This window comes from Ursus americanus, chromosome 7 (genome assembly GCF_024610735.1).
Source record: "Ursus americanus isolate L20-20 chromosome 7, mUrsAme1.1.p, whole genome shotgun sequence".
In the NCBI taxonomy this organism is placed as follows: domain Eukaryota; kingdom Metazoa; phylum Chordata; class Mammalia; order Carnivora; family Ursidae; genus Ursus; species Ursus americanus.
In genome coordinates this window covers 62,627,477-62,757,765 of record NC_142133.1, presented here as the reverse complement: position 1 = coordinate 62,757,765, position 130,289 = coordinate 62,627,477, and the positions used below count along the sequence as shown (strand labels likewise).

Genomic DNA, 130,289 nt, shown 5'->3' with positions numbered 1-130,289 from the left:
TCATCCTGTGCTCTCTCTCTAATACATAAATATAATCTTAAAAAAATAAAGTGCAGTCTAGCAAAGGAGACACTTTTAGACAATAAACACTTAACTCTGGCCAAATGCCCCTTGCCCCCACTCAGCAGAGAAGGCCAAGCGGGGAGCCCAGACGGCCACCCCCATCTGCAAACGGGAGAGGAGGACAGAATGTCCAGGTCCCTTTAGTTCGATAGTGCCACAGACAGAATTCGTTAAGATTCCAAATTTGTGCGGGGCGCCTGGGTGGCACAGCGGTTGAGCGTCTGCCTTCGGCTCAGGGCGTGATCCCGGCGTTCTGGGATCGAGCCCCACATCAGGCTCCTCCGCTATGAGCCTGCTTCTTCCTCTCCCACTCCCCCTGCCTGTGTTCCCTCTCTCGCTGGCTGTCTCTATCTCTGTCGAATAAATAAATAAAATCTTTAAAAAAAAAAAAAAGATTCCAAATTTGTGGATGCGATCTTTGTCATCAGAGAGAAAGATGGATTTTCTTTATTAACCAATAAAATTAAACACGGGGTGAGTCTTTCTCGTGAATGGCACATTTATTAATCCCAGGCAGACAGAAGCGGGAACAAAATGGATTCGGTGCTTCCTGTTCCTGCCGGAAACAGCTGGTGGAGAGACCACAACCCACTCCCTACTTTCATAGACTTCTTTTTGCAACTTCAAAGGTTTACAGGCTCTTTATTGAATGAGAAAGTTCCAAGCAATACGTAAGTGTGAAAGTTAAGCTGCGTAAGGGTTATTGTTGTTCACTATTTATGATGTGTTTCTCTTTCCAGACCTTCCTCTCTTTTACACAAATTCATATATTTGCACTTTTATACATTTTCTCTGCTGTATTCTAAAAATTATCAAAAAACGACAACAACAACAACAACCCTAGCTTCATGCAAAAAAAAATTCTTTTATAGAAGATGCAGACCTTATAAAGGACTAGTGTTCGGTTCCGCTTCACCAAAGCCAGTCAACGCCCGGGAGGCAACTCACGCTTACGCATGACAAGCACCAACCTGGTGTCTTGACTTGTATTCCAAATAAGCAGCTGAAGTTTCATAAGTCCCAGATGGGCCTCTTGACGACTGGCCCAACGCCACGTCCCAGAGTTTCCCTATCATTACAAGACCCCAAATTTCATATTGTTCAGGCTAAAATCCAGGAGTCGGCCTTGGTTTCTCTCTTTCCCTTGCACCCCACAAGCAGTTCACCAGGAAGTCCTATTGACGGTTTTCAAAATACACCCCAAATTCTGGCGTATCTCGGGGTGTCTATGACCTTGGCCCTAAGGCAAGCCGCCATCTACTCCCACCTAGATGACTGCATTTGCTTTCTGCCTGATCTCCACGCTTCCAACAGCAGCCAGATGCACAATTAAAATGAAGTTTAAATGACTGCTCTGACTTTCCACTGCACTTGGGATAAAATCCAACCCCTTTGGCCCCACATGGACTGCCCCCCTTCCTTTCACTCCCCATGCCCCCGACTCACCAGACTTTCTAGGTGATAGAGCTCCACACAGGAACCTTCAATTTTACGTCTCCTCTGTGTAGGACGTTCTTCTCTGGCATCTTTCCATGGCGTTCCTTCTCTAATATCCCTTCTTACACGACCGCAGAAGGCCCCCCCACCGCTCCCCTAGATGGTGTTAGTTTCCAAGGCAGTCAAAACGATCTGCGGTCATTATGCACTTGTTCCATCTCTCTCTCCTGAGAGCTCAACGCCTGTGAGGAGTGCGGACTTGGCCTGACTTAGCGCTGCACCCCTAGTTTCAAAAGCAGCCTTCCGTGCATCGTAAGCGCTTAGTAAATATTTATTGACTCTGTTACAGGATTTTCTTTTCTCCCGGTGCCCGCGGTTCTCGGTCACGCCGCTTTGAAGAATGAAGCTGTAGACCAGACAGAGTGGGGGCGGTACGGCAAAGGTTATGGAGCAAAGCTGCCGAAGAGGAAGGGGAAAGAGGCAGAGGACCTGAGAGGGTTGCCGATTTGGCATTTGGATCTAGGGGTTTTTATGGGCTTGTTGGCAGGTTGTTCTAATCTGATTAACCGTCCATGCCCCCATCATTCAATCAGATTTTTGTCAGGTGGGAAAGGGTGGCGTGTTCCTTCCAAGGTGGTGTAAAATCCTTTTAAGGGTGGTTTCCTTGGTGGGGGGAGGGGCGGACCCTTCTCCCTGCCAGCCTTTCTTCCAACTATCCTTCATCCAATAAAAAATAAAAACATACGTATCTACAAGTTTTAAATAATCGTTTCAAGCTGTATCTACTCTTTTCAATCTGTTCTTTTCACGTAAAAAATATGACACAAGAACCGTTCTAAGTCCATGCATAGAAACCCCCCCTCCTAACACAAGATACACTATGTTTGTACCATAATTTATCAAAGCATTTCTCTGACAGACATTTAGATCAGTTCCAGGTTTTTTAAGTGTATAAGCGTCTTCTAGGATGCTGAGTTCTGCACAAAGGGGAAAATGCTTCATCGGGTAGTGTGGCATAGCTATGACGAGCACGGGCTCCGGAGCCATCCTGCCCGAGTGCTAAGGCAGACTGCTGACGTATCGTTGTCTCCTCACACAGCAGAAAGGGAGCGAGCTGGCTCTCTGACCTCTTCTTGTAAGGGCACCAAGCCCATTCACAAAGGCTCACGTAGGCACCACTGTGTCCTATGTACTGTGGGCACATGGCTTATCCTTCTCTGCTTAGTATTGCCGTCTTTGCAGAAGATGGGGATAAGAGTAATGTAACCATCCCATAGAGTTGTTGTGAGGATTACATAAATTGAAATATGCATAAAATACTTAGAATACTGAGCAGCACATAGTAAGCGCTGTGTAAGTACTGTCGTTACTGTTATTGTTGTGACTTATTTCATAGCATATAAAGCACACTTTATGACAAACAGAGCTACCTAAATACTTCTTGATACTTTTTTTGATTTCCAATAAAAGGTCCTCACGTTTTCATAAATTATAAATATTTTTCTTACCGTTTTATCCCTTTTACCTGCACTTTCTTACCCTTTATTAAATTTGTCATCCTTTTCAACTGGTTTACGTGTCACACAGAAAAATACATGTAGTCTATTCTATATTCTATGTATGTCACTCAAACACTGGATTAAAAAAAAAGAAAACCCTAATATCTCTCAGTGATTTTTAGGAAATAAACACAATGACATAAAGCTGTTCTGGGGGGAGGGGGAGCTGTTAGTGTATTGAACTGCCACGTACCATCATCAAAAGGCGCTGGTTAATATTCATGGTGTGTTCGTCTGGAAATTCAGACAGCACATCCATGGAAGACAAAGCTCAGCCCCACTTGATGTCTTTCTGCAGAATTCTCTTTCAGCTGAGCTGCATAAGTGAAACAGAGCTGTGACAGTGGGTACAGTTAACCCTCTTTGCCTGGTGTGTGCTAAATGACATGAGGCTTCCCACGACACAATGGAACACAATGGTCATGGCACTGGGGAAAGAGAAGGCTATTTACAATTTGATAAACAAGCATTGATCTATCTATTATATGATTATCATCTTTGTATTTCTTAAATTCTGTATTTCTATCTCCCTCTATTTTTCCAAGAAGTGATCAGTTTGCCCATTTTGGAGCCAGAGAACATATCTCCAGAGGTAAAAATGTTCTAGCCTTGAGCCACCTCCTAGATTACTGATATAATTACAGCCTTCATCAAAACAAAGGGCTTTCTATGAATTCCATAGGATGACATCTTTTCAGATCAAAGCTTATTTGGATGGTATCAGTTAAAATTCAAAATTATAGTAAGGATGTAAAAGTATTGTGATAGTTAATTTTATGCATCAACTTGACTGGAACACAGGATTCCCAGGTATCTGGTTAACATTAACATTATTTCTGGGTGTGTCTGTGGGAGTGTTTCTGGAAAAAGATTAGCATTTGATCTTCAGAAGACTGAGTAAATCAGATTGTCCTTCCCAGCGTGAGTGGGTATCACCCAATTCACTGAGGGGTCAAATAGAATAAAAAGGCAGGGGAAGGTCAGATTCAATCTCTCTCTGCCAGACTGAGCTGAGACACTGATCTCCCCCTGCCCTTGCTGCTCCTTGTTCTCAGGCCTTCAGACGCAGACTGAATCTGCACCCTCAGCTATCTGGCTCTCGGGCCCTAGAACTACACCACCAGCTCTCCTGGGTCTCCAGCTCACAGACTGCAAGTGTGGAACTTCTCAACCTCCGTAATCACGTGAGCCATTACCTCATAAGAAATTTCTATCTATCTATCTATCTATCTATCTATCTATCTATCTATCTATCTATCTCCTATTGATTCAGTGTCTGTGGAGAACCCTAATCCAGGCATCTTTATAGAACTCCAAAATCCATCAGTCCTGTCACCTATCTTTTTAACAGACTCATTTAATTGACATTTAATAAAAATTTATGTATAGTATTCCTTTTCCATAGTGAGGTTTCTGTTCCTGAAAAATGTAGGTTTTGAAAAACTTGAAATTGGGGATCTTAAGACCTTCAAATCTTTGGGATTAAAAATAAATTTACCAGTAAAAAAAAAACAAAAACACTTTAAAATAAACATATTATTCTGGCCAAATTTCTTAGACTGGCACTGATGTTCTATCTACTATCTCTTCTCAAGCTGGTTTCCGATCTTGTCTCTGGACACTGCCTCGTACAGATGCTACTCTGTTCAATGGAGTCTCTTCATCTTCCTTTTTTCCCAAGCACACTGACACTTCCTGTCTCGGAGTCTTTGCTTCAGGGCAAATTAGTTGCCAATAAACTTTCACAACAGATGCTGGAATGCATCTTGGCAATGTCTGCAGCAATAAAAATATACAGCTGTCTGCCCAGAACAGAACCACTCTTCTTTTGGGGAACACCATTGTTATGGACTGAATGCTTGTGTACCCCCCCAAAATTCCTACATTGAAGCCCTAATCCCCAATATAATGGTAGTTGGATATGGGGCCTTTGGGAGGAAATTAGGTCATGAGGACGGAACCCTTATGAATAGGAGTAGTGTCTTTATAAGAAGAGGTCCGAGAGCTAGCTTGCTCTCTTTCTGCCATGTGAGGACACAATGAGATGTCAGCGGTCTGCAACCCAGGAGAGAGCCCTCACCAGAACCTGACTATGCTGGTACCTTGATCTTGAACTTCCAACCTCCAAAACTATGAGAAACAAATATCTGCTGTTTATAAGCCACCTGTCTATGGGACTTCGTTACAGTAGCCTGTACTGACTATGATAGCCATTGCCCCAGCTACAAATCTGGGGTCCTAGGGAGGGATGGGGCTGCCATTCACAAGACCTCACACATCTGACCATGGTGACAGGTCCCTGATCTACAGCCAATCGGACAGCCTATCCGAATCCTTCTCGGGGACTTTCCTAACTGGAGCTTACTTTCCTTTCTGGTCAGGAAGCCATAATGACGCAACCATGGGGCCGCTTGAGGCTGAGGCAGGAAAGTACAAATAGTCAATTTGCAAAGAGAAACAGAAGTAGAGACAGAATCAGCCAGTCTTAACTGCATTTCAGTTCCCTAAGGACCGATCAAACCACCCTTCCTGTTCTTTGGTGATGTGGGCCAGTACATTTCCTTCTTATGCTTCAGCGACTTCAAGTTGGATTTCTGCTACTCACAGCCTACCAGTGTTGACAGATACTGCTGGTTTTGCAGAAGATGACAATTCTTAACATGACCACTTTTTGGGGCGCCTGGGTGGCCCAGTCCGTTAAGCGTCTGCCTTCAGCTCAGGGCGTGATTCCAGCGTTGTGGTATCGAGCCCCCATCAGGCTCCTCCGCTAGGAGCCTGCTTCTTCCTCTCCCACTCCCCCTGCTTGTGTTCCCTCTCTTGCTGGCTGTCTCTCTCTGTCAAATTAATAAATAAAATCTTAAAAAAGAAACCATGACCACTTTTTGTATCAATCCTCAATAAAAGTTGAGTGCAAACTAAACTTTAAAATGCTTGTGGCAATAAAATTTATCTGTATCAGTTTTCTTCTTGCTGAAGTTAAACACAGGCATTGTCAAATAGGTTTATGAAAACTAGGACAGAGTATTAATGAATATCTGAGATTTTTATCTGTACATATATAACTATATATAATTATCTTATTTTACAAAAATTGGATAAGACTATATATGTAATCCCACAGCTTGCATTTTCCACTTAATAATGTATTTTGGACACTGTAATATATTAGTTCCTATAGATCTGCTTGGTGTTTTCAGGGTTTATTTTATGTTCAAAGTGTGTCCTCCTAAATGCCTATCATTTGTAATGGCGGTCACTAAGAGAGCATGTTATCTCATTGATGGGATTCTAGCTTAGAGCCCAGAGAGACCTCTGCTCTTGACTTTTTGCGGGCAGGTGGGTTTTGAGAGAAGTTGAATGGCTCATTTTTCACCTCCATGATATAAATCATGTCAGACTGTTGGCAGTATTTCAAGTGCTCTCTCGATTCAGGGTTGAACCACACACAAGAGAGTTAGCAGGCATTTGCCTGGCAGTCTGCCAGGTGACCTTAGCATTCTGTAATGCGGACAGTACAGGGGAAAGAGCAAAGCTTGCTCACTCTGGACTTCTAGACTTAGCTTCATAATCAAGAGTCATGACAATAATAGCAGCAACTAACACAAAAGCAACTTTCATTGAGCACTTGATAGGTGCGAGGGATGTTAGCTAAGCAACTTGACATTCGTTATATTCTTTAATGCTTATCATAACCCCAAGACCATCACTACTTTCAGTAATTAAATTGAAGTTCTCACCATGGTTAGATAGCCAGCAAGTGGCTGTGCTGGGGTTTGACCTCGGGTTAAATAACCCTAAAGCCCGTGCTCGTCATCAGCATTTATTCAGCTCACCGATTTGCCCCACCTGACTTGGGACATGTATCTATCCTTACCCCAGGACTCAGGTTTCCAGGTGTAAAAGTTTTTAGTGTTGGGAAAGTCTGTGGAAATTTTACTAACACGGTTGTTGTTGGTTTACAAGAAATTTAGGGGCGGATATTACAAGATTTTCTTGGTTGATACAATCCGTTGCAAGAAAGGGTTAGGAGTTTGTGGCCTGGGGGGTTCTGTTCCCTGACACCTCCAATATTTGCTGAATCAGACTTTTGAAAATAATGTACATTAGAAAGAATATAGTTGTGTGTGGCAACAAAATTATCAAGAGCACCAAGTTGTTAATAAGAAAACTCAATGTAAAATATGACTTTAGGAAAATCGGGTGATGTGTTTATTTCCTATGGCTGCTGTAACAGATCACCATACAGTAGTGGCTTAAAAGAACACAGCTCTAGTAACTTACAGTTCTGGAGGCCTTGAATCTAAAATGGCTCCCACAAGGCTGAAATCCAGGTGTCGGCGGAGTTGGGTTCCTTTTGGAGGCTCTAGGGAGGATCCATTTCCTTGCCTTTTCTAGCCTCCAGAGGTGCATGCATTCCTGGCTCGAGGTCCTGCTCACTCTGACCTCTATTTCTGTCTTCACATCTCCTTCTCTGACTCTGACTCTCCTACCTCCCTTTTTCAGCTGGTTGTTATTGCTGTTATTTTTTTTGAAAGATTTTATTTATTTATTTGAGAGAGAGAGAGAAAGAGAGAGGGAGGAGTGAGGTAGAGGAAGAAACAGACTCCCTGCTGAGCAGGGAGCCTGATGTGGGGCTCGATCCTGGGACTCCGGGATCGTGACCTGAGCTGAAGGCAGACACCTAACCAACTGAGCTGCCCAGGTGCCCCTATTGCTGTTATTTTTTATAGAAAACCTAGTTTATTTTTTCACTGTGGTTAAATGCACAAAACATAAAGTTTATCATCTTAACCATTTTTGAGGGTACAGTTTGGTATTATTAAGTATATTCACACTCTGTACCCATTAAAAACAAGTCCTCCTCCTAGCCCCTAGCAAGCAGAATTCTACTTGGTGTTTCTTTAATTTGGACTACTCTAGACACTGCCTGTAACTGGAATCCTAGGATCCTTGTCCTTTTGTATCTGGTTTATTTCATTTGACATAATGTCTTGAAAGTTCATGTCATAGCAGGTGTCAGGATTTCTTTTTTAAGGCTAATATTCTATGGTGTGTATCTACCATGTTTTGTGTATCCATTCAAACATTGAAGGCTACTCAGGTTACTTCTAGCTTTTGGCTATTTTTTTAGGTCCCAGACCCAATTCCTCCCCCCACAACACCAAGCAATTCTTGGACACCAGCTGGCTGAATGACTAAATATATTTCACACAAATTGTTATATTGCACTATTGTAAATAATGCTGCTATGAAAATGGGTGTACAAATATCTGAGACCCTGCTTTCAATTCTCTGGGGCAAATATCCAGAGGTGGAATTGTTGTATCATATGGTAATTCTATTTTTAATTTTTTGGGAACTGCCATATTGTTTCCCATAGCAGCTGCTCCATTTTACGTTTCCACGAGCAGTGCACTGGGCTCCAATTTCTCCACATTCTTGACAACATTTTTTGTTGTTCGTTTTGATAGTAACCATCCTGGTGGGTATACAGTGGTATCCCTTTGTTTTACATTTCTCTACCGGTTAATCATGTTGAACATCTTCATAGGCTTATTGGCCATCTTACCTCTCTTTTAGAGAGACCCTCGGGATTACATTGGTTCACTTGGATGGTCCAGAATTATCTCCCCATTTAAGGATCTTTAAATTAATCCCACTGCAAAGTTCCTTTTGTCATGTCACATAATATATTCATAGGAGATTAGAACATAGACATCTGGGGGGGTGATGGGGTGAGGAGGGGAGGTCATTATTCTGTCTACCACACATAACTACTATACTGCCGAAGCCAAGAGAATACAAAGTTTGAAGAATGAAAAGTTTCGTTGATGATTTCAAACATTGTACAGAATCTGTGCAGTCCAAAATGATTTAGCTGAATGTTACGATCAGTGACTTTTGACACAGCTTTTGGTAAAGTGGCAGGGCTGCAACTCAGGAGGAGTTATTAATATTCTTCTGTAAACTACTAATTTGTGATTGTACCCACATATATCTGTTTCTCCCTAAAGGAGCTAGTCTGTTTAAATTACCCAGAGTTCTCATAAATTCAGGTTAAAATAAAAAACATGCAGTCCACCACCAAATAGAAACCCCCTAAAACCCCAACAAGCAGTCCCAGGCTAGTATGGCGGCTCTCCTCTGCAGTGTTCAGGGTCCAGGTTCCTTCCGGCTGTCTGCTCCACCGTCCCCCGGAACAAAGTCCCGGTCCTTGTGGCCCAGGTAGCATCCACATTCCAGGCAGCAGGATGGAGGGGCAAAAATGAAGTGGATGCCAATATTCAGCAGGGGGAAAGATAGACCAGTTATCATAAGAGGTCACTTGGGTCTAGGGGCACCTGGGTGGCACAGCGGTTAAGCGTCTGCCTGGTTAAGCGTCTGCCTTCGGCTCAGGGCGTGATCCCGGCGTTATGGGATCGAGCCCCACATCAGGCTCCTCCGCTATGAGCCTGCTTCTTCCTCTCCCACTCCCCCTGCTTGTGTTCCCTCTCTCACTGGCTGTCTCTGTCTCTGTCAAATAAATAAATAAAATCTTAAAAAAAAAAAAAAAGAGGTCACTTGGGTCTAAACTAAGGTGTTGGATGTGAGGGCAGATCACGTGTATGGAGGGTGCAAACACGGGAGAGATGGTAAGTACAGCTGGTAAGTACAGCGGTCGAAGGAGCCGGGGGGAGGATGGTTTACTAACACACACAAGAGGGGAGTGACAACCCTAAGCCTAAGGAAATATGTGTTGTTTGTGCTGTTAAGACAAGATGTGGATTCTGTTAAGGACTGACTGAGTCTCAAGATCCAGAGGGTTCTCCAGGTATAGGTGTTCGTGCTTTGGAAAGGAAGAGAGATTGTCCTTCTTCTAGCGCTGGAAAAAGCACCAAGAAAATCAGTGCTAGAGGAGGAAATATGGAGATTGAGAAACTTCTGAGGTAGCTCATCTCCCAGCAGTCTTAATCTGACTCTAAATTAGGAGGCATGGTTATTTGCAGAGAGTAACACAAGGTGTAGCCCAAGTGTTTCAGGGCTTACTGCACAAAGAGATTTGCAAGGCCTTGGGAAGCGTGAGGAGCCAATGAGAGACTTACAGCTGTGTATGAAGCACTCGCGTGGAAGGTTGGTCTTACCTCTAAGGGCACAGCTCCCGTGGAAGAGTCCTTCAAAGCAAGAGAAGGAAAATCAGAGCAAAGAAGTCCGTGGAAGCACCAACAGAAGGGTATTCTGAAAGTCTGATTCAGGGTTTGTAGTTACCATACGGAATCACCTCTTTGGGGTGAATCAGATCGTTTTAGTCAGAGAGTATAGCAACAACCAGATAATGTACCATGGTGTCTTTGGGTTTGCTGATATACTCATGTTTCTGATTTTACTTATGGGAAGAATGTCAGAGTTGGCACCTATCAAGTGATAAAGGAGCTTTTATCCCAAAATGCAAAGCTCATTTAATGTTGGAGATGGGCTACTATATCACATAATGAAAGAGAATAAGAGAAAAACATGATTACCTTAATAGACGCCAACCAAGTACTTGGTAAAATTGCATACCTACTTTTTATTTTTTAAAAAAGGAACCTTACAAACTAGCAATAAAGGAAATTTTTGACATATATTCACACATGTACTCAAAGATACTTAAACATAAATAAAAGGCAAGTGACTGGAAAAAAGCAGGCAAAATTATGATCATTTGAAGACATCTAGAACATTCAGGAAAATAAACTACAAAGTCATTATTTTTCCTGCAAAATAACTAACCAAGAAGAGTTGTAATATATAACAGAAGTTCCACTCAGTAATCCCCTCCGTTAGTTTCCTAGGGCTGATCCCAACAAAATCCCACACACTAGGTGGCTTACACAACAGAAATTTATTTCTCACAGTTCTGGAGGCTGGAAGTCCAGGTTCAAGGTGTCAGCAGGTTTGGTTTCCACTGAGGTCTTGCTCCTTGGCTTGCACGTGGCCTTCTCCCTGGGTCCTCATGGGTCTTTTCTATAAGTATGCTTTTCTGTCCCTTTTTATGTAGTGATCTCTCCCGCTCTCTTTTTTAAGAAAGGCTAACGTCCACGTGCAGCGCCTCGTTTGGATATGTCTGGAGTCTTGGAAGCTTGACTACCCTACATTCTCCTGTAAATGGACCCTGAGAGCTTGGTTGGCGGTTCTAGCAGAGGAGTGCAGCCACTTGTATACCCTCGGCCAAAGAACAGTCCTTCACTCTATCAGGGAAGGTCATCTTCTTCCATCTAGCATGCAGCTTCAGGGAGGGACAGGCACATGCAGCAGTAAGGGAGGAAGGGGACCCCCCCCCCAGCCAGCCAAATCAGCCAAATCAACCCTGGTGATCAATGGAGTGACCAATGTCACAGCCAGACTGCCCTCAGATCCCTAATCTTCTCCTTTTACAAGGACACCAGTCAGATTGTTTCAGGACCCACTCTAACGATCTCATTTTAACTTAATCTCTTAACCTCTTTAGAGGCCAGATCTCAAAATACAGTCACATTCTGAGATACTGGGGGTTAGGACTTCTACATATGAATGGGGGCGGGAGCGCACAATTCAGCCCATGATACCGCCAGAAAAGATACAATACTTAAATATAACCCTAAGAAGATCTATGAACAGCCTAAAGGAGGGCAGACATACCATGGAATTGTACATAAAGACATAAAACATGAGTAAATGGATACATACCATATTCTTAATGGGAACATCTCACTGTTATAAAGTGCTAATTTATCCCAAATTTAATTAAACTAAAACGTATAACACAACTGTAACCAAAAGCCGAACGAGACCTTCTTTCCATTTCTTATCCTTTTTCTTTCCTCTTCCATGTTTGTCATTACCTCCGACTGTATATTCTTTATTTCTAATGGGTGCGCCACCATCAGTTGGACTCATTGTCTTCCACCCCAGACTGACCTTCCCAACTGCCCTATACCTGGTCATGGGAGGTCATCACCTATCAGTCACCCAGGGGAAAATCTCTGGCTTACCTGGGAAAATTCTTCTTAGTCCACCTATAAACAATTAATCAGTCCTGTGCAGCCATTTTTGTTCAAATTAAACCTATTCCTTCCCTTCCATTCCTATCTGCCCTCCTTACCTCACATTTGGATTTTAATTCTGCACATCACCAACATCTAGATTAATCTTTCTAAAATGTGATTTTCATCATTCCCTTCCAAGTTTACAAATACTGGGCTTAATAACGCTACTGGGAGAGCTTGGGCATGTTAATCACTGTCCTTCAGTTTACTCATCCGTAAAATGGGGTCAACAGATTATAGTACCTACCTTACAGAGTTTTCATGAAACTCAAACGTTACAAATTGTTAATTTGTAGAGCACTTAGAACAGTTAGCTCTATCTATATATTTGTTTAATAAGTAAATATCTTCCCCACTGTTTTACCTGGTACTTAAAAGTGCTCACTTTGAGGAAAACTCATTCTTGTGGGTTTAGACACTTTTCAAATGACTGTTTTCAGAAATACTTGACAGATAGGTTAACAACAAACACAGGTGTTCCTTACAACAGTATATTTAATAGAAAAAGATTAAAGTATGTCTGCAGAAAAAAAAATGTATAATAAAAGATGGTGAAGTCATACTATGGAAAACTGTGGATGGAAACAAAGATATATTTGTAAATTAAAGTTGCATTTGCTATGGAGGGATGGCCGTAATACACCGACTGAAGAAAGAAGGCTGAAGAATAGGAGATATAATATGATTTCATACACATTTGTTTCCAGAAGAATAGGATGCACAAGAAAGTGTAAGCAGAGGACAGGTTTCTGTTATGAAATGAGGTTGTATGACCCTCCTACAATGAACATGTTTTACTTTTATAATTAAGCTAAGTAAAACAAAAGGATAATGAAAAGAAAACTAAAAACTGTTTAAAACTTCCTTTTCTCTAGTCCTTTGCCTTTGATGATCAGGCTTTTACCTGAACTGCATGAAAATACTGGCGATTTTGAGGTTGATGAGAAGTCAGAATGCTAGGATTTGCTTCAAAACATCTATTCCACTAAAGATGGCTTTAAACACCTTGCAGATGAACCTCAAATGTTAGTCTTCGTTCTTTTGCCTGAGAAATGGGCATCATCAAATACTTATGCTTCATCCTGAAAGTCAGACAAATATCATTAATGTAATAATGATAATATATATATATATAATAACCTGGGAAACTCAAATGAGAGATGAGACACAAAACCTTCTATCTTGGGCGTTGATGAGGGTTAGGAGGAACAGCTACCCCCTTCGACAAACAAATCTCAGACTTTGAGAGGTAGAAAATCTCCATGTAGAATTTTCTCATCTTCATAATCACTTCCACTACCAAGAGAAAAGCCAAGAGGAGTTGTAAATTCAGTCGGACACGCTTGAAAAATGCTTTTCCATGGACGTTCTTCAGGATTTCCTATACGCAGAGATTCAGAGGGTTTCGGGTTTGTAAATAAAAGGTGGTCCTCTGTAAGGCATGACAAAAGTAAGCAATCTCAAAGAAAATAATGACACAGTAAGGTTTTAACTATCTAGGCACCTGCTTTGCCCAGAAAAACAGCCTGTTGTTTTCATTTGTCATCACTGGGCCTCAAAAAGCTAGGCCTTAGCCACCACCTGGTGACGCTGATGACGCGCGAAGTCTTACAGCTGCCGCAATTAGAAAGGCTGAGCCTTCTCCTTTAAGAAGCTGACTCACGTGGATGCTGTGTTGTGTGCTCTCAGCTGGGAAGGAGGTGGATCCGAAGTCTCTCCACATTGGCCGCCTCCGGAGAAGGGGCAGAGTTAGCCTCTTTGATTGGCTGTACGAGTACGAGGAGTAGAGTCAGGGGCGGGGCGAGCTGCAGAAGCTTGCCCTAGGTCTGCGGCTTCTGGGAGGGGTGGGCCGCGACTTGGAGGGGAGAGGGAGTGGGGGAGGGTGAACCAGGGAAGGGGCGGGGCCCAGCGGAAGGGGCAGGGTGCCGGGGATGAGGGCGGGGCCTAGAAATGAAGGGGGTTCTGGGCCAACCGGGAGAGCCGACCGCTCGAGGGGCGGAGCTATGCCGAGTGATTGACGCTGAGGCCCAACCAGGGAGAGGCGGGGCCAAGGCCAGGGCCTGACTAAACCTGGAGACTCGGGTGGCCGAGGGGCTTCATCCCAGCTGAGGAGCGAAGAGCCGCTGGCGGCCGCGGATCTCACAGCCGCTCGGGGTGAGTGCGGTGGGCGGGGGGCTGGGGTCGGAGCCCGATGGGGGCTGAGGAGCCCTCCGGGCCGACGCCTTCGAAGCACTCCGGGATCGGCCCGGGGCGGGGGGGACCCGGGCAGGAAGTGCCTCTTCCTCGCCAGGGTCCCCCCGGGGTCCCAGCGCGGCCGCCCTCGACCCCTCTGGGCGGGCCGCGGCGCCGAGGTTACGGGCTGACGGGCTGGGCTGTTTCCTCTTTGTGAGGCCCAGGCGCGGCGGCCGCCGTCGGCCCGCCCCCGCCGCGCAGCCTGGGCGACCGGCGCGACTGCAACAGCCGCGACCCCTCAGCTTGGCGCCCGCGCTCTCTCGCCGCAGCCTCCCGCCCGGCTAGTCCCCCCGGCGCGGCCTGGGAGGCCCTTCCGCGGGCAGTTTGGCCGGCGATTCCTCCCCCACTCCCTGCCCCGGCTGCCCCGCCCCCACGGGCCGCGTCCCCGCCGCAGTGTCGGGGGCGCGCCGGGGTTCCGCGCCACCGCAGTCGTCCGGAGGCCTGCTCCTCGGCAGTTTCGCCGCGCCCCCAGCCCCGGAGTGAAGTCCGAACTTGGCTTCGAGCTGCGGTGCCGTGATTACGCCGCGGCGTGGCCCCTCTTTAAAAAAGACCACCGTCCCCGACGCGTGGTACTAGCTATGGGCAGGGGGCTGCGTTGGCTTTGTGTCTGCCCCGCCGGGTGAATGTCGGCCACCCTGCCCGGCAGCTCCCAGGCTGGCCCCAGAACCGAGCGTGGGGCCCTCCTGGCCTGGAGGAGGCGGGGGTGAGACTGTGGGACGGCCGTCCGGCGTACCCGGGCCGCGGCTGCCAGGCCCGGACCCCGCGCCGCCGCCCGCTCAGCTGTTTCCGGCCAGTGTTTGTGGTGCGGGAGGAGGCCGCGCCGCGCTCGGCCCGGCCCCTCCCGATTGGCCCGCGGCGTCACGTGCCCGCAATCAGCTGGGGCCAGCTGGGGCCGCGGGCGGCTGGCGGGGTCTGGGCGGCTGCGGGTCGCGCCCGGCCTCGCCCCGCGGCCGGGAGGGTGGGCGTGCTCTCGCAGCCCCTTTATTCTACCGTCCTTCGAGGTAGCTAGGTAGGACAATGAGTATTATGAACAGCGGGCGCTGGAAAACGGAACTGCTGCGAAAAGATCTGTTTCATCCTGACACCTGTATTAATCCCCCCTTCAAGGGAGACTCTGGGAAGGTGTACAGCTCATTTATTTTTAAACTTTTTCTGTTTACAGAGCCCTGTCGGTAATCTGAGGATTTTTATTCCAGGTCTTCTTGACAGATGGAAAACCTGAAGTAACCTCAGACTAGCTAACCTTGTGTTTTTGGAAAACTAGACTTGCTGGTGAAGTCACTGGGGTAATAGGATATTAGCTCACTTGCGTGGCCGTGTATACAGTGTTGCAGCGGCGTTCCAACACAGACGAACCAAAATACACGAAGTGTTCCCGGGGTAAATATCTCTGCCAGATGTGAAGTGTCTTGGTGGACTCTTTTCCTAAAACTTTATTGCGTTATTTGTACTGTGTTAGATAGGAAGTACCAAGAACTTTTCTCTAGAAGCCTGTAGCTTAGTAATAAGTCATAGACAAGTGAAATTGAGTAACAGTACAAACTTAAGTGTTAGTAAACTATGAAATGAGTGTCACAGGAGTTTAAAAATGGGGCAATGGGGGAAAAATGGGTAAGAGTGAAGTGGAAAGCATTCTCAAGTGGATTGGTATTGCTTAGACCTAGAAAATGGGAGTCTTTGGGTGGCTTTTGGACAGACAGGCCAAGAAGGAAAAACAGGCCTGGAGCATTTACAAATAGTGAGAAGGCGGGGCTTGTGGAATTTGGCACACAATGTGTTTTTCCACTTATCCCATTATCTTTCTGGGTATGTTCTGGAACACCAGGTAGAATCTACCTCCTTGGAAAGGACTGATGTCTAACTATCATACCCTCATTCATCCCAGGGCCCACTATAGGACCACTGGTTGACTTTCTTTTTTTAAGTTTATCTCTAGCAACCATCTTATCTATAGGAGAGGGACATGATAAAATGTCAAGTAAATTATTTAATTCTACACAGAGGAACTAAGGAAATTGGATTTTTAGAAAACAACTTTTCTAAAAAGGTTAGTAACAGACATATGGCTTCTAAAAATAATATGTGATTGGATCATCAAGGACTTTTCCCTGCTTACTTGCCTTGCTCTACTTAAGTGGTAGGAGAGAGAAAAAGGTTTAGAAACAAAAGGGAAGGGAAAAAAGCCAAAATTAAGTCTGAAAAGAAGATATTAAATTAGACACTACCTTCCAACATAGTCCTAATGTAGTCCTAAATATATTCATAAGATGTGAAGGTAGTCCAAAGTACATTTGTGCCCCAAATATCATTTAATGTTTATAGAGCCTAAATGGCTATATAGATCTGTTTCTCTGGTAATACTGTGTCCTAATATGTGGGTAATGTGGGAATTGAACCTTAGCTATGACATGAATTTGCTACTTGACACCTGAATCAGGGACAGTTAATTGATACTCCCACCCAGCAAGGCTTTTTTGACTCATGGTATTGCATCACAACAAATGAGAGATCTCAAATTTGTCTTGCCAATGGGGTGTTCTGGGGAGATTACCAGCAAAGATTGTTTAGCTGACTCACTGAGGTACATGACTACTCTTATTTTCTAGTGATGACTAAATAATAAGTATTATAGAAATGTAGTAAACCTGGAAAAACATTCGACAATAACAAAGGCATTATTTGAAGGACAAAAACAAAAATATAGGTTATTGCCCATTGAAGACCTGATTCCACAACCAGAACATCATTTGACACAGCAAAGGAAACTGGTCGGGTATTGCAAGAGAATTAACAAGAGGAAAAAGAGCTTTCTTTTGTCACTGAAACCTACGCTTGGTAAATATTTTGTACAAAAATTGGTAAATTGGTTTTATGGATTGAACTCAATTTATTTTCTCCCTTGTAGGTTTTCGGTAGAATTTAGTCACAAGTCAGTGTGAAAATAGTTGATGAGAGAAAAATAGCATTAAATGTTAATTATAGTAATCAACCCAACACTATTAAAAGTCTTTAGGTTTTGTTCCTTCTTTTGTCGTGGAGAGGGGAGAGACTGAAAAGCAGATAAACAAACATGTTTTAGCATGTTTTCATTTTACCAGAACCATCACAAAACACAATCTCCTGGAAGGGCAGATTTCTTAAACCCTTTCTGCACTAGGTCTCTGCACATTCAGTTCCCTGCTAGAGAGAGTCTTTGTGGGTTGCATTTGCCAACCACCTCCTGGCATTGAAAGAAACCCTCTCACTTGTCCAGCAGTAGGTAGAGTCCCAGTATTGTCTGTTCTGTGGTCCATGGAAATGCCCCGAGGAAATAATGGCTTTACAGAGGAAAAGTCTGTGAACGGGGTGTTTTTCTCGTCAGTGGATCCTTAGAGATGCAAATCAATACCTCCAATACCTCCATTCTCTCTGGTATTTTTAGGGCTGGGCAGTGTGATGCTTTCTTTGGCCAAATATACCTGCCAGGGTTGGATCCCAACTGGATTATTAATTACAGGGAGGGCTGGAACTGTGACAATAAGAATTTGAGATGCTTCAAAAGGTTTCTCACTTTCCTTCTGCTTATAATTTCTCTCACCTCTTCGCTTAGCTTTGCAGTAATTAACAGGAGGTGAAGCCAGTTAATTGTTTGTTTCATATTCTTTTTTGCTTTCTTCCTCTTTTTTTGTTTTAAGAATTTTATCTGAGAGAGAGCGCACGAGCGAGCATGCAAGTGGGATCTGGGAGGAGAGAGAAAAGCAGGCTCCCGGCAGAGCAGGGAGCCCAATGCGGGACTCCATCCCAGGGCCCTGGGATCATGCCCTGAGCCGAAGGCAGACACTTAACCGACTGAGCCACCCAGGCGACTGCTTTCTTCCTCTTTAATAAGACAGGGAAGTTAGGGTGGGGATTGTGGATGAAGGAAATCTAGTTTTACTGCATTTACCTTTGACACTTGTGGTGTGCTAGGTACTATTCTCATAATGCATTATCTGCATTGAATTCTCACAATTCAGAGATGGATACTGGTATTTCCATTTTACAGATAAAGAAGCAGAGGGTACCTTTTCCAAAGTTTACACAGCTTTTAAGGGGCAGAGCTGAGATTTGAACCCAGGCTGTCAATCAAATATCTGGCCCACATTGTTTAAATCCTGGGGATGGGGAGAGAAGGAGGCAGCAGCTAGGTGGTATATATTATTTATTTTTGTAATCTTTTTAGAGCTGATCTGATTATAGAAAATTAAAGATTTTAGCTAGGAAAATCTGTGAAGAAAAGGGGAGCAGGATTAAATTGATCCTGTCCAATACTTCTGTTATCCTTAAATCTGAGTGCCAACTAAGTTTACTTTTTTACTGAGAAAGACTGTTTTCTAGATGAAAAGCCCTTTTTGCCTTCTGAAAGTGTTTTTTAACAGGGGTCAGCATACTTTGTCAGGGGCCAGACAGTGAATATTGTGAATTTTACAAGCCATGAGGTTTCAGCCACAAGTATTCAGACTCTGCTATGGCAATGAGAGAGCCATCCAGTATAAACAAATGGGTGTGGCTGTGTCCCAATAAAGCTTTATTTATGGACACTGAAATTTGAATTTCACGTAGTTCTCCTGTGTCACAAAATAATCTTTTGATGTCTTTTTCCTACCATTTAAAAGCACAAAAACCATTCTTGTGGGCCATACAAAAACAGGTGGTGAGCTGAATTTTACCCACAGGCCCTAGTTGGTTAACCCCTGCTTTTAAGGAAAGTATATAGCAATGAGCCCGACAAAGAACAAGATACCGTATTAGTCAATGCTTTTATATCTGTGTGTGTGTGTGTATGTATGCATATATGTATATATGTAAGCTGTGAACAAGTAGAATTTGAAATGAAAAACAATAGCATTTAGCATCCCAAAAAATGAAGTACTTAGGTATAAATCTAACAAAATGCTATAAGATCTGTATGAGGAAAAATAAAAAACTAATGCATGAAATAAATGGAGAGACTACATGTTCATGGACAGGAATACTCAGTGTTGTCAAGATATCAGTTCTTCCCAACTTTGGATTCAGTGCAATACCAGTCAGAATCCCAACAAGTTACTTTGTGAATATCAACAAACTGATTCTAAAGTTTCTATAGAGAGGCAAAAGAATAGCCAATATGATATTGAAGGAGAATGATAGAAGACTGACATTACCTGGGGCGCCTGGGTGGCACAGCGGTTAAGCGTCTGCCTTCGGCTCAGGGCGTGATCCTGGCGTTGTGGGATCGAGCCCCACATCAGGCTCCTCCGCTAGGAGCCTGCTTCTTCCTCTCCCACTCCCCCTGCCTGTGTTCCCTCTCTCGCTGGCTGTCTCTATCTCTGTCGAATAAATAAATAAAATCTTTAAAAAAAAAAAAAAAAAAAGACTGACATTACCTGACTTCAAGACTTAATGTAAAGGTACAGTAATCAAGATGTATGGTATTGACCCAAGAAGAGACAAATAGATCAACGGAACAGAATAGAGAGCCCAGAAATAGATCCACATAAATATCATCCGCTGATACTTGACAGGTGCAAAGGCAATACAGCGGAGCAAAGATACTTTCAGTGAACCAGGGCTAAAACAACTGGACCTCCACATGCAAAAAAAAAAAAATCCAGACGTTACACCTCATTCACAAAAATTAGCTCAAAATCAGTCACAGACCTACATATAAAATGCAAAATTATAAAACGCCTAAAACATAACAGGAGAAAATCTAGATGGCGTTGTGTATGGCAGTGACTTTCTAAATACAACACCAAAGGCATGATCCATGAAAAATAATTGATAAGCTGGACTTCATTAAAATTAAAAACTGTGCAAAAGATGTTAAGAGAGCGAGAAGATAAGCCACAGGCTGGGAGAAAAAGATTTGCAAAGACATCGGATAATGGTCTTATTCAGTATATACAAAGAACTCTTAAAAACTCAACAAAAAGAAAATCTGATTTTAAAAATGGCAAGTAGCATGTGAAAAGATGCTCCATATCATATGCCATTAGGGAAATGCAAATTAAAGCAACAATGAGGTACCACTGCACACATACCCATTGGAATGGCCAAAATGCTGAACGCTGACAACACCAAATGCTGAAGAGGATGTAGACAGCAACAGGATCCTTCATTCCTCACTGGTGAGAATGTAAAATGGTACAGCCACTTCGGAAGATGTAGTGGTTTCTTACAAAAGTAAACATAGCATATGATTCAGCATTTTACTCCTTGGTATTAACCCAAACGAACCAAAAACTCATATCCAAACAAAAACCTGCCCTTCGTGGATTTCTTAAAGAGAAAAATCTTACTTTTTTTGCTGTAAACCTAAAACTGCTTTTTAAAAACCCTTAAGTCTCAACTAAAAGCCATTTTTAGAAAGTTGTTTTATTGACTTGGACTCAAACTAGGAAATTATATAGTTCATATTGTCTAATTTTTGAAATAGTTGACTTTGGACACAGGTTTGAACTGCATGAGTCAGCTTACACATGGATTTTTTTGATAAATACAGTACTGTAGATGTATTTTCTCAGTTTCCTTAACGTTTTCTGTTCTGGCTTACTTTATTGTAAGAATACAGTATATAGTGCATTCAACATACAAAAGGTGTTATTTGACGCCTATGTTTATGTTGTCAGGCTTTGGGTCAACAATAGCCTGTTAAGTTTTGGGGAAGTCAGTGGTTATATGCAGATTTTCTGCTGTGCAAGGTGGAGAGTGATTGACATCCCTAAACACCAGCCCCCACATTGTTCAAGGGTCAACTGTAATACATTCCTGGAGATATTGTATTTCATGGGTTTTCAATGCAAAAAATCTTTTTTTCTCTTACAGATTCTGTAAATCCTGTAAATTTTTTTAAAATTCTGTAAAAAGGTAGAGGTTCAAAAATGTGATTGCTTCACCAAGGTCTCCTATTAAAATAGAAATGGAAAATTCTAGGTAGCTAAGTGTACTATTGAAGGGGAAGGAAATTGAAACAATTACTAAAACGTGATCTTTAGATCATCTATGAATGTCACTTATATTTTCAACTTGGCCCTTCAGTTTCCATTAATTTCAGATAAACTGATAATAGGCTCCTAGTATACTATCATGTTTGGTACTTATTTCAAGCTTTTAAAGATTTTAATAACCTGGAAGTAAGAAAAGCTAGTACCAAAGAGGCCTTATTTATAAAATTATCTGGGAAATAGTACTTACTAAAATTAAGATTATTACTGTTTTTTGCTTGAGGTGTTAAAAAGGAAGAAAGCATCTAAAAGCTTTAGCTATGATGAGTTTGGCCCTGGCTTTGGTTATAAATTTGAACTTCAACATTGACAGATACCAAAGCATGTATTTTATTACTTAGAGACACAGTAAGGTGCCCCTAGAGTCAATACAGAGAACATTAGTCATTTGTAAAAGCAGCTCAATTTTAAGGTGTTTTTAAAATATGTGGCTGAAGAGATTTGGAACTCTTCTAAGTCTAAGCAAAGGACTTAGCATATCTGGGAAATACTTTGGATATAAAAACAGAAAAATAGAAAATAGATCACTGGTTGCCTGTGCCTGCAGAGGGCTTTGTGGGAATTTGGGGGAGGTAATAGAAATATTCTAATGCTGGATTGTGGTATTACAAAGTGGTGGCACAGCCTTATAAATCTAAAAATCATTCAGTTGTATACTTAGAGTGGCTAAATTTTATGGTATGTAAATTATTCCTTTAAAAATCTGGGGACTTTTTTGTTAAAAGAATTAGCTATATTCTATTCTGTCAGAAAAAAAGTTTCCAAGTTTGTAGAGGAGTGGTCTGTATGAGCTCTTAGAAAGAGATGGTGGGGGGGCGCCTGGGTGGCACAGCGGTTAAGCGTCTGCCTTCGGCTCAGGGCGTGATCCCGTCGTTACGGGATCGAGCCCCACATCAGGCTCCTCCGCTATGAGCCTGCTTCTTCCTCTCCCACTTCCCCTGCTGTGTTCCCTCTCTCGCTAGCTGTCTCTCTGTCGAATAAATAAATAAAATCTTAAAAAAGAAAGAGATGGTGGGGCACCTGGATGGCTGTCGGTTTGGGCTCAGGTGTAATCTCAGGGTGGTGAGATCAAGCCCCAAGTCGTTTCCATGCTAGGCGTGGAGCTTGCTTGGGATTCTCTCTTGCCCTCTGTCCCTTTCCTCTCTCTCTCTTTCTCCCTCTCTTAAAAAAAAAAAAAAAAAGCTAAAGCAGATGCCATTGATCTTATTTTTGTAGTGCTATCAAATTTAGCACAAATGTAGGGGTACCTGTGAATGTGTGTTGCATTTAATAATATACACCCCCTGGCCACAAGAGGTTTATCTAGAAGGGATGAGAATTTGAATTAAGATATTGATGGGGAAGGAGGAAAGACCTCCAGAAGTGATTTCGGAAGTCTTGCTGGTTTTGCAGTTTCTGTGAGAGGTTGCCAGTTGAGGAGAGTGTGTCTTTCAAACTGGCTACCATCCAAGAAAGGAAGTGCAGGAGGGACTAGAACGGAGGCAGGAAGGGTACATGATAAATCTGAGGGAGAAAGACCATGAATCTGGCAGCCCTGTGGTCACTAGAGAATGAGGAGAGGAAAAAGACCAACTGGAGCAAGGTTTCATTTAGGCCCCAGCTTGGCCAGTGTCAGGAAGTCACATAGCCTTTAGTTCTTCCTCTGCAAAAGTAGGGCGACAATTAAACTGTCAAGATTAAATGTGGTGTGTGAAGTAGTGTCCAATACGGTGTAGACACTAAGTAATTGCTAGGTCTAAGGCAGAGTTCAGTATATCCTCCAGATGCAGAGGAGCCTAATTCAGGCGCTGCGTCTTAGCTTTGTAATGACCGTTCTCCCTAAATATAAAATGGCATTCTGATTGATACCAGCCTCCAGAGAATTTGGATAGTGTGAGTCAGTAGGTTGAGTGTCTAGCCCTGTAAAACTACGGCTTACCACCTAGAACCTGAGGACCCTGAAGACGTTTTTTCTTCTTCCTAAAGACCAGACCTTTGACAGAAGGGGACGTTTTGCTTGCTTTTGCTATATTCCATGGCATTATGGCCTATCTTTTTTAGCAAACAAGAACTAATTTTACAGTTTTATATCCATATATAGTACTCTATAAATGGAAATCACAACTAGAATAGTGATTTTGCACAGATATTTTTGGTCTTGGTAATGAGTCATATAATTGGGTCCAGTAAAAATACTTGGGTAAAAGTAAAAAAAATAGACCGAATTTGAAGCAAGGAAGAAAAAACATGTTAAATCTCTCTACCCCATTTAGAATAAAGAGCTTGCCTGTATCCAGTAGCAAATGGTCACAGCTATATGGTAATTTTGAGTCAAAGATAGAATGATGTAGGCAGAGGGTACAGGGAGAGTTCATTTTGAAGTCCAGTATGTTTTCCACAGCAGCCTTGGGTCTGCCATGGCCAATTCAAAAACATCTAGTTAGGGGCGCCTGGGTGGCACAGCGGTTAAAGCGTCTGCCTTCGGCTCAGGGCGTGATCCCGGCGTTATGGGATCGAGCCCCACATCAGGCTCCTCCGCTAGGAGCCTGCTTCTTCCTCTCCCACTCCCCCTGCTTGTGTTCCCTCTCTCGCTGGCTGTCTCTATCTCTGTTGAATAAATAAATAAAATCTTTAAAAAAAAAAAAAAAAAAAAAAAAAAAAAAAAAAACATCTAGTTAGTACTGCATTATGGTTGAAAGAAGTTACAATATGAATATTATATTTAAAAGTTTGAAGGGAAATTGGCTTTAAAATAATGAGTCTCAGAAGCCCAAGAAGGAGGTTAAATCACTGCACAATACTGGTTTTCAGAGAACTACAGAATCTGAAGACTGTGTCTTAAAAGAGGGGAGACTGTAAAACCTTGCTGTTGACCACTGTCTGTAGTTGAGCAGCAGTAAGAAACATGACCCAGATCACCTGCTCACAAGCTGTTGTACGCTGTGGTTGTATGAAGAGTCATAAACCCAGATGTCTTATAGGCGAAATTATTACGTGATGCAAAGCAGTGACTGAGCAGACCCAGTGACGTTGGGAGTCGCAGCTACCACTCACCTCTAGTCATTTTTGCCACAGGAGAACACATGCCCCTTGGGCCAGATACCCCATTGTTTAAAAAACAACAACAACAAAACAGGCTCTTTAATGAAATCTCTCATGTTTAATGGTGGCCCAGGTGTTTTTTATTAATAAAAAAACTGTGGCCCAAAGTAAACATGTCCACATGTATTTCATAAGGGAAGGGTTATTTGTTTTGTTCAGTGTTGTATCCCTGTGCCACCAAGTGAGTTCAGCCTGCAGGCCTAAAATTTGCAACCTCTGACCTTTATGTAACAAACATGTGTATTTAAGCATCTGAAAAAAGAAGTGCTATCATTTTAAAGGCTGTGAAACAATAGTAACTCTTAACTTTTGTTGTCATTTTGTAGAAATGTAATCAAAAAGCTAAATATCATTTCTTAAATCTTGTTGTTTTCACCCAGGGCTTATTCATTGACATGTTTGTTAATGTGCAGTAGTTTTCCTTTCACTAGCCAGAAATTTTAATTGTATTTACCATTTGTTTTTCATTCTTTTTTTTCATTCTTACTAAACTTCCATATCAAAATGTTTAATGGAAGTCATAATCTTTGTGATGATGACTTTTTTGATAAAAGATATTAGGACTGCCTAATAACTAAGGAAGTTCACAGATGTAAGAAGGAATGATGGAATTTTCTTTTTAATTTGTAATGAAATTTTCCCAAATTTAAACTGACAGTGGATTCTTATTGCAAACATAGATTTTAGGGCTTGTTTTCCTAGTGGCGTCTCTGTCAGCTCTGCATGCCATTTTAAAGATATGTGGTATAAATATTTAAAACACAGGAGCTGAAAACTATACCAGGAATAAATTCTTTTTTAATGAGAGCTGTAGTGTATTCTTCTCGCCTATATCTACATCTTTAAAAAATACTGTTTAAGGGGATTAATAGCTGTGAATTCAAGGAGTTGCACATACTAACTCTAACTTTCAAAATACTGAAGTGTGATAATTCTTGTTTCAGAATCTAGTTTCAAAGCTGCTTGTTTCAGTGTTTCAGCACATCTGTGATTTATTGAATCAGTATGGTTTCTTAAATAGAAGTTATGTAATAATGGCTTATCTTTCCCTTTTCTGTGCCTGTTTTCCTAGCCTTACACCAGGGTAATGGAAGAATTCTGGCTTTAGGGTGGGTGAACTGCATTCCAGTTGTGATTTTCTGTTGTTGAAAGCTGTGTGACCTTTGATCAGTTAATAACCTTGGATAATTTATGAAATGGGGGTGATAACCTCAGAGTTGTTGTGACAATTTTGAAATAAAAGCACCGAGTACAGTGCTCCACAGACCATCTTACTGATGTTAATGCCATCGCCCTACATGGTTGTAGACGTGCCTGATGACCAGAGCTACCCTGTGCTTTTAACCGAGACTACCCTCTTCTCAGTTTCTGATTGCCCCTTTTTCTATTTTTGCGATCACCCACACATGGCCCACAAGTCTTTCCTCAAATTACATATGCTCAGAATGTACACTTAACACTTATGCTATGCTAAGCCTTTTTTCTCACATCTCTGCCTATGCTTCTCATTATTGAGTTTCTGATACTCCACTTTCTTCCTGTGTTTGTCATACCAACCAAAAGAGAAGTGATATTGTTCTGGCTTTGCCTAAACATGTTTGCTTCCTTGGCTCACTGCTTCTAAACACTTCTCAGCTTGGTATGCCTGTTTATTTGTTCAGTGCATGAACCTTGGATCCTTTAGTACAGAGTCAAACACTTCCCATACTGAGTACTACAAAGCAGAGATCGTATGTGTATATGGTTCTCTATGTCCCCCACCAAGTAGATACCAACAATTTTTTAAAATCCTAATGCTTTCTTGTTCTTTTCCATTTGCTCCTAGGTTTTTAGAACTTCAACTATAAAAATGGGCAGAATTTTCCTTGATCATATCGGTGGTACCCGTCTGTTTTCTTGTGCAAACTGCGATACAATCCTGACCAACCGCTCAGAACTCATCTCCACTCGCTTCACAGGCGCCACTGGCAGAGCATTTCTTTTTAACAAGGTTGGTGGGAAAACCAGTTTATTTCCTAAGTGAGTTCAGTGGATATATTTGACAGCAGTATCAGAATATCCCTCAGAGCTTGGAGATACCAGAAAGTCCGAATGAGAGCTATAATCTGCATGCAGAAAAGAGTGCCCCCTAGCTTGTCTTTGGGGCCTCAGGAAGGCATTACTAGAATGTGATTTTTTTACTGTGGAAGTTTGAAGACTGTGTTACAATAAGAAGGGTAGTCTCCATTGCTTTATGAAACATTCAGTGGAAGAATTTGGTAGTGACTTCACAGACTATGGAAGAAAGGGCAGAAGTACCCTATACCCATGTCACTGATTTATCCTTATAGGGAGATAGCTGCGTTAAGCTTTCATAGTTTGACAGCGCAAGTGAATAAAGATCATCTAACCAACTTCCCTTGCCCTAATTTATGCTCATCGATCATCCTGATTATGTTGTGGTTTATTGCATGCCAACAGGAAGAGTGTTTCTTGATTTGCAAATTAATGACGAGTCTGCCTGCTTCTCTAATTTCTGGCTTGCTTTAAGATTGGTTGGTGTGATTCTGCCTCCTGGAGTCTAATGTGTACTAGCAGAGTTGAATTTCCAAATCTTTTAGGCTAAGGGACAGAACTCGCCCAGGGTACTGCTCTTAAAAGGTCAGCTAAACTTCCCCCCGTGGTCACCCCTCTGTTCCATTTAGAAATCAGCTTTTCTCTCAAACAATTGATAGTGTATATCTCTCGATCCTTCCTTAGGTACGGAGCAGGAGTTTGGTATACCGTGGCAGGCCAGCTACCTGTTGTCGTAAATGAAGTTTAATAAAGCACAGCATGTTCGTTCATTTATGTATTGCCTATGGCTGCTTTTGTGTTACAGTAACAGAGCTGAGTAGTTAAAGCAAAGATCATATAGCCCTCAAAGCCAGAAATATTTACTCTCTGGCCCTTTACAGAAAAGTAAAGCGTAGAGGATTGTTGGATGTTCAGCATCATTGGAAATTCTTCACAGATTATTTGAACCATTTGAAAACTGTGTATCACAGTGTAGTAGGCCTAGTGTGTCCCAGTCGGTTTATATATAAAATGTATTTCCAGAAACAAATTTGGCAAACTTCTTTTGTTGTTGTTGTGGAATACCTGTTGTATACTAGGTTCTCTTTCATTGGTAGCCTTATTTGAACTCCTCATTGAGTGGTGAATGAGAACAGTTGGACCCAAACCAACTTTTATGGCTCCAAGGGGAGGACTCACTGCAACAGAAATGTAACTACAGGATATGTAAATAGTGCGGCTTGGACTAGTGCATGGTATGGTAATGCAAGATGGCATTAGATGGCCAGTGCAGTGCAATTTCCAGATACTTGCCTTTCCCAGCAGCTTCTGAATACAGCTCTTGGGAAGGGTGTTGTAGGTTTGACTAAAGTAACAACTGCTGTTTGATTTTCTGAAGTCGCTCTTATTGCACCAACCAAATTAATGTGTACTTCCTTGGCAGATAACTCACAGGGCTCGGCAATTTTGTGTTCCCATGTTTCTCAGGTAGTTAACCTGCAGTACAGTGAAGTTCAAGACCGGGTCATGCTCACCGGCCGCCACATGGTTCGAGATGTGAGCTGCAAGAACTGCAATAGCAAACTGGGCTGGATCTACGAGTTCGCCACTGAAGACAGCCAGCGCTATAAGGAGGGCCGTGTGATCCTGGAGCGCGCCCTAGTGCGAGAGAGCGAGGGCTTCGAGGAGCACGTACCATCTGATAACTCTTGAAGAAAAAGAGATAACTCCATCTTTTCCCAGGTCTCCTTCACTGAAAACAAAAATCTACTTACATACACTGTCACCTTAGCATCAGGGTCGGATTCATGAACTGCGGAACAAGAGGTTGTGAGAATCTAAGATGGAACCTTTCTTTTCTTTCTTTCTTTCTTTTTTTTTAATTTTCAATTTTCCATCCAGCAGCAGTGTGTAGAGAGAATATTATGCAGATGCCGTTATTTTTTTTTTCCTATGTTTACATCTTCAGGCAGAATAGCCTATCTGCAGCTACATGATGGGCTATGTGAGGAAAAAAAATCTGGGCTGTTAGAGTGAAAAAGTGTGTTTTATGTAAATTTTGAAAGGAAAACGTGTCAAGAGCATGGTTTTTAAACTTATTTGGGCTTCATTTAAAAAAAAAGTTTTTTAAACCCAGTTATTTCACTTGATTTGCTAGCTTCAGGGAAGAGATCCGAATTTGTGACCAGCGCTAAAGGTTCAGTGTTAGTATGGCTTGTGCTGGCCGCTGTGCCATATTCTTGTTGGAGATGAACCGTAGCACCAGAGCCCATCCTTCCTCGTCAGTCTTGACCCAAAGATGTCACCATTCCTAGTTATTTGTCACCACATAATTGGTGTTGATTGGAAACTTTTCCTGAAATGGGGCAGAACTGCTTGGTTGTCTTTTCCATGTAACTTAAGCATAGTAATATAAATAAAGTAATAGTTGGATGTTTTTGGTCCTGTGTTGCTTTTAAAAACAACCTTCTAAAAGAAGAGCGGAGTATTTGATAAGTAATTCTCATCATAGTGTTTCTTTTCCTCTCTCGAGCTAAATTGACTGTGTAGAAGAGATTACTCTGTGTAAATTAAAGCATACTGTTTAAATCCATAGTACTGCATTTAGAAAAGAGTTGAACAGAATGTCAGTGTGCGTTCATGCAGAAAGCATTTCATCTGCATCTGTTTTAAAAGAAGGGGGAAAATGAAGGAGCCTATCTAAAAATAATGCTTTGCAGAGCGTTTTCAGCCTATCCTGTTTTGTGTTGATTTTGACAAGTCTGTAGAACCTAATAGTTTCATCAAAGGACTAGATGTGTCATTAGCATTATTTTCTCAGATCTTCCCTCAGAAGTTCAGCTATTGAAATTAAAACTGTACTTGGTCCCTTCAGGGATCAAATTTGACTCAGGGTGTTATTTTAGCCCCAAACTTACAACATTATGAAGTATTAAAATATAAATGTTTCTTTATCCAAACTATTTCTAGCTATTCTAGTATTTGTTTCTGGTGGAATAAATGACATTAAAATTGGCTAATTATTTAAATGTATGAATGGATGTTTGAGTGCTCAATCTCTAGGTCTTTGTCTAGAAAGGATGTTTGCCCCAACTAGCAAAATCTTTCTGTCATTGATATTAGACGTGACTTCTGAGTACAGTTAAGATTAAGTTTCTCTTCTTTGCCTTGGTTAGAGGCATAGGTCTCTCTGATTAAGTAGGTGTATAATATTGCATTTGAGATAAGTGGACACAAATGATCTTTCCTTCACCGTGGAATAAATCTTCAAGCTTTAAGAAAGAAACAGCTTTCATTCCCATTCATTTCCATACTGGCCTTTGAGTATACACAGATCCCTGGTAGCATGCCGTACCTGCAGCACTATGTGCATTTGCTGTCACAATAAAGTATATTTTGTCTTGCATTGGTGCAATACTACTTATTTCCCACTGATCCTTGTCTCAGTTTTAACTTAGTTTTAATCATCTTGTCTTAGTTTTAACATGAATACATATGTCATACCTTTAAGTAGCTATGGCTTTCTTCAGTTAGTGATAAGGTGACATTCTGGCTTAGTTAACTTAACCTGATCTACACCAGGAGATACTGAATTTACCAGTAGTGACTTCTATGTGATGATTTTTTTTTTTTTAAGATTTCTTATTTATTTATTCGACAGAGAGAGAGACAGCCAGCGAGAGAGGGAACACAAGCAGGGGGAGCGGGAGAGGAAGAAGCAGGCTCCCAGCGGAGGAGCCCGATGTGGGGCCCGATCCCATAACGCCGGGATCACGCCCTGAGCCGAAGGCAGACAATCGCTGTGCCACCCAGGCGCCCTTCTATGTGATGATTTTGCCTCAGACACTGACAAACTATAGTTTACTATATATGAACAAAAAAATGTCCTATCACTAGGTTAACTTAGGTGTCTGGAAGGTACCACAATGAACAATGAGGTCCTCTGTGCTTCCCTTTTAAAAACTTAATGTTTGCAAAACTGAAAAAAAAGCAACATGGATGATGCAGTCAGATTGGATTGTTTATAGAAAAGTGAACACACTGTTCACTGGAGATGGGAAAGTGCTAATGGGAATGATTTTGCGTTGGAATGAAGAGGTTGACCAAATACAGGGGAGAGTATACCACATGATAAGTGGATTACTGGGGGTGTACTGGTTAAGCTTTAATCTTTGAAGACTTCAGAACCCTTCCTCTTCATTTTAGGTGACAGTGGCCATAAATTGTTTTGATTTTAAACAACATGAGTGCTTTTATTTAAGGAGAACCTAAAGTGAATATTTTGGGGCTTAAGCGTTTGTTAGTAATTACTGTAAAGATTTAAGTTACCCTCGTAAGTGGCTACTTTTGGATTGGAGGAGAAAAATAGCATGTCTATTTTTTAAATTTATCTATTCATAGAAGTCTTATGGGATGCTTCAATACAGAGGTGGCCCCAACCCCGGGCAGAAATCAGTCCACAGGTAGCTTTCCCACAGTTGGAAACCACCCATTGTAAAAGATTCAGAGACATGTTTATGATGGTTCATTTCCACACCAGTTATAAAAATATCTCAGTTTAAATAGACATCCACTATTGCATGCCTGTTTTTAACACCAGCTTCCCACCAGGAGCCATATAAAACCTTCTAGGGAAGGAAGGTGTGAATTGGGAGTAGAGCAAGATTAAACTGAAAAGCTCCTGTTAGGCTAGCACTTTGCGTGGATATGAAAATTATTCTCGAAATAAAGCAGAACTAAGGAAAAATTAAGATGCATACCCATCTAAAATTGAGGATGAATTGTATGGCTTCTTTATTTTAGAATAGTGGGACTTATCACATTGAAACTTACATATTATGGCATAAAATACACATTCCAAAGCACCATTAAGGGTTTTGTGATCCTGGACCAACACTCTCCGTATTTAGGCTTTTAACATCTGTAATCTGACCACCTGGGAGGCTTGTTAAACAATGAATTCTCCCAATACTGGATTGGTCTCTGAGCTGGAGCCAAGAAATCCAGATTTTTTTACCCAACTGCAAACATAACTTTTTATCTGCAAATACACGACCATCACCATTCAAAGGGTCATTCAAACTCATAACGCAGTAGTCTCCCCTTATCCATGGTCTCCCTTTCTGAGGGCTCAGTTACCTGCGGTCAACCATGGTCAGGAAGCAGATGATCCTCCTGACACTATCAGAGGTCAGTAGTAGCCTGACCTGCATCGCAATGCCTGTGTCATCCGCCTCACTTCCTCTGTCACGTTGGCGTTCTGTCACCTCCCATCATTACAAGAAGGAAGGGTGAGAACGGTATAATACATTTTGAGAGAAACCATATTCACCTAACTTACATCACAGTATCTGACAGTTGTTCTATTTTATTTTTAATGTCTTACTGTGCCTAATTTATAAATTAAACTTTATATAGGAAAAAGTATACATAGGGTTCAGTACTATCTGCAGTTTCAGGCATCAGCTGGGGCCTTGAATGTATTCCCTGCGGGTAAGGGATGGGGGGTGCTACTGCAATGTATGGTTTATGGTGTATTACCACCTGGTACAAACAGTATTTCTCAAAAAGAGGCCAAAAGACTTAGAAGCATGAACAAGAAAAAAAAAGATTAATATGATTTCCACCTGCTTAAAAACAATGATCCTTAAAACTGAATAAGTACAACAGATAAACTTTTTTTCTAAGATGTACTTTTTAAAATGAGGGAAAAGTCTCTGGGAAAAAGTTTCTAGAAAGATTACTTAAGTCCTGTCTTCAATATCGAGTGTGATTTACTAACAATGTGACTTTGGGAAGTGTGTGACTTAACCTCGTAACCTTTGTTTTCTCAAGTATGAATTATAAAAAATCCTATCTTAAGTGATTCTTGTTAAAACATAATGAAATACATGGTCTAAAAACCTGTTAAGTATTATGTAAATGTATCTACACTTTTTTCCAGTAAATCTTCACAATCCTTCACAATTTACTCTAATTTTACTCTAGTGAATGGCTAGAATGCTTTCAAAGTTCTTTAAATCTTTCCTGTCTTGATATGCCTTTATAACAAATTAGGGCTAGAAATCTGCTGTTTATCAAATGTTAACATCTTGACCTTTTGCCATACGGAAACTTTCATAATCCGCTGCAATAGACATTTTACTTTGCTTTCAAAAATTGTCAAAGCTCCTATTCCTTCCATGGAACAAAAGGAAGCAAAGGTAAAAGGTTCAGTGAATACAACCTCAGTGATAAGGTAAATAAAAAATAAAAAGCTTCCATTTCCCCCCCCAGGCCAGACGAGGTAACTTTTGAGTAGAATCCTGTAAAAGAATTTTCACTAACAGGTATTGACTAGTTCCTTTTCAAACTAATTTTCTTTCTCCTGTGTTTGTCTTAGCCTATTTCACACTAGTGTTCTAATGGGGTTAGTCCTATTTTTATAGAGCCCTAAGGTTATGAGAAAAATGTTTTTATATACCAAATCATCTCATTTTAATCCTCCTCTGTGGATTTGCCCTAACGATGAACAAGTCATCTCTTGTCCCTGGATTTAAGCAAAGTACAAAAACCAATTCCATCTAATAATTTAAAAAAAACATACCCAGAGCAAAGCCCAGCTTTGGAAAAGGAGGTATTTATGTTCCTGAGGATTGGCCAGAGGTTTTCTGGCACTGGTGCAGTTGGAAGACCCCACCTGGTGTGCCCCTGGGTCAGGGGGTTGGCTTTAGCTGTTCCCAGAATTTCTCTTCCACCAACTGTTGAGGTCCCATGGAGTGAGCTGTCAGCACCTGGCCACACTACCTTCCCAGCTAACCGACTCTACCTGTAGCCCTCCCAGAAAGCGGGGCAAAGTGCAGGCGTTACTATGACCACGTGAAGATTCTGTGAGTGTTCTGTCCCTAGCTAAGCCATCTCCCTTCCCCCACATTCCCAGCCAAATGGAAGGTGCTCAGAGGCATTTCTAAAACATGCCAAAGTGCCAAAAGCAATCCAAAGCTTTTCAAACCCTTTCCTGAGTAAATCCTAGGTCCTGGTTTAAGGTAGGCTCCTTGGAAAATGAGTCCCAACGATTGAGGGGGGGCAGTATTTTCAAGGACTTGACGAATAATGAGTAAAACATCTGAGTGGCCCTGCTGCAGTTTACGCTGCAGAAAAAATGCTTTTTTTCAATCTAACATCCGCTGGAATTCATGCTACCAGAAAAGCACCAGTAGACGGCACGAGGATGCAAGTTCAGTTCTCAACTGTCAGTCTGACCTGTGTTTTGGAAAGAGCGTCTGGGGCAGTCTCTTAGAGTCGGCCCACCCCAATGAGAAAGGATTTTACTCCAACGGGGGAGAGTTATTGTGGGGGCCAAAGGAAATTAGATGTGAGCACATACTTGGAAACTACAAAGATTATAAAGATAGTATTGTTTCCAGTTTTTGTGAGAAGTGATTTTTTTTTTCTGCCATGTTTTAGTGTCTAAAGCTTTAGCTGCCCCAGCTTTAAGCAACAGTTTTTCAACAACGATTTTTTAATATTACCTTTTATTTTGAAAATGGTAACCCGAGTCCTAGAAAGCTGAACGCCACAGTGTGACTTTGCAGTTAACCTCCTGAAGCCTTGTTTCCTCAACTTTAAAATACGGAAAATAATTTATGGAGAATATGTGTGAAAATTCTTTATAAGCCATACGGTATTCTAAAAATAAAATACATTCCTATAAATTGAGTGAGATTCAGTGAGTTATTTCGCATCGCCTCCAGTTGCTAGAAAGGCTCTGCGTGTTCGTGTATCCGTTCAGCAACGTTTGAGCGCCTATTCCCTGTAAGACAATATGCTAATAGTCGGCCACACCTGGCGCCCACTTCCCGGCAGCCAGATGAAGCCAAGCCCAGAGAAAATGCTCCAGGCTACTTCATCAATACTGAATGTAGCCCTGCTGTGGGAAATGAAAGGTATCCAACACAGGCTCAGAAGCTCATGAAGTGCGTTCATTCTTCCAGCAATTCATTTCTAAGTTTGAACAGACGGAACCTTCCAGATTAAATGAAAATAACAGAAATCATCTCCATAAGGGCAGTGGATTCTGAAATTGGATTAACCTTCCATTCTAAAACAAGCTTCATCTGTCTCTCGTCCAGAAGCAAATATAAATCAACATTTCCAGGGCACGTGGCAATGAGAAAGGACACGGCTCACGCCAGACAGCCATGCCAAGTAGAGGACGTCCATAAAGGTGTAAGCCAAGGCTCAGGGCCTTCTTCACACAAGAAACATCCCAGGTAAAGTGTTCTTTAAATTGGAGGGGCAGAGACGCGGGGTGGGGGCGGCTGGGGTTGTAAATTCACAGGCCCTCAGATTTAGGCATTTTCCGATGAGTGATCTCATCAGTGCCTTTGGATGCTGGACGGTTCATTAAGGGGAGGCATGTGGGCCTGTGTGAGACTACGGAAGGTGGGGGGCTGCAGAGAGTGGAGAGAGCCAGGCACATACCATTTCAAGACCGTCACTCTTGAGTCAGATCAAGAGACAAACACAGCTTATTCTCTGGGGCCTCGAGGCTCCAGCTCACATCCCTAATCTAGCCCAACCACGCATTTTAAACATTGGAAACGAAGGCCGAAGGCCGGGAGAGGTGAAATGACTAAGCCGAGTTCTCATTATAAGTAGCAAAGAAACTATGTTCAGGGTGAGGCGTTTCAACACAACAGAGAGTCCCGGGGGGTAGGCCAAAGGCTGGATACACTCACATTTTCAAAGCAGCCTTGGGAGGGAGACCGGTTAAGAGCATGGACTCTGAGCCAAAGGGCCTGTGTCTGAAGCCCGGCTCTAACACTTAACAGCTGGGTGCCCTTCGGCAAGTTTCTTAGGCTTTCTGTACCTTGACTCCCTCATCTCTAAAGTGGTGGTGATAATAGTCCTAGCTTCGGAGGGCTGTTGTGAGGATAAAATGAGTTCATATGTGGAAAGGGCTTAGACAAAGCACTAACCTGTAAGTTCTAGCACTCCCATTTACAGACAAGGAAACATACGCATTCGCAGAGGTCAAAGGTCACACAGTTTTACTTAGAGGTCAAAAATCTGTGCATGCACGAGTGCACACGTGCACCTGGTATGCCCCCCACCGCACTCCCACCCCGCAGACATCCTGATTTCAAGCCCTGGCCTCCGGAGCCTCACATCTGCAATGACCAACTTGGGGAGAATTGCAAAACGAGGGTCTGGGACAGAGGCCAGAGCTGGTTGGCAGGGTGGGTTTTTCTACTTTTCAGACGTAGTGTAGTCTTCCAGAAAAGCAAGCCCAGGGGAGAAACAGTTTCCATACACTAGTGTTTCTCGAACTTGAGCGTGCATTGGAATCAGCTGGAGGGTGTGCCTCGACACTGGATGCTCTGTGCACCAGAGCTCCTGGGCCGGCAGGTCTTGTGTGAGGCCCGAGAACCCACATTTCTAACATTCCCAGGTGATGCCGAAGCTGTTGTTCTGGGAACTACACTCTAAGGACCACATACATTTTTTTCCTAAATTCTCAAAATAACCTTATGAGTTTGGCATTTTCTCCATTGTATAGTGGAGAAAAGTAAGACCGGAGAACGTGGCTGACATACTCCATATCCCACCATTTGTAAGGAGTGGAACGGGGTCTTGAATCAAGTTGGTCGGACTCTGGAGTCTGTGCTTTTTCTACCATGCCATGTGGTGGGAGGCACGAGTGTTTATTCTCCGCCAGGCACCTCGCTGTGGGCCAGGGTCACGAAGATGGGGGGGTCTGATGTGGGCTGCAGCATGCAGGTGGAGAAGATGTAATGGAGACATCTCTGAGGAAGGGAAGGGCTCCCTACTGGTTCCTTTTTTTTTTTTTTTTTTTTTTTTTATAGAGACAGCGAGCGAGAGAGGGAACACAAGCAGGGGGAGTGGGAGAGGAAGAAGCAGGCTCATAGCGGAGGAGCCTGATGTGGGGCTCGATCCCATAACGCCGGGATCACGCCCTGAGCTGAAGGCAGACGCTTAACCGCTGTGCCACCCAGGTGCCCCTCCCTACTGATTCCTATCATCTCCCCTCCCAGTTCACCAACTGCCCTGCCTCCTGGGCATTCACAGCCCACTAAGTCTGACCAGGTCACATCCCTGACCCCACGTTTGTTGACTCCACTCCCTGCTCCCTTCATGGCCCCGTCTGCCTGTGCAGCCTAACTACCCCAAAGCTGCAGTCACACTGTTTTTGTCTACCCCCGAAAGCGACCCGCTCTCTAGCGCACTGTGCTGTGCTCAGTCCTCCCTCTGATTAGGGTGCCCACCCCTTTCTTTGGCTGGAACTCCCCTTCTTGTCCTTGAAGACTCAGCAGCTCCGGCCACCCATCCCTCAATCTCCCCGGCGTGCGTTACATGTCCTTCCCATACCTTCCCGAGAGTACCGAGGCTACGTCGTTCCTAACACTCGCCTATGTTGTTGGGTCATTATGTATCTATTGATGTATTTCTCCTACCTAAAAATCTAGTCTAAACCAACTTTTACCTCTAAGTCCTCAAGGCCTATTATAGTACGTGGTACAGGGTGGGGCAGTGGTCCTGGAACTGGTCTGCACATTACAATCACCTGGGGAAATTCGAAAAATTCAAGCCCAGGCCACATTCCGGATCAATGAAGTCACAGCCTCTGAAGGTGGGACACGGGGCATCAGGATGTTTTTCAAATCACCCCCAGGTGATCCAGTGTGTGGACAAGCTTGGGAAGCACTGAAGTAGAATTTTAGGGTGCAGGATGGTTGGATGGTTGGATAATCAGGTTGAAGTTTAAAACAGAATTGATTTGACAGAGTGCACAAGCAGGGGGAGCAGCAGTCAGAGGGAGAGGGAGAGAGGCAGGCTCCCGGCTGAGCAGAGAGCCTGACACAGGCCTCTCCCAGCATCCCGGGATCATGACCTGAGTGGAAGGCAGATGTCCAACTGCTGAGCCACCCAGGCTCCCTGGAAGAACTTTTAATAAAAAGTAACAGCGTAAACAAAAGCCCAGAGTACATGGGACCTGCCGGAAGATCAAGCTAAAAAGGTACGAGCGGACAGACTAAGAAAAGACCCAACTTGCCGTCCTCAGGAATTTAAATGAAAAGCATTGGATGAAAAGCATTGAAAGAGTGTAAGAAGGGTGAACCTGGGTGGCTCAGTCAGTTAAGCATCCGCCTTTGGCTCAGGTCATGATCCCAGGGTCCTGGGATCCAGTGGGGCTCTCCGCTCAGCAGGGAGTCTGCTTCTCCCTCTGCCCCTCCCCCTGCTTGTGTGCTCTCACTCTCAAATAAATAAAATCTTAAAAAACAAAAAATCTGTTTTTTGGAAAACCAACTGGCAACTGCGAGATCTTATTGGAGTGGGGAGAGGCTGGAGGCAGGAAAAAAGTGCTTTTTCTGCTTTACCCTCCTGCCAGGGACTGGCCGGTGGGAGGCTGCGGAACTTTTGGGGACGGGGGACTTGAGGCTATTGGGGTGGGGGCTTGGATCCCTCCTCTGCAGCTGCTGCTAAAACTAGGACTCACATCTGTGACTCTCTGCGTCCGAGTCTCATAACCTTTAAACTTCAAATGATCAGCAACTCCAGGTGGGTTCTGACTCCAAGTCCTGGTGTGGAAGTCATCCTTGACAAATTCAAACACAAAGGCAAGCGGACAGTAATTGACCAATAGCCACTAACAAAGCCGAACCTGCCAATTAAACAATCTGTTTTGGGGATGGAACGACAGAGGGAAGCACAACAGTGAAGCCACCAATGATACGGTCCAGTCTTATCTCTAGGTAATCGATCTGTCAATCAGCTCTCTGGTACTCTAACCATTTTCATCTCTGGCTCTCCCACGAGGCTGCTCAACCTGACACCCCATTTTCCTCAGGCCAGTTCCATGCTGGAGTGTTTTCTACTCCCCCTTCCTCCAACTAGTGACGGAGGTGGGGAAGGAGATGAAGAGGAGCCGGTGAACTGGAGTCCGAGGACCCCAAGCACTTGGTCTTCTGCTTCCCCAGCTCGTCATGCTGGAGCTTCCAGCCATTCCTAGAGAAGGTCCCCAGCATCTGCCTACGAGGACTCAACAGACCCCGCATACGTGGTCTGGTTTGCCTTTGCCTTTTCCCCCTTTTTCTTCATCTCCCGGTTTTGTTCTCCTCTTCTCTATTTTTTCTCCCCTCTTTTTCTAGCCCCGGCAACTACCCTCATACGCTATAACCACATCTCTCCCATTTGTCTACCTGTTACCGTCCTGCCCCAGGGTTGCCACACTCCGATTTTGCCCTGACCAGGGAGAAAGTGGGGAGAGCTTGCCAAATCCAAAAGCGTCTACAGAGCTATAGTGGATCAGATGGGAGCATCCTTTCTGGAGGCCTGGATGGGCTCGTCACCCTGTTCTTCATGTTTCTCTCCTTTCTGTGTCCCTCTCCCCCATTCCAGAGCAATGCAGCGGGCTGGACAGAGCATGGACTCTGGAGTCAGGCCTGTATTCAAACCCTGGCTCTGCCATTTGCTGATTGAATAACCTTGACCGTGTTATTTCAGCTCTCTGTGCTCACCTCCCTGGTTGTTGGCTCTAAAAGCCTAGGGAGGCATTCCAGCATACTGAACACAGACCACAGTCTCGGATGCTCAATCAACCACTTACTGGCTGTGTGACCTCAGTACCTAACCTCCCCAAGCCCTAATTTCCTCCTCTCTCCAATGGTTAACAGAAGGACCAGACTTGCCAGGTTGTGGTGAAGATAAATGAGCTAATTCAGGGAAAGTACTTAGAATGAAATAATTGCCAGCTGTATGCTATGGTTGCTGTTGTTACATATTATTTATATACTGCCTAGCACGTGGTAGGTACTTACTGTGGCCAGCCGCCAAGATGGTCCCCAGGGAGCCTCACCTTCTGGAATCTGTGCCCTTGTGTGGTTTCCTCCTACACCGAATCACGGATCACAGCTCGTGTGAATTAGCGTGAATACAGTGCAAGTGACTGAGTGCTTTGCAAGGCCAAGTCAGAAAAACCGTTGCAGCCCCCCTTCCAACCTCTTGAATCATTTGCTCTGGAGGAAGTCAGCCGCTGTGTCCGAAGTTGCGCAAACAATAGGCCCCTGCGGAGAGGTGCTGAGGTCTCCTGCCAAAAGCTAGCGCCCCCTTGCCTACCAGCGTCTACCACCGGGACAGTGCAGCTCCCAGCGCCTGTCAAACCGGGCGGTGGCTAATGGCAGCCTCGTGGGGGACCTAGAGCCGGCCCAGCCAAACCAAATTCCTGACCCCTAAAAACAGGGGGAGATGATAAATTGTTTTAAGCCACACATTTGTTACATAGCAACAGATAACTAACATAGTGCTTTAGAAAAGGAGGGGGGGTCTCTTCCAAGTGAGAAACAACGGATTGGCATTTCCATTGCAAATCCATAGAGTCTAGCATGTGAACAGCAAGGGGCGCCATTGGACCATTTTCTGGTCTGGCCACGCCAGCATTTTTTTCTGCCTCAAGCCCCGGGGCACATCCGGGTTGGGTCAAAGAAAAGGCCAGACTGGCCCGGAAACAGGCCAGCTACCTCGGGCCCCTGCTCCTCGTGGGCAGAGCTGAAGGTGATCCTAGGGGAATAGCCGGTCTCAAGAATCCGCTCAGAGCAGGCCCCTTCGCCCTGTAGCCAGGAAGCCCAGAAAGTGGCTCAGACTCCTGCTTCACTGCTTGAGAGCAAGTTCCCAGGCAGGTGTGGCTCTCTGTTCTTGGGCTTAAAGCAGACACCCTGGTCAGGGTGCTGCGGTTGTGAGGAGCCGTTTAGGGAAGGGTTTCTGTGTCTCTTCCAAATAATCTGTTTGCCACTGAGAAGAAAGGGAGCCTGACCCAAGTGGTAGGTTGCTCCCTCTGCTGCCCTGGTGGCCCCAGCCCACCCTGCCCCTAAGCACCCTTGTGATTGCCTCATGGTCGGCAGGTGAGGGTCTTGCTGCAGGAGGGCCACTGACCTTTCCCATCTCATGCCTGAGGCTTTGGGGCCCCTCAGCACATACGTGCACACCAGGTCCAGCCTCAAAGAGTGAGGCCCTGTCAACTGGGTCTGCCGCCACTGTGGGAGAGCTGTGAAACCACGGAGCACACCTAAGGACCAGATTGCCAGCCACACAGTAAGCTGGAGGCAGCTGGAGGCAGCTGGAGGCAGAGCGCAGGGCCGCAGTTCCCGCTGGGAGGTGAGCAAGATGGCTGAGCACACGGCCCTGCTGTCCTGTGTTCTCCAGAAAGAATGGCCCAGAAAGCAGGGCTTTGTGGGGGAGGGAGGAAAGGGATAGAACACATCCTGGACACTTCGCCCCATTCCTTGTTGGCGAATGAGGCCAGGGTAGGGGCAGATGGGGAGAGGCCTCCAATGGGTTGAGAAGGTAAAGATCCGTGCGCTGCGTGTGAGTTGGTGGACCCCTGGCCCCAGGAATGATCCTTGGTACCTGCTTCCTTTGCCAGGAGAACTGGAGAGGAGGCAGGACCACACTCCGGGGGACTGGAGAAATGGAGGGAAGGCATATTTTCTCTCTGATGTGGTGTGCTTGAGTACCACATCCCCCAGTGCCTCGATCTTGGACTTCCCATCCTCCAGAACCGTGAGGAGTTAATGTTAGCTGTTCAAGCCTCCCCAGTCTGATGTTGTGAGAGCAGCCTGAACGGACTCAGATGCAAGGTCATAGCCTGTTTGGGGAAGCCCCCAGCTGACGAGTGTGATAGTCTGATTCTGCAGTTCCGGTCATAAAATACCCCACGGCTGATCTTCTCCGCCTGTGTGTTGCACTGGGACCGTCACCCTTCCCAGGTCCCGGTCCTGGCAGCGAGGTAAACTCCAGTCCCTGGGAGGATCAATCATTGGGTGACTGCACGTGCTCTTGTCTGCCCAACGGGTCACTTTCCCTCTCCAGAGTCACCATGTTGGTATTGTATATCTTAGCATCTGACAGTTTTGTTCCTTCCCTTTCTTTTTGCAATTTTCCTGTCACATGGCAGGTACTCGATAAATATTTCTATAAACGAATGCTTCAAGGGGCCTTTGGTCTCAACGGCATGATAAAACTAAATAGATTAAAGAAATGATGTCATAGGAATATATTCATTCGCAAATAACGATTGAGCTCCTACCACATGTAAGGCGCTGGGCACTGCGCTGTGGAGGAGCCTAAAGTAAGCCGGGAACAGTTCCTCCAGGTGACCACAAGCACAAGTACTTGAGAAAACAACCCACCTCCTGTCTCCTACCTTCATGGCACATGGAATGGAGACCTGGGTCTACCAGCTGGAGAAGGTGTGTCGCTACTGTGAACATGTCTAAGGTGTTAGTCAGGTAGAAAAGCTCAGCAGCGAATAAAATGAAAGTGTACTGAAACCACTGAGGAGTTGGGGTGGTCCTGTGTGGCCTAGGGGAGAGGGTGGGGAGCTGTGAGGATCAGTGGGGGCCTGGAGGAAAAGCCGGGTGCCGATGTCTTCAAAACAAAACAAAACAAAAATTCCAGAAAGGAACTCTCTGGAAGATCTGGGTGAGATAGAATATCTCTACCTCAGGGACACTCACCTTTTGGGTCTGCAGCCTAGTGGGGGCGTTCTCACCTGCAGGAGGTCAGAACTAAGAAAATCGCCAGAGGCTCCATCAGTCCACGATGAAGAGAATGCCCAAAGGAGAACGTGTAGAAAACCAAATGAAAACCATATGGCCCCCCTTGCCGTGAAAAGTCTCTGCCAGAAATGTCTTTACTTCCTCAAAAGGATACGAGCTACTCCCAACAGGTTGGACTAGCTTTACCCGCTTCTCCACAGTCAGGAAATTGATTTTCTGTTCTCTCTTGACTCCCCCTGGACGGCGGAACTCAGTTATGAAGCTTCACTTCCTGTTCTCCCGGTAACCCTATTTGGTGAAATTAGAATTAGGACTTTAATTCAATGTAGTGCAAAACCCAATGAGATTAGCTTTATGGTTGCAAGACGTCTTCTTGGAAACAGGATCCCGCCTTCTCTATTCCTCTTCCAACAATTGACAGACGTCTGAAGTGTGGGGGTGGGAAGGCACCCGGCCTGGGGGTTGGTGTCACTCTCCTGGGGTCTGTGCCCCACTCTGCCTGGACCTTTGTGACTTTGAACTCTTTCAGTGCTAGATAGCTACGCATGTATTTCTGTGAAGCTCTGCAGGGACCTATCTTTAACAAAAGTGACTATTAGATTTCTTTTCCATGCTGTGTAAAAATCAGGTGGCAAACAGCCAAAACCCAAAGAGCTACATTCTTCAGATGCCTCCCAAGTGGGACACAGTTGGCACATGGCATTTCACGCGATCCTTACCTGTGGCTGGCTTCGTGAGCAGAGGACCCCCGGGCGGTTCGGAGGGCCCCACCCTCAGAAGGGCCCCCATGCTTGCTTTACTGCCCTGTTGTTGTTGTCTTGAAATGTTTAACAACTCTTGAGCAAAGGACCCTGCATTTTCATTTTGCACTGTGTTCTGCAAATCATACCCAGTTCTGTTCTCACTACAACTCCATTCTGTGGTGGATACTGTTGATCCCACTTTTAAAATGGGAAACAGATGTTGAGAGTGGGTTCAGTAACTCACCCCAGGTCATACAGATAGGAAATGGCAGATCTGGGATTTGACGCCAGGGCCTTGTCACCAACTCAACAGCCATGCTCTGTCGACTCTGCAGTGGCTTATTTCTATCTACTTCGAGTCAGTCCACCTCTCTGAGTTAGGATATTAGTTCTGGCCCCTGCAGGTTCAAGTGCATTAGCAGGTGGGTTTTGTTCCTTTATCCTCACGATAATTACTTTAAATCTCTGGATAGTTCTGCCTTGTAGTATTTATTTTCTGACAAAATGGTTTCCAGCAAAATGCAACACATTTTGTCTTTGAAACCGAGGCGATCTTTTTGTCCTTATACACTTTTAAAATGGCATTACAGACATTGACATGAAGAACATTTGCCCTATAACAAAATTACATTTCTTTCTAAGATGTAGTGATTTAATAATTAAAACAATATCCATGAAATATAAATACAAAGTATTCATAAATAAATTAAATTAGACTGTGGCTGCTAAGAGCCAATTATCACATAAGATATCTTCGATGGCTGAAATAATAAGAGGGCAGAATATTAATTCTGACATTCTCTATAGGCCATGATTATAAATTGCTAAAATGGTTTAATAGGCTATGGAATTTTATTGAGATTTCAGATGGCCCTTAAAATATTCATCGTGTGTTAGAAATTAGTTGCCTTGATTGATTTTAGTTATAATTCCGTTATATGTTTACAAGATGGGAACAGGAGGGGGGCTATAGAACTGAGAAGAAAAGTCTACTGTGCTTATGAAATAATAATGTGACTACGATAATGACACCACGATTAAGAGGCTCAGACCTAGATCTGAATCCCAGTTTCACTACCTTCTGGCTGTGTGACCTTGAGCAATTTACTTCTCAAATGTCCTAGTTGTCAGGGAAGGGTTGTGATGAGGAATGAATTAGATAATGTATAAAGCCCAAAGCACAGAGCCTGGCAGGTAGCAAGCACGAAATAAATGTTGGTTCTTAGGATTTCTGCTGCCACAAAGGGGGAACTTGAAGGATTTGGGAAGACAGCCTTTCCTCCCTCAGTGATTATGCTTTAACTTCTGTCTCAAGGGTCATAACATCGCCTTTAACACCAACCTGAAAAGTTATTGGGATATTCTCAGTGGTGTGTTGGTAAAGGGTTAACACCCAGCTCTGGGTGGAAGAGTGGGCTGGGGAGCCTGGATTTGTTTGCTGATTTCCATGGTTTAAGTACTCTCACTGTGACTGGAGTTGGGAAGAGAGGCAGACACTGATCTCTGGAGAGCTGACAGCCCCCACACACCACTGGAAAACCATGGGTTCTCCTTCATTCTTAATTTTATTTGTTTGTTTGAACACATAATGTATTATTTGTTTCAGGAATACAGGTCTGTGATTCCTCAGTCTCATATAATACCCAGTGCTCATTGCAACACATATCCTCCCCAATGTCCATTACCCAGTCACCGTATCCCGCCACCCCTCTGCCTTCCAGCAACCCTCAGTTTGTTTCCTAAGATTGAATCTCTTATGCTTTATCTCCCTCTCTGGTTTTGTTTTCTTTCATTTTTCCCTCTCTTCCCCTATGATTCTCTGCCTTGTTTCTTAAATTCCACATATGAGTGAGATCATGTGATAATTGTCTTTTTCTGATTGACTTATTTCGCTTAGCATAATACCCTCTAGTTCCATCCACGTGGTTGCAAATGGCAAGATTTCAATTTTTTGATGGCTGCGTAATATTCCATTATATATATACACCACATTTTCTTTATCCATTCATCTGTCGATGGACATCTAGACCCTTTCCATAGTTTGGCTCTTGTGGACATTGCTGCTATAAACACTGGGGTACAGGTGCCCTTTCAGATCACTACATTTGTATCTTTGGGATAAATACCTAGTAGTACAATTGCTGGGTAGTAGGGTAGTTCTATTTTCAACTTTTTGAGGAGCCTCCGTACTGCTTTCCAGAGTGGCTCTCCCAGCTTGCATTCCCACCAACAGTGCAGGAGGGTTCCCCTTTTTCTGCATCCTCGCCAACATCTGTTGTTTCCTGACTTGTTAATTTTAGCCATTCTGACTGGTGTGAGGTGGTATCACATTGTGGTTTTGATTTGTATTTCCCTGATGACAAGTGATTGAGCATTTTTTCAAGTGTCTGTTGGCCATTTTGATGTCTTCCTTGGAGAAATGTCTGTTCATGTCTTCTGCCCACTTCTTAATTGGTTTACTTGTTCCTTGGGTGTTGAGTTTGATACGTTCTCTATAGATTTTCAAACCAGTCCTTTATCTGTTGTGTCATTTGCAAATATCTTCTCCCATTCTGTGGGTTGTCTTTTAGTTTTGTTGACTTATTTGTTGACTCATTGTTTCCTTTGTGTGCAAAAGCTTTTTATTTTGATGAAGTCCCAATAGTTCATTTTTGCCTTTGTTTCCCTTGCCTTTGGAGATGTGTCTAACAAGAAGTTGCTGTGGCCAAGGTTGAAGAGGTTGCTGCCTGTGTTCTCCTCAGGGATTTTGATGGATTCCTATCTCACATTTAAGTCTTTCATCCATTTTGAGTCTATTTTTGTGTATGGTGTAAGGAAAGGGTCCAGTTTCATTCTTCTTTAAGTGGCTGTCCAATTTTCCCAACACCATAGGTTGGAGAGACTGTCTTTTTTTCCTTGGATATTCTTTCCTGTTTTGTCGAAGATTAGTTGACCATGGAGTTGAAGGTCGGCTTCTGAGTTCTCTATTCTGTTCCATTGATCTATGTGTCTGTTTTTGTGCCAGCGTTGAGGACACGGAATGCTCGTGAGTTTCAGTGGGGGGGGGGGGGGAGTCCGGAGCTGACGACCAAGAAAGAATTCTTGAGGCGTCTTTGGTGCAAAATTGGTGGTTTATTAAAGCACGGCGACAGGACCTGTGGGCAGAAAGAGCTGCTGCCCCGGGGTTGTAAGAGGTGGCTGATTATATACCATGGGGTTGGGGGAGGTAAGGAAAAGGGAGGTTGAGGAAATACTTTCATATGTTGAAGAAGACTCACAAGATACGGAGGCCTTGCCATTGTCAAGTTAAGGTTGTTTACCCCTCTAGTAAGGCATTAACATGAAGATGGTCGGGAACTTCCTGGAGCCTGCAGATTATAAGGACATTTAATTGTATCTACATTCCCTTCGGGAAGCTAGGTTATTGATAGAAACCCTTCGTTCTTGTAAACTGCTAAAGACATTTGTAAAACTGAGGGAGACGTAAGTCTTGCAGGATTGTGGTATCTATAGGTTAACTATTTCTTTGTCCTTTAGGGCAGCCAGGAGTGCCTGAGGAATGTCGCATACATCCCGCGGGGGGGGGGGGGTGTTGCAGGGTGTCAGTTTCTGCTTTGTCTTCAGCTTGCCTTCCGTTCCCTCATCAACAGTATCATGACATCTGCCAAGAGTGAGAGTTTGACTTCTTTGCTGATTTGGACGCTTTTTATTTCTTTTTGTCGTCTGATTGCTGAGGCTAGGACTTCTAGTACTGTGTTGAAAAGCAGCGGTGATAGTGGTTCTCCCTCATTCTGACAAAGGATAGTTGGAAGAAAGGTAGACAGGAACAAGGGGCTCCTGCCCTAAGAGGAAACTGATGTGGTTTTGGAATATAGGCGAGGTTCAGTGGGGTGGAGTCCGGAGCCCACGACCAAGAAAGAATTCTTGAGGTGTCTTGGTGCAGAATGGTGGTCACAGGGACAGGACCCGTGGGCAGAAAGAGCTGCTGCCCCAGGGTTGAGGGGTGGCTGAGTGTATACTATGCAGTTGGGGGAGGTGAGGAAAAGGGAGGTTTCAAAAGAATTTTCATAGGCTAAAGAGGACCTACAAGATACCCGAGGCCTTGCCATTGTCAGGTTAAGGTTGTTTTCCCCTCCGGCAAGGCATTAATATTAAGATCGTTGGGAGCTTCCTGGAAGAATGTCACACATGTCCCACCCAGGAGTGGGGGCTGGGGGGAGGTTGCCGGGTGTCAGTAGATGCTTTGTCTTCAGCTAGCCTTCTGATCCCTCATCAAAACCACCCTTAAAAGGATTTTACACCACCGTGGAAGGAGCCTTCCACCCTTTCCCACGTGATAGGTAGATGACAAAAACCGGATCGGGTGATGGGTGCAGGGAGGGTTAATCAGATTAAAATTTCCTCCAGCAAGTCCATAAAAACCCCTAGATCTAACTGCCAAATTGGCAACCTTTCGGGTCCCCTCCTGTTTCGGCGTTTTGTGCTGTTGCTCAGTGAACTTTGCTGGGCTGCCCACCACTCTTCCTCTGGTCTACCTCTTCTTTGAAACGGCAGCACCCAGAGCCACCAGCACATAAGGAAGAAGGAAATCCTGTAACAGTTCTGGCCCAGCTGCCCTCGAGCTGCAGGACCCTGGGCAAGCCCTACCTTCCCTGGGCCTCCGCATCATCTGTAATACGGAGATAGCAATACCTATCTGGCAGACCTCATAGGGTTGGTGTGACAAATAAATAGAGGACAGGAAGACCGACTGAAACTGTGAAACACAATGGAGTTCAGTTGGCAGTAGTGTCCAGGCAGTGTGTTTACAGAGGTGGCTTTGTCGGATCGAAAGGTCCCAAGGCTGGCAATTCCTTTGTCTTTGATCTGCTCTTCGGCTGCACCCTGGAGCTCCAGGTTTATTTACTGTAGTCTTTTTTTCTGCGTTCTGACCATTTAGTTCATAACGATTATCTGCACAATTAACATAATAAAGCAAGTCAGTGAGGCTCTTTCAGGCCCCGGGAAACAAAGACTGGCTGCTATTACTTGAGGCCCAGGGCAGCAAGCAGGACTGAGCTCTGAAAACCATCAATGTTATGCCCCACCCACCCCTGGAGCACGGAACAAGAGCTCCTTGTCCTTCAGGGACCAGTGCTGTCCTGGTGACCTGGGCTTCTTGTTTTCCCCTCCCAAGTGGGTGCCCCTCCAGTTCCCCATTCTAGTCTTGAGTAAGGGACAGGCGGGCCTAGGTAAGGAGAGATAGGTAGGGGACCACGGGATCAGGCTCACAAAATTCCAAAAAATGTGGAGGTGAAAGGAAGCCAGAGATAAGGAAACAAATCAGACCATCCTGTCCTAGGTGTCCTGGTTGGGGTCTTGTTATAACAACCACTTGTGACCAACATAAAATTATAGGACCCCAGAAAGGAAGTAAGCTATTAAAGGTGTTACCACTAATCCTTGCTCAGTGGTGATCTCTACAGAGATGTTAAAAGGATTTAAGTTCCCCGGTTAGCTTCCAATAAAAGACCAACCCTAAAAGCCCCCAGGGGCAACCCTGTAGGGACCCCTCTCACTTCTTCGAGCTTTTTCTGTCTCCTCCTTTAATAAAACTCTATCACTTTACTCGCTCTCCTTTGTCCTGCGATTTCATTCTTGGGCTCCCTGAGACAGGAGCCTCGCTCTCCGCTCTCCGGCTTGGGTCTGATGGTCAAAGAACCCTCGGCTCCGGCCTGCCCTCGGCTCCGGCCTGCTTCTGCTCCTACCATGTTGAAAACAGCCAGAGGCCAGCTGGCAGCACGAGTCACACTGCAGGGTTCAGACCTCACTGCCACCAGCTACTTACTTCCAGCTGTCCCGTCACATTCCTGGGCTTCCTTCTCTTCATCTGTGGAATGGGGACACTGGCACTTGCCTCAGAGGGCTGCTACTGGATGAAAAGAGTGAGAGCATGTAAAGTGTTCAGAAGAGTATCTGGCATATAGCAGCCATTGCTGACAGCTGTCCCGCTCCCGTGCCCTCTCTCTGTGCCCTCTCCATCCAGCCTGGGCTCTGAGGACGTCTCTTTGTCACTGCCTAGCACAGTGTTTCCCTCCTGGGTGGACAGTTCTCATGGACCTCGGGCTTCCCTCTTGTCTGCCTAAACATGGCTGTGTGGCTAAAAGGCACTGTCACAAGACCCAAAGCAGGGGACACGATGTTATGGTGAGCAGCCTCCTTCGTGTGAGGAGGGGTGTGGTGGTGCAGACCCCGAGTCCGTCGGCTTCCCTCCTTGATAGTAAGCAGTCCTTCCTGAACCTTGAAGAGGAAGCGACATCAGCCACAAGCATCGCCAGCAAGACAGATTCCACGGCTGGGTAAAGAAGGGTTCTGAGGATTATAATCAGAGGAAAATACAAGGACCTTTGGTTGCTTTTTCATTAGTGTATGTTTCAGAAATTTGTCCTGTACTCTTCTTGATTTAAAAATTCATTCTCAAAGCCTGTGCTGGTCATCAACCACCCCCCCCCCCAGCACCTTTGAGTGGCCCACTCCCATCAGGAACAGCCTCAGAAGGAGGATGCCAGGGAGTCTCAGGCTGGGGTGTAATTATCTCCAAGGGCACGGTTAGCTTGATAAGAAACAGCTTCTTCATTTTCTTCAGAGGGAAAGCATTTAAGAGTGTGGTTCCAAGGTTCAGCTGCTCGTCTAATAACAATAATAATTACCTTAATGTTCTTTAATAGGGGGTTAGTTAAACAAATTATGGTACATCCTTGGTACATGATGCAGCCATTAAATTAAATGAAGTGGAACAGCACGCTGTACCTGTTTCTCCCGCTATCTGAAAGTAGAGTGTTCCTACAAAACCTGAAAGGACATTCAGTGAAGGAGCAATTACCATTAATATGTATAGAAAATTTTTTGGTCATTCCCATACCCCCCCAAAATAACCTTTTGGGCTCTTCCGATACCTTAGGACACATCCTGCTCACGGATGCACAAAATAAAGCTACTGCGGCTTGAGGCTGCGCCGCTGAGTGCAGTTCCCAGAGATGACGCTTGGTGGCGCCACGCACGGCTGGGGGCGCGCTGCCTCTAAGTGGGCCGCTGTCAAAGAAACCCTAGGGACTGTTTTTGCTTTTTGCCTTTTTTCCTTTAAAGTGCAAATCCACTTTGCACTTCTTTTGGCTAGCGAAAACAGGTACTAGTGGAGGTCTTTCGTAAAAGTGGAGTGGCAGAGGGCGGACTTTCAACAAGCCGGGGATCCCTGTTTGTCTTTAATCGGGCGTGGCTCTCAACCTGTCCCCTGCGGGTGGCTTCGTGTGTGGTGCAGCTTGGGGTGGGGGCTTGCTGTGCCGGATTTTGGAACTGGAGGGCACTGCCCGGTTGCATCTAGAATTTAAAAGCATGCCCCTGGATGTGAGCCGAAAGTGCATCTTCATACCGGCCACCCCTCCTGGGGAGGGAGAAAGATGCGGCCTGCGCGAATTTCCTGGAACACCATGGCAAAGCCAAAGGTATATTGTAGATTTGAGACTGAGGCTGGAATTACAATTTCTGGGAGACGGCATGGTTCAGAACTGGATGTTCCAAGTGGAGAGCGATCGTGTGAGTCACTAAATTGAGGAAGTTTCTGAGACTCCCTTGTGGAATCAGAGTAGAGGCTGGTTTGGGGCCAGCAAGCTGCTCGCCCACCGGCGCTGTGGTGGGGCCTGGACATCTGGGAAACACCAGAACAGACTACTTTCCACTGGGAAGATCTGCAGCGAGCTCTGTGCTGGGGAGCAGAGAAAAGGTTTGGGAAGGGGTTAGAACAGGCTACAGAAACAGCACAAGGATGAATAGGGAGAGGTGCCTGTGTGAGCATTTTCACGGCCCCACCCAGAGGGGACTTGGCAGGAGGGCATTTCTGGGCAGCTTGCCCTCGCCGCTCTGAAATGAGCATATGGCAGGACGGATAGCAACTGGGATGGATATGTTGAATTTATAACCTTACAGCAGGGACCCGGGGAGTGTTGATGTCTCCCAAAATGATTGCAGTGTGCTTTCTGCCTGGTACCCCGAACAACAAGGCGTGGGGATCCATGCATGCTCTCGCTGAGTTCCTGCTACAATGACATGCAGCTAAAAATTAGTAAACCACAGCGTACTGGCCCTTATTGTTTTCCTGGGGTACCATCTCATGTGAGCACCAGCGGGCTGAGGAAGAAAGAGAAGTAACTCCAGCAGCCAGCCCAAAACGCCGGAGTGACCAATGGAGCTCAGATCTGAGAAGTCCAGGCAGGTCTCATCAGAGGCAGGACAGGTGTGGCTCTACCCTTTGAGGACAGATCTCTAACTTTCCAGGTCCCTGGGTGTAGACAAGCAGGTTCCCAGGCCCAGGACTCTCCAGCAACATGTAGGAGTCTCTAATTTGCTTCCCATATGGCAGGAGAGTGAATGGATGAGGGCTTGTATTCTAGTCGTTCACCCTCTGACATTTTACCCTGTGAATGAGATAACCCTAAAAACCCTAGGGGTTGGAAATGGCTTTGTATTAGGTGTCTGTTGCTGAGTAATTAGCCCAATAACTAGTAGCTTAAGACAGTAATAATCTATTATCTCTCACTGTTTCTGTGGCTCCGAAATTCAGACTGAGCCCCATGGGGATGGCTCGGGTCTGCCCCACTATGTCTGGGGCCTTAGCTGGAATTAGGAGGCTCATCCTCTCACGTGGGTAGCTCTTGATGCTGACTGTAGGCTGAGAGAAAACTGACACATGGCCTCTCCATGTGGCCTGGGCTTCCTCAGAATATGGTAGCTAGTACCAAAGACAAACTGCCTAAGAGAGCCAAGCAGACACTATATCCTTTATATGCGCTATTTTCAGAAGTCACAAAGTATCACTTCACCATACTGCATTTATTAGAAGTAGGTCACTAACCCATATTTAAAGGAAGGATTAGGCTCCATTTTCTGTGGACCTGTTTTGAAACTACCGTAAGCCTTGGCAGGGCACCTGGGTGGTGCAGTTGGTTAAGCGTCCAACTCCTGGTTTTGGCTAGGGTCGTGATCTCATGGTTGTGAGATCGAGCCCCGTGTTGGGCTCTGTGCTCAGTACAGAGTCGGCTTGGGATGCCCCTCTCTGCATGCTTTCTCTCTCTCTCAAATGAATGAATAAATCTTAAAAACAAAACAAAACAAAAAACAAAAACCCAAAAAACTATCGTAGGCCTCATGGTTACATGGAAGATGACAAATAGAAACAGTTAGAAGCTGTTGCTCCCCACGTTCCCTTTTCTTCGCCGTAACTAAGATGTTGACACGCACGGGGAGTAGGGGTTGAAAGACGTCATTAAGTTGGGCTCTCATGGTGTCATTCCATCCCCAGCCTAGTAATGAAGGATAGTTGGGAGAAAGGCAGGCAAGGACAAGGCTCCCCCCCAAGAGGAAAAAGGATTTTACACCACTCTGGAAGGAGCTCTCCACCCTTTCCCACGGGAACAACTACCTGATAGGTAGAAGAGCACGTGGATAAAAACCTGATTGGATGACAGGCACAGGGAGGGTTAATCAGATTAAAATAGCCCGCCAACAAAAATCTCATAAAAACCCCTAGCCTTAGAAACTTCCACAGCAACCCTCTTGGGTCCCCTCCCTTTTTGAGAGCTTTGTACTATCGCTCAGTGAACTTTGCTTTGCTGCCCACCACTCTTCGTCTGGTCCACCTCTTCATTCTTCGAAGGGGCGTGACCCAGAACCATGGGCACTGAAGGAAGAAGGAAATCCTGCAGGTAAGAGGGACTCTCCTGGGCTCCAGCTGGTAGTACCCACGGGGTCCCATAGAGGAATTAAATATGGTCCTAAGAAGATCATGATGGGAGAGAGGGACGTTTTAGTTTTAGCCTGTAAATGGGGACACTTCACAGGAGGCATCATTAGACACTGGATGTCTCTTTGAGAAGGTCCCAGAAGTCAACAGAGGGGAAGGGGAACTGGACAAAATCTCTCAGCATTTGCCCCTGGCCTCTGGATTCATTGGCTATTTAAATTGCAAGCCCTTGTGTAAGCTCAGTTTTCTCATCCGTAAAAAGTGAATGAGGACGACACCCAGCTAGTAGGGTTTGCATGAGAATTAACTTCGCTGATACCGCTTTTCTTCTGTGAGAGAAGGATCAAGAGAAAAGCACGCGAAACCAGGACTCACGCTGAGGGAGTTTTTCTAGGGAATTGTGAAGAACAAAATGCAGACTAGCTCAGGTATGCGAGCCAAGTGGATGGGACAGAAAAGTAAGATTTTCTAAGACAAACCTTTCATCCGGTTCAACAATGCAATTATGAGCTTGAGTATTTTTAACTTTGGTTGAGGATTTTTTTTTTTTTTTTTTGGGTCAGGACACTGCTCGAGTGTCTGGACCATCTGGAGACAGTCTTACATGTGTTACATATTTTATATATGTTACATATTTTTAACTAAAACTAAGGCTGTTGGTACAGCATTCTTACATTCGTGCAGGTTTTTGCATAGAAAATTTCTAGAAGAAATACGAGCCACCATTGACAGTAGTTTTCTCTGGACTGAGAGAGAGACTGTTTTTCATTTTACATCCTTTGGTTCTGCTAAATTTTTCTTCAGCTTGGGTATGTACCACTTTTTCAACCCACTTAACATACATTAGGTGCTTTTTGTTTTAAATAGTCATGTATTAAATAACCATTAACTGTCTGTGTTAGGAATTTTTTAAGTAGGCTCCACGAGCAGAGTGGAGCCCAAAGTGGGGCTTGAACTCAAAACCTTGAGATAGAGACTTGAACTGAGATCAAGAATCAGACATTTAACAGACTGAACCACCCAGGCGCCCCTGTGTTAGGAATTTTATATGCATTGTATCTGATCTTTCCAACAACTTTTCAAGATTGGTTTCATTATATCCTATTTTATAGATAAGCAAACTCTACATAGAGAGATTTTAAGAGAGAAAGATATTTTAAGGAATTGGCTTATGTGATTGTGGAAACTAGCAAATCCGAAATCCATATGGCAGGCCAGCAGGTTGGAAATTGGGTAAGAGCTGATGTTGCAGTCTTGAGTCTGAATTCACCATGGCAGTAGGCTAGACACTCAGTCAAGGTTTCGATGCTACAGTCCCGAGAAGAATTTCTTCTGGAAACCTGTCTTTGCTCTTAAGGCTGTCACCTGAGGGGATGGTGCCCATCCACGTTATGGAGTACGATCTGCTCTATTCAAAGTGTACTGATTGTAAATATTAATCACACCTAAAAATATGTCTTAAAACAACATCTAGAATGGTGTTGACCAAACAACTGGACATCAGAGCCTCGCCAAGTTGATATAAAATTAGCTATCACAGTGAATTGGACAAAATTTCACAGCTAATAAATGGATAAGCCAGGAAGCTAGATATCTCTAGGGTCAGAGGCCAGAAGTGGGTGAGCAAACCGTACACAGATAGTACACAGATGGCGGGCTGTCTCCGGTAAGGGTGGGCCAATGAGAGGGTAAAGTAGCACTCCGTAGAGATAATCTCTGGGACAGATGAGCTCTTCTAAGCTTCTAGACTGAGTTCTGATGCCAACTAACTATGGGATACTAGGCAAGTCACACCTCTTTAGGTCCATTTTGTTTATTATTTCTCTTCTGAAGGGAGGGATTGGAGTAGATGGTCTTTTAGGTTCTTTCAAGCCATACATGCTAATATTCAATGCTATAAAGAGGAAACACAAATTTATACTATAACAATGTATCACTACATACCCACCAGAATGGCTAAACTTAGCAAGACTGAAAATACCAAGTGTTGGAGAGAATGTGGAACAACTGGAGCTCTCATAAGTCAGCAGTGGAAGTACATGTTGGTACAACTACTTGGACATTCATATGAAAGTACTACAAGAGCTAACTATATTCCTACTCTATTACCCAGCAGTTACATTTCTAGGTGCCGCAGATCCAAAAGAAACAAGTACAGTAGTCCCAAAAAAGGCATGCATAAGAAATGTGCATAGGGGAAAAAAAAAAAAAAGCAAAACTGGGGGTGGGGGTGGGGAAGGTAATTAAAGTGAAATGAAGTCATAAGGGCAGAACCTAATTCAACAGGACTAGTGTTCTTATAAAAGGAAGAGACACCACACACGCAGAGGAAAGGCCGTGTGAGGACTTAGTGAAAAGGCAACCAACCACCTGTAACCAGGGAGAGAACATTCATCAGAAACCAATCCTGATGACACCTTGATCTTGGACTCCTAGCCTCCAGAACTGTGAGAAAATAAATTTCTGTTATTTAAACTGAAGGAGAAGAAGAAGAGAAGAAGGAGGAGGAAAAGGAATGTGTATAGAAGCTTTACTCATATTTATTTATACTTAAAAACTGGAAACAACCCAATGTTTATCAGTAGAATGGATAAATATTGGGGGACATATTTATAGAATGAAAAAATTACACCACAATAAAAACTAACCAACTACCGTTACATACAACAACATGGGTGAATCTCAGGCATTACTGAGTGTGGGGGAACAAACAGATTCCAAATCCAAGCTTCCATGTATGCTAAGTTTAAAAACAGGTGTAACTTATCTGAAGTGTTAGAGGTCAGAATGGTGGTTGGGGAGAATTGGCTGAGAATGGGCACCAAAGAGTCTGCGGGAAGGCTGGAAATGTTCTTGAGTTGGGTACTGATCACACAGGTTTATTCATATGCAAAAATTCAGCAAGATTTGTGCGTTTTACTATATGTATAACTTGGTGAGAAAGGGCCAAATTTTTAAAACAACATATTATTGAGCAAAAGGTTATTATTATTATTTTAATGCAAGGAGGTGATTCTCATGAGAGTCAGGGCACTGCTGCCTCTGGGGAGGAGGGAAGGGGTTGTAATCAGGGAAGGGCATGGGGCAGGGGCGGGGGGAGGGGGCTTCTGGAATGCAGGTAATATTCTGTTTCTTGACCTGGAAGTAGTCACACAGGTTGACCACTTAGAGTAATTTATTAAGCTCGTTATAACATTTATGTTTTATACACTTTTATGTATATGGTTATGTTTTGCAATTTAAAAAAGGTCTTCAACAATCAACCAACCTGGTTGTTATTCTCTCTCTCTTTTTTTAAAGATTTTATTTATTTGAGAGAGAGATAGCAGGGGCAGGGGAAGTGGGGAGAGGGAGAAGCAGACCCCCCACTGAGCAGGGAGCCTGATGCAGGGCTTCATCTCAGGCCCTGGGATCGTGACCTGAGCTGATCCCAGGCCCTGGGTTCATGACCTGAGCCCAAGGCAAACACTTAACTGATTGAGCCACCCAGGTGCCCCAGTTGTTACTCTCTTGATGCAGCTGAAGATTGGAGGCTCTGGGAAGGACCCCCAGGCAGAGTGGCTTCAGCTCAGAAGGCCAGCTCCCAGGTCAGGTTCTGCTGCCCCTCCCTTATTTCCGGGCACTTGATCAAACAGGAGGTATGTTTGATTGTAGACAGATCATTCCATTTCCCTCAAGAAACAGCATTTTCTTCTCTTGTCTGATTTGTCGATCACATCAGACAGGATTAGTGGGGTTGATGCCATTAAGTAAAAAGTCATCTCTTTTGGAAACAGCCCAGAACGTCTGGATTCCATTTTTAAAAGCCTCAGATCCCATTAAGATGAAATAGAACTATGTGGATTCAGATTCAATGGGAGAAGACAGAACTCAGAGTACCGCCTGGCTCATGTGGACACCTGGGCGGTGGGAGGAGGAAGGTGGTAAATGAGGACAATATAGTTTGGCAGTAAGATCAGGGAATTCTCAGCAACTCGCTTTCTCAAAAACAAGGGATCAGGAAATCAAATACTGTCCATCTGCCGTGGAATGGCTGAATAAATTGCAGTACACCTACACCACGAAACTATGTGCATCCAATGAAAAGTACCAGTTAGAGTTACACCAGTGCACTTGGGTGGATTTCTACCAGCAAGGTACTTTAGCTTTTCAAGTATCGAAAATATGATCCTATCATATAAACAAACAGCCTCCCCATTTCTGTACATGAGTACTTACGCCCATGTGCTTGTGTATGAGTCTACATGTATGGAAAGAAACATACCAGGTTGTTAATATCCTTCCCCCAGAAGGATTTAGAGTGGTAGTGGGGACTGAAGAGGGTGGAGGAGAAAGGAAACCACAACCAAAAATAGCCAACGAGTATGATGTGATCACGTGTGTGTTTATGTAAAAATGAATAAGGAGGCAGGAATTAAACTATGTATTGCCTCTCTGCATTCGCTAGCCCTGATCCCATCATTGCAAATAACAGAGGAAGACTCTCCCCACCAGAGGCTCAATCTCCTTTTTGGGAAACAAGGCATAAGCCCACACAGCACTTGGTAAGCCTGTCCGCATAATCCAACATTCTCATTCTGTCCTGAAGTCCTACTGTTCTATCTCACTGTTAATTTAACAAGCATTTCCTGAGCCCACACCAGGTTCTAGGCACACAATCACTGCTCAAAGGAACATTCCTAGTTTTGGAAAATATGATATAAATAGAGATGGGTACATAGAGGTGCTAGGAAAATATTTATTGAACAGGTTAAAGTAGCTATAATTTGGACCGAGAGAGGTGATATGTAAGATTTTCTCATTATTGTCTTTACAGCCCATCACGTCAGACTCTAATGAGACCTTACTACTTACTTATCTAGTCAAACTTCCATCTTCTATATTTGGGGAAATGGGGGCCTAGGGTAAGGCAGAGTTGTGATCCCAACCCAGAGCTCAAGGACCCATCTTGTTTCTTTCTGCTATACTATGAAGTCTTCAAGCAGAACTGAGAGCAAATAACGCCCGAGAGCGAAGCATTTGCCATTTTAGTCTCTTTCATATGAGGCAGCTGATACAATGGGGGGAAACGTGGTGCTATGGGTTGACTTGTGTTCCCCCAAAAGATACGTCCAAATCTTAGCCTCTGGAAGCTGTGAATGTGACCTTATTTAGAAATAGAGTCTTTGCAGATGTGATCAAGTCAAGATGAGGTTACACAGGATGAGAGTGGTCTCTAAATCCAATACGACTGGTGTCCTTATAAGAGGGACATTTGGGCACAGAAATACAGACACAGGGGAGAAGGCCAAGTGAAGGTGGAGGCAGAGATAGGAGTGATGTATCAGTAAACCGAGGAGCACCAGGGTTTACTGGCAACCGCCAGAAGCTAGAAGAGGCAAGGAAAGGTTCCTCCTTAGATCCTCAGAGGGAGATGGCCCCACTGACACTTTGATTTCGGACTTAACACCTTCCAGAACTGCAGGAGAATATATTACTATTGTTCGAAGCCACCCAGTTTGCGTGATTTTGTTATTACAGCCACAGGACAGTAACATACATGGGTTGGAATTTGTTAGATCTGGAGTAGAATCTTGTTTTTGTTACGTACAAGTTGGATGATCTTGGGCAGGTCAACACACTGGATCCTTGGATTTTTTGTCTGTAAAACAGGACAATAGCAGCATCTCCCCTGCTGTGAGGGTTAAACCAGGTAATTCAGGTATGGCACCCAGCTTTCTAATCCCCTGGCTGAACTCCCACAAAGGGAGTGGTCCGGGCTGGCCAGCAGGCTTGAAGCTCCTCTTCCCTCTTCACCTTCCAGAGCCAAGTGCAGTGAGGCTGGCCAGTCCTTCCTCTTCTCAGCTGCAGTTAACCTACGGTAGTGGCTGGCACATTGTGGAGTAATGGTGCTGTTGGCTGCCATTTGTCCCTCTCCGACATCAGTAACAACTTCACTCTTTGTCTAAAGAGTGACTGCTCTAGAAAGATTGGGCTCCAGCAGATGAGAGAGATTGGTTTGAGATAGAAGACCCTGGTTCTATTCCTGGCTTGGGGACTTGCTCTGTGACTTTGGAATTTGCATCCCAGTGGGAAAACAATAGGACCTTCCGTGAAGCAAGTCATTAATAAAGCTGGATGAGTTTTTTTTACAAGCCCTTTGAATAATGGGGCAAAAGAGTCAATAAAACACAAACTGATTCAGGGGCGCCTGGGTGGCTCAGTCAGTTGAGTGTCTGGCTTTGGCTCAGGGTCCTGCTCTCTGCTCATGGGGCTCTCTGCTCAGTGCGGAGTCTGCTTCTCCCTCTCCCTCTGCCCCTCTGCCTGCTTGTACTCTCTCTCTCTCTCAAATAACTAAAAAAAATCTTTAAAAAAATTTTAAAAAACCCCCACAAACTAATTCAGCTATAGATACAGAGGGAGATTTGGATTCAGCTTCTAGAGTAGAAGAAAGACAGAATTCCCTCCTTTCTGTATGCATCTGTGAAATATTTTTTGAGTGATCGCTAGGATGCGAGGACACAAAGATGAATAAGGCACAGTCCCGTGTGCCCAAGTCCTCACAATCTGTTGTAGAAGACTGAATGTTGTAAGTTCACAGGCTCGTGAGAGCTCTCAGAAGCTGCGATCCTGCTGAAAAAGAGCTGGAGGTTTCTGGAGCTGAAGGTAGCAGGAAGGAGGTTCAGGGAAAGCCTTTTAGAGGAGGAAATCCTATGCCATCTTTCCATTGCTGATTGTAAAGTGATTCTGGTCTCAAGGTTTCAATAAGAGGTTTCACAAGTTATGAAATTACCTCTCATTCACCACAATATATGAAAAACTCTTTATCTCCCTCTGCTTTAAACCTTCTTAAAAATGAGGTGCCTAGAAAATATGGCCACAGAAAAACCTGCACATGGATGTGTAAGATAATAGAAAAAATATATTGGTCTCTGCCTCCCACCCCCTGCATTTCTGACATGGGGCTCCTGAAACCCTTGAAATTCTCTGGATGATAAGGGCACTAGGAAAATCTTTGGTTCAATCTAACATTTAATCTTTGAAGTAGGTTCCCGACACAAGGCTTCTGGAAACCTGGCAAATTCCTGGATGATAGGAGTGTTGTTGTTCTAATGCGGCTCCTGGATGGCTGGGGGGGCGGGGGAGGGGAGGGCGGGTCACAGAAAGACCGAGCCGTGATTAGAAGCTTGGAATTTGCAGCCCTGCCCTCCCACCCCCATTCTCTTGAGAAGGGAGAAAGGCTGGGGCAGCTGGGTGTGGCTCACATGGTTAAGCGTCTGCCTTTGGCTCAGGCCATGATCCCAGGGTCCTGGGATTGGGCCCCACAAAGGGCTCCCTACTCGGTGGGGAGCCTGCTTCTCCTCTCCCTCTGCTGTCCCACCTGCTTGTGCTCTCGCTCTCTCTCTGTCAAATAAATAAATAGATCTTAAAAAAAAAAAAAAAAACCAAGGGAGAAAGGCTGAAAATGGAGTTTCTGATCCATCATGCCTACGTAAAACCCCAATATGTTTTAGGGCTTGAACTTCGAAGTGAGTGAACACATCCACACCAGGAGGGTGACACACCCCAGCTACGCAGGGACAGAAGCTCCCAGCTTGGGTTGCTCCCAGACCTCGCCCTGCACGTCCCTTGTCTGGCTGTTCGTCTGCATCCTCGAATGGACCTTCTGATAAACCGGTAAGTGTTAAGTGTTTCCTTGGGTTCCGTAGCCCCCCTAGCACGTTAATCAAACTGGAGGGAATCATGCCAATCTGTGATGTGTAGGCAACTTGGACAGAAGTTGCGAGTAACCCAGGGACCTACTATTTGGGATTGGCATTTGAAGTGGGATGGGAACAGTCTTGTGGGACCGAGCCCTTAGCCTGTGGGATCAGACACTCTCACCAGGTAAATAGTGTTAGAAATGAGTTACACTGTAGGACTCCCGCCTGGGGTCATGGATGATGGCGTCATGTGGGGAAAACCCTCCATACATTTGGTGACCCAAAGTGTCAGAAGTGAGGTGTTCTCTGTGAAGGAAAAGGAGACACACACTATAAGGATACAGTGCAGGGGAGGGGAGGGAAGAGAGAGAGAAGCTGAGTTTTTCCTATTACAGGGTGCGTGTTGCGTGTCCTTCAGGGGTGAATGGATCAGTAAACTGTGGTACAGCCAGACAATGGCGTATTTTTCAGTGCTAAAAAGAAATGAGCTAGTGGGGGTGCCTGGGTGGCTCAGTCGGTTAAGCGTCTGTCTGCCCTCAACTCAAGTCCTGATCACGGTGTCCTGGAATCGAGTTCCACATGGGGCTCCCTGCTCAGCGGGGAGCCTGCTTCTCCCTCTCCCTTTGTGCCTCCCCCCTGCTCGTGCTCACGCTGTCTCACTCTCTCTCTCAAATAAATATATAAATAAAATCTTAAAACAACAACAAAAGAAAGAAATGAGCTCTCAAACCATGGTAAGACATGAAGGAAATTTAAATGCATATTACTTAATGAAAGAAGCCGATCTGAAAAGTCTATACCGTATGATTCCAACTGCATCATATTCTGGAAAAGATAAACCATAGGTGACGGGGGAAAAAAGTTCAGCGGTGTCGGGGACTGGAGGGGAGGGGAAGGTGACTAGGCAGAGCACAGAAGATCTTAGGGTAGTGAAAATATTCCGTGTGCTACCATAATGCTGGAAATATGACATCACATTTGTCCAAACGCACAGAATATCCAACACCAAGAGTGGACCCTAATGTCAACTACGGACCCTGTGTGATGATGATGCCTCAAATAGCCCCTGGAGGGGGTGTTAATATGGGGAGACTTATTTGTGAGTGCAGGTAGGGATATCTAGGAATTCTCCGTACTTTGGCTCAATTTTGCTGCAAACCTAAAACTGCAAACTTAGAGTCTATTAAAAAAAGAGAGAGAGAGAGAGATCCAGTGCTCATCTCTTGATAAATTGAAGAATGCCTCTCTTAGCTCTCCCTTGTCTGGTCGCCAAACTGTCTCCTGTGAACAGTGGCCATTGGGGGGGGATTACCCTGCGTGCCAGGTGGAGGGAAAGAGATGTCCATGTGCAAAGGAAGAACAAATGCTGGCTGCAATCTGCAGTCTGTTAGCCTGAAAACACGAAGGTGCGCTTTGTGAATCTTGTTTGATGCGGGGTCAGCAGGGGGCGCCCTCCGCAGAACGGGCACATACCACTGTGCACATCCACAGAAGTGGGAGCCTAGATCTGTTTGTCAATGTCACCCTGAAATGAAAGCGCCTGGATGGCGGCAGCATACCCTGCCGAGGCAAAAGGGTCCGTCAGTCCAGGGCTGTGGGCTGGACGGCAAAGAGGGACCCGGGGATGAGGAAGGGGAAATGTCACGGTGGCCCCTGTCTTGAAGGCGGTGAAACCAGAGGGAAGGGGGAGGCAGCTGTGGCCAGAGGGGGTTGTCCCCTCCCTTCCCCTGCATCTTCCCCGCCTCCTTATCACTGACGGAGCTGTTGTGCTAAACGCTTCACATGCGTTTCTTAATCTTCGACTTAGAGTCTGAAGATGAACCGGCTCTTACGAGCTATGCGATCCTGAACCTGTTCCCACATGTGAAACGGGGACATTAGCACCTGCCCCAGACCACCTTCCTAACTTTTTAATTTAATTTTTATTTTATTTTCCATAGAAAGCAGAATAACTTATTCCACAGGAAGGCGGGGGTAAGAAATTCATCCTGAAAAAAATACTTTGGGGTAATTCTGTTGGGCAGACCTTCCCTCTGGGAACACGCCCCCCTGTGGATCGCCCCCTGGAGTCTTAATGTCTCGTGACAGTTTTTGAGCACTTTGCTGATTCCCACGTTGGGAGCAGGCAGGAGCCACCTTCCAATCCGCAGATTTCAAGGCGAGAGTAACGTCATATCTCAGACGAGCACTTTCTATCTCAGAAGACTGCATACCTTGTGCAGAGTGGTCAGAGTTTAGATTAAGCAGGCACATAATTCATCAGAGTGTTAAAAAGGTGACAGGAAAAAAATACCAGCCTGTGGACTAAGGTGTTCAAATGTGGCGTGAATGTTTAAGGCAGCTGGTGGCCAGAGTAGGCCAGTTGAGGCAGGTGGTCTCAGTGGCCTAGGGCATGGCCGTGTGCAGGCAGCCTGGCTCCCGGTGGGGCAGCCCTCTGTGACTCCTGACACTTCTACTCACCAGCTCCTGTCGCTCCCCGTGCGATCATACCTCTCGTGTGGCCTTTGGGGGAGAATTTAAAGAACTGAATGAGAACTTAAAGACCCACCATTTTGTATTTCCCAGACGCCTAGTGATGTTGAGCATTTTTTTCATGTGTCTGTTGGCCGTTTGGATGTCTTCTTCGGGAAATGACTGTTCATGTCTTCTGCCACAATGAAATACCACCTCACTCCAGTCAGAATGGCTGAACTGAACAACTCAGGAAATAACAGATGTTGGCGAGGATGCGGAGAAAGGGGAACCCTCTTATGCTGTTGGTGGGAATGCAAACAGTATGGAGGTTCCTCAAAAAGTTAAAAATAGAGCTACCCTACAGCCCAGCAATCACCCTACTAGGTATTTATCCAAAGGATACAAACATAGGGATTTGAAGGGGCACATGCACCCCAATGTTTATACCAGCAATGTCCACAATAGCCAAACTATGGAAAGGGCCCAGATATCCATTGACAGATGACTAGATAAAGAAGATGTGGTGTGCATATACGATGGAATATTACTCAGCCGTCCAAAAGAATGAAATCTTGCCATTTGCAGTGATGTGGGTGTAACTAGGGGATATTAGGCTAAGCGAAATAAGTCAGTCAGGGGAAGACAAATACACGATTTCACTCATGGAATTTAAGAAACAAATCAGATGATCACAGGGGAAGGAAAGGAAAAACAAAATAAGATGAAAATAGAGAGGGAGGCAAATCGTAAGAGACACTGAACTCTAGGAAACCGACTGAGAGTTGCTGGGTGAGGGGCAGGGATAATGGGGTGATGGGCATCAAGGGGGCACTTGATATAATGGGCACTGGATGTTATATGCAACTCATGAACCATGAACTTCTACCCCTGAAACTAAAAACTAAAGACCCCCCCCATCTGAACGTCTGCTCTGTGCCAGCCATCACATTAGAGCTCACATCATCTCACTGAACGCACAGTGCCTGACAACTACATACGAGAGATTCAGTTTTCCCATTTTACAGACAAGGAAACTGAGGATCAGAGAGGTTAGGTCCCAGAACTAGGACTCAAAGCCAGGCCCATGGGTGCACTTTTAGGATCAATGGCCACAGTGTAACAGGCTCTCAGACCTTTGGTCTCCTGCCCCTAAGCGCATAGGGCTGCTGTAACAGCCAATGATTGGGCATTTCTAAACAACACAATGAAAACAGGACTTTGTGAATGTAGGCAGCTTTAAAAAAAAAAAAAAAGTACCTCTATTTTTTAAGTTGATGTTTAGAAGTAAGAAAATGTCACAAGTTTTACAATCTTGTGTACAGTCTTATTTAGACTAGGACGACCAAAAATGTTCACCAACAAAAACATTGCTACAGCTCCCCAAAACTGTTTATTTACAAGCATCCTTAAATTTGTTTTTACGTACTGATACGGTTTTGAATGTCAGATGACAGTCTGCAGAAAATCAACATAGAGTTTTGTTGGGAAAAAAACAAAACAAAACCCACAGCATCAGGACATGATTTTGCCTGCATGGAAGGTATTCAATAACAAAATACAAGGAGCCCTTTTTTTCGGTTCTGGCGGCGGTCACCTGTGGCCCGGGTTCTCTGTCCTGCGTCCCCCCCAGCGCTGCCGCCTCTGCACATCTGCATTGGTGTCTCGTTTCATTTCTTCAGTGCCCCCTCCAGTGGGCGTTGATGCTGGTCAGTCGTGCCTTCCAGAAGCTGGGGATGAAGGTCCCTAGGATGGAGGAGAGGGATGCAGGCTGGGTCCCCTGGGCAGGGCCGGCTTCCCGGGCGTGTGCGTTGTGCCGTCACCCAGGACTCCGTGGCTCCTAAGGGGCCCCTGCTGTGGGACTCAGTGCTCTGCCGTTGCTGCCCTGAAGTTCTTAGTCGTTCTGTCTTTCTGACGGACTGGACGGTGGGGCTTCATCTCACCCTCTTCTCTGAGCCCTGGGGCTCTAGTGCCTACTAGAGCCTATTGTAGCCTGCCCCTCCCGCCCCTGTCCTGCACCTGCTGCTGTCCTCTGCCCAGGGTGGCTCCTAGGTCACTTGAGACGGACTTGAGGGCCCAGGGAGGTCAGGTGGGGCCCACATCTCATGAGCTCTCAGGATGGGGGTCAGCAGCTGTCCCCCTTCAGGGCTGGCGTCGGCAGCTTGGCCAGCATCTCCTGCCTGCCCTTGCTAGAAGTACAAGTGCCCTCTGGCGCAGAGCCCGGAGTCCCTGGGGGTCACGGGGCCTCCGATTTGAGGTGGGAGCCAGCAGACCCCTGACCGGACAGGGGCCCTGCAGTTTTATTTGGCATGGAGCCAGCCAGTATGCAGCAGGCCCTTCCCCCGCCTTCTCTCTTCGTCCTTCAGTGAGCACCAGGGTCCCAGGTTGGTGTCATTCTTTCCCCGCCTCCTGGATGCCCCTCCCACTGGCGTCCTTCAGCGCCTCCTGTGTCTCCAGAGCTCTGTTTAGATGCCCCCTGGGCCGGCCCCGTGCTGGCCCTCACTGGTGCCCCGTCCAGGCTCCGCCTTCAGCACTTAATGCACCTGGGCCGCCCCCTCTGGCTTTTGAGCTTTGTACTCCCGGCCTCTCTGGGCCTCAGTTTCTTTTTTATAATGGGGGCAGAAAGAGTCTGCGAGTGCTTGGAGAGCGCTTCCAGCTCTGTCTTCCAGTTTCTGGGTTCACATGTGTGGGTCACCCCCCCCAGAGGATGGGGCCTGGAGTTCCCCTCATTTGTGCTCCGTGCGTCACCAGGGTTTGATACACGTGCGTGGAATTGGATTGTGGGAGTCTGCAAAACACCTGACTTCTTAGCCCTTCCGCGCTGCTGCAGGGGGATCTCTTCAGCTGTGTGGCCCTCTGCAGCCTGGGGCTTTCACATCCATCATGTGTCTCCCAGCTCTTCCCACTGTTCCCAGTGGACTCAGACCATCACAGTGGGAAGGCTGGCTCGACCCACAAGTGGCCTTTCCTGGCCGTGTGTCCAGTGCAGGCCATTGCTGTCCCAACCCGGGGGCCCCGTGTGAGCTTTCCCCCGCCCTGCACTGGGGGCCTCCCTCTGAGGAAGTGCGCACACTCGACCTTTCTCCTCAGCGCCAGTCCACTGTGCTTTGCCCCAGGTGGCCAGCGGGCAGCCACTTGGCCAGAGCTGCGGGGGATGAGAACTGAGGCAGCAGCCAGCCCAGAGGTCCAGCCTTGCGATGTCAGAGTGTTCCAGAGGGAGCAGCACGGGCCATGATGCTAGGAAAAAAGCAAGAGGCAAGCAGCTCCTCCAGAGAGCGTGGGTGTCAGAGACGGCTCAGGACTGAGCACGTGTGGCAGGGAAAGGAAGGCCAACGCTGCTCCCTTGGGTTTCTCAGACTTGAGAGGGCCGGGGAGCCTCTCAGGGAGATTCTCAGTCATCGGCCTCCCCAGACCTCACTCCAGCAAGTGCCGCTCCCCCGGTGCAGGGTGGGGCCCTGGAATCGGAATTTGTAACAATCACCTGGGGCGGCTCTGCTGCCCCACCCGCGGAGAGCAAGTCCCCTGACCCGGGAGCAACAGGCCACGGCCACTGATCTGTGGGTCGTCCGCACACTGACCCCTGAGTGGTGAAGCTTGATCAAGCAACTGAGGCGAAATACCAGACAGAAAAGAAACTTGGCAGTTGGAGTAGGCGCTGAGCTAGAAGGACATGTGGACTCCAGGGCTGGGGGAGCCGGGTCAGGCCAGGTTAGGATGATAAACAGAGGAGGCGAATGGAAAGGATGGCTGAAGAGAGGCAATGATGCTGAGGAAGAGCGGGGGAGGGAAGGAGGAGGGGGAGAAGGAAAGAGGAAGGAGGGGGGAAGAGAGGGGAAGGAAGGGGAGGAGAGAGGGAGGGAGAAGAGGGGGGAAAAGAGGAGGGATAGGGAGGGAAAGAGGGGAGGGGAGAGAGACGGAGAGAAGGAAGGAGAGAGCAAGAGGGAGCAAGGGAGGGAGGGAGGGAGAGCACTGCCTCTTTCCTTCCCCTGCAGTCTGAGACCTGAGGCCTCATCCGCATTTCCAGGGCTTTCTGGTGCCCTCTGTTCTTGGGGTGACTCGGTTTTGCCGCCAGAGGGCTGTAGCGCACAGGGCAAGCGCTGACCAACTGCAGGCAGGAGCAGGCCCGCCTCCCTGGGAGTGGCGGAGAGCACCTGCCTTCCCCAGCCTGCGGGGCCTGGGGCCCTGGGGCTTTCCTGGGCGGTGTAGCCGGTGCGTCCTTAGACCGCATGTCCTCAGGTAGCTATTGGGATAGGGAATTACTGAATCCGGGGTGTGGATTTGTTTCAGGTTTTCTTGCACGTTGCCCGCCTATTACCCCGAAACCCCGATGGAGCACGTGCTCTGTGGGGAGGCCCCAGGCTGGCGAAGGTTCCTCCCAGCTGGAGAGGCTGCCGGTGATGGGGGTCCAGCAGGTGTGCAAGATACTGGCAATGCCTCTCTTCGGGGTCCCGCTGACTCTCTGGAGGTTCTGTTTTCTTCGAAGAAAGCAGATCCCAGCTGGAGCTCTAACAATTCCAAGTGTTGTATGGACGCTAGTCAGGGCTTCCCTTTGCGAAAGCAGCTGACCCACGAACAACACGGGTTCGAACCGCACGGGTCCGATCGCACATGGATTTTTTTTGATAAATGCAGTTTGGTACCGCAAATGTATCTTCTCTTCCTTATGATTTTCGTAATAGCATTTTCTTTTCTCTAGCTTCCTTTACTGTAAGAATATAGCATATAATACACAGAACATGTGTAACCCGACTGTTACCGGTAAGGCTTCTAGTCAACAGTAGGCTCTCAGTCATTCAGTTTTTAGGGAATCAGAAGTTATCTGTGCATTTTCAACTGTGCAGGAAGTCAGCAGCCCTAACCCCAAGTTGTTTCAGGGTCAACAGTAATTGAAACAGTTCTTGGTTTTCTGAAACAGGATGAGAATTTATTGGAGGGCATGGTCAGCCACATCATGGTACTTCGAAGATGGCCAGGTCCTATTTCCTGGAGCCTGTGAGTATGTCACCTTACAGGGGGAAACGGGCTTTGCTGATGTGAGTAAATTAAGGATCTTGAGACGGGGAGATTATCCTGGAATATCCGGGTGGGCCTGATGTAACCACAAGGGTCTTTCGAGGAGGGAAGCAGGTCAGAGTCAGAGAAAGAGATGTGATGTTGGAAGGAGAGGTCAGAAAGAGATTTGAAGGTGCTTGGCTGCTGTTTTTGAAGACAGAAGAAGGGGCCATGAGTCAAGGAATGCAGGAGAAGGCCTCGTTTAGAAGCTGGGAAAGACAAGGAAATGGATTCTCCCCAGAGCCTCTGGAAGGAACCAGTCCGGCCAACACCCTGAGTTGATCCCCGTCAGATTTGTTTCAGACTTCCGACCTCCAGTCTTGTCAGATCATCAGTTTGTGTTGTTTGAAGTCACGGCGTTTGTGGTAACTGGGTATAGCAGGGATAGGAAACCAACGCAGCAAGGAAGAAGGCTGCTCAGAGAAGGGGAGGACGGGCCAGGCCCAGGCGGCCCTGTGCCCCAGGACCGGCCTGCTCAGGGCGCCGCCCCTGCTAGCCGCTAGCTCTGTGGGCACCGCTGCCCAGGACACGTGCTGCTGCTGTGCCCCCTCCCACCTCGGTTCACACCTTTATCTTACCCCCTATGATTCAGGCGGCAGCATTGACTCCCAGGGCTCAGGAGCCCATTCCCCACCTGCTAGGGCTCAGTGCAATGAGTCCGACCTCCCTCAGCCTCCAGTCTCCAAGGTGCAGGGGGCCCTGCCTCCTAGCGATCTCAAAAGAAAGTGTTCAGATGGCAGCTGGCCAAAATGACAAATTCCCGCCAGAGCGGCTTTGGGCGGCTCAGCACACTTCTCTGGGCCTTCATGCGTTATATCTTTAAGATGGAGAATTACCATTTTCTAAGTTCACTTCCAGCGCTCGCACTGAATAACTATTTGTTAATTGGTGAGGCAGGGTGAAGGGGGTGGCTGGGGGTGGAATGGAACCTTTTTTTTATTGCCATGAGATTCTGCACAAGAGCCCATCCCCGTCCTGGTGCGGGGCACCCTCCTCCTTGCCCTGGCCCTAAGCGCAGCAGGCATAGAATTCATAGACTCTCGGTTTGCGCAAGCCTGGGTCTTTACCGGTAAACCCAAGCAAAGTTGGATTTGCATGTCAAGGCTGGGATGGAGAAAAGGGAGCCTGCAGCTCTCTGGGGACCACAGAAAGTCCTGGACGCTAGTCCCCTCCAGCTCGGCCAGGAGCAGCATATTGAACAGTCATAGCGGCCGCCGGACAGGGGACACACCGCGCCTGCACTCCTCTGAGAGGGAGCTTAGGGAAACATCTGGGGAAAGGGCACATGGAGCGATGTGGGGGAACGCCATCCTGCCCATCAAGAGTTTAGCTCAGTTCCCTGCTCTGTTCTCAGGCAGGGATTCAGCTGGAGATATTTAAAGACTTAGGGCCAAACCCCACCATGTGCCAGAGAAACAGGGCTGATTTATTTTTTGAAAACTGTGTTATTTATTTGAGAGAGAGAGAGCCCGAGGTGGGGAGGGTCAGAAGGAGAAGCTGGCTCCCCGCTGAGCAGGGAGCCCATGCGGGGACTTGATCCCAGGACCCTGAGATCATGACCTGAGCTGAAGGCAGATGCTTAACCGACTGAGCCACTCAGGCGCCCAGCTGGGCTGATTTAAACATATCCAAAAAATAAAGGGAAAGTTAAAAAGAACCTCCATCGTCCACCACCCGAATTCAACAGCCGTCAGAAATGTCCCACCCCTGCTTCATTATCCCTTTTTCCTTTTTTTCTCTTTGCCGAAATATTTTAAAACAAATCCCCAGCACTGTGTCATTTTGGAACATATCTCAAAAATGAGATTTTCCTGCAGAGCTCCAATGTCACTGTCACACCTACCAAAATGAGCTGTCATTCCCTGATGGTCCAGTATCTAGTGTCTGACCAGATGTCCCCGTTTATCTAAAAGCTATCTCTTCAAAGATGGCTTATTCTAATCAGGACGTAGCTAAACCTTGCATTGGGTATCCTGTCCCTTAATTATCTTATAACCCAGCAGTCCACTGTCCCCTCTTCTTCACTCCTAGTTTTTCCTCTATGCTATTGACTTGCTGGAGAAATTGGGCCAACTGTCCCATAGAACAGATTACCCCAGGTGTCAAGGATTAAAAGAGAGGGGGCACGCTATTATAGAGGCAGTTTGACCTTTGTAGTGTGTCTAGGTATCAACACCTGGACCTGGTATTTGTCTGTGTGTCTTTGGGCCCCCCACTGTATCCGGGGGGTCTGATCAGAGAGGCAGAACCTCTGTGAATGATATAAAATAAAGGTATTTGGGGTGATTAGACCTCGTGCAATTGTGGACGCTCTTGAGCAGTCTACATAAAGTGGTTATTCCTGCATTAAGTGTTGGGCCTGAAGTCCCTAGGGCTGGCAGGTGGGAAGGGAAGACAGACCTGGAGTGGAGGGAAAAGGACAAACCAGGACCCACAAAGACAGGTGGGGACCCTGGAAGAGAGACTGGAGCTCGCCATTTGCCTTGCTTCCTTTCCGTGACGCAGGTGACATGCAGGATTGGTTGGTGGCCCGCAGAGCCACACACACAGCTGGCTGGGATTTGGAGAAGCCGGAGACTTGCTCGGCAGGAGCAGGGGGGCGGGGACTCAGCTGTGCCCCTCACTGAGGAGGGGAGCCAGGCGCCCAGGGAGCCCGCACGGTGCCAACTGACTGCACAGAGAGTAAGGAGGGCCCTTTATACAGATTACCCTCCCAGAGAAAACAATTTTAAATCTGACAAAACGTGAAAATATAGAAAAGATTACATAAGGAAACAAGTAAACAAACAAAACCATAATTAAATAATCCACAGATAAGTGCTATTCATATTTAGGGATTGGTCTTTTTTCTCTTACGTATTATACACACACATATACGCATCCACGTTATCTATAGGCTCACAGTTGTAGCTAATTTTCTGTACAGTTCTGAATCCCACTTTTTTCTATTCACGTGATTCTTGTATATTCCGTCCTGACAATTCTTGGAAGCATTACTTTTATTGGGTATCATTGTCCACCGTAAAGCTGTGTCATAATTTATTTAACCATAGCATTGCTGTTGAACATTTATGCTACTTTGCTGAGCATTACGCAGTCTTACGGGGCAACGTCGGGAACATCTGTGTGGCTCTGTGTTCATAGCCCTGAAAATGTCCTCAGGAGGATGGAATTCCTGGTTAAAGAGCACCAACATTTAAAGTTTTATCCCCAAACAAACCATGACTTGAACACCTAGAAAAAAATGTCCGGAGAAAGAAAGTATTTCTTTTCCACTCTCAACCTACAGCCAGGAATGCGTCCCCTTCTGCTGGTTTGGCTGGTACCGGGTCAGAGATGAGTAGTTGCTTGGTAAAACCCAGCTCCGCGTCTTCATGAAGGCGCAAAGCCAGGCACGGACGAGCACCAGCTCAGGGCCTCCAGGACCAAACTGCTCCCAGCCTCCTCTACCTCCGTGGAGAGGAGATGCAGGGTGGGGAGGGCCCCTCATGGCAGAGCACAGCCACTGGTCTAAACCTGGCTCCCCAGCACCCTCCCCCTAGGAGCCCTCCAGGGGGAATCCATGCTCCCGAGGCTGGTGCATCTGAGGCTCGCTCTTGGCCAGAATCCAGAACAAGGAAAGGGAAACTGCATCTGAGCCAAGGTGAGCCTGTCTGGTGGGAGGTCCCGGGCTTCGGCTTTGGGAAGGAAGGGCTAAGTGTGGTGCTGAAGGAGAACAAAGGTTCATGGACACCTTGTTCTACAGAACAGGTTATCCTGAGTGTCGAAGATTAAAAGAGGAAGGGACACACTGGGAGCATGTGGGGGAGCCCTGATGGGGATGCCCGTCCAGGTATGGATCATGGGATTTCTGGGAGAGCAAATCTCTGGCACTAATCCCCTCACTCCTCCAACCCCCATGCTTGTCCCCAGCCCAGCGCACTGGCTGCTCTGTTGCTCTGTGATGCTCTGGCTTTTCTTGCAGAGAAACCGTTTGACAAGAACAGCAGAAAGAGGGCTTGAGACTCTATCACTTTCTAGATAGAGGAAGACAGAGGAAGGACAAGGCACTGACTCAGAGCTGGGGGTGAGGAGGCGGTAACTGGCCCTGTTACCTGTACAGAGTGTCCTATATCCAGGGTCTATGTCATCCTACTCCTTCTTGAAGGTTTCCAGTGAGCGGAGGAGCTGCCGGGGACCCGCCCTGCTGATGCCTGTGCCTTGACAGGTCTGCCTCAAGTTTCCCAGGAGCTTGGCTGAGCATTCCCACTGCCCCAGGAGGGGCAGGCCTGGGGTTCCCTTTCAAGGCTCTGGATGGAGCCCAGCCACCTCAGATGGGACCACAGAGGACCAGCCACGCACCCAAGAGCTCCTACCCAGCCCTCCTGGGAAACATCTCATTTTCTATTTGCAGAATCACAGATGTTTACTTTTGATCTCTTCCTCTCTCCCTCTGGGCCTCAGATCAGGGATGACAGCTATTTCCTTTCTTTTTTCTTTTCCCTATGGACAGAAAAAAACAGGAGGGCTCAGAAAGGTTGTTCAAATATTGGAAGACTTACATACTGGCTACTGGGGCGAGTAAGAAAAGATCAAGCCTCTCAAGGCCAGGGGCGGTCTTCAGAAGACAGGGAGTGGGGCACCCTTCAAGGCAGTGTTTCTCTTTCTTTCTCTCTCTCTTTCTTTCTTTCTTTCTTTCTTTCTTTCTTTCTTTCTTTCTTTCTTTCTTTCAAGATTTTATTTATTTATTTATTTATCAGAGAGAGAGAGAGAGAGAGAGAGCACAAGCAGGGGGAGCAGGAGGCAGAGGGAGAAGCAGAATCCCTGCTGAGCAAGAAGCCCGATGCAGGGACTTGATCCCAGGACCCTGGGATCATGACCTGAGCTGAAGGCAGACGCGTAGCGGACTGAGCCACCCAGGCGCCCCAAGGCCATGTTTCTTAAACATTCTGTGTGTTTGTCCATCAGCCAGGAATCTTGTTATGATGCAGATTGAGATCAGTAGTTCTAGGGACGAGCAGATGAGGTCCACGCTGCTGGTTCAGGACCATGCTTAGAGAAACAGGTGTCGGGGGGCTTCCTGTCCCTCCTGGCTCTAGGCTTGAAGTGCTGTGGTCCGCATTTCCTCTCTGCCATCTTCATGCAGCCGGGTCCGTGCAGGCAAGGCGCTGGCCACGCAAGCTTCTCTTAGCAGATGCTTCAGGATAACTAAAAGCCACGCTTGGGTTTATATCGCTACTACCCTATTTAAACATAAGGACATTCAGATATACACAGACTCCCAAGGAAGGTTCTCCCAGGATCTGCCCCAACAGGTCACACAATGACTCTTACTAAAAGGCGGGGGTCTTCCTTCTCTCACTCCATTCCATCCCCAGCCTTATTTGTACCCCCCTTTAAAAAAAATATTCAGCTCAAGCATTACATTACACTGAATCTTTTGCCATTCCATGAATGGACAAGTCTCTGAATAACCAGTGCAAACTACCTTTTTCCCTTTTATATTTCCTAGTTCCTTTTTAAAAATTTCAATTTCTATGTATTTTGTGTACACGGGCTCAACTTTAAGAAAATGCATTACGAGATAACTCAAACATAATACAGTGGATAATTATCATGCATTAGAAAGCGATTCTCAGCTTTATAAAAGGATTCACTGCATCCTGCCTTCAGGTAATGAGCTCTTTCTGGGCATTTAAACTATGAAAATCTTGCTACCAAGATTCTGATTTAATTGGTCCGAGTAGGGAGTAGGACACTGATATATTTTTTTAAAGCTCCCGAGATAATTCTAATGCACACCGAGGTTTGAGGACTACTAGCCTGAATGATGTCAGGTTTCCAACTTTAAATGACTCAGATGACTCGCTGGCCATTTAAATGCAACGGGCATTTTTGTGCACCTGCTGTATGACAGACACTCTGTGAGGCTCCAGAGACATGAGTAAATCAGCCCCAGGTCCTACCCTGAAGGCACCCACTATCTAGCAGGGGAGATAAAACATGCAGACTTAATTTTATCTAGAGGCCCCACAAGTAGAGAAATAGGGAAATGTTGGTGTGATGCACCAAGAAAAGGAGAGGCAGGAATGGGGACCTGGTCCTCCATGGCCATTCCCTTCCCTCCCCCTTCCTCCCAGAAGGCACGAACTCCGGTTCAATAAGAGTGTAAGGAACTGTGTAGCCTTCCAGACTGCGTGACTTCTTATGGTTCCCACAGGTGGCCAAAGCTGAGTATGAGATGATTTCCAGCATCTTCTCTGCCAAACTGTCAAATGACTGCCACCGCCTTCTCCATTGTCCTCTTACTCCTTTCCTGGACGCTTCCCCAACCTCTGGCTTTGGGTGCTCTTCTTCCCAGATGACCTCAACTGGTCCCCTCAATGTTCTCCATCCCTCGCATCCAGGCTTGTTGTTCCCAGATGACCTCTCAGCAATGGCAGCCCTGATTCCCGTGCTGTGGGCGCCAAGGTACGGATTCCACACGGAGCTATGAATGGCCAAGAGACCCACTCAAGAATGCCTGCTTTGTAAGGCAAGAATCTGTTACTCCAAAGCCACTCCATAGCAGGGAAATCCGTGAATGAGGTGTTTTAATAAAGGCAAAACCAGGTAGCCACCCCCCCAATTTAAGCCACCAAAGAATAAAGCAAATGGATTTTTGGCAGAATATAGCATAGGCCCCAAGCCTGCCCTTTGACCTCACTTCTGGGCCTCAGCAAGTGTAGTCAAGTGGGGTCCTCACCCACCAGGGAGAGAGGACCTGCTCCCAGGCAGAGCTGCTCAAAGAGGAAATGGACTGCTTCTTGAGAGGGGAGTTTGCTCTGGAAACCTTTTCCCAGTGGATATGAGGTGAGGTTTGGGAACAGGAGTATTTGAGCAACGCTTGGGCTGCTGGCTACTTTTAACCAGCCTTACAGGGAACCTCTGACAACCACTTTGTGGCCTGCCTTTCACTGCCTTCCAATGCTACAGTTCTCCGAAATACTTGAATTGAGTTCAGTGCAAGTGCAGGGGTGACGACAGTCCTGCAGAGCCACGAGGGTGACCCATTGGAACCTGGGACTTTCCTCGAGCTCCGCTCCAGGACCCTCAGATACGCTGCACTGCTCAATCGTCACAGTCCCTCCAGCTTGTACACAGCCTTCCCACTCTATAAACAAGGAGACTGAGGCTGAAAGATTTGCCCGGTATCCCACGAAACACAAGGGGTTTGAGTCCAGGTTTCCTGACTTTCCATCTGAGGCTCACGGTGTGATCTCATGATTTATAATCTGTCCAGACACAGTAAAAACTGAAAAAATCCCCAGAGTATGTATCTTCAAGAAAGAAAATGATCTCAAAGAAGTGGATTTGGTGCAATTCGGCAATGGGTTGGCTGCCAGGGCAATGCTCACAGTCACCAGGAGGCGGCAGAAGCCTGCCATTCTCGATGCTTCCATCCTTTAAAACCCAGGTAGGCCCTGGGAGTGAGTACAGTAAGAGCTTTTCACAGAGAGAGAGCCCAGAGAAAAAGCAGGAACGCCCGTGTGGACTGCTGGGAAGGCCGGTTGCAGGCAGGTGCATCTGAGAGCCAGGGGCCTGGAAAGAAAAGCCGCCCCCTTGGTGGCCTCGCCCAGAAGGCCTATAGTAGCACAGGATTTGAGTACAAACCATCTAAAACTTGGGTCATCCGTCTGCCATGTCATCTTTCCTGTGTCATCTCTCCTTTCTCTGCCTGCTTGCGCAGCGAGGGAAAGAAGATCCGAACAACTCCTCAGCGGATACTGGAATGATCGGGTTAGAGCGCTTCGCAAACTACCACGTGTACGGGCAAGTGGCACACAGGTTAGTTGAGGTGGCTTCACGGGCTGCTCCCCTAACGTTCTCACTAGCATGTGAGCAGGTGACAAGGTGGCCCTGTGGACACCGGTGCTGGGGAGCTGGGGGGAGGGGGTGCCGGCTGGCCCTGAGGGGATATGCAGCGGGAGAAGGGGATGCCACTGCCCCCAGTCTCTGGTAGGGGTCACCCTGAGCTTAGGGCACTCCATCCCGGTGTGGTGCGCTTCCGGTGGGCTCTCTGTCCCCTGGGGTCCTGTGTCCTCGGAGGAAAGCCCTGAACCTCCCTGAGCAGCGGCTGAGAAGCATGAGGGTCAGCGATGTGACCCAGTTCCCTCTGCCCCAGGGACCGTGGGCAGAGTCCCCTCCAGGCCACAGAGCTCAGAACTGAAAGGCTGAGCCCACAGCTCTCTGGCTGCTCACCGACCGGCAGTCATCACTTCCGCCCAGGGGCGCAACTGCAGGTCACATTCGTGATTTTATTTACCAGGCTAACAATCCTGAGAGCCAGGTAGGACAGATTGCCTTTAACCCCATTTTTTAAGATGATAAAATGTCGCTAGCTTCACTGATTTGTCCAAAGTCATACAGTGGTTACAACACAAACTTGGAATCTGGTCTCAGGGCCCTCAAGACACCACCCTGCCCTAGTGTTTCCACCAACAGGGATTTCCCATCCCTCTCCAGCTGATCTTTCTCGTTACATTTCTGGTATAGAAATGTCAGGTCATCATTCTCAGCTTAGGATGCATCACCATTATCAAGCTGTGCGAAGACCCTCTCTGGTGGTTTAATTTCTTCCATCTCGTCTTCCCGTCATCCCCAATTTGTATTCCCACTCCTCCAGCCCCCGAATTGCCACTCCCTCCAATTTGGTTGGTTGGATGATTAGTTCGTTTGTTCGATCATTCATTCATTCATTCATTCATTTGGAAGCTAGAGCCAGATACATTTCTGACCACTACTGTGTTTGTGATGCTTTCAACAAGTGTTTCTTTTTTGGCATTGTTGTGTCCAACTCATGAACCCTAACTTCTGGTCCTTCTTCTTCTGTATTCCTGTGATTTATAAGCTTTCCTCATGCCCCACTCCTGCCATCCTGAAATATATAACTTGCTACTTGTACCTATTTTATTTGCTTTATTCTTATTGGCTTCTGATTTGTTTTGTATTACTCGGGACTCTAATTCTCACTTTGGAGGTGTTTCCTGGCTCAGTTTGTATGATTGGCTTAGTATTTACTGCACATGCTTTTGACTCCTGCATGCAATGCAGTGACAGCAGTGTTCAGAATCCGTCACTTAAGGTCAGTCCTCAACCATCACCTGCAAGTCCAAGTTAACTCCTTATAAGGCTGACAGTAAATCATTGACACTCTTGCTTTGATCCTCTGTACAGGTTTTACATAATCTAATAGTTGAATGGTAGACCAGTGGTGTCCAATGGAACATTCCATAATAATGGAAACGTTCTGTATTTTTGTGCTGGTCAATATGGTAGCCACTAGCGACATGTGGCTGTTGAGCAGCTGCAATGTGGCTTGTGTGACAGAGGAGCTAAATGTTAGGTTTAATTAATTTAAAATAAAATTGAAATACCCTCATGTGGCTAGTGGTTGCCCATAGGATGGTGCAGATCTACTTTCTTTCTACCCACAACGTGGTCCCCAGACCAGCAGCATTGCCGTCGCTCGGGAGCATGTTAGAAGCATGTGCAGAGTATCAGGCACATCTAGTTCTACTGAATTAGATCCGCATGTCAGGATCTCCAGGAGATTTCTATGCACAGTCAAGGCTCCCCCCACCAGATTTATTGAGATATAATTGCCAGAACAACATTGTGTCAGTTTAAGGTGTACGGGAGTATTGATTTGATACCCATACGTATTGCAAAATGATTACCACCATAGTGTTAGCTAATAGCTCCCTCATATCGCATAATTACTATCTCTTTTTTTTTTTTTTTTTTTTGCGGGGAAAACATTTAAATCTTACTCTCTCAGCAACTTCCAGGTATATAACCCAGTATTATTAACTATAACCACCGTGCTTCAGATTCCCCCACTCATCTTGTGACTGGAAGCTTATACTCTTTGACCAACATTTCCCCATTTCCCCCACCCTCCAGCCCCTGGTAAACACCATTAGTCTATTTCCATGAGTTCGCTTTAGTAGATTTCACATATAAGTGGTATCGCCGGTGTTTGGCTTTCTCTCTCTGACTTGTTTCACTTAGCATAATGTGCTCAGGTTCCATCCGTGTTGTCACAAATGGCAGGATGTCTTTCTTTCTCATGGCTGAATAATATTCCGTGGTGTGTGTGTGTATGTATGTGTGGGTGCACACGCACGTATACATGTATTCATATCACATCTTCTTTATCCAGGTGCCCCCAAATTGTACACTTTTAAAATATTTTCTATTTTAACATACTTTTCATTGTTGATGAAGAGAAAATATTAATCTTTATAATATTCTCTTTATTCAGCAAACTGGCTGAGCTTTCGTATTGGTACTAATAATTTGTTGCTTATGTTCTGTTTTCAGTGTGGTCCGTCGTAGTTCTCTTTCCTTCCTCTAGTTCTTCTTTGTTCTGATGATACTGCTGTGGCTAAGCCTCCAGTACTGAGCGGGCATCTGAGCTGGCAGGGATGTGTCTAAACTTTCTCCATATACTGTATTTGCTGTAGATACTCAATAAATAGCCTTCATCAAGTTGAGAAAATACACATTTACTCCAGTTCTGTGAGGTATTTTTTTTTAATTCAAAGATGTTCATCAAATGCTTTAAATGCATAAAATTTTTCTTCTTCAGTTCATTAACGGTAAAGATCGCCTTAATAGTTTTTTTCCCCTCATGTTAAAGTTTCCCCGTATTCTAGAATAAACCTTAATTGGTCGTAACTCTTGAAATACATTGTGGGATACAGTTAACTAATATTTTGTTTATAATTTTCATATCTAGAGTCAAATATGAAATAGCCTGGTAGGTTTTTTTGGTTTGTTTTTACAATCCTTATCTGACTTTGTAATAAAGGTTACACCAGTCTTATAACAAAGGAGAAACCGATTTCTAGTTTCTAGAACAATTTATATATCTCATGTGATTATCTCCTCTTTAGAAGTGGGTGGAACTTTTCTGTAAAACCCTGTGAGCCTAGGGCTTTTCAGGAAGAGGGAGGTCTTTGATTGTGTTGTAATTCTTAACTGAGTACTTGCAACTCCGTGTGCTGTTTATTCTTATTCTAATTTTGGAAATTTACATTTTGCCAAAATTACATCAATTTTATTGTCTCCTAATTACAATTCTTCATAATATTATTACACTAAAACTGCCTGTTGTTTGTGGTTTCTTTCAGTGTTTATTCCGTGTTTATATCTTCTCTTTCTTTCCCCCATGAATTTTGTCACGTATTTGTATATTTTATAATCTTTTCAAAACACCAGCTAGTTTAATGTCTTGTTGCCACAGTCTGATTTTTGACCTTACCTATATGTTTTCTTCCCTCCTTTCTTTCTCCCTTCTTTCCTTCCTTCTTTCCTTCCTTCTTTCCTTCCTTCCTTCCTTCCTTCCTTCCTTCCTTCCTTCCTTCCTTCCTTCCTTCTCCTCCTTCTCCTCCCCCCTCTTCTTCTTTTTCTTGTTCTTCTTCCTCTCCTCCTCCACTTCTCTCCTTCTCCTTCTTCTTCAGGTTTATTCTGCAGCTTTTTTCTAGCTTCCTTCCTGCACTAAAAAATTAGCTCCAAGAATGTTTCAAAAAGGGGTTTTGGGATAAGGCATCTGATGCATTATATACTTGATACTATTTTGATTTTACTTACATTTAAATGGTATTTTAGCTGGATATAAAACTCTAGATTTGAATTCTTCTTCCATCAAAACTTTAAAATATGACTTCATTGTCTTGTGTCCAGTTCTGTTATTGGGGTTTCATGTCATTCTGATTCTTTTTCCTTTTTATTTATTTTATTTATTTTTTATAGATTTATTTATCTACTTTGGTGTGGGGGGGGGAGGAGCAGAGGGAGAGGAAGAGAAAGTCCCAAGCAGACTCCTCACCAAGCACAGAGCCTGACTTGGGGCACAATCCCACCACCCCGAGATCACAACCTGAGCCGAAACCAAGAGTCAGATGCTTAACCAACTGAACCACCCAGGCACCTCAATTCCTTTTCCTTTTTAGCTGACCTACTTTTTCTTTATAGATGTTTTGAGAATTTTCTCTCTGTCCTTAATGTTCTTAAATTCCCTGACAATATATCTAGGTGTGAGTTCCTCTTTTATTTATCTTGTTTAACACTATGTCGTTTCAATGTGAAGTTTTATATTTTCTTTATTTCTAAGAAAGTCTCAGTCATTATACCTTCAAATATATCCTCTTTCCATAATTTGTTTTCCCATTCTGGTTCCAAAGTTTGTGATCCTAATCACGACACCATCCTCCCTCCCTCTCTGGGAAGAGTCAACATTTTGTTGCCCTTGTCAGTTTAGGTAATGCCCCCCTCCACCACACTGTGAAAGGCAGTGACAGGGTCCAATTTTCTGTCTGTATTCCTAGTGCATCAGTGCCCACTTAATGAACGAACAAATGAATGAATGAACTAAGATAAGAGAATGGAGGAGTGGGACTGGCCAGAGAGCCAGAGCATGAGATGCAATGGGGCCAGGTCAGCAACCAGGATTCATGACAATACCACGTGCCCACACCCAGATGCATGACCTCTATCGGGGGCAGCCCCTTTGGCAAAGCGGTCCCTGAGGAGTAAGCACCTGGGGCAGCCATGCTCTGAGATAATGACTGCCATATCCTCAACCAGTTCTGGCCTCAAGCTCTCTTCTGACAGTGGTGGGGATCCTGAAGTGAAGCTGGCTTGACTTCTTCCTGTCCAACTATGGGACTTATGGCAAGTTGTCCTGCTCTTTGACCCTCAGTTTTCTCTTCTATAACTTGGAGTTAATGACATTGCCTTGTCTAGCTTGTAAGGGTGTAAAGAGCAGCAAAAGAGATGTTGAAGTGTGAACAGCTGCCCCATAACAAGGGGCCACTATCATCAGGGACACATCACAGTGCATGCACCTAAGAGCCTCTAGCCGTTGGGTCTGAGTTCTGAAGGGAGATTCCCCCGTGGAGTCCTTGATTTAAATCCCTCTTCTTTGGAGGGGGCCAAGACTCCCTGAAGGTCTGTGGCTCTCCAGATCCTTGGGAAGAAACTTCTAGGAGCCAGAGCCAGCTCCCATCCAGATGGAGCAGCAACTCTAGGCTGGTGATTTGCCCCACTCTTCGCTCTCCCCTCCCACGTGCTCAACCACAACTTTGTACTGTATTTCCCCACTCCGTCCCCCCCCTTTGGTTTCATTGAGTTCCCATTCTGGTCTCCCCTGCTTGTAAGAGGGCCCCACACTCTGTGAGCATTTTCCTTCCCCTCTGCCCAGCAGAACTTCCTTCACTGTATTTGTACCTTATGACCCTGTTCTCAGCTAGGCCTATGCTGAGGAATTCAGTCTAAGGGTCTCCTAGCTGATACGGGTTTACTCCTCATGAGCTCTCTCTCTATATATATAGAAGAAATTATATGGAGAATATACTTTCAGTAGGGCTCCCAAAGTCTTAACCCAAAGAGGGTACCAGTGGTGGGAAATGTCAGGTCCCCTGGCAGCCTGGGGGCAGGGAGGGGTAAGGACATCTTCCAAACCTCTCAGATAGCCCACACAGGCAGTGATGTAGAGTCTTGACAAATACTCCCTTGGTTCCCAAGGCACAGACATTTTTCTGGATCAGACTCTCTCCTGTACCTAGGCTATCAGCTCTTAGAAAACGTCCTTTCACTTTGGCTTCTCTTAATGTCCACTCTGAGCAACCTTTGAGCCTTTACCGATTCATGTGAGTTTTCTACCATCTCCTCTTTTTTATTTTTTAAGTAGGTTTGATGTCCTTTCAGTATTCCTGCCTTTCTGATCTTCCATAAAAGTCTTCCTTTTGTATAGCTTTATTTGAAGAGGCTTCAAGTATGAGGTGGGAAATTGGATTGGATTATCTTGGGCACCATCCAACCCTAAACTCATTGATTCTGTGAAATTTATGACACAGTTAACACTAAACTAGCACCCCTGAGGGTCACTAATGATTAAACCTTCAATTACGCAGATAGTGCCCTTCTCCTTACTGAGAAGATGCAATGCTAACCAGCAACGTCTTTGTTCCGTGTTAGGATTAATGAGTTACTTTGACATTGTCTAGTTTGAACATTCAAACTAGCTGTATTTCCAATGTGCTTTGGAAATCCCATCTTAGTAATGACAATAATAGATAACACACAGTATACCAGGCACCGTCCCAAGTACTTTAAGTACATTAACTTATTTATTTCTCATAATAATATTGCGAGATAATATTTTTACCCCTACATTATAGAAGGGCAAACTGAGGCACAGAGATCCTAAGTAATTTGCCCAAGATCAGAGTCAGTAAGTGACAGAGCTAGGATTCAAACTTAGCAGTCTGGCCTCTTAACTACTACCCATGCTACCTCCGGAAGCTCAGACAGGATTACTGTGCCCCCTTTCATATGTAATTATGCCGGCACATCTCCTCCCAGGAGACTATGAGAGCCCCTCCTCCACCGCCTTGCCTTACGTGATAATGTGTCTCTGGCTTTTACCTTTTGCACACTGAAAAGAAGAATTAGGAGACCTTTGAAAGAGGTGAGTACTGGAAGTAAAGATACGAAGCTACAGTAAGAAACAGGAAGTAAGCAGTGTTTGAGTCAAGGTCAGAAGGGTTGGAGAGGTGAGTGGAGGAGGAAATGAGGGTCTAACAAGGGCTGCGAAATCATAAGCACATGCATACAAAAGAATATGAATCGGAACACTCAATCATGAAGTTGTCAAATTCATCGATAGCATTTTATTTGAAGCCTAACAGGGTGTTTTGTTTTGTTTTGTTTGGAACTAGACAATCTGATTTGGAAGAAATTGATTTCTCAAAATGGATTTGGAAGAGCAAAGGGCCAAGAATAACTGAGAAGCAATTTTGAAAAAGTAGAACGTGGAAGAACTTGCCCTACCAGATATCAGGATTTATTATCAAAATATTTCGAAATGAAGACAACAGAGTTTGGGCAAAAGGATAAACGTTGGAACAGAACAGAAAGCCTAGCCACGGGCCCACCCATTTTTGGAAACAGTACCAAGCAGAGACAATATTACAAATGCATGGGGAGAGGGTGGTCTATTTAATAAATGAGTCCTAGGAACGACTTTTATCCATATGGAAAATGCAAAATTAGATTTCTCCCTTAGATCAACCCTCTGTGGATTAAAGAACTAAAAACAAAAAGCAAAACTTTAAAGCACAGAGTGAAAATACAGAAAAATTCTTCATGACCTTAAGATAAAGAACAACTTCTCTTTAAGAAAGCAAACAATCATAAAAGAGAACATAAAAAATCGATAATTTTGACTTCGTAAAAATTAACTTCTTTATTACAAAAGGCCATTATAACAAAGTGAAAAACAAGCCACAGCCTGAGAGAAAGCACTTGCAATGAGTGTAACATGTAAAGAAATCTATCAAATAAATTAGAAAAAGATAAACAGCACTTGGGAAGAAATGGGCAAAGAATATAAGCCATCAGTTTGTAGAAGAGGAACCCCAGAAGGTCAGTAGAAATACAAAAGGGTGCTTGCTTCCGCTATTAAGCAAAGAAATACAAATCAAAACAACAACAAAACATCATTCACACCTACCAGATCAGCAAAAATGTATGTCAGCCAATGCCAAGTGTTGGCAGAACTGTGAAGTCACAGAAACTCACTCCCTCCTAGTGGGATTGTAAGTTGGTACAAGTACTTTGGAGACCAATTTGGCAAGAACTAGTAAAGTCGTAGGTGGTCATGTCCAGAAGTTCTACTCCCGGGCATCTAGTCTGTATGTGGATACAAGGAGACACGTATTAAGATGTTTGCTCTAGCTTCGCAAACACCTAAATGTCCATCAACGAGAAAATAGGATAACTAAATCGTATTATAGTTATACAGTGGAGCACAGTACAGCCTGTGTCGACATAGGTAAAGATCTCACAATTGTAACGCTAAGGGAGAAATGAACACTGCAGAAGATTCTGATATTGTATATATTCACGTATGCAGCTTAAAAGCTGGCAGGGCGTAATAAGTAATATTTTGTAACATTTATGGATACATAAAAAATGCAATAGAAATAGTAAAAAATATAAAAACATGCATGAGGATGACTAATGCTGAATTCAAAACAGTGCTTAGCTCTGGGAAGTGAGGGAGGAGATGGGCTGGAGAGGAGTACAGAGGGGAACTCCGTTGTATCTCTAATATTTACTTCCTTTGAAGTAAAAAGACCTGAAGCAAATAAGGCAATATGCTAATATTTGCTAAAGACGATGTGGCCATCATTAGCGCTGCCCACCGAACATATCTGGTTCTCTGCCTTCCAGGCCCATGGTCGGATTGCATTGCCCATCCGCTCTGAAGTTACGGGTGGCCTAGAGACTTCCTTTGGCCGGCGAACTGGAGTGGAAGTGACTTCTGTTTCTGTCCTCATGAACCCGTGCACAAAAGTTTTGGCCAACGTGGCCGTGCAGAGTCAAAGCTTCTCTCTTCCCCAGTCCCTGAGCAGACGCGATGTCTCCAGACGGCCCGCGATGTCTCCAGACGGCCCGTGGAGGACAGGTGGGTGGGTAAGAAATGAGCCTTTGTTGCTCTCAGCCATTGAGATTTGGGGATGTTTGTTAGGACAGCACAACCAAGTCTTTCCTGACGGATATAGCTGGGAAGTTGGTCCACAGGGCCTCCCTGTATTATTAGTCTCTGATTTTTATCTACATATTGAAAAATTACAAATAACATTTTTAAAGTTCTTAAGTTGGACCGGATTGATCCTATTTCTCAGTCCATAGCACATTATTTTTACTGGTCTGTGCAAGGCCCTGCTCTTCTTTTATTAATTCTTATTTTCTTAATAAGCACCTCAGACCTGAGATGGAAGCGAGCTGGCTCTGCAGGAGATCTTGCTGAGGGGAGTGAGTGATGGGCTCGCCCCCCAGCCTGAGTCCAGCCTCCCTCCATGCTGTATGCAAGCCTGTGGCATCTCTCAGTGGCTTGTGCGCACCAGAAGCCCAACTAGAAAGTCTGAGCTCTTCTCCAAAGAAGTGTAAACAAGATTTTGAGGAATGCACCCCGCAACTGTTGCTGACCCTTTGTAGGGCTTTTAGAAAACCGGTTTGCTTTCCAGTTCTCTGATGTGTCTGAAAGCAGCAGCCTTCCCCCGCTTCCCAGGGAGAGTCCCTTTCCTGCCCCTTGGAGCCAGCACCTACCTGCCTTCCATCCCCACCAGCCACCAACCCTGTCCCCAGAGGCAGGTCACCTCTGCCAGAAATGCTAGGAAAACTCTCTCACCCACCTCTTGGCTTCCAGTTTCCTTTCCAGGGCTGCCTGCAAAACCCGCAGGGAGTAAAAACCCCAGAGAGAGGTGGGGGGAGGGGGCAGAGTGCTGTGGAGAAGGAAGAGAAACTCGTGCTCCTGGCCAGTTCTGTTCCGTGCGGCGCAGCGAAACGCAAGCGGTGCCTGGAAGTCACCGTGAAATGCAATGCCTTTGAGAAGTTCCGTGGAAAGAATGATATCATGGCCAACCACTCCCTGCCCCCCCCCAGGCTTTTTTCCAGTGGGAGTGAGAAGTAAATAGACTGACACATTTTCCAGTCAGGGAGCAATTCTGGACAGCAAGTTTACCTTGGCACCCGGGCTCAGGTGGGGCTGTGAGAAACCTTATCTGTGCTTGCCCAGTAAACAAGGAGCCCTCATCTCCCCGGAGCCTGGGCCAGCACACAGGTGACCGCAGGGGGCAGGTGAGCGGGGCAGCAGCAGGCTGGCCAGAGCCACCGCAGAGCCAGACTGGCCCGGGGCGGGGGGTGGGGGGTGGTTGCAGACCGTGGTAGGTAAATAATGCCTCGATTTGATCGACAGACTCATTACTGACTCCGTGGGTTGCCAAGAGAAATGCCATCAAATCCACCAGATTCAAAGGTAGAATTGATGTCCCTTAATTGGACGATTCTCGCCCTGTCATGCGCATAAGTCACCTGGGGATCTCCTTAAAACGCAGCAGCTTCCGATCAGCAGGTTGGAGCCGGGCAGAGAAATAGCATTTCTAGCGAGCTGCGAGCTGCGGGGGCCTGCGGTTGGTGCTGGCCCGCCGGTTGGTGCTGGCCCGCCGACCACGCTGACTTAACAAAGTCTCCATGTGCAGATGACTGTGTGCCTTTTTCACAGTCACGGTAGTAACCATTTAAGGAGCTCGGTCTTGACTCCGTGACAGGTACTGTACAGGTGTTTTCTGTCATCCCGCTCTCACTCTCTACCCCGGCTCTGCAAGGTGGAGGTTACTATTCCTGCCCCCTCCTGGACGGGCAAGGACAGAGAGGCTAAGAGAGGTGAGTTCATGCAATGTACAGGTCATTTCCAAGAGATTTCATAACTACCTTCCCTCTCCTGCCCAGTGATCTGAAATAACCCACAAAGAGTAATAAACACCCTCTGCTTGTGGTGATTCGTCCTCTTGCTACCCGAGAATGAGTAATTCCTTTTGTACAGAATCATCAGAGCCAAGCACAGGAATTCAGGAACCCTAGAAGCAATATTGGGCCCAGTAATTCCTGGACACGATAGCGGCAGCTCTGCAGAGAGGTGGACGAGCCTCGTTTTCGATCCCTCTGGCGCTGATGTGTTCGCCCACAGGACGTGCTGTTGGAGACTCTTCATACCTGGAGTAGATGGTTTGATGCGTCAGCTTGGAAAGAATGCCTCTCTTGGGGCCATTCAGAAGAAAAAAATGCCCCAGCTTGTGGAAACACCAAAGTGAAGGCAATTATAACCGGACTGACTGACCTGGAGATATTTAAATACTTCGAAGAACTGCGATGTGCTCTTGCAAAACCCAGACCGCCCGCAGCTGTGAACTCGCATCATGTCCGGATCTTACAGAGCCAGGCAGCCACCACACCCAGGGCGCAGCAGGAGCGGTGACAGACGCCCCTGCAGCCCCGTGGAAGCCCGGATTTTGGGTGGCCCCTCACCAAGCCAGGCTCCGCCAGGACAGCAGGAGCATTTGAAGCTCACCCGTAGTGGTTCAGCGATGGGACCGTGATTTGCACCGCAGGGTGGCGAAGGCCAGGGTCAGGCCTCCCTGCAGAGCCATCCCAGCTCCACCCTGCGAAGTTCTGACACAGAAGAAAACAGTCCGCAGCAAGTCCCAAGATACAGTGGAGGCCTCCAAAGAAGTCATAATTAATATTGTCGCTTACACATAACACCATTCTAGGGAGCATTTGAGGGAGTTTAACAGACACCACATAAAATAGAGCGAAGTTAAAAAATAGGAGAGAATATGAGGGAAAGGAAAATAAAGGGAAAAGGGGATGGAGCCTAATGGGGGTAACACCTCCTCATATACCATCAGGCCCTGTATGCTTGGGCTAAGATCTTCAAATCAAGCTCTGATTCCCTAACCTAAAAGCACCCAGCACTCACTGGACCCACGACGTACAGCCAAGAAGCGGCAGCCTCAGGGAAGCGCAGCCATTCCGTTCCTGGAAGGGGTGGAAAGTCAGGAAGCTCGTCCCCAACACATTCTATGGGCCCTGCCTTGGGAAAATGTAGGGCGACTTCTAAGGCCCTCTGGTGCCCGCCTCTCTGGAGATCTGAACTCAGTCTTTTCCCCAGGCCTGGTGTCATCTTCACTCAGTGCTTTGGGGAGCGAGCCCCTCAATCTCCCCGCAAACCTGCAGACATTGATGGGCTAGTTGGGGGTCACAACATGTAGCCCAACCACAGGCTGGGAGCCGTGGTCTTCCTGCCATGAGCTGTTGGGCACTTTCTTGGGACAAGCACAGGCCAAGGAGCCAGAGGACCAGACCAAGGGCTGGTCCTGAGTTCACCACTCACTGACTGTCGGAGCTGAGGAAAGGCAACTCCTCTCTCGGGGCCTTAGTCCTGTTGCCTGGAAAATGGAGGACATGGGCTGGCATTCTGTCTGTCCCCTCCCTGAGGATTCTCCGAGCCGCAGCCCTCTGCAGTGTGACAAAGTGAAGGGAGGCCCTGAAGCAGAGCTGCAAGCTTTGGGGTCTGGGGCAGAGAGAGAAATGCGCGACCCAGATGCCCTGTCAGAGGAGGACCCACTGCCCGGCCGTGGTAGTGGGGTCAGCAGATGGCCCCCAGCTGTCTGCTCCTTCAAGGTTGGTACCAGCCTAAGAGAGCCACCTCTCCCAAGACCTTGTCCTTCCTCCAGGACGGCCCACGCTGCGGGCTGAGCAGAGCAGGGGAAAGCAGACCCTGGCATTTCGTCCCAACGGAGGCCACTCTGACAGGTAACAATTGCTCCACAGCTCCCCGTTAAAGTGGCCGAGCTTTGTGGAACCTGCATCTCCGTTAGACTTCCTTCTGGGTCCGCTCCCGCTGCTTCTCCTGTCTTTCCTGGGTTCTGGTCCCAAACCCTGTTTCCACATCTGTCTCTGAGGAACGTCTCTGCGCAGCGGCCAGAGCCCACGGCACCCAGAACGGCCAGGCACCTGACCTGCAGAACAGAAGCCTTGGCCGCCATGGACCCACAAGCGAGAGAAGCGACTGGCGTGGTCGCCAGGACAGCACGTGTAGCCAGAGCTACAAGTCGGGGTGGTCCTCAGGTGGGAGCCCTGCCCTCTAAAAGGCAGGACCCCCTTCCCCCACCCCCAGACCAGCCCCTCCGCACTTTGCTTTTCCAGCAGGTGGTGCTGGTTTTGCAGAACCTCAGGCTCAAGAAACCCAAGGCTTGGGGCGCCTGCGTGGCGCAGTCGTTGGGAGTCCGCCTTTGGCTCAGGGCGTGATCCCGGCGTTCTGGGATCAAGCCCCACATCAGGCTCCTATGCTGGGAGCCTGCTTCTTCCTCTCCCACTCCCCCTGCTTGTGTTCCCTCTCTCGCTGGCTGTCTGTCTCTGTCAAATAAATAAATGAAATCTTAAAAAAACCCCAAGAAACCCAAGGCTTCTCCAGTTCCCTTTCTCTTCTGCTCCCACGTCCAAACAAGTACTGAGTTCAGAAGGCTGCATCTCCGCACGGCCTCCACCTCCCGCCATCACCTGCTCCTCTGAGTGCTGCCTCCCGCTTGGGCCCTCGCAGCAGCAGCCCCCTGCAGACCCCCCTCTCCAGTTCACCCCTCCTTTCTGACTGTCAGATGGCTACCCCGGTGCAGGCTGCTATCCCTGTGATGCCCGCCTCTGCTCCCCTCACACAGTCCCTCCCACCTGTTTCCCCCGAAGTCACCGGGGTGTTCGGTGCGGCTTGTAACAACTACCCAAACACGAACAAAGGTGGTAAAACAATGGGAATTGGATGGGAAGTTGCTGTTTCTGGCTGGATTCGGGTCAGCGTTCTTTCCTGACCTTAGACCTGCAAGACCGAGCACTCGTTCGGTGGCTGAGATGTGGCTGGCACGGAAGCGCGGGTGCTTGTGCGAACGTAGATTCCCAAGAACAACAGAAGAGCTGGGCGACTTGCTGGCCCTTGAGACCAGGTATTGAGAAATACCCTATAACACAAATAGCTTTAAAATGCCCACGTCCCTGTGTGTAGACAGGCAGGCTGTGTGGGGGGGAGACTATAACCTCTCTGGGCTGCCGCGGGAGAGCAGTGGCTCGCACACCTGTGTGCTTCTAGCCAGGGTGTCGGCATGTGCGAGAGCCAGTGCAAGTACTCTGAGAAAGTGCTGGAAAGAGGGAGAGACGGGATATTAATTATTAGATTCGGCATCCTTCTCTTCTTAAGAGAACTGGCTTGGCCTCACTTTCTCAGCAACCAAGAGAGGGTAGCTGCCCTTGCTATGTTTTCCTGTTAACAAGCAACAAAATGAAGTAATGAATGTGAGTTTCACTTTTCCTTCTTTTTACTATTCATTTTCAAGCAGATCCAATGGAGGATAGGTTAATACCGCACTTTTCTGCCAAGGAAGCTGAGTACTTGCCGCTCTTGCATCCTTTCTGTGCAGGGAACTGAGGCCAGGGAACATCAGGCCCATTTTACAGATGAGTTAGAGTGAGGCCAAGTAAAGAGACCTGTTCATTCTCTTGTTAAGAATGTCAGACACCATCATAATCTGGAGTGGAATTCATTAGTCTTTATATTTTCTTCTTTATAACCAACTGAACCACCCAGGAGCCCCTATATTTTCTTCTTTTTAAATTGAGAAATTCATAAGCATTGTGGAAGATTATGTCCCGCAGATGAAGGCAATAAGATGAGAATAACCCTGAGGAGTATGTGTCAAGGGGACCCTCTCTGGGGTGGAAGTGGAAGCAAAGTGAGTCGGAGCTCTCCTTGGTGCCCTTTCCAGCCACTCAAGCAGGTGGCTAGAGCAAGGCACGCCCCCCAACTCCAGAAAGACTCAAGCACACATAATGCTAGCTTTTTTCATTAGTAACATCAAGGGCACTAAAGCATAAAGCTCAAAAGCAGCCTCAGGAGAATCTCCTTCCACCTTTCTGGTTTTTGTTTCCTAAGAGGAGGCCTGGCTGAAAAGGTAGGAGATAGACAGGGGCCCACCCAGAGGGTAGGTGGGGAGTGCAAGGCAAGGTTCTGCGGTGGTGTAGGCTTCAGAAGCGCCCAGCTGCCCCACTGCCCCCAGTAGCCGACGATGCTCCCACCTGAAGCCATATTGTACCATTCCCGTCTGCTGGCTAGGCTTAGAAGCCCATGGTGGGGAGCCTCTGCTGCCCTGAGGGCCTCATTAAGCCTGTGAAAAGGCATATGGCCTTTCTCACTGTCATAGCTTGTCATCGGCTTTGCTCACGCTGGTGCAGGACCTCTCCCCTGGGGCACACCTGGGCTGCTGGGCCTGGCCTGGGCCTGGGCAGGTACACTGGGTGTCTGGGGCCCACTCAGAGGAGTTGCCTTCAGTCAGAAGCTTTGTACCTCCTTAGTGGAAAGGGTTTGCCAAGACCCTTTCCTCCCTCCCCTTCATCTGTGGACTTAATCCACTGGAGTGGATTGTGCCAGATTATAGCTAGGGGCAAGGATTCCAATCAGATCCCTCCCGATGGCAAGCCCACTGGTTGCCACCACCCCAGCCCTTCCGAGGGGTTCACTTCTTGCTCTGTCTTACCGTGGCATGGGTTCCCCTCAGACTTCTGCCACCAACCATATCAGCCTCTGTGACCACAGAGCTCTTTCTTCTCACCTACTTTCTTTCTTCTCACCTACTTACCCTGCCTGAAATTCCATTCATTGTTCGACAGAGGCCGTGGACGTATGGGGAGTATGTCTGTCTCACCATAGTGTGAATTTATGTGTCAGATCAAGTGTGCTTGCCTAGCAGCTGCCTGGGATGAGGGAGCTGAAGGATGGATGCTCGCATGGAAAAGAAAAGCCTGGTTTTGGAGCTTGCAAGGCTGTGATGAAGGGAGCATGGGTTTCTTGAGTTCAGTGGGCAGGCCAGAGAGAGGTGTGAAATGAGAGGGAGTGGAAAGGGGAAGTCTCCGAAGACACAGTTCACATCAACTCGATTTGACCTACTTAACACTTCTGCTTGGGCGCCACTTAACTGGAAAAAGAAATGCTGATATTCACTCAAATAACATAGAGGTGAGGGGAACTGATGGGTTTGGCCTATGAAGTGACGGACTTTTGTTCCTGCTGGAAATTCTGTGCGCGGTCTGCAGAGTACAAGGACCTTTACTAACAAATAGGCATTCCGCTCAGCGCGTGGACTTGCAGCTGCAGGGCTCCAGTGCTCCCTCCCGAGATCAAGGATCTTCTGCTCACTCCTCGTTTCCAGCACACCCCTGGTACTTTCTCACCCCTGAGCCTTTGCTTTTGCTGTTCTTGTGGTAAGGATTGCCTTCACTGGCTCCTACCCGTCCTTCCAGGCCAGCTCAATGGCATCCTTTCTCTTTAGCTTTTCTTGACAATGTTCATTCATTCATTCATTCCTATAACAAGTGTTTCTTGAGTGCCTACTATGTGCAAGGCCCTCTTCCAGGTGATGAAGTCCAGCAGTAAACAAAACAGACTCAGTCCTTACACTTTCGGAGCTTCTATTCTGGTAGTCAGCACCCTTTTTCCCAAGACAAGAGTAATCACAGCACCACCCCCCCCCATGGTCACATGTCTCTACAGCAGTGGTTATCATACGGTCTTAGAAGGGGCTGGTGTCTGGTCCTCCCAGTCTCCTCAGTGATGGACCCCATGCCAAGCACCAGAGGCAGTCCTTGATTTCTTTATACAATGAACTCAAGAGAGCAAATCTGGTAGGAAAGGCAGAGGCGAGGAGTCTTTTTTTTTTTTTTTATATTTTATTTACTTATTTGTGAAAGAGAGAGAGCACAAACAGGGCAAGCGACAGGCAGAGAGAGAAGCAGGTTCCCTGCTGAGCAAAGAGCCAGATGTGGGACTTGATCCCAGGACCCTGGGATCATGACCTGAGCTGAAGGCAGACGCTGAACTGACTGAGCCACCCAGGTGTCCCAGAAGTGAGGGATCTTATATGCAAACTCATATGCAAAACTTGTATGCATAGCATGTGTGCTATTTTTACTCAGCCTTAGGATTGTGTAAGGGATCACTAAAGCAATGTAGGGAATTTACGCTAAAGCTGTATTGGCCTGGTAGACATACTGTTATCACTTGGAGTGTGTTTATTTGCGATGGCTTTGAGGGGTGATGGATTTGGGAGAGCTCAAGTTCCCCAAAAGCGATTCCTTGGCCCCATCCCCACTGGGCCCGCACTGGGTGCCTACGACCTGCTCGAACTGTGGCTGAAAGGGCAGGAAAGTGTAATATGGACCCAGCCATCTGATCTCAAGGCTGGGCACTGTGTGGGTGTGAAGCACACCTGGGACTCCAGCGAGCTGGTGTGAGCTCCGATTACAGTTGGCAGAGGCGGTCTGAAGGAGCCTCTCCCTGGTGCTGAATTCACTGCTCACTCCCCCCCCCCCTCCTCTCCCCGGGGATGAGGCCAGGAGGGACCAGCTGCCCCTGGAGGAAGCAGGGCGACATCCTGTATACTTGAAAAGAAAACTGAAAGTGCTTTCTTCACAAGAAACTATTGTGTTTTCCTCTTTTTTCATAACCCACAGGTATGACAGAGTTCCTCTGGTGCAGAGCCGTGGGTGAAGTAGGGGGAGGGGAGGAGGGGGAGGCAGAGAGGTATGAAGGGAATGTGGATTGTTCCGTGGTGGTGTTCTTTGTCTAATTCAGGGAAGGTATCAGCCTGTAGGAGCCCACCCCGAGGAGCTCCCTGCTATGTGATACGGGTCCTGGTGATAGGAACCTCTCTTCTGGCTGTTAAAGTGCATTCCCGTGTAGATGTGGAAAGAGGGAAAGCATGCTGGAGCCGGAGCTAGGCTAGGAATGTGAGTATTTCCTTAATTGGACACGAGAGCTTGAACTGGTTCCAGTTTTGGTGTTTTCTTTCAAGAGTCTGGACCCTAAAGATTCCATAGAGTTTTCTTTCTCTAAAAATCCCTGTGGTTCAAAGGCCCCTTGATAGAAGTAAAGACAAAAGCCAGGGCTGAATCTCTGATATCTGGGAGGGCAAGAGTTTGTGGGCTGCCGGATCCCAGGCTTCTTTTGGGGGGGGAGGGTGAGTAGGTTCTGGGTGGAAAGAAGGAGGCCCCTCCTAAGATGGCAGAGGGCGAGGGTACCCAACAGGCTTTATGTCGGGCCTCAGAGCCTGTGTGATAGGACACAAAGCACTTTCCCCTCAAGCATTTATAGAAGCAGTTTCTCTTAGCCTTATTAGCGTTCTGAGGGCTCAAAAGATTCCGATTGCCTGTTTTATTGCTTTAGGAGCCCGGGGCTGCGGGGGGGGGGGTGCAGAGAAGCCACGGAACGGGCTTGAGAACTTACAGCAAAGTAAGTCAAAGCCTGGAGGGTTTTGTCCGGTGGGTTTGGTGGTTTCGCGTGAGGACTAGTCCCCTGCCGGCTGACTTGGGAACGCATGCCCGCACTCAGGTCGGACATTCATCGTGTGTGCGGAACCCAGCCTGACACTTGCTTCGAGGCACCAAGGACTGGAGGAACTCATGGGGTGCGAGGGGTGATGTGGGGACACTGGGGCCACAGCAGCAGCCACTGGGCAGAGCGCCACAACTTGCCTCTCATGTCTGGCACCCCACCCCTCCCACCCAGCGCTGGAAACTTCAGTCAAGGGACTCCAGGGGAAAATGGGGCGGTCCGTGGCTGAGATGAGTGAAAAACCAAAGCAGATGCAATCAACTCTGCTGAACCCCATCTTTCCCCCCAAACACCTTAAAAACAAGCCCTGCGTCTGCTCAGTGCTTTCCAGCTTACCAAGTGTTTTCATAACACTATCTCATTTCATCCTCACATCAACCCACACACATTCTTGCCTTTCAGATTTCTCATGTACTCAAATGAGTTTCACTGAAAAAATTGGCTAGAAACTCCCCTTCCTCTACTCAGTTTTTTTTTAAACCCCAAGCCTTTGACTGATATCTTTAAGAAGCTCCCAGATTCCCAGGGTGGGAAATGTATTTATTCTGCCAGCCCTGCCCCACTGGCTGGACCAGTAGTCCCGGTCTTTGCTGTTGGAACTAACATTTTTTAAAAAGATTTATTTATCTGAGAGAGAGAGCAGGGAGAGGGGAGGAGGGAGAGGGAGAGAAGCAGACTCCCTGCTGAGCATGGAGCCCTATGAAGATGATGGTGGTGATGATGACAACGACAGTGACGACGACGACGACAGCAACACGGGGTTGCGGGGTGGGGCTCAGTCTCACAACCCGGAGATCATGACCCCAGCTGAACCAAGAGTCGGGTGCTTAATGGACTGAGCCATCCAGGTGGCCCTGGAACTAACATTTCATATTCAGTTTGTAGTTTATCTGTTAAAACAAAGCCACGAGGGCCAGAGTAAGTGTAGTACCATGGGGAAAACATAGGCTTTAGAACCAACAAGGTCCAGAGTCAAATTCTGCTTCAGCCATTGGAGAACCGTGTGGCCATGGCCCAGGTACTTAACCTCTCAGAGCCTCTCTTTGTTCATCTGACAAATGGGACAATAGTGCCTGTGTCTTAAAGTCATCAAGAGGCATAAACGTGCTAGCAGATCCAGGTGTACCTGAGCCAACAGCTACTTTGTGAAGTCCCTTAGAGCTGAACGGAGTCCCAGCGTCACCACTACTAGGCAAATTGAAAGCAATCCTGTGTTTGTGCAAGACAGGAGGGAGATAAGTCATGGAAATATACTGCTAAATGAATTTAGATGGAGACTTTTTGACGCAATGAATAATTAGCGACATGGCCTGCATCCTTGCACAGTGATGCCACAGGTAACTCAGTACCTTTATTCTTTTTTTAAATTCTTATTATAGGTTCAAGAGAAAAGGAGCTGGGAAACTGGCGATGTTGGGAAGCAAGGCGGTTCTGATGACACTTGGATTTTTATTGAAGCACAATTGCAGCTCGACTCTTGAGTCCCTGAAGACAAAGGTGGCAGAGGGAGGGGGTGCAGAGGGCTGTTTAGGTCACCGAGCGGCGCATAGTAGATGCTCAGTAATGCCAGTGGTGGGCTGATGGGGTTCCGAGAGTCCACATTGTGGGTTTGACTTCTGCTGCTGACTTCTTGGCAGGGGCATAGCGTTGTAGAGGAAAGAACATTTGACCAGTGGTCTGAAGGCCTGCGTTCATGTTCCATCGACACCATTTAATAGCCTGGTGACCTTGGACATGCCATTTAATCTCTTAGGTGTCTTCTCACCTGTAAAATGAGGAGACTGGACTCGGTGATTTGGAAGGTCTTTTTCAGCTCTAAGATTCTGGGACTGTATGTTAACTTCATTCACTGGTGTTTCTGTTCCTTTATTTGAAGGCAGTAGGAATAGAAACTTATAGGATACTGGAAGCCGCGGTCAGTCTGCATGTTCAAGTACCCTGTGTCTTTACAGATCAGATCAGAGCAATGCAGCAGAGTAGCTGTGTGATCTTCGGCAAGGGCCCTCATTTAGTTCTGACTTGGTTTGCACACTCTAGGCTAGGGACTATGTATTGCGCTATGGTAATCTTATTACATTCTTTTGAAAGTCGAGATCATGGGAATGGTTTGAAAAAGGGCGAGGCACTCTGTAAACTATTATGATTGAGAAATGGTATAGTTACAGTGACACCAAAGTTTAGCCCTGTGCCTCCCATATTTTCATATGAATGAATGTGTCGCCATGGTTTCAGAGGGGAAACAGAAAGTGTAGATTTGAGGTTCTAACCCAAGGCTTGCTTTCCACTCCAACTACTTGACAAGAGGTAAATTTCCATTAAAATGGGCATTAATATGAAGTTTCCTCAAGAGCAGGTAGTTACCTCAAGGTCCTGCAATGTAGGGGATTTTTCAGGAGGCCGGACATCTGTTGGTGGATACCTTCCATCCCACCCTCTTCAAAATGAGACCATTTTGACACTCTAAGGGGGTGTGTGTTGCAGGGGGTAGGGGGTAGCTTTCTGAGTCTAGAAAGTTTCACAAGCGATAATCGCAAAGATGTAACACGGGGCTGTTGGTATATAAAAATGGTGAGTCAGTCTTTCATCCCAGGCCTTGCCAGGGATTGCTACTGGGGAGAAAAGGCAGAGGACATGAGTCCTGCTCCCCCAAGGCCCAAGGCCGACCTCAGTCACAGCTGGGAAACCAGCTCTCCAAGCATTGGCCTCTCCTTTGACTATGGAGATGACAACAGGTCACACCCAGCCTTTGAGAAGCTTCTCTGCCCTATGCAAAAGGCACAAACAGCCCTGTCTGTTAGCCGTAATCTCATACTGGAACATCTCCCCTTAGCACCTCTCCACGGAAGCATCGACCTCTCCAAGGGAGCAGCAAGGAGGTGGTACTTGGCAGCATGAATCAATTTCTAATTTATCTTATGGGGTGGGGTGGGGTTGGGGAGAAGCTCCTGAATATTTCTGGTGAAGGAACAACTTGGGGGGGGGCAGGGTGTGGGGGGTTGTCTTCAAGCTGTGTTTTCATAGGAAGTACACTGTTTATTACTCAGGTTGTGTATATGAATGACCAAAAATAGCAAAGTTGTTTTTATTTAATTCTCGTTATTTTTATTTGGGTTAGCTTAGGAGGGCTGATGAAAATTATGAGGGCCTCCTCAGGGTCCTGCCACTGTTAAACCCTCACCATTAATCTTATCATCCTTCACCTGAGATAAGCTTATGTATTTTCACTTCTAAACATATATATGGATTCGATGCATTCACTACCTTTCAAAGAGCGGACTGACTTCAAAGCACATTTAATTTTGCCAAGTTTTTGAAAGCTCCCCCTTCCTCCCCTGCACACACATACTTCCTCAATCCCCAGTACACATGTAGATCAGGGTTGTAAAGCCATTTACAGGAGTTTTTGAAGCAGAGGTGTGAAGCAACGCGCTCCAGCCACAGAGGGGCAGACTCCCACCCTGGCTCTGGGGGCTGCGAAGCCTGACCACCTGGACAGACCCTTGGAGTTGTAATTCCTGGGCAGTGTGGGAGGGGTTTGGCCAAAGCTCTTTGTTTCTTCTCCTTGCAGCAGATCCGGAGCCAAGGCTAGTGGCGTGTGCTTGTGCGGTGAGCACCCTCACCCCCTGGCCCGCGCCGCCGTTGTGTAGGTGTCCAATGGAAAAACCCTACGACGACACCACATCCTTTCTCACACAAATAAAACCCTCCACGGATCTGCGAGCTGCAGACCAGCCCCTTCTAAGCTAACGCGACCCCCATGGGCATTGGGTCTCCCCAGCTTCGCACTCCCCTCCCTCCTTTCCACCGCCTCTTTTTTTTAGCGGTGCTCGAATTTCCACGCAGCTTGCGGGAGATGGAAGGGACGCGCCTCGGGCGCAGCGATCGAGGTGTCACGGGCGAGGCCTGGTTTGGGGGATGAACGCTGAAGAGGGGTCCAGAGTTATGGGCTGGGGGCGGCGAGAGGGTGCAAAGGAGGACGCCGGCGCCAGGCATCCAGGGTCGAGGGATGGCGCCCTCCTACCGCGCAGCGCGGCTGCCGAGCGGTCACGTCCGGAGCGGGTCCAGCGCCCTCCTCAAGCCCACGATCCTCCGCCCCGAGTGCCCAGAGGTGTGTGCAAGGAGCGGGCCGCGGACGCGGGCGGGTTTATCGCCAGGAAGCGGCGTTGACATTGAACTGGTGCGTGCGTGTGTGCGCGCGCTCGCGTGTGTCCACGCGCATGTCTGCGTGTGTGAGTCTTGGGGAGGGAGACCGGTTGGAAACAAACCACGGCCTTCGGGGAGCTGAGCCGAGCGCGCCCCCGAGCCGCCGCCCGCAGGAGTTGCGAGCGCTGAAGCCATTCATGATTTTGGTGACGTTATTCCAGGAGTGGGCGAGAGGGGGGCGGGGACTCCCGCGGCCGAGTCCCGCCCCCGCCCCTATAAATACAGCTTCCCGGGCTCTTTGTGGGGCCGCGAGCTCGGTGGAGAACCGAGAGCTCCGTGCGCTCTGCCGACGCAGCTGGCAGTGGGGCTGTCTCCGGAAGGCGGACCGGCGAACGCCTAGTGCCCGCACTCCGCCGCCTGCCGCGCCTGTCTGCGCCCCTGACATCCTTACTCGGGACGCAGTGACCGTTTTTAAATCACAAGGGCGTGGGTCAGCCTCCCCTAGGACTTCATGTCTGTATATTTCCCCATTCACTGGTGAGTATCCTGCGCCCTCGGCGGGCATCCGTCTCGCGGCCATGGCTGCGGGGCCCGGGCGCCTGCTCCTGCGGGCTCGGGTGCGAGGGCAGCAGGCGGCCCTGACGCCGGCACTCACCCGCCGCCCCAGCCCGTGCAGGAGTCAACGTCAAGGTTGCAAAGGTGGGGGTGGGGGGGGGAAGTGGTGCCGAGAGCGTCCAGACAAAGGGAGTGAACTCGAAGCCCTCACTTAAGTGAAGGCTGGGAGGGTGTGTAAGTGCTGCTGGTGGGGTGGGGGGAGAACCAGGGATCAAGCCTGAATCCCGCTAATAAAACCCCCAATGCGGAGGGCTGCAGGAGGCACGCGCCCGGGCTGGCGCAGGGGGCTCCTGCTCTCCCCCGGTCCCTCCCCTTTTTCTTTTTGTTTGCATGCAAGTCTCGGCGTCGAGGCCGGCGGCAGCGGGGCTGAGCTGGTGCAGCGGCGGCTTTTGCAGACCTTCGAAGGGTGGGGAAAAACGCTCTCCCCACACGGAACCCGATTAAAGCCACAAGCAGCAGCTCCAGCACACGCTGCACCCTCTCGATCTCATTCCTCTCCATTACCCGTAAAACCCGATGCGCCTTTATGGGGCCGGGGAGCCGCCCTCGCCGGCGGGGCTGGAAGAATCCGGGGCCGGGCCGGGGGCGGAGGACGTTCGCACGGACCCGGGATCTGGGCCGGGAGGGATGCACCGCGGGCGTTCGCTGGTTGCGGAGCGAGGCCCCCGGCTGCCGCTTCCTTCCTGCGCCCGGGAAGAGGAGGAGCGGCCGTGGCGGGGGGGTGGGGGGGAACACTGGCGGCGCGGGAGGGCGCCCTCAGGTGCGGGCGCGGCGGGCCGGACCCGCGGGTTCCAGCTCCGCGCCGTCCTGCTCAGCCCAGGAACCGGAAAGTTCATGCTTCTCACATCAACTTTTGGGGCCCGCGCCACAGCCCGGAGCGAGGAGCGAGCGCCCCTACACCAGGCGAAGAGCCTGGCGAGAGCCCCGTGGGCACTCTTCTGGCCCGTTTCTTCGGGGGTCAGCAGCAGCCTTTCCGTGACCCGGGATGAATCTGCCTTTGGAGTCCCCCCTTCCTGACCCTAACCCTTGCCCGGAAGCCCAGCATCTTCTGTCTCTCCTCCCCCACCCTGGCTCTGTTTAGAGAAATGAACTCTCAGAACAAAGTAAAAATTCCCCCACCCGTGAGGCTTGCGTACCCCCTCCTTAGGGGCGTCCCTTCCCTCCCACCTCCCTGGTGTGCCAGCAGCCAGGTGCCATGTGGGTGAGACTTAGAAGGCTACTGGAGGCTCTGTGTGCCTGGCCACTCAAAACTTGCCAAGGTGGGTGTTAGGGCCCGTCAGGGTTATTATCCCCTGAGAAATTAAGGGAAATAAAACAATTGGGAATTATTTTATAGTTGATGAGCACTTTATAGCTTGCAGTGGTTTTTCCACGCCAGAGATGAGCCATTTAGCGTAACTGTGATACATGCATTAGTATCATGGTTAGAAACAGGGCACCTGCGGCTCAGAGAGGTTATATTACTTGTGAGATCACACAGGTTTTGAGTGGCAGAGCTTGGACCGGACCTAATGCTTCTGTTTCCAAATCCAGTGCTGTTTCTACTCTGTGTAGTAATCATGAGATCTACTCTGTGTAGTAATCATGAGATCTACTCTGTGTAGTAATCATGAGATCTACTCTGTGTAGTAATCGTGAGATGAAGAAGAATCTAAGGAAACCTCTGTCTCCTTAGATGCAGTCTGTCTAAAGCCTCGCCCCCCCCTTTGGTAACTGTGTGTAAAGGCATGATGGGGAAAATACTGGGTGTCGTGTAGGGAGTACACCGACTTTGGTATGTACTATTTGGCATTATGCATTCGGGACCCTGTATGTGCCTGTTTTTTGTGTGAGGATAATGGAACATTTGTATCCTGCTTACAGAGTACAAAGCACTTTCACATGTCAGCCATTGGTGGGCCAGCTTGGCCCCTCTGGAAATTTCCTTTGCAATCAGAGTCCGGGCATCCTTAAGGCTTTTAATCCAGGGGATGTTTTTCAAGCTGTGAGCTTGCAGCTGCTGTGGCTGGACTAAAGAAGGGGGTTGGATGGCAGATGTGAAGCTTGCAGAAAGCTGACCCCTTGGGGCTTTAAGTGGGACATTTTGCAAAAAGGAACACCAGAGAGAGAGAAAGAGAGGAATTTGGGAAGGCAGCATTATTGGACTTGGTTTCCCTGAGGTTGACCTGTTATCTTTATGTAATAATAATAATATGCAGTTCCCCTAGAGATGGGTTGAATTGGTTTTAATATAGACAGATGGACTCAGCTACCTACTGATTTGGTTTTTTCTAGTTCTGTCACTTAAAAGAAAATCCAGAGTTGCTCTGTGCCAGTGGGGACTTGCACAGGAGAGGAGAGAAGAGAGGTTTGCCCGAGAAGTTTTCAGGCTGTTTCAGGCTTTGTTGATTGGGGTTGAGAGCCCTGATGCCCCGGGCTTGTAAGGCACTTCCTCAGGGTGTGAGCTTGTTTTTCTGTGAGTTCTGTTTTGAACACCTCTCGTCCTGCCTCCAGACAGTCCCCTGACCTAACAGCAGAAAGCACCAAGGATAGGAATGTGAAAGTGCGTGTGTTTGTTGACTTTTGGTCTGGGTTTCTTGGCAGCCCCGACTATCTGAGATCTGCCGAGATGACTGAAGTAATGATGAACACCCCATCCATGGAGGAGATTGGTCTCAACCCCAGAAAGGATGGCCTTTCCTACCAGGTGAGTCCATCCTGGGTTCCTTCTGGCTCTTCAGAGACTTTTTGCTGGGGTTGGAGGCAGATGTGGTTCTGCGTCCCAGTGCCACTTGGAACAGCTCTGTGACCTTGGGGAAGTCCCCTCATGCCAGTAAGCCTCAATTTCTTGATCTGTAAAACGGGGCAACAGTAGTCCTTCCCTCAGAGGATTGTGGTAAAGGTTTGACTGATGAGATGCTGTGTAGAAGGCGTTCACGGTGCCCGGGACACAGTAAAGGGTCAGCAGGCATGAGCCGATGTCATTCATTAGCCATCGTGGCTGCTGTGGACTCTCACATTCGCAGCAGCAAGGGGAGACGTGATTTGTGCAGTCAGTGTAGACCAGCACTTGCCTTCACAGCCATGCCTTGGGCAGTGGAAACATCCCCGTGAAGGGTAGCTTGTGGGGAAAGGGGATCTGGTGCAGGGGCATCTGTGTCAGGTGGATGGTTGACCCACGGAGGCCAACAGAGTTAATGTGCAAAGTGCTTAGAACTGAGGAGACCTTTCCCCAAAGGCAAGCTATCTCAGGGATGTGATTCGTGGCACCTAGATTAGAGATCATCCTGCGTGAAGGATCCAGAATACACGAGGCCCTCAAAAAGTGCCCTGGGTGTGACCTTCAGATTGTTCCCGCAGTGACCTTGCTCAGCGGCTAGGCACTCGCCTGCTGCCCCCAGCTGGCTGCGCGGCATCTCGGGGTCTCTGGGGTCCGGAGCTGTTGTCCTATTTCCAAGGAGAGTTCCGAGGTTATGACATGTGGGAGAGGAAGGAGTCTATTTTTCAGGGAAGACCTTGGAGCTAGGGAAGTTGTGCGCCTGCGGTGCTTGGCCTGGGAGGATGCGTGGGGTGTGATGGGCGCATTGGGCAGATAGAACTGAACGTCTGCTCCGAGCCGTGCACTTTACAGATGTTCCTCATGGACTCTTGACCGTAGCTCTGAGGCGGGAATTCCTGCTCCGTTTAACGGATGAAGAAACAGGCTCAGACTGTAGTACCCCCAAACTCCAAAGCCTTGATCTTCTGATATGTCATGGGTCTGTCCCTCGAGCTGGTTCTTGCGGAGACTCCAGACTTGCTCGGGCTGGTAGTCGTTCTGTAGAACCATTCCAGGGCATTTATTCTGTAAAGGAAGAAACAAATAGAGAGCTGCGGGCATGTGATGGGGGAGGGGTTGATCAGAGAGCCGAGATGAAAGCTAAGTTCGTGTAAGGTAACTTGGTAGGTGACAGCAGAGTCCCCTCAGACTGGGAGGCTCAAGAAGGTCCCTTTGTTGGGCGCCAGGGTCTGGCCAAGCCCCTTTAGCCAGCTGGAAAGAAGTATTCATGTAGCCTGAGGCGGTGAGGGAAGTGAGGGGGAATACCCTTTCCTGGTTGGTTTTCTACCCTCCACCCCCAGAGTGGGTCTGAGAGGGACCATCAAAGGCCCCACAGTCTGTGGGAGGGTAGAACTTTCCTGGCCCACCAGCAAGGGTGTTTTTGGATACCAGTTTCCAAGGCACTGAATCAGACCGAATCTCTTTGTGGTTACAGGTGAGATTTTTCTCTCAGCTCTGGGTTTAGCGTTCCATCGCAGAACCCTTCCAGACACAGTCATCAGTAGGTCTTGTGTACGCTTTTTATATTCTCCTTTGAACATGTCCCAGGATCGAGGGGGCCACATCCTACAGGGCTGCTGTCTCCACCCTCGGGCCGCCCTGCTGGAACGAGGGCCGGGACAGGTGAAGGGGACAGGTGAAGGGGGCAGATCGGGCTGCAGCGCTGGGGGAGGAAGGCTGAATTGGGCTTGCAGCGGCTGGTGGAAAATCATATCGCCTCTGGGCTCCCAAGATGTCATGATGCCGCCTGAAGAAAGGGCCCTAACTCTCTCCTAGTGGTGCTGGCCTGACAGCCTGGTTCCCACTGCCCCTCAGGAAATCTGTTCCTGCTGCCTGGGGATGGGGGGGCACTGTCCACTTCCAAAGTATCTTACCTGGAACTTCAAAGCACTCTTGTCATCAGCTTTCAGAAAGGTAATCTGATTGCCTGAGGAAGAGAAAGGAGAGAGCATCATTTTCCTGGGCACTTGCTGTATGTACTTGCTGTATGCACTGTGCTGTGGTGGGTGCTCTATAGAGGGCCCAGGGCTCCCATGGGAAAGCAACATGGGCATAATGCCTGGAATACAGGCAGTCTGAGGCAGCGACGCAAAGCCATGGTCAGTCCAGGTACAGATGGCCACGAGAAGGCTTGGCTGGTCAGACTGGGGCTGGGCGCTGGAAGAATATTAAGACTGAGAGAGCACCTCCATCTCTAATCGTGTTTTCTTGCACGCCCAGATACCCCCCTGGCCTGCCGCCGTTTATGCCAGCTGCAGGGCTCTGCAGCCAGCTGATCTGACAGTTGTCATACGACCAATATCCTCTGGGCCTATTCAGAGCTAGTGTCATGCAATTAAACACATTCCCACCAGAGCTCTGGGGACTGGCTGGGACTGCACTGGCGAAGCCTGTCCGCTGTGCATGCTCAGGCTGGGCTCTGATCTGGGGCGGGACATCTCAGAACTCTGTTCTTGGCATCCTTCCTGAGGGTAATAATAGTACATGGCTTTTACCAGGCCCTGCTTTTCCAAGGAACTGAAAGTGGGAAGGAGACATCAATCCCGACTTGGCAGATGAAATAGAATCTCAGGCTTGTGATTTGACCTTGAGACAAGGTCGTAAAATAGATAGGCATGCTGGACTTCGTCAATCATTCTCCCACCTTCCAGACCTACCCGAGAATGAAGCTTTCCTAATTTCTCTGCCCCAGATGTGACCTCTTTCTTCTTTCCACACCTGTGGCATTTGTGCCGTGAAACGGTGCTGCCTGGCGCTTTGAGGCTATGGGTCCTGCCCAAGTCTCCGAGGGCAGGGGATGCCTTCTTTCCCTCTTTGTGCCCATCAGCCTCCCCAGCCCAAGCTGCACGCTGGCTCCAGGCCTTTCCATAGCAGGTGCCAAGTGAGTGGTGGTGGTTTCGGTGAGGTTTGGTCCGAAAGCTAGCCGTCTTCACTTCTACTTAGGGTTTTTAAAGGGTCTCCTGAGCTCATGCCTACCAAGGCTTCGGATAAATATCTTTATCCCCTGAAAAATTCAGGTAAGCCCTACCTTCCGTGCGTAGGAGTTAGTGTCGTTTTGTGAGCGTCTGTAAAAACCTACAGAGGCAGCGCCTTGTTGCATCTTACCGAGAGTCTGCTCGGTACGGGAACTCCATGTCTGCCTGCCCACTTGGCATGAATTATGGCAGCTTGCTGGGCGGGTGAGTAAATGGTTACTCGAAAGTGTGAGTACATTCTAGGCAGGCTGCAGGGAGCAGCCGGTTCATGGGGACTGAGTGGGAGGGTCCCCATGAGGACGTTTAGGTCCCCGATGGCTGCAGCTGCCTGGCCTCACTGCATCCATGGGCCTTGCACAGTGCCCCACCCGTGGCACCGGAATGTCTGCCGCCTACACCTTCTTACTTGCCCCAACCCTAGGGAGCAGGTCATCGGCTGCCTCGAGGGGCCCTCTCTTGGCTGCAGGGGCTGTAAGCGTGTAGCACTTCGGAATGCTGGTCTGACGGGGTCTCCTTTCATGCCACAGCTGACCTGGCCTGGGTCCTGCATGGGGAAGGGTCCTGAGCATTTGTCTGTGGACACTGGCATTGCCCCGACGCAAGGGCTCTCGGGATTCTGGCCTTGCTGCCTGACTTGCCCCCGGCATGGCATGCTGAGGCTTCTTCAGTCTTACTGCCCTCACTAAGTTCTAGAGAGATGGCTCCTTGGTTTTCATTTAAAATTGCCCCTTCTCTAGCATCTGGACCAAGATCTGATAGCTCTGTCCTTCCCTGGGCTCTTTAATTCCTCTCTGATCAGCTCTCATGTCTCTGACTGGCTCCCCTTGTATTCCCGCTGCTGTTCTCGGTCACGTACTCCTAGCACTTGACATCCATCCAGCAGTCCGACAGGCAGCGGGCTCTCCTCAGGGAAGCCGGGGAGGATGCGCTGTAAACCAGAAGGAGCTCGCTCTTCACACACCGCAGTCTTCCGTGTCCTGTGCCTTCCCTTTGATCCGCAGAGCTCAGGACTTCCCTGCATCCTCCCCTTCCCTTCCTAAGACCAGAGGGAGGGAGAGCCTGGCTTTTGCACCACAGGGAGGAGGGAAAGTTGGGGGGGGCTGACCTCTTGCCACAGTTCTGTCGTTTGCTTCTTGCAGCCTGAGAGCCTGAGTTGTAGCTTGGCATTCAGGACGGGGGCGAGGGGGGGGGGTAAGCCTCAGTCTGGCTGAGAGCTCGCCTCTCCCTGGATGGCATCTCCCAGTCTCCTCTATCTGCAGGACCCAACAGCAACGGACTCCCCCCACCTCCCTCCCACTGCCTCCCGTTATCAGGAGCAGCAAGTCCTGTCTCAGTGAACAGGCTCGGGTTAACGTCTGAAGTCAGGCAGCGGTTCAGAAGCCTTCTCTGGAGAAGGTGGAGCTTACTTTAGAAACAGCCCCTGAGCCTGGCTCCCCTGTGTGTTCCCACCTGTGCAAGTGCACGTGTTGAAATAAATACATAATGGGTTGAGCTTCTTCCCCGGGTTCAGCCCTCAGAGAGTTTCAAGCTCCTCATGGTCCCTGCCTCTGTCCCCCACAAGCCCTGCTCAGGAGGCCATTCCAGGTGGAACCCGGCCACTGCCTCTGTCCCTTCCTCCTCGTGGTGACTCCCAGGTGTGGTACCCCACACATTCTCAAGAGTTGCGGAGGCCCTGCTGCACGGCCTCGCGGAAGTCCCGTGGTCACTAGGAAATGATCTTTCACAACACCGGACTTAAAAAGCCTCAGTTGTCCCTGGGGGAAAATAAAGCTAAAGTTGCAGAGCGTTTGGCAGGACATGTCCAGCTATGGACACGACATGTTACTGGAATCACAGCAAGTTTTCTTTCTCCTCTCCCCGCCCCCTCCACTCTGCTCCCTCCTTGCTACAACTGGTAATAATGTGAGGCAAAGCAGGCAGTTCGGGGGGCGCCTGGGTGGCTCAGTCGATAAGCGTTTGCCTCCGGCTCAGGGCGTGGTCTCAGAGTCCTGGGATCGAGCCCTACATCGGGCTCCCTGCTCCGCAGGAAGCCTGCTTCTCCCTCTCCCACTCCCCCTGCTTGTGTTCCCTCTCTCGCTGGCTGGCTCTCTCTCTTTCAAATAAATAAATACAATCTTTAAAAAAAAAAAAAAAACAGGCAGTTCGGGCCACCTGGGGCCAAAGCCCAGGGAGCGCCTTGTTTCTGAGCGGGTTTGTGTCTACACACGCTGCCTCTTTTTGAGTCAGTGCCTACGTTGTGCAGATCAACTCTACTTTGTACGGGGGACCCGGCACCTTCCTTCTTAGGCCCAAAGCCTTGACACAAACATCGTGTTCACTGTTTTGGAATGCCCCCGGGGTGAGGGCCTGCAGAAGGCCGGAATTGTCCCGCTGGGGAACACCCCCACCCCCACCCCAGCGCACATGCCGTGGTCACAACAGTGAGTCTGTGGCAGGGCCAGGGAGAGAACAAGCTTTCTTCACTTTCGTGGCCAATGTGTTGCATGCTAGAACGGAGCAGCCCAGCCTTCTCTCAAAGGGCCTGTGTTAGGCCTGACGCCTCCTCAGTGGCGGTGTGTCTCTCTGCCCGGAGCCGGGGCTGTGACTTAGTCTGCTCTCCGTCCCTGCAACGCCAGCCCCGCGTCCTGCCCGGAGCTGCACAGTGAGTGCTGAGTGATCGATGGGACCCTTCCCTTCTCCCTCTCCCGCCCCGAGAACTAGCCCTCTACCGTGGCCAGCCCACAGCATGGATTCTTACAGGATCAGCATCTTCTTGACATCAGCCCAGTCTTCCAAGCTGAACAGAGAGGAGGATTGTACCGTTGGGGAAAGGGATGCGTTTCGGTGGCGAATCTTGTGACCGGAGCCAAGAGCTATTCCTGGGTGTCTAGTGAATGTCCTGAAATGATCTTTCAGGTTCAAGTCCTGAAATAATCCACAGAGACTCTGAAAACAGGCCCTCACTCACATGGGGCTCAGAGTTGTCAGGCGTTCGCTCCTTTCCAGCTCAGAGATGGTGGACCACCTCTGCCACCACTGGCCTCACCACCTGCCCTTCCCTTGTCCCTGAGCCCACCCCAGGAGAATTCTTGATGAGCAGATCAGGTCCTGTCTCTGCTGCTTCATTCCTCAGCTGGGGGAGGCCCCTTATTGCACAGACCTGTCTTGGAAAAAAACCCTAAAATTCGCCAGAAGTTTCTCCAATCTATTGTTCAGGTCGCATTTTGAATTTGGGAGCGCCTTTGGCCGTCTGACGCTGGAATTAGCTGCCTTGCATGTCAGAAGCTCCTTTTTTAGGTAAACTGTAGAGAAGAGGTACCCAGGTATTTAGCCGAAGCAGCATTGACTCCTTGCTTCTCAGCCAGTGGGAAGGAGGGTTCTGGATCTCTCACCCAAAGCAGAATTGGCCTGAGCACGAAGGGCATTCACCAGTCTCAATTCAGAGGTGGTTGGCTTCTAGGTCTGACCTTATCCTAACTGGAATCTGAAGGTGGTTCCTACACAGAGTTAATAGTACACCTTGAACTCGCCTCCCGTCTTTACTTTGTAGAATACTCGTCCACCCGGGATTTGAGAAGCATCCTTGACTTTCCCAAATTCCTGAATGTTTTTTCCAGACACTGCCCTGTGTACAAGGTCTAATTTAGTAGGGTCACTCTTAGCCCAAGGTGTGCGGGCAGCGCTGAGCTCAGCCTCTGATCTCTGCAGACAGAGCCCGAGGTGCCTGCTAAGACTCCTATACACACACACACTTGCAGACACTCACGTGAACACCCACACGTGCAAGCACGTGCACACATGTACACACACAACACACACTCACTCATGACCAAAGGGCAGCCCGTGGAATGTTCATAGGGGTTGTTGTAGACTGGAGTGTTGAGATGATAGGAAAATTTTCTCTTCCTTTTCCCCCTTTCCAGTAATTGCATATCTTCACTGATAAAGTATATATTTCATTGTTCTCAGGCTTATTTCTCAAAGTTTAAAAGTAACCTCTGCCCATGCTGGAACTGTAATTTTCTTTAACCTTTTTGTTTTTTAAATCACCATAATCTCACCATGCCCAAGTCATGGCGTGCACATTTTAGCATCTTTTCCCTTTTCCAGTGCACTTAATATTTTCACAAAGCCACAATCACAGAGTTCTGTTCTGCTTTTTTTACTTAACGGCGTATAAGTCATCAGCATCGCATCATTTCAACTTCTCTTAAAAATGCTTCAAAGTTAGCATTTTTCATGAGTGTTCAGTAGGAGGTCCTGAAGTTGCCACATGATTCTTCTGACCATTCTCCAGTTGCTGAAAACTGTTTCATCGTGTACATGTTTCCACTTACACATAATGTGATAATTTATATATAACTTTGTATGTCAGTCTTCGTCCACAGTTGATACAATTTCTTCAGAGTAGAGTCTTAGGACAGAGTATCGAAGCCAAAAGTTGTTAGGTGTGTGAGTGTGTGTGTGTTATAACTGTAAAGGTAATACTTCCTCCTTTCAAAAATTTAGAAAAATTTAAAATACAATAAAACCCACCCATATTTCTATCACTGAAACATTGTGGTATGTTTACCTCTAGTATTTTGTATGCATTTATGTTTACAAAAATAAAATTGGGATAAATATGTGCACTAGTGAATTTTTTTCCCACTGAGTATAATTTTGTGACCATGTCCATTTGTCTTTCTTTGTAAAAAGGCATTTCATTTTGTTACATGAATTTGAATATTTAGGTTGTGGCATGTTTTGTTACTACAAAAGAACACTGCTCTGAGCATCGTTTTACATAAATCTCTGCGCAGACCTGATTTCTTTCCTTGGAATAAATTCTTGGAAATACAAAGACTAATTCAAAGAGATTCAACATCATTAAGCCTCCTGATTATATATTACCTTAAAGACAGAAAATAAACAGAAGACTTTACCCAGTAGCAGTTCCTGGCATGGAGAGCTCCAGCACATAGAATTTCAGGGGCGTGAAAGCTACAGAGATGAGATCGTGAGAGAGTGCTGTGGCTAGAGTCAGAAAGGTGTTTGGTTTATTTCAGAGCGTTTAGGAGATGTTGTACATGTCTTCCGGTTTGTTAACTGCTTATTTTGAGCAGAGAGGATAACAACTAATGATGTTCAGGCAGCATTTAGCCAGCATTGCAAAATAGCTGGTGATCATGTTTTTGTCCCTTCGTGGGTATAATGACACAGTCTGGATTGCAGGTGCGTATGGGTCAGCGATTGCCCTACTTGTCTCCTTTATTCTGTTAATGACATTGGAGCACCATGCGACCTTGAGGAAGACCAGTGAAGTCACCTCTGCCTGGACACCCATGAAGTTTAGACAGATGCACATGGAGTCCCCTAAGCCATCTTGATCTTCTGGGGTTCCAGGTCTGGCTTGTGCAACAGTCATGGTTTAGAAATATTGCTTCCCTGGAATCCAGGAGGGACTGGGCTCTTTGAAGTAGATCTGAACATAACAGAAGTTTTGGGCCCCTAGAGCTCAGGGGCCTTTTACCCAACAACTGTGCAAGCCCCAGGTTCTTTGTAACAAGTAAACAGCCCAAGCCAATGTTCCAGTAGGGTCCACAGGCTCCCGGCGGTTTACAAAGTCAGTTCAGGTGTTACACACACTTTAGTAATGGTGGTATATTTTTATGGTTACTACCTATGACAAACAATACTAGTTTTCCATCTATGTAGCGATACAGAGTTTCATTTTTATATGTTTTAAACGAGTCAAGGAAAAAGGTAATTGAGCCGTACTGTGTACGTGGGAATGGAGGAGTCCTTACCGTGGTGTCCAGCTTCCTGAGGCTGGGTCACGATCGTTACCATGAAGCAATTTCTTTTCTTCGACTCTTGTATCCTCTTAGGTGAAAGCATTCTTAAAGATCAGCTGGCACTAAATCACGATTTCCGTATTTCTTTGCTCATTTGCCCCTCACATGAGGCACTTGAAGCCTTAGGATCCTTCCTGGCTGTTGTCCTTGGCAGCCGAATATTAGAGGTTCTCCTGCCAAATTACTTCTTAATAATGCTCCGTGTATATACCGCTTGATGTTTTAACAAAGTGTTAGAACCAGAGGATAGTCGCCCCTGGGGTTCATGGAAACTTCCCAAGGGATGTGACAGCAGAGAGCATTTTCGGGACACCTCGTTCCCCGCCCCCGTCTTGGGCTTCCTTGTTGTTGCTTTTCTAAAATTCGCATTTCCTGAAGCGGGGCTTCACCAGTTTCTTCGCCTACCTTCCTGTCCTACCTTCCTGTCGAGCTTGCCCTCCTCCCCCTTTGTAAGAGAAGGACCTGCTTCTTGCCCTCCTGAGTCTTTTAAGGTGACTTTCCCCAGGGTGTAGAAACCATAGGGGCATCAAACAAATGGACCATTGGAAATGTTACTGCCTAAGAAGCTCCATTAATCCCGCCTACCTGTCCCATTAAGACACCAACAAGAAAGATTACCTATGTGTGTAACAATGACTTGGGGTATGTTCATTGATCAGTTACGTAGCTGCCACGAGCCAATCCAGATTTGTTGTTGTTGTTGTCGTTGTTGCTAACAGGCCTTAGGGTCATTTGACATAAAAATAGTAACTGTCCATTTATGTACATAAATACATCTCTTTATTGCAGAGAAGTATGAAAAAAGCTAATGACTAAAAACTTACGTTAAAATTCTATGGAACAGTAGGGTGGAGATACAGTTTCAAGCAGAGAAAAGAATACAATTTTAGAGCTTGTTTATGAGTTTTTAATTTTTTTATTAAAGATTTTATTTATTTGAGAGATAGAGAGAGAACGAGTGTGGGGCGGGGCAGAGGGAGAAGCAGACTCCCCAAGGAGCAGGGAACCTGATGTGGGACTTGATCCCAGGGCCCTGGGATCAGGACCTGGCCCGAAGGCAGACGCTTAACTGAGTCAGCCACCCAGGCGCTCTGTTTAGGGGTTTTTTAATGGGGGATGGTTGATATACCAAGTTGCTTTGGTATTTATAAGGCATTGCGTAAAAGAATGGTATAAAAGTTTTATTTTAAAATGTTAATGTTTGTAATATACCAGAAGTTTTAGATATCAGTTTAAAAACATGTGGAAGGACACGGAGTTTTCCAAATTCTTTTAGAGAGTGGACAAACAGGTGCACTCCCACTGGCCCTAGAGGATCTCAGATATGGGAATGCGCGTGACAGCAGTGTGGCATCGGGCCACTTAGGTGTTCTTTACATGTAACCTCTCAGCACATGGGATTACGGGCTGCGAATCTGGATAACTGGTTTCTCATCTTGGCTTTTCTCCTACCTCTGTCACCTCAGGAAACTCACATCACGTCTTTTGGCCTCAATTTCCGCATCTATAGGGGAGAGAGCGGATTCTATCATTTTTGTTAGAATGTTGTATAATGAGGCGAAATCCTCCATCCTGATCCTAGACCCACTCACTGGAGTTTAAAAAATCTGCTCTTTTCTTCATGTCAGCCTTCTAGCTGTTCGAAAGCAATTTTATGTTCCCCTCAAATCTTTTCCAATTTTAAAACATACCTTCCTTCAACCTTGACTTAATGTAGTCATCCTATGGCGGGTGTTTTTTTCTCTAGGCCAGCTGTTCTCAAGTGTTTTGATCTCAGCCCCTTTCACATTCTTAAAAATAATTTAGGACTCCCCCCCCGATATTTGTTTATTTTGTTATGTCCTTTGATATCAAAACGGAGTGTTTAAAATTTTCATGTTTTAATTCCTTTAAAATAACAGTAAAACCATTGCATGTTAATATAAATAACAGTTTTTAATAAAGATAAATACGTTTACAAAACCAAACCCAAACCAAAGTTTAGTGAGAAGAAAGGCATTGTTTCACATTTTTTTTTTTGCAAATCTGTTTAATATCTGGCTTAATAGAAAATGGCTGGACTCTCGTATCTGCTTCGGCATTCAGTTTGTTGCCATACGTGTGGGTTGAAGTAAGTGAAGACAGCCTGGCCGATGCAAGACCTGTGAGAAAAGTTAAGAAAAGGAAGAAATCTCTTCCTAGCCGTATCCAGTTCTTTTTCTTTGCTATTTCGCCAACACTCAACAAGTGGTCGTTTCTTAAATGTCGGCAGCAGTGTGGCATCAGAAACCTTATCAACGAGGTTTCTGTGCTCTTCCATCCAAATCCAGCAGTCTGTCTGGCACTTCCAATGTCTCTTTCCCACGTTGGTTTGTAATGTGGTGCGTTGACCATTTGGAACATACGCATGCACTGAGTAAGACAGATCAAATACGGACAATCGCATCATAAAACGTCAGAAAGTCACATGTATTCATGTCTTTACCAGTCTCATCAGAAGGCCTTCAAGCGTTAGGGAGCAGACCAGTTAACGGTGGCTGATACGATCTATGCTAGAAAGTTTGATTTTTATCATTGGGAACAAATACTGTTAGTCATTTTCCACGAAGTGACGTGCTTGTTTTGTTCACTTTTGAGGACGTGTCCCCCGAACACCCAAGTCAAAACAACCGTGGTTTGTTGGGTAGTCACGTTTTCAAGTAAAAACAGTGCTCCCCGGGAAAAGTGGCTAGTTCAGCTGGTAACTCCGTCACGCGAGTGCTTTTCTCGAGATGACCGTTGCACCGTGAGATGCAGCAGAGTGCTGTCTGCTGGCTTTCCACTTTATCACGTACGGTACTAAAACAACATGTACTTAAGAGTCAATATTGAATAAAAACTCATTTTGACTGCTTTATCAAGGATATTAGGTCTTTTTTTTTTTTTATTGTGAGTGTGAGGTGGTAAAGAATGTAATGACCACAAGTACAGTTTGCTGCTGCTGCATTCATTCATTCTTGCCAAGGTGCCAGCAGTGTCACCCCCCAGTGCTGCGATGCCATCGTGGGAGTGTCAACACAGGGAGAGAGGCAAATAACATATTCGTATTATTAAGGAAGTATTTTAACTCTGTGGACACTTCTTGCATGAAAGGACCTTGGGATCTGAGCTTGGAGAACGTTACTGTAGACCAAACAAAGAATATGTCTGATCAGAGAACAGCAGGGCCATCGCCTCCCTGCTAGTGTAGACAGCTTCTAGGAATACAGCCCTATTCGTTTTAGTGTCGTAGCATCAAAACTGCAGTTCTGACCAACTAAAATCTCCAGGCCTCTTTTATAGCACTTACGATCAAGCAAGGCTTCCTATTTGGGAGGGGAAAAAATGTTTTTGACTTAAAGAAAAATGGGTCTATTAGCTGATGACTCCACTTTGGGACAAGGTGAGTTAGAGATGACGGATGTCATCCAAGTGGAGATGTGATTCACGGAAGGTGGGAAGGGGAAGAGCAGCTGTAGATTGGGGAATCCTCTGCCTGTGATGGACAGGTGAAGCCAGGAAGCTGAATCTGAAGAAGAGCCCAGGATGTTGCCTCGTTGAGGAAGGGCACGGGGAGATGAAGGTAGACGGGTGGGATGAGCCAGGGCAGGGGCATAAGAATCAGGAGAGACTGTGAAGCCTGACGCAGGCTGGGCGGCCTGGTGGTGTGCTGCAGAGGTGGTGGTGAGTGAAAGCCGAGCAAAGGCCAAGGGGCAGGGCTGTAAGGGAGTCCTCAGAGACTTGAAAGAGTGTTTCCATGCAGGGATGTGTTTGGAAGCCACGTGGTAGGGGTCAGGAAGGGGACTCCAGACAAGGTTGGGAAGGCTGTGGGTCTAGGCCAAACATTTGAGATTTTTGTCTCCAAAACAAAAGATGAGAGAATGGTTGGAAATGGCAGCTGTGCCATTCTGCGCTTTCTGAGAGAGAGGAGGTATGGCTGTGGGACATTTGGCTAGAACCAGTGGAGGAGGATGACAACCCCAGAGGCCCCAAGGTGACTGGGAAACATGTCTTCTTTCTAAAGGACAATGGTAATATAGTCAATAGGATGTGGGTATTTGAAATCATCTATCCCAGGTAACTGCACTCTTTCTCTCACTGTCCGGGAGAGCTTTGAGAAATGTTCTTTAACCTTCCAAAAGCCCCATCAGCTCACTGGGCCCAGAGTTATCAGTAGCAATTAGTGCTAATTAATTGGAATTCGGAACTCTTGACCTGCAGGACGGGTGTGTGTTTGAGAGATATTTATGAAGGATGGTGTTTATCTAGAGGATATCCTTTTCTTTTAAGTTTCAGGGCTGGAGGCTTAAGCATCTTTAATCCAAAGGAAGGAGATCCAACAGTTGTTACAAAGCCTTAAATCTCTCCTCAAGTCTCCTCTAGGATTAGAGACACCAGAGAGGGGTAGGAGAGGGTGGGGTGAATATTCCAGAGCCCCAGGCCGGGGGGATTTAAGCAGAGTGAGAGCGCCCAGGATGGAGAATGAGGTGACTGGCATCAGACTGGAGATGAGACTGCTTCCTCCCTGAATCCGGTTAGGAGCTACTCTGCCATTTGCTCTAATTCTTTCTGTTCTTACTAACCACATTTCACTTTGAAAAGTCAGGAAAATGCAAATAGCAATGATGACGATGATGATGATGAAATAGCAGGAGGCACGTATTTTGAAGAACATACATACTCCCTGCCTTCACACACTGTTTGGGGACAAAAGCAGGGTGGCTTTGGCTTTGGCTTAGCTGCTGCTCATTCGTTCAGCCCTTGGCAGAGCAGGATGCTGGTAGAGATCTGCCCATTGTTAGAAACCAGCCCCTCCTAGGAAGGAATAAACACACAAGGCCAATCCATTGTTGCTCTGCAGGAAAAATAAGAAACCCAGACTTTGGGAAGCTGAGGGGCAGGAGGGGTCTGATGGCCCGGGCAGCAGGCCCCTGCAGTGGGCTGGGGGGCGGGGGTGTGGAGGTGCGTAATGGGCAGATCGCTAGCTGCAGGGGCTTCCACTGAAGACCAGCATCTGGACAAGACAGTGGCTTTTGTTCCACCTGGCCTAACCTGTGCCCTGGAAAAACAGAAATACCGGCAGAGAAGTGATGAAGTCAAACCCATTTCTCCAAAGAACCTGGTGGAGAATTGTTGAGTGCAAGCCCAGGAGTGCTGCTCACTTGCTCCTGGCCCAAGCCATTGGGACTGTTGACTTTTTAGTCCCTCACTCTAAACGCTCCTTGGGGACCCCAGTTTTACCTAATAAGAACCATCGTTAGGAATTTAAAGTGTAAAGAGCATGTTCACACATACCTGTGTTTGATTCTCTCCAAAGCCCTATAAGATGGGAATTAACATTAATCCCAGTCTGTAGATGAAGACAGGAGAGATATGGGCCACCACGGCTTTGAGCCCCTTGGGTACTGTGCTGGTGCTCGACACGCAGCAGCATGTAATCCTTCCAACAACCCTATAAAGTAGAAATCCGTTCCTCGTTTCACTCAGGAGGCAATGGAAGCTTGGTGAAGTTAAAATGACTTGAGCAAGGTCACAGAGATAATAAGACACGGGGGCAAAGTAAAAGCCCAATCTTTCAGACTCCTGGTCTACCACCAGTGGGCGTGGCGAGTTTCCATTGCAGGTTTGAGACTGATTATTTCCCCTCTGGAACCAGACGGGAGAAGCTCAGGGCTTGGTTTTGTGTGCAGGGGCAGATCCCCTCTCAGTGCCTTGGGGACTGCCTGGTTATTCACCTCAGGCCCTCTGCCCTACCTCCCCTCTCCACCCCACCGCAGCACACCTCATCCTTCTGTTAGAGCCCGGCAAAGAGGAGCGAGAGGCCCACGCTCCGGAGGTCTCAGCTTGCAGAGCTGGTAATCAGCCCTTTGTGTGTCCAGTTCGCCCCCTTTCATCTCCTGCTCCCGCCGGTGTCCACTTTCCCTATTAGCATCTCTCAGCTCTTTGCTGAGCCCTCCGCCCTCTTTGTGGCCAGCCCGAGTTGTTTGTCAGGAATGAGGGCTGAGGGATGCGTGCACTCAGGGCAGGGCTGCTCCAACCAGAATTGCTCACATTTTCCATCCCAGGTGCCAGACATCTCTCTTCTCTCCCCACCGCAGGGGCAGCGAGGTTTAGGTCACCTGGCTTAGAGGTAGACAGTTGATAGCTAGGCCCCCAAATTTCAGGCCTTTGGAGATCTGATATTACCTTTCAGTGCCCCCTCCATGGGTGAAATGGGAGCTGACTGACCAGCAACTCTTACACTTAAGCAAAAAGGCTTCTGACTAATTCCTCGTCCCCCAACCCCAGACATCTCTGCTGTGAGGCTGCCCGTGTTGGCCCATCAGCCAAACCTCCTGACCATTTTCCTGGACAACCCTGTTCTCACGGTCGTCATATTTAACTCATTGTGTTTGCGCTGTCCAATGCAGCGGCCCCTAGCCACACGCTACTATTTACATTTAAATTTATATTATATTTACATATATCAGATAAATGTGCATTAATAAAAGTTAGAGAAAATTTAGCCTCATTTCAAGTGCTCAATAGCCATATGTGGCCACTGGCTATTGCTTGTGCAGCTAGAGAACATTTCCACTATCACAGAAAGTTCTAAAGGACAGCCGTAATCCACAGAGCCAGAAATGCCAGTGTATTGGCATCCACAGTTCATCTCACAGACCATTCCTTCCTCATCGAAGGTCCTAAAGCTCCCTTGACCTTTCAAGTGAACCCATGTGAGTTCCCAAAATGTCAGGGCCTGTTGGGATTAGAGGCCACCTGGCAAAGGATGCCGCTGCAGAAGTGTCCTCTGTAAGAGTCACGAGCACCATGTTTGCATGCCTGCCGTTCCTACACCGTGGGACATGTGGGACCCAGCCGGGGCGGGGCGTGTGATCTTCAAGACTTCACTCCATTTGCAAAGGAAGGAAACTGGGTGTCTATGAGTTTCATCCGAGCCATCAGCCCTGGCAGCCAAGTGTGACAGCTGGATAGCTGGATGTGGAGCCCGGTGTTGGCAGAAGGAGGGCAGGGCAGGGCTGAGAGAGTCACAGCTGGGGATGGATGCTTCTAGATCTGCCCTGCCCTCTGGGGGGGTTAGGGTCGGAAATGCTTCTCAGAGCCTCTTATCTTCCTTTCTGGACCTCTTGGAGAGGAGTCTTTGCTGTAGAGGGATTTTTTTTTCCCCCTTCCCCAGTCCAGAATGCAGGGGCACACTGGAGTAAGAGGTTTAACCAGAAGCAGTTTCTCTTTGGAGCAGGGGCAGTTCTTGATTCCCTGCCAGGTCCTGCAGGCAAACAGCATGGCAGGCTGGCCTGCCGCCCCAGCCCTACCTGTCATGTGCTTGGCAAGTCCTACTTGAGTCCTTTTTTCCACTGCCTTCCCTACCCCGTCACACTGCAGTTGCAACCTCTCATTTTTCTGCTGTCTAGATGATTAAAAGGCATGACTTAGTGGAAAAATCTCAACCTCCATAGGGTCAGCCTTTTAAGCAGCTGTTGGAGATAAGATTGTGCTGGCAGAAGACTCAGCGACACTTTGCAAGGCTCACTGTCTGCATGTGAAGAAATGAGCGGCTGACCGGCTCGGGGTGCGCGTTGTCTGTCTTTGGAGAGAGCTACAATTTTCAGAGGCATAAATTGGCATTATTTGATAAAAAAATAAAATCTTTGATGGAAAGGTGGGATTATTATAGTGATTTTTTTTAAGTGCAGTGAGCAGGCTTTGTAAAGGAAAAAAATTTTTTTAATGGCACCTGCTTTGAGCAATGCAGGGAGCAAAGTGCTCTGGCAACTGAGCAGTATCAGAAGTTCAATGCTCAGACTTCCCCAAGGACTTAAAGACTTAATTGGGCAACTCCTGGTATGAAAGGCATTGTTTGGAGTTATTTTAATTACCATGTGAGTATTGCCTCTTGCTTGGAGGTTGAATACATACTGTCCTCCTGTTGAAACAGCTCCAAAGAGGACATTTCCATTTTAATTCAGCATATGTCCTCAAAGCATTTTATCATCTCTGTGTTTGCCAAGAACTTGTACCCATCTAGTGAGACACGAAAGTCGCTTTGCTTTTTAAAAGGAGAAACTGAGTCACAGGCAGTTGAGAGGACTTGATCGGGGTTACAGAAGTGACATCAAGGACACAGCATCTGGGGTCTGTGGCTCTACAGAATGTTATCAGATGAACACCTCATTTGAAGTCCTACAGGTCTGAGTTCAGGTCCCCGTTCAGCCACTTCCTAGCTGTGTGGCCTTGAGTAAGTCACTTGCTTTCTCTGTGCTTCAGTTTCCCCTTCTATACTTAATAGGATTGTTGTGAAGATTGAGATTCTGCCCAGCCAATGCTCTTCCTTGGCTCCGGTGATCATAGTTGGAATCCAGTTGATGGGATGTCACGGGTGGGTCAGAGGGTAGAGGCAGGGCCCAGGTTTGCGCTGAGCCAGGTGTCCATCTCCTTTTGATATTTCATAGCTCTGTCTCGGTCCTGAAGATTTAGAACAACTGTCTAGACAGGGAAGCTCATCTTCTAGACCGAGATGCCCAGAGTTCATCCTGGCACCTACGCTGGACAGGCAGCTGAAGCCCACAGTCTTGTCCACCCTCCCTGGTCAGTTTTCAGTCTGTAAAATGGCCATCCATTCACTTTTCAAAAGGCACAGGCCCTGAAAACAGCAGGTCCAGGTTTGAATCCTGGCTCTTACAGGTGTCGGTCAGAGCCCAGGATCTCACTGCTCCTCGGGCATGGTCAGGCCTAAATGAGGTGATGGCTGAAAGAGCTTTGCAAACTGTAGTGTGCTTTCCACTTGCTGGGTTTCCCCTTGCTCACTCCCAAAGCCCGTGCGTGGAAGGCACCTGGGTTTCACCCCCATAGAGGGGCTCCAGCTCCACTGAGGAGCAGTGAGGAGGGGCCCAAGTAGATGACTTGCCCCTCTCCCTGCTCAGCACATCAGACAGCACAGTCCCAGGGCGGAACTGCGGGGTCGGCTGCATCAGGACGAGAAAGCCTGGAGTGGGGGTCGCTCTCCCCATGCCTCCGTTAGCCCCAACTAGTCTAGCCCCTCCTCTGGCTTGTTTTCCTCCTGGCTGCCATTACCATACTTTTTATGAGCCTGTTAAGTCTTTAATGATGCCTGGTTGTGCAGCTGGCTTAAGGCTTAATCCCCAGCAATAGGGCTTTATTGGATAAATGGTTAATAATCACTTGTCTGCAGGGATTGGGGAGGTTTTGTTGAGGCCCATGGTTCCCGAAAGCCCCACGTAGCCTGGGACGTGGCCTGGGACGTGGTCTGTGACTGAACCAGCACTGCTCGGGGCTGGGGTGCAGTGAGATTGGGCACCACAGGAGCTGGGAAGGCCTGAGTCTGTAGGAGAGCATTTCTCCCCCCTCCTGAGAATATAGGACACTCGCCTGCTGCTGTGCGCCTATCTTGACCTGTGCCTGTCTCAGGCAGTGCCCAGCCTCTCTGCAAATGTGCATCTCCACCCACTCCCGATTTTGCTTTCCTTTCTCTTGCCATTAAGCTGTGTGACCTTGAGCCAGTTTCTTGCCCCTCCGGCCCTTGGTTTGCTCATCTACCAAATGGAGATTGGAAGAGGTGGCCATGAAGGCCCCACGTGGCTCTCAGTGTCTGTGTTCTGTGAGCCTCGGTGTCCCAGACAGAGGCTCCTCTCTCCGGCTCTCGGGTGTGTCACCGAGGGCTGTGGATGGCTAGGGACCAGGAGCCCGTCGTCGGATTAAGTACTTAAGCTGCTGGGCCAAGAATTGGGTCAGCTGTAGTCACAGGGCAGTGTGTGCACAGGGAGTCCGCAGAGCCCTTCACGGTCCTTGATTTTATGGCCCAGTGTGGGGTTTCTCCCAGCTCTGGGCAGGACACACAGTAGGCCTTAAAAAAAGAAGCCTCATTGACAGGACTCTGAAAAGACTTCTGGGGTGGAACTGTCAAGGAGCCAAGAGCCCTGACAGGTGAAAAAGGAGCCTGGAATTCTGTTCGTGGCTTGCCTGTGACGGGGGCCACGCCAGCAAATGTCCCTGATCAACCCTGATGTGGCCTTGACTTTATAGTGGCAGTGAGATCAAGACCCATCTGTGGGAAGGGCGGGGTGTTATTGGGGCATGGGCCCGGGGCTCAAACGGACCTGAGTTTGAATCTCATTCCTCCACCACTCATTTGCAGGCTGTATGGTTTGGGCCACCTCCTTCTTCAGACCTGAGAGTCTTTAAGGTAGTATTAGCAACACCTGTTTTTCGGCATGAGCCTGTTGGTTCAAAACGATGTGTGTGGAGCACCTGGGAGCGGGCGCCTACTGGGCGCGGATCGTTACCCTGGGAAGCAGTCAGTGCTAAGGTGCCCATGGCCTGCTTTGGGCTGCAAGGGTAACGTGCTGGCTGTGGGCAGGTGTGGCTTCCTGTGGATCACATGATTTTAAGTTCTTTTAGCTGCAAATGAAAGACAAAAGGTGCGAACAGAGCAACGACACAAATTTAGAGGCACGGCCCTGAAAACTTGCAGCTTCAGGATTAAGGTCCCCTGAGGGACAGTTTCCTGGGTGGCCCCAGAATGTGTTCCCTGGCTCCCGCCTTAGGGCTCCCTCCCGGAGTCCCGAGAGCCCGGCCCGGGTGCTGGCCCTCAGTGGGGCTCAGTTCTCCACGTGCAGGTGCAAGGAACTTGGTTTCTCTTTCCCTGTACTGCAGGTGACCGGGGACTCTCTCTGCTTTTCTTTCAGATCTTCCCCGACCCGTCGGACTTCGACCGTTGCTGCAAGCTCAAGGACCGCCTGCCCTCCATCGTGGTGGAGCCCACAGAGGGCGAGGTGGAGAGCGGGGAGCTCCGGTGGCCCCCCGAGGAGTTCTTGGTCCAGGAGGATGAGCAGGACAACTGTGAAGAGACAGAGAAAGACAACAAGGAGCAATAGAGTCCCTGTCGACTCCCTCGGGGGCCACAGCAGACGGCATCTGTCCCTGAACTGTGTTCTTTCCCATTGTGATGGAAGAAGGGAGTGAGCCACCATAGTTCGGAACATGTCAAATGATGGCTTCCGTTTTGCACCTGCAAATCACCGAGTTGGTTTTCTTTTCTTTTCTTTTTTCTTTTTTTGAAATGTGCTGGGCAGTGGAGCCCTCTGCGACAATTTGCAAGGCCTTCTGAGAAAGGAAGCTGCTTAGAGCAGGGGTGGGGGGTGCGGGGAAGTGGTGTGTCTTCGAGATCGGTATCTGAACCCGTGCAGGCCAGAGGCAGCGGTGGGATTCCAGTGGGCTGGGGGGGTGGGGGGACGGGGGATGTGCATCGCGAGCAAGGAACATTCAGGGTAAGAGAACAAACAGGAGATAGGAGACGGAAGAGAAAACACACGTTTGAAAGGAAGCATCGAGCAGAGGAGTGCAGCCAGGAAGTTGCCCGCCAGCGGCTGCTGGGGCGTCAGAAAACGACGCGTTCATCTCTCTCTAGTCCTGCCCACCACTGGCCTTTGCTTTTACTTCAGCTGTGTTGGTCTGTTCATGGGAGGCTGGGAAAGAAGAGCAGTAGAAACTGGCCGCCTGCAAAGCCGGCTGGAGGCAAGCGTGGGAAAGAAGGACTCCCTGCACCGCCTCCACCCTGCTTCTCCTCTACCCTCTGCTCCAGCTGTGGCTGGTTCACAGACCCGCCAGTAATCTGGAGGTTTTCTTAAGAGGCAGCACTCTTGAGCTTCTCTCTCCTGATTATCCTTTTGCCCTCCCCCAGCCCTTTGGGAGTAGCGGGAGCACTTCCCACCCTCGTGGGAGGACTGAGGTGGACGCTCAGACACGAAGATCCCTCCCCCCTGCTCCCCCAGGCTTGCTGTGTTCTGAGCAGAGGCATGGAGCTCTGGCTCTACCAGGCTGGCCCTCCTTCTCCTTAGCATCCCCTCTGCAGCCCCGGGGCAGAGCAGTCGGGCAGAGGTGGTCCCCAGCCTGACCAGCGTTGGTACCCACTTCAGTGTGGGCTCCTGGCCCATTTTTCTGGTGGGAGTTGAGTGGAGAGAAGAGGAGACTCTTCTGTTTCTTGTTGGGGAGGTGAGCTTTAATGGAGGTCCCAGATCTGGGAACTATCAGACGGGGGTAACAGGGCTCTCATGCAACACCCTGGGGACCAAGTTTGAAACTGAAGGTGTCATGAGATCCCCGGGCTTCTCCTTGTGTTCTGGACACAGGTGGGTGGATGGCATGGTGAGGGAGCACCGAGCATTGGTCCTCATCCCTCCCTTCCTCCCACCTGTCCCCTGCAAGGGCGCAGTTGCACGAGAAAGCTAGCCTTGGACTTAGAGCTTCTTACAGTGAAGAACCATCTGGAGCAGCAGGTTGCGGGACACACTCTTCAGACCTTCTCTAGCTCACAGCACGAGTGTGTGGCCAACAGGTGAGCTCACGATCCTCCCGGAGGCTGCTCTGGGCCAGCAGAGGTACCCTGGCAGCTCTCCAGTGGGTCTGGGTTGACCCCAGTTTGGGACTTGTGTATAGAGCTGTATTTAATACCTCAAGGTTAGTGTGGTTCTGGGGAGCTGGGACAGGAGGATGAGGGTGTGCAGTTGACATCTCAGCAGGACTTGGCCCGGGGAAGCTGACGCTCACCCCTCCTCCCCCGCTCCCTCCTCCCGTGTTGTCTGCTTGTGTTACACACATTGATGGCAATAACTTCTTCCAGCTCCTTGGGAATGGGTGAGGCCTGCAGCCTGCATAGCCAGGGCGTCAGTCTTGTGCTCCCGCGGGTTCTGTGGGCTGCAGAGAATCCTCCCTCCTTCCTCATTCCCGCGCAGCAGCATTTCTCATCCCGCACCTGCCTCCCTTTGTGGATGGGGTCTTGCCTTTTAAAATCCTGTGTTTGTGTCCCTCTCATCTGTCCTGGTCTTGCCGTGTGATGGGAACGTGCTTGTAAACTGCATAACAAATCTACTTTGTGTATATGTGTGTTTATGGGGGTGACTTATTATTTTGCTGGTCGCTAGACACCTTTGTATGACCATTTGGAGTCTGGGCAGGCCGGGGGCTGACAACTCGGGTCAGGACCTGCAGCAGTGATCCTGTTGGAGGGACCCAGCCACTCTTGGACAAGTGGCTGAGCTCCTGTCTGGCCTCCTATTTTTTTTTTTTTTAAGTAACTTGTGTGTATTTCTAACTGATCGTATTAAAAAACAAAAACCCCAACCCTAGTATTTCAGTAAAAATGCCTGTTGTAAGATGAACCTCCTGTAACTTCTATCTGTTCTTTTTTGAGGCTCAGGGAGAAACTAGCATTTTTTTTTTCCAAACTACTTTTTGTCACTGTGACAGTTGTAAATAAAGTTTGAAAATGCTTTCCACTCTGGTCTGGTTTCCTTCTTCCTTCCCCCTCCACTGGAACTGGTGGAGCACAGCACCGAGATGCAACTTGCATGGGAGGCTGAGTCAGGAGGAGTTGCAAGTGAGGTTCCATATGTATCTTGCATGTTGGCCCTTCCAGGGTGAGCCCATCTGTGGTTTTTGTCACCCGGCTGCAGGAAAGCAACCTTCCCTTCTGTGTCAGTGGCTTTCAACCCTGGACGCACATCAGACTTACCAGAAAAGCTTTTTACAAAGTACACTACCTGGATTCTACCCCCCAGAGACTTGGATTTCAATGGGCTAGGATGAAGGCCAACCACTACTTTTTTTTTTTTTAGAATCATGGGTAGCTTTCAACACAGCCACAGTTTTAAGCCACCTTCCTAAGGGAAGAGAAACACCCAAGATACCTTATGAGGTCATTCACAAAGACTGGAGGTGAATAGATGGGCATGTGTACGGCCAGAAAGAGCTCCGGTAGTCACTTGAGTGCCTATGATTTGTCAGGCATGGTTAAGAGATTGGCATAAACACCACAGCACTGGTCCCAGCCCTCACTGCACTGCTTTAGTGTGACATTAAATGACAAGTATGGTGAGTGCAACACAGGAAAAACAGGATGCCCTGAGAGTATCTGTTGGTAGGGCCAAGATAGACATCCAGAGAAGGGAGTGAGGTGCACAGAGAGAGTGCTTCAAGCAGAGAGAAGGCTGGGAATAAGCTTAACTAGTGGGGGTAGGGAAGTAGTACCAGGAGGGCTGCTAATGCCTGGGTGAAGAGTTTGGATTTTGTTCTATGTGCAGGGCATAGAACGGTATCATTTACATTTTCATGAAATCTGACTCTGTGGAGATGGTATTGGAAGGGACAAGACGGAAGGCCCAGAGATCAAGGAGGCCTCATGGAAGTGGGAGCGAGAGAGAGAGAGACGGCGGTGCTTTGCCAAAGGGTTTTCTGACATTTTCCAACCTAAGGCTGGATATATTTGCCTTCCATCAGCCCACATCTGGGTTCGTAACTCTGGCGAGTATAGGTAATCAAGTGATCTGTGCTGAGGATGTCTCCCAGTATTGAATATGAGTCCATTTTAACATTAGCCTAAATAAAACCATTAGATTCGTGCATCTGCTGCCCTGAGAATAACTTGCAGCCCTTGATCATCCTCATCTTGGATTGTTCCTCTATTTCCTTCCAACAGCCCGTGTATGGCTTTTATTAGAACACAGCCTTCTTAGAGATAGCCCCTCATAAAATGGTCTTTATTCACAGATAACATCATCTAAAAATCCTATTAAAAAACAAAAACCTACCAGAACGGACATGTGAGTTCAGCATGGTTGCAGGATCTAAGATCAATATACAAAACTCAACTATATTTCTATATACTAGTAATGGACAATTAGATTTTGAAATTTAAATACCACTTATATGAGCATAAAGAAATAAAAAGTGTAGGGATAAATCTGACAAAAGATGTGCAAAACCTGTTCAATGAAGACTACAAAACACTGTTGAGAAAAATTAAATCAGACCTACATAAACAGAGGTATACCATGTTCATGGATCTGAAGATTTGATGTCGTTAAGACGGTAGTTTTCTCCAAACTGATCTATAAATTCAACAGTCAAAACCCAAGGTTTTTTTTTTGCAGAAATTGACAACCTGATTGTGAAATTCATATGGAAATACAAAAGATCTAGAATAGCCAAAAAGCCTCAAAAAAGAACAAAGAGGATCCAAATCTCAACTTCAAACCTTACTACAAAGTTACAGTAATCAAAACAGTTTGGTATCAGCATCAAGCTCGACAAATAGTGCATGGAACATACTAGAGAGTCCAGAAATAGACACAAATATAGTCCATTGAATTTTGACAAAAGTGCCAAAGCTACTTGGTGGAGAAAGGAGTCTTTTCTACATGTGGTGCTAAAACAGTTGTGTATCCATATGCAAATGTCCCTAGGGGATAGAAACAAAGTCTTCACTTCTGTTTCCCATTGTCTCCATGTGAATTTCTAAATAGAATAATTACTCATTTAGAGAAAAAATTTTTTCCTATGGCCAATTGCTTCAATACTGTCTCCACTTTATCCCAGTTCACCACCTCTCTCTGTAAAGGAACAGAAACTTCACTGTGTTATTCAGGCTGACTTGCATTCAAGGCCCACTCAGCCCCTCCATATATAATTTGGGCCAATTTCTTAATGTCCATCATTCACAGCATTCTTTTCCTACTACCTCTTGTACAGGGATATGAAGATTGAGTAATCAGTAGGTGCTCCATAAGTCAAGATTTTTTTCTCTCTTCCCCTTGAAGATTGGGCAGTTCAGAAACGAGCCCCTGCCTTCTGTCTCTGCTCTTTGCTCAGGGTCATTTGTATACACAGTCAAGGGAAACCTCAAGGTGAAGATACCTGCAAATGCAGCTCCCTTAGTCTGCCCCTTTTGTTCAACACCACAAGGTGGGAAAAGCAGAGGAAAGAAGAGAATGTTAATGTCTTCTTTCCACCAAAGTATCGGAAAGGGAGGAGGGAGACACTTCCCACCAAGGTGGGCCTGATGCCTGGCTCTTTTTTAAAGAGGTGGTCCTTGGTCAGAGACCTGTTTGAAGTGGTGGTTGAGTTTTGTGTATACGGTGGAGAGATTCCAGGAGGAGGTGACAGTAAGTTCCAAGGCCCTGTGGTAGAAATTGACATGAGGGATGTCTGTGAAGCTAGCATGGCTGGAGTAGAGGGAAAGAGAAGTAGCTGAGGTCAGATACCACAGAGCAGAATTTAGAATCACTATTGCCCATTGTGAGAAGCCCACTGGGGAAGAAAGCAGACTTGTCGGACATCCTAGCCCCTGGAAATCCACTGGTCAGCCCATCCAAAATTGTCTGATCAGCGGCAAATTACAGTCATTATTAATTGACCTGAGGCACTCTCACATCCTGTAGGGGCTTGTGGATCATCATGTGAGGATTAAACTAAGTAGAATTCTATTTGTACATCTGTCCTTCAGTTATTAAAGTGTGGTTATGGCTTAAGAGAATGGGCTTGGAGACTAGACCCCTGAATCTGTAGCTCAGCTCTGCTTCTGATGGGCTGTGTGACCTTGGGCAATTTGCTTTTCCTCTCTGGGCCTCACTTTCCTCCTCTATGAAATGGATTCCTACTTCATAGAGCTGTGGTGAGGTTTAAACACATCTTTATAAGTAACATGCTTAGAACTGTACCAGGTACATAGGAAGTGCTCAAAACATTAACTATTGTGGTAGGCAGAATAAAGATGTCCCCGTCCTCATCTCAGGAACCTGCGAATATGCTGTGTTCCATGGTAAAAGTGGCAATTAAGATTGCAGGTGGAATTAAGGCTGCTAATTAGCTGACGGGCTTGGGAGACCCTGGATTACCCAGGTGAGCCCAATCTAATCACAAGCGTCCTTACCACAAAACGGGGAAGCAAACAGCGCCAGCGTCAGAGAGAAGTTCGGAGGTGAAATGCTGCTGGCTTTGAGGATGGAAGAAGGTCTACTAACCGAGAAATGCAGGTGCCCCTAGAAAATGGGAAAGACCAGAAAAAGGTTCTCCCTGAAGCTTCCAGAAGGCACACAGCCCTGCCAACACCTTGATTTTAGCCCAGGGACGCCCGGTCCAGACTTCTGACTTCTAACGCGGTAAGACAGTAAGTTTGTGTTGAGTCATAGAATGTGTGGGGATTTGTGAGTACCACCATGGGACACAAAGAGAGCCATGATTATTATAAATATGGTGAGGAGGCTGATGCCGACTCCTGCGTGGCCTCAGAGGGCAGGCTGGCAATGAACGCGAGAAGGTTCCAGCCAGGCTACGGCCGCTGTCTGGCCCTGGAGCCCATACAGTCCTAGGCTCACAATCTACTCTGGGGGTCACCAGGTGGAGGAATCCATCAGATGGGGGAGGGGCAGGCACCACTGCGCTGGACTGGATACGTCTGAAGCTGTAAAGCCCTTATTCTAGAATTTTGAAAATTAGTGATTAATGTAGGTATGTTTGTCAGGAGAGTCTATGAGTCAGAATATTTATCAAAACACTCCCTTCTCTCTTCTGCCTGCATAGAAGGTCCTGCTTTGAAATGCAATCCATTTGCAATACTCCCTTTGCTATTTCCAATTAGAAAAACACGAATTCCTTCCTGTCTGGCCCTGGCTACCATTTTACACCGCTCGACCCTGGGCTACAGGATGCCTTCCTTTCTTCTAATTCTCAACAGTTCAGCAAAGTGTGGGTTTTTATAGAGAGGTTTTTTTTTTTTTTTTTTTTTTTTCTCTGTACAAACTCTATTTAGCAGCCATGGAAATTACACATGACAGTGGAGTTTGGGACCTCTTTTCAAATCCCATCACAGAGGCAAATAATTATTTGCATTTTTGTTTCCTTCCAATCATTGTCCCTTTTACCAAAATGTCCTCAGTGAATATAACTTTTCACATGAAGTGGGCATTTTTAATGTTATTTACAGATGAGGAAGCTGAGGTCAGAAGACTTCGAGATATATCAACTATGGAACCAGAAAGAGCAGGGTGGGAAGCAATGGTGGGCTGCTAAGTGTGCTAAGAGCTGGCTTTCCAAAGGGAGGGGAAAGCTCTGATTTGCAGCATTTGCCATCTACCATGCTGTAAATGTCCCTCCGTGGCTGATTCATGGGCAAGCTACTCAGGCTCGGGGAGTCTCAGCTTCCTTTTCTGCAAAAGAAACAGAACTCCAAAGCAGGGCAGTGCCTAGTTCAGAGGACCTCTAGAAACAGCAGTGCCCTTCATTCAGAAAAGAGAACCAGCTTGAAAGAGGTATCTGGTATAGTATTTTTCAAACTGAATCACGAATCCTTATTGGGTTGTGAAATCGATTTATTTGTGGGTTGCAAGCAGAATCTTCACACAGGAAACACTAGAATATAACAGGGAAAAAAAAAAAAGAAAAACCAGAGTGCGACAGACATGGGATGATCGGTCCTCCCTGAAACCTGTCATTCCTACGGAGGTATGGATGTGTGTCCCGGGTTATTAAATGAAGATCTTTTCCTTGCTGTCAGTCACAGTCTAAACAGTTGGAGAGCCACTGACTTGGCGAAGCTGGCTTGCTAGAAAGCAGTGCTTTCATCTCCTAGAGCCTTGGGGTGTGAGAGAGGCACCTAGAAGAATTAGCTGTACCCCCTTTCTCTGCACAGGCAAAGGGGCTGGGGCACCCTCGTGGGGGCGGGGGGAGGGGGACGAGCCAGGGAAGGCCACAGGCCCCTGGCCGCCTCCAAGGCCAGGGGCAGGCTCCAGGAGGCCTGGGGGTGGCCTGCCTGCGAGCAGGGGTGGAGGGGGGGAACCTCGCGAGAGGGAGGAAGCTGAACAGGAAACCGTCCCTGCGAGCTCACGGCTGCTGGAACCCACCGCAGCAGCTACGCAAGACCAACAATAGCACCATTAGATAAAAATAACCCGAGGGGTCTGCAGCCCTGCCGTGCAGGGCAGGGGCATGCTGTCTAGAGGGTGCAAATGTCACCGGGCTACGGCTGGGGTCATGCTGCTTGGCGCCGTGCTAGGCCTTGATTTCCTGATTGCTAATTAGAAGGCAGTTTTCCAGCTGAAGGTCACTTGGGCTGGTGCCAGAGCCATGGGGCTCCTTGCCCCCAGGGTCTCTGGTCCCCTGCATTCGTGCACAGGGTGATATTAAACAAGCAAACAACTCACTCCTGCTAAGACCTGGAGATCTGAGTGGACCACCTGTCCCAGGTGGAGCCTCGCGTTCAAAGAGGAGGGCTTCCCCGAAGCTGGTCTCCCACAGGGCTGTTCAGGGAAGCCTGAGGGACGAGGCCTGCTCCCCCTGTGGCCCAAAGGCCTCTCTCCAGGCTGCAGAGACCGGCTCCCCGGCCGCCCTCAGAGCCCGCACTCTGCCAGCCGGCTGTCCTCCCACACACGGGAATGGAGGGAGGAGGCCAGGGTCACGCCAAATGTTATTTTTACTACCACAGAGCCTATTGAGAACCGGCCGTCAGCTCGGAGATACAGAGACGAGGCTCCCCTGTTTGCTTCTGGCCTCACGGTTTGCAGGCTAATAATCCGGTTTGAACCTGCTTCTCAACCTCCCCTGCCCACGCCACGGCCCTCAAGGGCTAACAACACTCCCAGGGCCCCGCACTCTACAGTTTACACCTGACCTTCCTTCTCTTACACGGTGCTTTTTCACCTGAAGTACATGGGTAGAATTCAGGGGTACAGGTGACCTTGGATGGGACAGAAATTACCCCTATATTTTCTTTATCGACTAACTGAAACTTGTCATTCCCTGCTCATAGGAATGGGGGCAGCCCAGCACAGCAGGCTCGGTGGCACCTGCGACAGTCCCCCGCAGAAATCCCAGGCGGTCCCACGTCCACAGTGCGGTTGCCGCAGGTATCACAAATGACCCTGCAGCGTCCTGACTCCTCAGCACCCCACCTGCTGCTGAATTTCGGTAGGTAAAGCATTCGTGAAGGAGGATGGGAATGACTTGATCGCAAATGCACGAACAAAACTCTTGCTGGCGGTCTCTCCGCATACTAGATGCTCTTTATGGCCGTCCACATCTGATTTTGTGCACGGAAAGCATTCCTCTGGGCCGAGCTTTAACACTTCAAGCTGTCAGAGGACTCTGTGGCACGAAATGGTCAAGAACCCCCCGAGGCACTGGTGCAGGGGCGCGAGCAGAGCTAGAACAGTGTGCAAAGGCGAGGAAGCCTCACCCATACCCCCCAGGGGCTCAGAGCCCGGAAAATACCAATAAGCAAATCAACAATTGCAGACTAACCTGATGGGCGCTGCGAAGGTAGAGACTGGACAGAGGCGGTTGGAGAAATGGGGGGGCCTCGAAGGAGGTCGCCGCTACCTCCTCTCAGACTCGCGGGGGATTCACAGCCCCCTCTGGCAGAAAAGGAGAGAGCCCATCTACCTAACCCCTCCTGGGCTCCTCCTCAGTGCCTCGGGGGGCTCTGGGTGAGGGTGGTTTCTCCCTGGGCCTGCTCCACACACACACACCCCCAGCCCAGCGCCAGGCCTTGGGAGCAGGGTTCTGAGCTGTCCCCACTGCCTTGGCCCGAGACGTTTCCCAGAATACAGAACTTTCGGTGCCCCAAACCAGGAGTCCTGGGCAAACCGGTCACCCT

At 47.4% G+C, this 130,289-nt stretch overlaps 2 protein-coding genes and 2 long non-coding RNA genes across 11 annotated transcripts; 3 read left to right on the top strand and 1 right to left on the bottom strand.

Annotated features, from left to right (window-relative positions):
* Nucleotides 1-10,533: 10,533 nt before the first annotated feature.
* LOC123799870 (uncharacterized) lies at nucleotides 10,534-15,141 on the bottom strand. Of its 3 annotated transcripts, XR_006781741.2 has the most exons (4): nucleotides 15,069-15,141; nucleotides 13,767-13,869; nucleotides 13,278-13,399; nucleotides 10,535-13,185 (listed from the first exon to the last, which is right to left on the bottom strand). It is a non-coding gene; the product is annotated as an uncharacterized LOC123799870 (long non-coding RNA). The 3 variants fall into 3 exon arrangements; XR_006781740.2 differs by lacking the exon at nucleotides 15,069-15,141 and having other exon boundaries at nucleotides 10,534-13,185; nucleotides 13,278-13,484; nucleotides 13,767-13,985; XR_006781739.2 differs by lacking the exon at nucleotides 15,069-15,141 and having other exon boundaries at nucleotides 10,536-13,185; nucleotides 13,767-13,985.
* On the top strand, nucleotides 14,112-29,863 carry YPEL5 (yippee like 5). Of its 4 annotated transcripts, XM_087863751.1 has the most exons (5): nucleotides 14,135-14,257; nucleotides 15,532-15,715; nucleotides 25,496-25,532; nucleotides 26,249-26,413; nucleotides 27,946-29,863. In XM_087863751.1, exons 4-5 carry the CDS (start codon nucleotides 26,273-26,275, stop codon nucleotides 28,168-28,170), a joined length of 366 nt encoding a protein of 121 aa, XP_087719877.1. In that variant the 5' UTR covers nucleotides 14,135-14,257; nucleotides 15,532-15,715; nucleotides 25,496-25,532; nucleotides 26,249-26,272; the 3' UTR covers nucleotides 28,171-29,863. The 4 variants fall into 4 exon arrangements, with proteins under 4 accessions (XP_045665100.1, XP_045665102.1, XP_087719877.1 ...); XM_045809146.1 differs by lacking the exon at nucleotides 15,532-15,715 and having other exon boundaries at nucleotides 14,126-14,257; XM_045809145.1 differs by lacking the exon at nucleotides 25,496-25,532.
* A 40,486-nt stretch (nucleotides 29,864-70,349) lies between these two features.
* Nucleotides 70,350-88,515, top strand: LOC148109712 (uncharacterized). Of its 3 annotated transcripts, none has more exons than XR_015725300.1 (4): nucleotides 70,350-71,528; nucleotides 74,083-75,502; nucleotides 82,444-83,149; nucleotides 83,960-88,515. It is a non-coding gene; the product is annotated as an uncharacterized LOC148109712 (long non-coding RNA). The 3 variants fall into 3 exon arrangements; XR_015725301.1 differs by having other exon boundaries at nucleotides 82,444-84,194; nucleotides 86,259-88,515; XR_015725299.1 differs by having other exon boundaries at nucleotides 82,444-88,515.
* Nucleotides 88,516-97,939: 9,424 nt separating this feature from the next.
* On the top strand, nucleotides 97,940-123,138 carry LBH (LBH regulator of Wnt signaling pathway). Its single transcript, XM_045809143.2, has 3 exons — nucleotides 97,940-98,183; nucleotides 100,845-100,947; nucleotides 120,550-123,138. Exons 1-3 carry the CDS (start codon nucleotides 98,158-98,160, stop codon nucleotides 120,736-120,738), a joined length of 318 nt encoding a protein of 105 aa, XP_045665099.1. The 5' UTR covers nucleotides 97,940-98,157; the 3' UTR covers nucleotides 120,739-123,138.
* The last annotated feature ends 7,151 nt before the right edge of the window (nucleotides 123,139-130,289 follow it).

Bases quoted from the DNA above. Each gene is read 5' to 3' on its own strand.
- YPEL5 (XM_045809144.2), top strand. From the start codon at position 26,273: ATGGGCAGAATTTTCCTTGATCATATCGGTGGTACCCGTCTGTTTTCT. The intron at 26,414-27,945 runs GTTGGTGGGAAA...CATGTTTCTCAG, and splicing joins GAGCATTTCTTTTTAACAAG to GTAGTTAACCTGCAGTACAG.
- LBH (XM_045809143.2), top strand. From the start codon at position 98,158: ATGTCTGTATATTTCCCCATTCACTG. The intron at 98,184-100,844 runs GTGAGTATCCTG...GTTTCTTGGCAG, and splicing joins GTATATTTCCCCATTCACTG to CCCCGACTATCTGAGATCTG. The intron at 100,948-120,549 runs GTGAGTCCATCC...CTTTTCTTTCAG, and splicing joins AGGATGGCCTTTCCTACCAG to ATCTTCCCCGACCCGTCGGA.